The 139,671-nt window shown below is 41.7% G+C and overlaps 12 protein-coding genes across 14 annotated transcripts in view; 5 read left to right on the top strand and 7 right to left on the bottom strand.

The window, feature by feature from the left end:
• The window catches only part of fdxr (ferredoxin reductase), a 14,393-nt gene extending 4,791 nt beyond the window's left edge, over nt 1-9,602 (top strand). The window contains exons 3-12 of the mRNA XM_038735452.1: nt 258-353; nt 2,649-2,771; nt 2,885-2,998; nt 3,479-3,580; nt 4,067-4,174; nt 5,329-5,413; nt 6,565-6,764; nt 6,869-7,040; nt 7,140-7,313; nt 8,622-9,602. Coding sequence (XP_038591380.1) covers nt 258-353; nt 2,649-2,771; nt 2,885-2,998; nt 3,479-3,580; nt 4,067-4,174; nt 5,329-5,413; nt 6,565-6,764; nt 6,869-7,040; nt 7,140-7,313; nt 8,622-8,752 — 1,305 coding nt within the window. The 3' untranslated portion in view covers nt 8,753-9,602. The remainder of the gene's footprint in view (nt 1-257; nt 354-2,648; nt 2,772-2,884; nt 2,999-3,478; nt 3,581-4,066; nt 4,175-5,328; nt 5,414-6,564; nt 6,765-6,868; nt 7,041-7,139; nt 7,314-8,621) is intronic.
• A 3,826-nt stretch (nt 9,603-13,428) lies between these two features.
• Nucleotides 13,429-17,702, bottom strand: LOC119916488 (flocculation protein FLO11-like). Its single transcript, XM_038736524.1, has 6 exons — nt 17,542-17,702; nt 17,245-17,310; nt 15,332-16,771; nt 15,099-15,135; nt 14,475-14,753; nt 13,429-14,332 (listed from the first exon to the last, which is right to left on the bottom strand). The coding sequence occupies exons 1-6, from the start codon at nt 17,594-17,596 to the stop codon at nt 13,846-13,848; spliced, it is 2,364 nt and encodes a 787-aa protein (XP_038592452.1). The 5' UTR covers nt 17,597-17,702; the 3' UTR covers nt 13,429-13,845.
• A 17,315-nt stretch (nt 17,703-35,017) lies between these two features.
• On the bottom strand, nt 35,018-38,092 carry mrpl38 (mitochondrial ribosomal protein L38). The gene is made up of 9 exons (XM_038735450.1): nt 37,964-38,092; nt 37,047-37,235; nt 36,774-36,905; nt 36,475-36,677; nt 36,255-36,327; nt 36,098-36,143; nt 35,669-35,827; nt 35,344-35,480; nt 35,018-35,187 (listed from the first exon to the last, which is right to left on the bottom strand). Exons 1-9 carry the CDS (start codon nt 38,046-38,048, stop codon nt 35,051-35,053), a joined length of 1,161 nt encoding a protein of 386 aa, XP_038591378.1. The 5' UTR covers nt 38,049-38,092; the 3' UTR covers nt 35,018-35,050.
• Nucleotides 38,093-38,449: 357 nt separating this feature from the next.
• trim65 (tripartite motif containing 65) lies at nt 38,450-46,772 on the top strand. The gene is made up of 8 exons (XM_038735449.1): nt 38,450-38,532; nt 39,008-39,455; nt 39,612-39,707; nt 40,029-40,259; nt 41,494-41,662; nt 41,774-41,863; nt 42,021-42,238; nt 43,320-46,772. Exons 2-8 carry the CDS (start codon nt 39,033-39,035, stop codon nt 43,626-43,628), a joined length of 1,536 nt encoding a protein of 511 aa, XP_038591377.1. The 5' UTR covers nt 38,450-38,532; nt 39,008-39,032; the 3' UTR covers nt 43,629-46,772.
• Nucleotides 46,717-53,541, bottom strand: wbp2 (WW domain binding protein 2). The gene is made up of 8 exons (XM_038735451.1): nt 53,319-53,541; nt 52,122-52,230; nt 51,796-51,931; nt 51,603-51,695; nt 51,331-51,477; nt 51,097-51,219; nt 49,526-49,602; nt 46,717-48,055 (listed from the first exon to the last, which is right to left on the bottom strand). Exons 1-8 carry the CDS (start codon nt 53,375-53,377, stop codon nt 48,008-48,010), a joined length of 792 nt encoding a protein of 263 aa, XP_038591379.1. The 5' UTR covers nt 53,378-53,541; the 3' UTR covers nt 46,717-48,007.
• Nucleotides 53,542-57,949: 4,408 nt separating this feature from the next.
• Nucleotides 57,950-71,333, top strand: unc13d (unc-13 homolog D (C. elegans)). Its single transcript, XM_038735448.1, has 34 exons — nt 57,950-58,102; nt 59,262-59,288; nt 60,242-60,298; nt 60,389-60,445; nt 60,528-60,635; nt 60,734-60,793; nt 60,959-61,025; nt 61,840-62,020; nt 62,101-62,145; nt 62,241-62,312; nt 62,393-62,462; nt 62,544-62,648; nt 62,892-62,984; nt 63,081-63,181; nt 64,721-64,838; nt 65,472-65,593; nt 65,696-65,786; nt 65,868-65,924; nt 66,038-66,135; nt 66,496-66,547; nt 66,634-66,764; nt 67,356-67,473; nt 67,570-67,722; nt 67,824-67,919; nt 68,008-68,214; nt 68,319-68,393; nt 68,476-68,555; nt 68,690-68,804; nt 69,059-69,130; nt 69,268-69,351; nt 69,446-69,566; nt 69,668-69,791; nt 69,912-70,132; nt 70,916-71,333. Exons 1-34 carry the CDS (start codon nt 58,043-58,045, stop codon nt 71,026-71,028), a joined length of 3,351 nt encoding a protein of 1,116 aa, XP_038591376.1. The 5' UTR covers nt 57,950-58,042; the 3' UTR covers nt 71,029-71,333.
• A 566-nt stretch (nt 71,334-71,899) lies between these two features.
• On the bottom strand, nt 71,900-80,651 carry unk (unk zinc finger). 2 transcript variants are annotated; one of them, XM_038735441.1, is made up of 15 exons: nt 80,245-80,651; nt 79,508-79,717; nt 77,941-78,117; nt 77,713-77,840; nt 76,438-76,573; nt 76,211-76,328; nt 76,038-76,122; nt 75,627-75,934; nt 75,450-75,515; nt 75,139-75,322; nt 74,937-75,038; nt 74,620-74,802; nt 74,348-74,529; nt 73,958-74,218; nt 71,900-73,087 (listed from the first exon to the last, which is right to left on the bottom strand). In XM_038735441.1, exons 1-15 carry the CDS (start codon nt 80,391-80,393, stop codon nt 72,932-72,934), a joined length of 2,445 nt encoding a protein of 814 aa, XP_038591369.1. In that variant the 5' UTR covers nt 80,394-80,651; the 3' UTR covers nt 71,900-72,931. The 2 variants fall into 2 exon arrangements, with proteins under 2 accessions (XP_038591369.1, XP_038591371.1); XM_038735443.1 differs by lacking the exon at nt 71,900-73,087 and having other exon boundaries at nt 73,980-74,218; nt 74,344-74,529.
• Nucleotides 80,652-80,812: 161 nt separating this feature from the next.
• On the top strand, nt 80,813-82,903 carry LOC119915729 (histone H3.3A). Its single transcript, XM_038735446.1, has 4 exons — nt 80,813-80,924; nt 81,708-81,845; nt 81,939-82,092; nt 82,193-82,903. Exons 2-4 carry the CDS (start codon nt 81,718-81,720, stop codon nt 82,319-82,321), a joined length of 411 nt encoding a protein of 136 aa, XP_038591374.1. The 5' UTR covers nt 80,813-80,924; nt 81,708-81,717; the 3' UTR covers nt 82,322-82,903.
• A 59-nt stretch (nt 82,904-82,962) lies between these two features.
• Nucleotides 82,963-88,711, bottom strand: si:ch211-250n8.1. The gene is made up of 17 exons (XM_038735444.1): nt 88,583-88,711; nt 87,816-87,987; nt 87,392-87,499; nt 87,052-87,127; nt 86,741-86,897; nt 86,487-86,532; nt 86,317-86,375; nt 86,109-86,144; nt 85,880-85,932; nt 85,645-85,777; nt 84,018-84,232; nt 83,889-83,934; nt 83,723-83,788; nt 83,569-83,628; nt 83,398-83,483; nt 83,130-83,224; nt 82,963-83,048 (listed from the first exon to the last, which is right to left on the bottom strand). The coding sequence occupies exons 2-17, from the start codon at nt 87,904-87,906 to the stop codon at nt 83,014-83,016; spliced, it is 1,362 nt and encodes a 453-aa protein (XP_038591372.1). The 5' UTR covers nt 87,907-87,987; nt 88,583-88,711; the 3' UTR covers nt 82,963-83,013.
• Nucleotides 88,700-95,025, top strand: zgc:194990 (uncharacterized protein LOC568410 homolog). Its single transcript, XM_038735445.1, has 10 exons — nt 88,700-88,834; nt 90,468-90,559; nt 90,691-90,789; nt 90,882-90,989; nt 91,146-91,304; nt 91,530-91,670; nt 91,822-91,873; nt 92,221-92,247; nt 92,731-92,757; nt 93,666-95,025. The coding sequence occupies exons 2-10, from the start codon at nt 90,497-90,499 to the stop codon at nt 94,223-94,225; spliced, it is 1,236 nt and encodes a 411-aa protein (XP_038591373.1). The 5' UTR covers nt 88,700-88,834; nt 90,468-90,496; the 3' UTR covers nt 94,226-95,025.
• Nucleotides 95,026-95,064: 39 nt separating this feature from the next.
• Nucleotides 95,065-117,314, bottom strand: LOC119915730 (integrin beta-4-like). Its single transcript, XM_038735447.1, has 42 exons — nt 116,905-117,314; nt 114,557-114,639; nt 113,871-113,953; nt 113,668-113,769; nt 113,333-113,537; nt 113,156-113,252; nt 112,858-113,029; nt 112,305-112,568; nt 112,085-112,174; nt 111,845-111,967; nt 110,903-111,070; nt 110,718-110,794; nt 110,375-110,583; nt 109,733-109,836; nt 109,545-109,640; nt 109,245-109,377; nt 108,935-109,060; nt 108,268-108,386; nt 108,149-108,181; nt 107,850-108,069; nt 107,635-107,738; nt 107,497-107,555; nt 107,364-107,387; nt 107,124-107,272; nt 106,822-107,001; nt 106,510-106,658; nt 106,137-106,344; nt 105,723-106,031; nt 105,410-105,573; nt 105,119-105,299; nt 104,134-104,271; nt 103,593-103,772; nt 103,373-103,501; nt 100,347-100,517; nt 100,102-100,254; nt 99,592-99,726; nt 98,567-98,716; nt 98,223-98,411; nt 97,933-98,088; nt 97,647-97,811; nt 96,347-96,466; nt 95,065-96,262 (listed from the first exon to the last, which is right to left on the bottom strand). The coding sequence occupies exons 2-42, from the start codon at nt 114,630-114,632 to the stop codon at nt 96,129-96,131; spliced, it is 5,844 nt and encodes a 1,947-aa protein (XP_038591375.1). The 5' UTR covers nt 114,633-114,639; nt 116,905-117,314; the 3' UTR covers nt 95,065-96,128.
• Nucleotides 117,315-125,364: 8,050 nt separating this feature from the next.
• LOC119915725 (SAP30 binding protein) overlaps nt 125,365-139,671 on the bottom strand; it is a 16,728-nt gene continuing 2,421 nt past the window's right edge. Inside the window, exons 3-10 of one of the 2 annotated variants that reach the window (XM_038735439.1) lie at nt 136,685-136,729; nt 134,148-134,187; nt 130,115-130,203; nt 128,384-128,475; nt 128,079-128,191; nt 127,943-128,001; nt 127,294-127,384; nt 125,365-126,178 (exon numbers count right to left, since the gene is read on the bottom strand). In XM_038735439.1, coding sequence (XP_038591367.1) covers nt 125,997-126,178; nt 127,294-127,384; nt 127,943-128,001; nt 128,079-128,191; nt 128,384-128,475; nt 130,115-130,203; nt 134,148-134,187; nt 136,685-136,729 — 711 coding nt within the window. In that variant the 3' untranslated portion in view covers nt 125,365-125,996. The remainder of the gene's footprint in view (nt 126,179-127,293; nt 127,385-127,942; nt 128,002-128,078; nt 128,192-128,383; nt 128,476-130,114; nt 130,204-134,147; nt 134,188-136,684; nt 136,730-139,671) is intronic. The other variant, XM_038735440.1, reaches the window with a different exon arrangement.

The raw sequence follows: 139,671 nt of genomic DNA, 5'->3' as shown, positions 1-139,671 counted from the left end.
ACCGAAGTTAAAATAATTCATCCAATTCCGATCAGGGCTTATCAGTCCCGAATGCCGTGGTAATTTATTCAATAGTTGTTGAGATATCTCTGTCTGAACCAAAGTGGTGGACTGACTTAACATGGCATTGTTAAAGCAAAATAAAAAGCTAAAACAACACCTGTTTTATCCTGTAACTCTGCCAAATGGCCATGTGAGCTTTCATGTAAGGATTCCATTTTACATGTCGTGTCTCTTTTTCCTTTTCATCCTCCAAGGCCCGTCAAGATGTCCAAGTGGACATTTTTGAGCGACTGCCCATCCCCTTTGGCCTGGTCAGGTTCGGGGTGGCACCTGATCATCCTGAAGTCAAGGTCTTTAATCCTAATTATTGTACTACACTGTCCGGGTATTTACAGTTTAAGATTGGGGCTCACAGCAGGCTTTGTAGTGCGCTGTGATGCTTTGAAAATGTTGACATTACAAACATTGCATTGTGCAGAAAGAAACTCAGACAAACCTGTTTAATAAAGTTCTTGTTGCAAGATGTGAACATAGATTAGTATCAATCATTGAAGAAAATGACAATCATCAGGTTAAAGCATATTTTATCAAACAAATAAAGGTGCCGTGTTCAACAATAAATCAAGTACAGCATAAAAGCTAAAGTGTTCATTTACACACTTAATGAACAGCAAGATGTTTAAAATCCAATCAAATATGACATCAGATCTTGTTAATTTAAAAGATTTGCTTATACTATATATAAGGCCAGGATGTTGTCAGATGTACAGGAACATCTCAAAAAAAAATATTGTGGAAGCTTGTAGAATATATTAAAGTTTCACTTTTTAACTAAAATTATAGAATAAAATGAACTTTTCCACAATATCCAATTTTTTTGACATGCACCTGTAAGTATTGTAATGAGCTGATATAATGTTTACAGGTGTCTGTTTGAACATTTCTATTCGATAAAGTGGGAATAAAAAACATAAACAACTTTATTTGCTTCATAGGTGTCATTTACACTGGAGACGCTGGGGACATGTCCCCACCACTTTTTGAAATGCCGGATTTTGTCCCCACCACAAGCATAACTTGTTAAAAAATGTTGAATGAAAAGCTTGCAGTTAAATAACAAATTAAAATGCCTTTAGAAAGGTTTATTTGCACAATAAGAAAACATGCAATGCAATTAAAATATACAAGAAACAAATGTGCATTGTCCAAAAAAAGGAACTTAAGCTAAAAGTAACAAGCTACTGATTATAAAATGACCCACAATCGTGCAGCACGAATCAGTAACTTTATCAACTTCTTGACACAGTTTCTTTTTGGCCAAATTTTCCATTCTCTCCCTGTGAACATGACAAAAGTGGAGGAAAGACTAAATCATGCAATATGTGTTGCCTCAGGGATGATATTATATGAGAAAAGTTGATCTACAGGAGAAACAGATCTGAAAGCAACACAGAATGCCTGAGAGCTGCACTGACACATGCATGTGACATTGTGTCTACCTGAATTTTGTGTTTCCTTTTACATAAATCAAAACACTTCCACCATAAATTGGTGCAGAACCTTTCACCGCAATGCAGGAAATGAAGTGTTATTAATCAAAATTTCCTGGGGGTGGTCTCCCCAGACCCCCCACTCATATATCTTTGCATTGAGGATATCTTTAAAACACAGTTTAAGGATCTGTTCTTCTTGTTCTTGTGAACCTAATATTGCGTATTGTGATGTCTTGCGAGCTAAGTGTCTCTTCACACCCCTAATCTGAGCCTTTATGTCCCCACCACAACACAGAGTGACGCCCTTGATTTGCTTTCATTTTGCCGATGTAAACAAGCGCACTCTGGCTTTTTAGTCGCTGTACAGGATGGTGTTCATTGCCATTTTTAAACACCTGTTGGTGATATATTAAAATATCAAACGGCAGGGAAAAGTAGTTTTTAGTTATTATTTTTGCTGTGTGGCAAAGCTGTGTGGCTTTTGGTGTGCAATTATTATTTTGAAAAGCATTGTCTGAATGTGAATATCAGCTCTGAAGATTCCCACAATAACAGTATCCCACAGGCAGTGAAAGTAAAAAAAAAAAAAAAAAACACTTGGTAAAAACACATGACAACTTGTTTGGCTCCCAGTGTGGAGTTACAGCAGTGCAATTATTTTGGCTTCCAGCGATTATGAAAACAAGATAATCTAGATGAAACGATTATGGTGCTGCCTTCTTTTTTGTCCTGATGCTCTCGTTTTTACTTGTTATACATACAGCGCCCCCCTTGTCCTTTACTGCATTGCTTCTCAGCCAGGCTGTGGCATGTTTAGTTCAGCTCGAGCCAAGATGACCGGAGGTTATAACTGCTGCAACTTGTTACCAAGATTAGCTTAAGCCTATGGAATTTGACACTAGTAGAAATGAGCCTTTCAGCATTATGTAACGTCAACTCGAGCAAGTTGGTTCAGCTGTCTCTCCTCTGCTCCGCTCAGTGCGTAAATGCATGATGTTACCTAAGTCAATGGGAATGATGAAACATATAAAACTGTAGTCTTGATTAAACAGACTCCAGTCCCATTGATTGGGGTGCATTCACCATCACAAGATATGTAAAACTCTCTTTAATCTTTTTGCTTTAATCATTCTGATCTTTTCTTCTCCTCAGAACGTTATTAACACCTTCACACAGACAGCCAAACATTCACGCTGTAGCTTCTATGGTAATGTGAATGTGGGAAAGGATGTGAGCGTTAAAGAGCTTCAGCAAGCCTACCATGCAGTTGTACTGGTAAGGAAAGGAAAACATACTGCTGTGTCGGAACAGTAAAAGTTGTCCATATGATGTGTGTTTGCGCACAAGCATCCTCACATCCTGTTTTTTGTATATTTACTTTATGGTAGAGTTACGGTGCAGAGGGAAACAGGAGTATAGGAGTGCCAGGAGAAGACTTGGCCGGTGTGTACTCTGCAAAAGACTTCGTGGGCTGGTACAATGGCCTGCCCAACTGTCGAGAGGTATGCCCTAGACCAGTGGTTCTCAAAATTTTTAACGTCAAGGACCCCTAGGCTGACACAAGTTAGACCATGGACCCCCCATTTGAAGATTTTGTCCCAGCATCGCCCATCTGACAGAATTTTGGCTGGTTTTATTCCAAAAAGTGAAATCCATGACCAAAATAGTCATGCATTCAGTCACCATGTTACTTATGGATGGAATTATAGTGAAAATAAATGATTCCCATTTTTTCTGGGGACCCCCTAGAACTCCATCAAGGACCCCTGGGGGTCCCTGGGTCCTACTTTGAGAACCACTGCCCTAGACTGTGTAATTCAAGTGAATGTTTCCAATGAGCCAAGTTGACGTTCCTATGTGTACAAAGGTCAGCTCACAGCACGTGAAAGATTACCAGATCTGTCATCTTCATCTAGTATTTTTTAACTTTCTTCTCTACTCCTTTATGATCAGATCTTTGCTTCTGTATCTTGTCTATTCAGCTGTGTCCAGACCTGAGTTGTGAAACAGCAGTCATTCTGGGTCAAGGCAATGTGGCCTTGGATGTAGCAAGAATCCTGCTCTCTCCCTTTGACATATTAAAGGTGAGGAACACACGGACTCGGTTGTTTTAAGATAAGAAAATGTTGATAAAAATGAAAATGAATGTATAGCAAAAAAAGCAAAGCAACCACACAGCATGATCTTAAATGTAAAACAGCAGATGGTGTGTTGGTGGCATGATGATTTCTGAGAGATAGGAAGGTGCCAATTCATTTAAGATTTAATAATGCTAAAATCATCTTGAAATAAATTGGAGCAGGTAAGGACGAGTTTGGCAAGGAGGAAGTTGTAATCACCGGTGTTTAGTTCATTCAGTAAGTAAGGTACTCTGTCAGGTGTCAGGTGACCGTGTGTAAATGATAGGGAATAAGGTATGCGTGCCGTGCCTGTTTGACTACACCTTGAATAAACCTTCGATCAAAACAATGTTCTTTGTTTTGAATAACTGCCTTGTTCAGACAAAGAGTTCACACAGGAATCCAGTTTACAGGAGGCTTTAATGGAAAATGCCTCTGTTTTTTCTGCAGAAGACAGACATCACGCAGCCGGCCTTGGAGGCTCTGGCAGAGAGCCAGATCCGAAGGGTGCTGATTGTTGGCAGGAGGGGACCCATACAGGTCGCTTGCACTATCAAGGTTTGTGAGAGAGTTTGTTTGAGAGAAGAATAAAAACTGTCACTGCTGTAACCATCTTCTTGCTGTACTAACAGTACCACCCCACTCTAAACCAATGTTACATAATTTGACCACAGTAAACCACAGCAAGTAACAAATGCACCACCCACACTGCTGCAAGCAGATTAACAGACTAATAATTCATGCCATTTTAAAGGGTAATTGTGATTTGTTACACGTTTTTGTTTGGATCTGGAAACACAACACCAACCAGCAGGTTAGTCGTACTTTTGAAGAGAAAATGAGGGCAAATGGAAAAATTATTACCTAAACTTGTAAACAGCCATCAAAGTTTACAGACCCACTTCCTGGTTCAGCTTTAACCTACCATACTTAACTGTAGATGTGCACTGTTTTCCCGTGCGACCGCTTTCAGTTTTTTAAAACACAAATTCACAACCGTTTCTTCCCTATCAGGCTGCCAAATGTGTGCATTTCAATGGATTTTTAAGTGTTATGTTAAGTAACACTACTGCAGAAAAGTGGATATGGTTACAACTATTTTTTCATACAATTGAAATCAGGTTTGCATTCCGACAACTACCCGTAGAGTGGCCACAGTCAACCACAGTATTACTTATCTATTTAAACCTTGTATCCATTACTTTTATCTTTATTCGTCTCTGCTCTTCTTTGCTCACTTGCTAGTGTACTGGTTTTCTTAGATTCTCAATGACAACACGTGGCTTAAAAGTGTAGCTTTAAAATGAGGTTGGTGGGAGGAGAGGGCCATGCAGTCTGCCCATTGTATCTGGTAGTTTATTTATTGTGAAATAAAAGGTCAGAAGTAAATGCATTTTTGTGGATATATATCAAATCATTATTTATATATATATTTTTGATTAGTTGGGCTACTCCACACTTCTTTCCACCTACCCCCTGGCAACTGCAGAAGTACCCTGTGTAGTACCATTAACCGTGGTAGGGAAGTACCGCTTTAGATACTGTGGCTATTTGTTTGTTTATTGTACATCTTACTTTGTGTGTCTTTCCATTTCCAACTTTGTTGTAGCAATGTGAACCCCTAGCAATAACTGTGGTGAGCAGACCAAAACTACAAAAATAGGACCCAAGTTGTAAACCAGCCATCCCTGCTTTGTCCTCCTCGTCTACAGGAGCTTAGAGAAATGGTGAACCTGCCAGACACCAGACCTGAGATGGTGGCGGCTGATTTTGAGGGTGTCACAGAAGCTCTTAAAGGTAAGAAATCAAATGTCGTTTTTTATGGATTTTTAATCCATCAAAAAAGATGCTTCAGTTGACAGCAGGGCCTAAGAGTGAGGACATTTCACATTTTGAGTAAAGGCAATAATATGTGCTACATACAGTAACATATTAGTTATATGCAATACAACAGAATTAGACTTTTCTTTTACCAAACTAGCAGTACAGGACAAGAGATGTGACTAAATGTATTGAGAGTTCACAAGAAAGACTTTGACTAATGCAGAGACTGTTGAAAATGTCACAAGGAAGGAAGAAATATATGCTGTGGTTAACAACCGGAACATACCCTATTGAAGCTTAAAGCACACAAATGGAAACTGTTCACCACTACATTCAGCTGGTGATAGATGTTTCTGAAGTTCCAAAGGTGTTCTGCTAGTGTGAGAAATTGCAGGTTTAGAAAAGATTTAAAGAATTATAAGAATAAAATTATGTCTTCGTCCTGATGACCTATTAGCCGGCCCTTGTCCCTGCCACAGACATGACATTGGGCTGACTGATAGTGCCGAGCATGTTCAAGTATATATATATATAGAGAGACAGTCTGCTTGCCTCTGTTCATGGCTAATCATGAGAACCTTGACCTCCTCTCTGTTAAACGAGATAAGCGGCAAGTGAAGGTCGATAATAGAAGTTGGTGGTTTGTGTCTGCTATTAAACTTGCATCGTTAGTGATAATAGTAGCTCTCTCTGGTGACAGGTTTGTGGTTACCACAAAAACAAAGCGTGCAGTTACAGGAAATTTATGAAGGCCAGAGAGGTTAACCTTTTCAACAAAATGGAAAAAAAACACTGAAGCTTTCACAGTTGAGGTTTCTGACATTTTTGTCAGCAGTGTGGGTGTACAGTGCCTTTGTGTGTTGGATAACTGATATTTTCATATGTATGCACACACTTTCCCAGACAAACCTACAGTATACAGTTTTTCCATATTTACTAAAAAGGCAGAGGCCACATTTTCGTGCTTGCATTTACAGTATGCTATGCACACATACACAGAAAAAAAAACACATGCGCACACACACATACACATGTCAACTTTAAAATCAAGGGAAGCTATTTGGCACCAGAAATCTCAAATCACACAGATGTGTTTTTAACCATAAGTATATGCGCTGTGACAGATGTGCCGAGGCCCAGGAAGCGTCTGACTGAGCTGATGTTGAAGACGGCCCTGGAGATCCCAGGAGAGAAGGAGCAGGAGAGGCGAGCCAAGGCCTCCCGCATCTGGGCCTTCCGATTCTTCCGGAGCCCTGTTGAAATCCTGGCTGACCTTGAACACAACAGAACAGCTGGCATCCGACTGGCGATCAACAGGCTGGAGGTAAACAGGATTTGGATTTTAAAACTGAAGAAGTCCCTGATGTAGCCATGTGCAGCTGCTCAGTGCAGTGGCCTGGTTAAAGGTGATTTCCTCTGTGTGACCAGGGTTCAGGTGAGGGAGCCCGGGCAGTGCTTACTGGAGAAGTGGAGGATGTGTCCTGTGGCCTGGTCATTAGCAGTATCGGCTACAAGAGCCTCCCTATCGATCCATCAGTGCCGTTTGACTCCAGCAAAGCCATCGTCCCGAACAACTTGGGCCGTGTTCAACAAGCTGCAGGTACTCAATATAGTACACCAGGAAAAGCAAGACCATTTAGCAAGCCAAACATTTCTAAGAGAAACAAGAACTTGAGTGTGAATGCATCTTTCATTCTAGGTCTATATTGTAGTGGCTGGCTGAAAACAGGCCCCACTGGCGTGATAGCCACCACTATGAACAATAGTTTTGACACTGCACGGTCCTTGATGGAGGACATGGACTCGGGAACGTTGGATGTATCTGTTGCCAAGCCTGGTTCACAAAGCATCTGTGCTCTACTGGAAAAGAGAGGTACTCTACTATTGTCCCTTATGTGGTGGGAGTTTATATAATCACGAGTCTAAAAAAGTTGGAGACAAATTTTAAGTTTGTCTACAGTGTGCCCTGCACTACACAATTTCTTTGCCTTTCAAGATCATCACGGTATCAAGCGCTCTGTGCTCCTATTGGTCAGCACGTCATGGAAGTTGCTGTTATAGTAGTGGTCTTTTTGCTTGGTTGTCTTCCACTGTGACACACTATATGGGATATACCAATTGACCCAAATTTTCATTCCTGCCATTATCGGACTGATATCATGTAGTCTGGCAGTTGTCTGTTTAGTCGTTATTGAGGTATGATATGCTTTACTTGTGGACCCCTGCAGGTCATAATTAAAGGTACCCTATGAAGTTTTTGAACACTGGTGGTATTATGGAGCAGTGTTTTTTAAAAGGGGGTCGCGAGGACACGTGCACGCACAAGGGTGAATCAATGGTTTCATGTTATTCCACTGATCTGCAGGTGCCAGTAATGTGCCAAGGATGACAGTGAAGAAGACTGCTGGCAAGTAAACAGTGCAGGTTAAAAAAAAAAATCGGTTTTGCGTTCGTTTTATGAGAGAGAAATCCCTTATATTTGTTAGATCTCAAGGACAAATAGGATGTATTTTGGTGGTAACACTGAATAAAAACTGAAACATTGTTTACAAGAAAACTCCAAATCGCATCTTTAACTGACTCTGTTATATGAGCACCTTCCACTCTTAATCAGAGCATGAGTATTAGTTTGTAACAAAAGAGAAAATTAGTTTTCTCTACGCTGTTTATACCAGTCAAAGATTACCAAGATAAAACGAGTAATCACCATATGATCTCACACATTTTGACACTCGGTGATTAAAATATAACCGCCTTGTTTCACTCATAATAATTCACCTGTTGGCCGGCTTCACTCCACAGTTAACAATTATGGTGCTTTCAAGTTGTACTGGGAAGTTAGAAATTTCAACTGGAACGCTCCCTTAAGTCGGATTTCCAAATCGGAAAGTCGGGAGAACCGCTCTACCCCCGACTTTATGATCCAAGATGGCTGCTCCGTGTATCAACAGTTAGTGAAAGCTGTAGTTTATACTAAGAATCCATTCATGTGGTGCTTCAGATTTAAATAAATTACACTGGTTTGACATGATCAAAAGTTCACACTTGTAGGGTCAAATATACTCTTCCTGTCCAGTGTTTATGTATAATTTAATTTAAGTAAATGCATTTGACTCATTTGGCCGCAAGATGTCGGTTGTAAAAAATCAATGTATTTTAGTTTGTATTTTATCGTCTGTAGGAGTGAAACCAGTGGTTTTCTCAGACTGGGAGAAGATTGACAGTGAGGAGACGAGGAGGGGAGAAGCCATTGGAAAACCCAGAGAAAAACTATTGACTGTAGAGGAAATGCTGCAGGTGGCTCGAAAATGACTGAAGACAAGACAACAACAACTGTTTACAGGTGAACAACGGACACTGACTAACTGCTGCAGAATAAAATAACAGCAGTAACCATATCAGTGGGGACCTCAACAAATGACCATCATTGGCAAAGAAAAGAAATGGCACAATGGCATTATGAAGCACTCACCATGGACATAATTCATATTGTACACATGGTACATGTTTAAAGCTTGTAAGCTAGTAGATAGTTTTCCCCTGAAATTATTTGTCTCTGTGTTTTTCAGTTTTTACCTTGTTCATCAATATCAATCTTAAGCACTGAAAGACTACATTGTTGTTTTCTGTTGCACTAACCTAAAAGAAAACAAAACTATAATGGATGCTACCAGTAATTAGCTTATTGTGTACTGTAAGTTACAGTACTTTGTTGAAGAGCAAAAACTATGTGGTGTTGTTTTTATATTTAATACAATTGCATATAATGACCTGACCATCCATCCATCCATCCATCCATCATCAACCGCTTATCCTGCGTACAGGGTCACGGGGGGGCTGGAGCCATTCCCAGCTGACATTGGGCGAAAGGCGGGGTACACCCTGGACAGGTCACCAGACCATCTTGAATATATTTTGCACAAAATAAAATTTGGTTTATATTCTTTAATTCCTGTCTTGGAGTAGCATCTCCTACTGCTGCATTCTAAATATCTACTACTGTTCATTTCACAAACACAGGGAGTTTATGGACACTACATTTGTGTTAATGCAGTGTGAATGCTTTAACAGTCTTTTTTTCATCACTGCAACTCAGAATAGCATTAGGTGATGATAAATGTAAATAAAAACTACACCTGCTGACTGTTCATTATAAAAGCAACATTGTGGTTGTATAGACCTCATCAGGAATTGACTGTATGCACTACTTTTACATTACTTTAACATTTTTATGTGCATTGCATTTAGTTTGTTCATCACATCAGATAAAAAAAGCAAAAATTACTCACTGTATACTAAAAATATAGTAGCTGCTAGCAACATGTAAATCAAATGTTTGTGCCGTAGATGGTATGTCATATCACCAACTTGTTCCAGATAGATGACATTTCTGGAATTAAGGAATTTTTAAAAGACTTTGTCTGAAAACATAACCTTAAACACATGCTTGAAACTGAAGGAATATAGAAACCTTTGGCTAACCAAACAGAAAGGGTGTAGATTTTGGTAGAGACATGTCCCAACCAATATACCAATATCCATCATTATCTAGTCAATGTATTTGACTTTTAACAGCTCTCCTTCTTTACTACAAGTTCAGTACATTTTTAGGTTTTGAAAGATTTTGTCTATGATCTTATCTCACTGAGAAAGATCCATAAAAGGGCAAAAATGGAAGCAAAGACATGAAAGATGTCCTTCCTCTTCAGTAAGTTATGGGAGCAATAAAGGCTATAACTGGGAGGACAGTAACAACCACCCCTAAGGACACACACAAACAGTAACCCCACCCCTAAGGACACACCCATAAAACGAGATAAAAAAGAGTCTACAGCCATGTCGCTGGCTCTGTGAAGCTGTACTTGAGCTAAATGCTCACATCAGGACGCTAACAAGCACCCATTGCTAGCATGTTAGAGGAAAAGACGAGGGATCACCAAGGTTGGTAGGGTATATCGTTTGGGCACCATGAATATCTGTACAAAATTATGAGCCAATCTATTTAGAAGATGTTGAGATATTTCACAGGGTAAGTGAAAACTAACTAACACCTGCTGGTGGTGCTAACGGATAAGTCAGAGGGGTCGCTAAAGTCATCAGAATTGATCCTCTGGCAATGCTGAAAATGTGTGTAGCAAATTTCATAGCAATCCACCTAATAATTGATATTTTAGTCTGGATCCAAGTGGTGAACAGACAGACTGGCTGACTGCAATCCCTCAAGATATCTGATCAACATATAAAATACACTGTATTTTTATAGATTTTATAGCTCTGCACACCCACACACGTGCTTGCAGTTATTTTGGCTGATTAGATCTTCTCAGGTTGAAGGAGGGCAAAGCTGGGCTAGGATATATGTCAGGTCACCAACCTACATAATTAGCAATGATAGGAAGATGAAGCCTAATGAAGCTATGGGGCTTTCTTTCTATTTGTGGCGAAAGAGATTTGAAGCCTCATTGTTTCAAACTCTTTAAGCCCAGTGACATCTGGTGGTTTGCAAAACAAATAGCAGCCACTCAAGATTGGGGACCAAAGCACTACACAACACCTCACTGATTTCATAGTGTCAGTCTCATATTTCTGCAAAAAAAGGTCAGAGAAGGTTTTTATGGAATCTTAATACTGGTGGTCAGAAAATGCAGTAAATGCACACATCGTTGTGCAATGTTGCAATAAAATAACTAATAAAAACCTTGTCCCAAAAGCATACAAATGACATTTTGTGGTACAATATATTCACATTCCATTCTGAATAAGGAATACTGAGGAACCCCAACTTGTTAACTGTGGAGTGAAGCTGGCCAACCAAAGTCTGTCAGACTATGTGGGGTACATCCCAAGTCATGTATTTGATATTTCCTTGATTCTCGATCCTTGCTTGAAATAGAAGTAGTTCTGGTCCACCATCTTGCAGGCCGTCACAAAGTTGTCATTAGTGTTCTGAGGATCTCTCAGGAGCCACGAGCGAAGATACACGAGTGTCTTTTACTGGCTGACACAGACAACTTTCTTCCTTTATTAGAAACATTTTTTTCAGGATTTGTCATTTCCCCCATTAAGTTTCATTATGGATACCATTAAAGCCAGAGAGAGAGTCTGTCAGAAAGAAACACTTTACATAATTTACTTTTTCAACATTTCCCTTCAGTGTGAGACTGATAATTCCTGTGCTTCGGCTTTGAAATGAGTTACGTCATTTCAATTTCCCTGAAACAATTAGCCTAATAAATCATTTGTAATATCCAAAAGACACCATGATTATATTATGGGTAATTCCATGATGAACTTACAATCCCAATATCAATAAATGCAGACGCAACATAAAAATGTTTGTTTCTTCTCGTCTCACATCCACATTCAATGGTTGGGCAGGCCAGGTCACGAAATCAAATAAACACTGGTGGGTGGGTGAAATAAATGTGTCTCCCCATGTGCTGTGCGTATTTATGCACAGCAGCATAACGTCATTCTCCCTACACGCCGGATCTGTCAGGCTCTAATGTTAAGTGTTCTTTTACGCATCTAAAAGTTCTCACACACAGTCCAGGTTCATACAGTGAAAGTGTTTGGAGTAAAGCAGCCGTCCTCCTGATCAATCCTGAGCTCCATCAGAGCATCTAAACATATTTCAGAAGCTAAATGTTTTTTCCTCTGTCCTGTCATGTTTCTTAAGTTTTTCTGATTTGCTTCATAAATGTCCAACGTTATTTGCTGGGACATTACTGTGCGCATGGAAACGTTTAAAATTGCATTTGACAGCAGCAGCATGTCTAATCCTCAAAGTAAATTGTTAAAGAAAACATTCATACAACACAAATAATTCACCAGTAAAGCTACAGGGACTGGTAGAGGTGGTAAATCTGAGAAAATAATTAGTCCGGGGGGGTGGAAGACATGCGTAGAGAGTGGGGTGAGTTGAGCCAGTTTTTACTTTGTCTCATTTAAGTGAGCACATGACAGTAATATCTTAGATGTGGTGCATACATGGGAAGGTTCACTTTAGATCTAAAATAAACAGTTTTCAAAAATATGATCTTCACGAAAAAGTGTTTCTTGGCTCAACTTGACCCCAGTGAGGTGTAAGTTTAGCCACATGGGGATCAATGTCGTTTTAGTGCCAACTCAAATGTATTGCAAATATTGCAGTTAGATTTGAAATGTCTCCTAGTTTCATATCATTGTAGGTCTATTGTAAATCTCCCTTGCTATCTGACATATAGATTTAACCCATATTGTACATCTCCCACTGCTCTGTCCAAATCCACAAGGGAAGTTGAAGCCCTGTCAGTCTTCCATTTATAGAAGCATGGCATTATGGTTTCTGGTCTAAAATTCATGTCACATCATTTCAGTGATATGCAAGAATGCAGTGTAGAATTACAGTAAAAGTTCTCAGTACCCCCACCCCTAAGTCTTTTGGCTCAAATTACCCCATCCCTGCCATTTTAACAATCTTACATCATCCAGCAGTTTAGAGGTAACATCATGCATAGGGTATAGCCTCATGCTGTAACTGCCTAAAGCACTAACACACGGGAGATTGAGTAGTTTAAAACACAATCATGATGTATTGGTACAAAAACCACTGAAACACAAACATGATGGCACCCCTGTGTTTCAGTCTGGATTGTGTTCTTTGGCTTTCACGCATCACCCTTTTTCCTCCAGACAAAGGGTCATAAATATTTGGTTCACAGTTTGTCAGATCAACCTCTTCTCCAGATGTTGCAACACGAACAGTGAAGTCTAAAATGGTTCGTGAACAAAAGAGGGGCTATAAGTGCTCCGTTGAGCAGACCAAAGCAAAAATACCCAAATGCAACACTGCTGAATGTTCTAGGCGATCTCAGCTCAGTTGTTTTGTTGCAGTGCAAGTGTTGCATTACGAAATAAGCCAGAGGGGGGGGGGGAAACGCCACCCTGTTTCAGAACAAGGTCTCCAACCAATCCAGGTCTTTTAAAAAAAAAAAAGCCAACAAATATCAAGTTAATAGTTTTTATTGAAGTTGCATAAACACCTTAGTTGCATGGTTCCTTAAACTTAGTCCCATACGTTTAACTGCCTCTTAATATGGGGGTCTCACCACTGCATGGAGGCGCTGGCTTGGGTTGTCTGCAAGGGTCTTGCTGGCTGGCAAGGGTGTAGCTGGGTTCTTAATGGGGCTCAGGGTTACGCTGGCCATCAGGTTGGACTTTAGGTTATTGGCTGCGTAGAGGTTAAGCAGTTCTGAATGGTCTGCTTTCAGGGTTTTTTGTTTTTAAAAAACAAAAACAAGGCTCATGCTTCAACTTCCAATTCATTGGTTTCCAGTTGCTCCGAGAGACAGACGACATTTGATTGAATATTTGGCATTAAGAAATGGTGATGTTCCAGCTTCTCCAGACTTCCACACACTGTTTTAAGAATTTGCTGGAGAGGTCTTGCCAGCCGATGGAGGGGCGCTGGGGGTCTCGCTTTCCAGAAGAAGGGCGCTGGACAGCGTTGTCTCGCTGGCCAGCACAGGGGTGGGGGTCTCCCTGGCCAGTGGGGTCTTGTTGGTCAGCAGGGGGGCATTGGAAGGCATCGTGTTGTTGGGGGGTAGGAAGGCTGGCGGGGTCTCGCTGGCCGACACTGGGGCGCTAGACAGTGGGGTCTTGCTGGTTAGTGGTGGGGCGCTGGGGGTCTCCCTGGCCAGTGGGGTATTACTGACCAGCAGGCGGGCGCTAGACGGCGTTGTCCCGCTGGCCAGCATAGGGGTGCTGGAGGTCTTGCTGGCCAGCAGGGGGGCACAGGGGGACACTCTGGCCGGCACTGGGGCTTGGGTGCTCTCCCTGGCCGGTGGGGTCTCGCTGGCCAGCAGGCCGATGCTAGCTGGCGTTGTCCTGTTGGCCGGCACGGGGGCGCTGGTGGTCTCGCTGGCCGGTGGGGTCTCGCTGCCCGGCACCGGGGCGCTGGTGGTCTCGCTGGCCGGTGGGGTCTCGCTGCCCGGCACAGGGGCGCTGGTGGTCTCGCTGGCCGGTGGGGTCTCGCTGCCGGCACGGGGCGCTGGTGGTCTCGCTGGCCGGTGGGGTCTCGCTGGCCGGCACCGGGGCGCTGGTGGTCTCGCTGGCCGGTGGGGTCTCGCTGGCCGGCACCGGGGCGCTGGTGGTCTCGCTGGCCGGTGGGGTCTCGCTGGCCGGCACCGGGGCGCTGGTGGTCTCGCTGGCCGGTGGGGTCTCGCTGGCCGGCACCGGGGCGCTGGTGGTCTCGCTGGCCGGTGGGGTCTCGCTGGCCGGCACCGGGGCGCTAGCTGGCGTTGTCCTGTTGGCCGGCACCGGGGCGCTGGTGGTCTCGCTGGCCGGTGGGGTCTCGCTGGCCAGCACTGGGGCTTGCGTGCTCTCCCTGGCCGGTGGGGTCTCGCTGGCCGGCAGGCGGGCGCTAGCTGGCGTTGTCCTGTTGGCCAGCACTGGGGCTTGCGTGCTCTCCCTGGCCGGTGGGGTCTCGCTGGCCAGCAGGCGGGCGCTAGCTGGCGTTGTCCTGTTGGCCGGCACGGGGCGCTGGGGGTCTCGCTGGCCAGCAGGCGGGCGCTAGCTGGCGTTGTCCTGTTGGCCGGCACGGGGCGCTGGTGGTCTCACTGGCCGGTGGGATCTCGCTGCCCGGCACGGGGCGCTGGTGGTCTCGCTGGCCGGTGGGGTCTCGCTGGCCGGCACCGGGGCGCTGGTGGTCTCGCTGGCCGGTGGGGTCTCGCTGCCCGGCACGGGGGCGCTGGTGGTCTCGCTGCCCGGTGGGGTCTCGCTGCCCGGCACGGGGGCGCTGGTGGTCTCGCTGCCCGGTGGGGTCTCGCTGCCCGGCACGGGGCGCTGGTGGTCTCGCTGGCCGGTGGGGTCTCGCTGCCCGGCACCGGGCGCTAGCTGGCGTTGTCCTGTTGGCCGGCACCGGGGCGCTGGTGGTCTCGCTGGCCGGTGGGGTCTCGCTGGCCAGCACTGGGGCTTGCGTGCTCTCCCTGGCCGGTGGGGTCTCGCTGACCAGCAGGCGGGCGCTAGCTGGCGTTGTCCTGTTGGCCAGCACTGGGGCTTGCGTGCTCTCCCTGGCCGGTGGGGTCTCGCTGGCCAGCAGGCGGGCGCTAGCTGGCGTTGTCCTGTTGGCCAGCACTGGGGCTTGCGTGCTCTCCCTGGCCGGTGGGGTCTCGCTGACCAGCAGGCGGGCGCTAGCTGGCGTTGTCCTGTTGGCCAGCACTGGGGCTTGCGTGCTCTCCCTGGCCGGTGGGGTCTCGCTGACCAGCAGGCGGGCGCTAGCTGGCGTTGTCCTGTTGGCCAGCACTGGGGCTTGCGTGCTCTCCCTGGCCGGTGGGGTCTCGCTGACCAGCAGGCGGGCGCTAGCTGGCGTTGTCCTGTTGGCCAGCACTGGGGCTTGCGTGCTCTCCCTGGCCGGTGGGGTCTCGCTGGCCAGCAGGCGGGCGCTACCTGGCGTTGTCCTGTTGGCCAGCACTGGGGCTTGCGTGCTCTCCCTGGCCGGTGGGGTCTCGCTGGCCAGCAGGCGGGCGCTACCTGGCGTTGTCCTGTTGGCCAGCACTGGGGCTTGCGTGCTCTCCCTGGCCGGTGGGGTCTCGCTGACCAGCAGGCGGGCGCTACCTGGCGTTGTCCTTTTGGCCAGCACTGGGGCTTGCGTGCTCTCCCTGGCCGGTGGGGTCTCGCTGACCAGCAGGCGGGCGCTAGCTGGCGTTGTCCTTTTGGCCAGCACTGGGGCTTGCGTGCTCTCCCTGGCCGGTGTGGTCTCGCTGACCAGCAGGCGGGCGCTACCTGGCGTTGTCCTTTTGGCCAGCACTGGGGCTTGCGTGCTCTCCCTGGCCGGTGTGGTCTCGCTGACCAGCAGGCGGGCACTGGGGATCTTGCTGGGGGTCTCCCTGGCCAGTGGGGTCTCGCTGGCCAGCACTGGGGCTTGGGTGCTCTCCCTGGCTGGTGGGGTATTACTGACCAGCAGGCGGGCGCTAGCTGGCGTTGTCCTGTTGGCCAGCAGTGGGGCTTGGGTGCTCTCCCTGGCCGGTGGGGCCTCACTGACCGGCACCTGGGCACTGGGGATCTTGCTGGGGGTCTCCCTGGCCGGCAGGGGGGCACGTGTGCTCTCCCTGGCTGGTGGAGTTTTGCTAACTAGCTGAAAGGCACTGGACGATGTCATCTTGTTGGCTAGCAGGGGGGTGCTGGGGGTCTCGCTGGCCAGCAGAGAAGCACTGGTGGTCAGGCTGATCTTTGGTTTGTTCTTGGACGCATAGACCATCATCAGTTTGAAGTGGCCTGTGTTCAGAGTATTTTTTTGGCTCAGTTGGACAAGTGATGTCTCAGCTTCCACTTCAGTGGATCCCGGTTGTACTGAAAGACAGACATTACCAATTTAGAACTAAAATAAATCTAGTGATGGTCCATATTTTTTGGACTTCCACACATTGGTTGTGGCAGTAAATTCCCACAAGATTTTAAAAGCAAAAACTTGAACAACTTGAGACTTGCCCTAAAAGACCAGTATAGGATTTATTGTAACTGACAAAATCAGTTCTTACTGCATCTATGATATCATATGCATGTATATTCTATGTGTTTGCATGATATGGAAACAGCCACTGTAGACATAAGCAATGTAGTTTTAATTAGACTGTTCCAGTAGCAGGCAAAAAAAATAAAGCCTGGAGCAGCATTAAACTATATATTTAATTGTCCACATTTTGATTCTAAGAACAAAGGCTCTACTCCAACATGCATCTTACTGCAACAAACCTGTAGTACAAAAGAAATTCGGTTAGAGTCAGAATGAAGCTCTGAAAAGATTTTATCATAAGTGTTCTTACCTCTTGTTCTCCTCTGTAGAGCATCATCCTGTCTTTCATTTAGGCCACCAACTGGTAAACAAGAGCCTATGGACAGTGCACTTGCTGTTAATCCATGTTTGTACAGTTTGATGGCACAACATGTCACCAACTTGTTACAGGTAAATGATATTACAGGAATTAAGGATTTTTTTAAAGTCATGTTGAGGCACACTCTCATATGCAAAAGGATTTGGGCTGAAAACATAACTTTACTCCTACATTTACTATACTACACATTTCTTCCATGCATGCTTCAAACAGAAGGAATACACAAACCTTTGGCAAGACAAACAGTCATCACACAAATAAACAAGACCTGAACAGCTCCCATTGCTTCAGTCACCAAGAGGAAATGCTACCTGTGCCACATGTGAGGGTTAAAAAGCCCATCATGCTGGTGACACAGCTGTTGCTGATCAGCTCTAATTGGCTCTCACCTCAGAGGAGTCTAGTCTTATCTAGGTGCTAGTTGATATTCAGCCCTTCCTGTGACAAGCATGTAAAACAAATATTGCGCTTTAAAAACTCTGAGAATGTTGTATTTATTTAACATTACTTGTTTTGGATGAATGCTAAGGGGGGCAATTCTAATATTACATACAAGCTCACATGACATCCAAACACTAAGAAAGCACCATAAAAAGGTAAAACATGGAAGCAAATATATCAGATATTCTTCCTCTTTAGCGAGGTTTGGCAACAATAAAGGTTGTAATTGGAAGGTTGGCAACAACAACAAATAAACAGCACCCCCAAAACACACACATACACACACTATAATTTGTCTTTGGACTTATCTGGTACAAGAAGGAAATGTCTGGCCAAATTCTGATTCTGTTGTACAATACTTCCAGTTGATGCTCCCCCATTTATAAGTTTGGTAGGGTACGTCCATTGGGCACCATGGATATCTGTACAAAATTCTGTGCTAATCTATTCAGAAGATACTGAGCTATTTCAGTCTAGACCTAAGCAGTGAACAGACAGACTGACAGAACAACACTGCCATAGATACATGATGAACATATAAATTGTATTATTATAGATATTATAGTCCTGCACACCCATACAGGTGTTTGCAGTCTTTGTGGCTGATAAGGGGTATATCCCAAGAGTCTTATTTGATATTTCCTCACTTTGCGATGTTTGCATGAACCGTAATGTTGTTCTGGTCCTCCATCTTGCGGGCTGTCACAAAGCTCATATTTGAACACTAATTCTGCGTTCCAGACGGCTCAGAACATTTCCTTTATCAGTTGAAATTTCTGACTTTCAACCTCAAGCATTCCAGGTGTATAATGGTTCATGACAAGGAAAGTGAACAAAAAACATGACTGACCTTAAACAACTGATGGTTGTTTGTCAAGTGTGCACACAATTGAACCCTCAGCAGTGCTCTTGGTGAACAAGAACTTCCCTGTGCACAGCAACAACAGACAGGAGCTGGCAGAAAGCGGGATTTGGCGATGAAAAAAATCAAAGAAAAAACAAGCCACTACACACTGAAATGACTTTGCTATATTTAATATGAATGCATTTTGCCACATGACCATTAATCCCACTTTCTATACATATCTATTTTTCCTACTAGGTCCTTTTAGAATTTTTAAGGACTACATATACAATTTAAATTCATCTAAAAAAAAAACAAATTTGGGGGATAATTTCACAATTCTACATTTGTGACAATTTTGCCAGCCATACAATCGTGTTACAACACAGTTCATCATCCTTGCTTTGCAAAATGAAACCAAATGTTATGTTGTCTCTGGAGAAAGAGGTTGGGAATGAAGACATATTTTGCTTAACTCATTTGTGTATATCTCCCCAAAATGTCTGTACCACATTACAGAAGAAAAATACACGGTCCGTAGTTTCAACATCATTTTCACAAAATGTACATGCATTATCATCAATACCAAAGCAAAGTACTTCTTTAGAGGTGTTTAGAAGTGTTTCTTTCACTTTGGGGGGTATTGGGAGTGTTTGTTACATTGTTCTTAGTTAAGTAATTGAGTTCTTATCAAATTTTGTTGGATTCCATTTTTGTTTTGCCTTTCAGGGTAAAGGTTTTCAGTGAAACAATTTCTAATAAAGTGATTAGTGCATTTTCTATCGAACTAAAATTCCTTGAATTGACAGTGGGGCCAGTTGTGGTTGTATTGGATGACATGCCAATAATATTTCTTGTAAGAAAGACAAATTCTTGAGGTAGTGCTCTATTTAATTTAGTAAAGTTTGATTTTGAGAATCTGAATTTATGTTTGGTGCAAAATTGTTCATAGTTAAAAAAAATGTCCGCTGGTATCCATTAAGTCAGCTATGGACCATATAGTCTTCCCATACCAATCTTTAAAGAACAAAGATCTGCTGCGGTGCAAAATATATCTGTTGTTCCAGATTACAGAGGTGTGAGTTCAGAAGTTATGTACATATAACATTTTCCAATACAACAGTATTTGTTTGTGGAACTCTGATAATGATATAGGTAATTTGTCAATATTAAAGTCCACCATAAGAAGAAATGCCAATACAATATTTTTGCTCAGTCACTCTAGATGATGTTAGTCCATATAAATATCTGGGGGGTTTTCTTGATGGATTTTTGACCTACGAGGCTGGTATTAAATCTCTCGTTGATTCTGGCGGGAGAGCTCTAGGATCAGTTATTAATAAACTGAAAGTATGTAAGGATCTTGGATATTCTACATGTACTTGACTTTATGATGCATGTGTTTCTCTATACTGAACTATGCTGCAGGGGTGGGGCTTGAAAGAATCCAAAGCGGTAGATACCATACAGAATAGAGCCATACGATGTTTTCTGGGGGTTCATAAATTTGCTCCGATCCTAGCAATTCAGGGAGATATGAGGTGGGTACCAGGAGCTGTACAGAGAAAATGTGAAATGATATGACTGGAACCATCTAATCAGAATAGCAGAGAACAGACTAAATAAGAGAGTAGGTGGAGTAAAGCTCACAAAGAAGATTTATTCTATTTTTGAGGAGGTGTATATGTTGTATATCTACAGGAACAATTTAAGTTGTAATGTTAACTCGCTTAAACACAAGTTGTTATTGAAATTAGAAGAAAATGTTTTGAAAATGTTTTATTAAAGCCAAAATTAAGGACGTATATGCATATCAAACAGAACTTTAGTCCGGAATTGTATGTTACATCTCGTTTATCTAGAAGCCAGAGATCTTTGGTGGCACAGCTGAGATCTGGGATTTTGCCTCTGGCCATTGAGGTTTGTTGATTCAAAAACCGATTGTGTGAGCTATGTGACCCTGGTGAAGTGGAAAGTGAATCTCATTTCCTCTTGTATTGTACACATTATGATGATCTAAGAGAATCTTTGTTTCTGGATGTTACACGGCAAATCTCTGAAATATTTTGGTATGCTGACGATCAAAAACTAATATGCTTGTTTAACTATGATGTATTTAAGTTTGCAAACTTTGTCTCAAAGGCTTGGAAAAGAAGGCAAGCTAGTTTGTTTAACTAGATTTAATTTTTGTTTCTGTTTTGGGTTTATGTGGGTGGTTATCTGAGTAAATGTGAATGCATCTGTGTATGAACACATACATGCATGTATCTGAATACACATGTATCATTTATTATTATTCCACTTCTAATCCTTGTTTCTATTTTATCACTGTACATGATGTACTCTGGACCTGGCTATCTTGTTTATTTTTTTTCTTTTTCTGTATATTAATGTTGGTGTCTTGTAAACCCATGCGGACTGGGCGTAATCACATGCATGACACAATAATAAAGCTTCATTCATTCATTCATTCCAATTCTTTTTGAATTTTTTTGAATAAGTGCTTTGGAATACCACACCAAAAGGAGCTGCTGTGTTAGATTTTTGCTTTTCTACGTATAATGTTGTCTGTTTCTCCAAATGAAATTTAAGTTGATTTGGTTGATAGATTTTTTTAATGTTTTGAATGGCATTGGAATAAATAAATACAGAAATACATATCGGTAAACATTCCATCTTAGAAAAATCCGGTCTAGTATTGATAAGTCCCTTTGTAGCCATACATTTAGTCTTAACTTACATTCTTTAAATTTTTTTTCTACATTTAGAATTTAGATTCACATTCAGATCCCTGTTTGAAGACGAGTAAGATGTAAGTCAGGAGTTTGAAGTCTGAATTTCTGAGAGTAATGGGTCATCTGTTCTTTATGAATCTGGAGTCATGCCAGTTTTGGAATTGAGACGATAACCCCATGTCTACAGGTAAATATTTCAGTAAAAACTGTAAAAGTAGCCTGTGAGACTGTCTTTGTTAAGAGGGAGGCGACCAAATACTGCATCAAGACCTATAATTGTTATTTGATTATCACATGTTTTGTTTGAGGCCATCCTCTACTTTGGGAAGATGTTTGGTTATATCCTTAAAGAAAGGTTCAACATCCACGTTAGAAAATTTACAGCTAAACAGCTGGCTGTAGAATTTCAGGATTTCTGAAGAGATCAATTTTTCTCCTGGGATTTCTATATTATCATCTATCAAGGATCTGATGCTATTTTTTTTGTGACTTCTTTTTTTCCAGACTACAGAAATATGCTGAACTTTTTTTCCCCTTCCTCTATCCACTTAGCTTTAGATCTAATGAAGGCCCCTTAAGCTGACTGTACATTTCATCTAGTTTAGTTTGAAGGTTTAATATCTTCTATTGTCGGTATTTGGCAGGTGTTCATAGCTCATATCAGTAATTTGATCTTTTGGCAGTAATCATTTTTAAACAGACTGGAATTAAACGTCCAATATTTATGTGAATAGATACTGTTGTCATTAGGTTTGACTTGTAGTAAAATAACATTATGATCAGTTAGCGGAGCAGCCAATTATGTTGTTATCACTTGAGTGGGTTAATTTGAGATTGTCTAAATGTAAGCCAAAACAATAGTAGAAGTTTTCTGTTCTATACATGATAGTAGCAAAACCCTGAGAAATTTTTTTAATTCGAACTTGTTTTCAGTATTCAAAAACTCTGGAAAGTTGTGATTATAGTGAGATTTTGTCCATTAATGAAGGCATGGGGGCTTCTGAACACAGTCTTCAGACCTGCTTTAATTGCTTGTTCAATTTTCGTCCACACAGCCCTGCGTGCATCCCTGTCTTCTTTGGTGAGGTCCTCTGCGAAGCTGATGCTGAGATCCTTGCAGATGGGGTGAAGTTTGGTGATCCGCCAGAGTTCGTCCCTAAAGTTTAGTCTGGTGAAATGCGTGATGATCTGACGAGGGCGGTTGGTGTCCAGGATGAAATCCATCTTCTCCCTCCAGTGTGGAGCAATCTTTCCCAAAATATCAGAGATGACCTGTTGTCTTCTTTTTTCTCCTGTAAGCCATTTACTTTTTGGTTCCATCTTCAAGTTGTTTCACTTCGTCATGCAGTTTTTGGCACTCTTCTTTACATTCTTTGATTTCTATTAAACACTACCGCTTTTGTGATGTTAGCTATAGTAAGCGTGTTCATCATGTTTTGTAGATGTGCAGCCAGGATCGCTATGTTATGAGCTCCAGCAGCGAAGGCGTCCTCTGGTTTTTACTTTTCTGCGGTGCTGGTGGTTTTGAAGGAGATGTTAAAGAGGTGGTATTATGCTTCTTGGCTTTTCCCTCTCCTTTATTAAGTTATATACCTTTTTTGTGCATGTAATAACTTTGCAAAGTGAAAAAGCCAAAAGTTCACCCATAGGGAGTTCCCATCTCCCACAGAAAACACTGCTCTGAACTGCCTGAAAAAAAGCTTGTTTGTAGTCCAGCCGCTTCCCTTCCATCCCTGTAACGTCGGGATGAAAGCAAGATGCGCCTCATATTACGCTCACCAAGCGACTAGTCCGACACGCCCTCAAAAACACCGGAGGAAAAGAACTGAGCTGCAGCACACACACCTCTCCTCTCCCTTCCAAACACTAGCTACCCTCCAGGCAGTCAGTGGACATAAAGTTGTTCCTGTGATGTAGAGACAGAGCTCAGTTAAAACTTTATGGATGAAAAATACTTTTGTTACAGATTAACAACTCACCACTCTGAAACTCTTGATCCTGTCCATGTTGCCAAGCTGGTCAGCAACATCAATACGTATTTTAGCGACATTAACTTTTCTGCTCACTAGCCAATGTGGCTAGTGGTTTTCCAAAGTTACTAGCCATGCTGCATTTTCACAAGCCACATTTTTGTTCTTGGGAAATTACATTTTTCATGATTAAAGTTGACAATGGCATGCTTAAATTGGTGCGCTAAAAAGTACTAATATTATCATTAGCTCTGATAAGGTTGTATGTAAAGCTCCTTTTTTAAAAACATGTAGTCTATTAAGATAAACACATCAAAAGAGCAGCGTCTTATTGTATATAATGAAAGTGCTGCGTGGGTGTGTAACAGAAAAGACAAAAACGAAACTGAAAACAAAATTCACCAGAAACATTGCTTAAATCCTATTTATTTATAAAAGCTGTAGGCTAAATACTGTAATACAGAGTAGAAAAATGATCTGCATTAGAAACAAAGAGAAAAGGTGAAAAAAATCACACAATTAAAGCAATAGGATTAAAATGTTATAGGCCTATATCATTTTGTTCACTTTTGGAGTATTTGTTTAGCATCTGCATTTCCTCACAGCTCTGACGTGACTGATGTTTATCATTGTGAATCACTGCAGTAGCTCTGAGTAACTGGAGATATGAATTGAGTAAACAAGTCTTTATTTTCCAGATTATTCCCCTACAAACACATCTTCTGCTTTCATACATGGCATGAAAACCTTTTATTAAAACATGGAATCAACTCTGGAAAGGTAGTTGTGGTGACGATATGAAGGGCAGCCCTGCTAGCAGTCTGTTTTCTTTTAGAAACACCAGCATGTTCCTTAATCATGGATATCTACATTTTACAGCACTTTCCTTCGTTCTCTGTGCATTTTTCTCCACACTGCTCAGCCACGCACACTTAGCACTGACTGAACGTTGTGTTGATGTGTGTGCGCGCGCATGCGATGACAGATACCGTCAAGTTAAAAGCGACGGGAGGCTGACGGTCTACAGGTCTGAGGCTACTGACAGATTCAACTTTTACAAAAATCTGGCTATTTGACGCGAGATGCGCCTCGTGTCGATTCACCTGCTTTTAAAAAAGTTTGCTTTGTCATGGCTGCTGCTGGTTAAGTGGATAATTAACGGCAGGCCAAAACAGCCCTCGGTCCGACAAGTCTGAGTTTAATCTCCACAAAGTCTTGTTTACAGTGTTTGTCAGTAGGGCGCAAGACAGAATTTATTGGTCCATTTGTGAAGCCTATGTGCAGGTAGTACTCATGGGAGTTGTGTCATTGCAATTTGTTTATGCCTTTTGACAAGAGGCCAAAGACGCTAGTGGGAGTGACTTACCCAGCACTGCCAAAAGTCCACCTGCATTTGGCAGGTGTTAATGTCAAGCCCTGGTTACAACCCATGCAAAATTTGTCATTTTACTATTAGAATGTTGTGCATGGTAAGTGTAGTTATAATGGAAAAAATGTAATTCAGTTAAGTCGGTTTTCTGTTTAGCTATGTGATATACAAGTGCCCTTCCCATAGCTTTGTAAGACCTATACGTCTGCTGGTTAATTTGTCAACCTTTATGCCAGTGGAAATACAGTGGGCTGAATGCACATAGGCTAAATCCTATGCTATGTGGAGGTCACAACCTACAATGTGTTGTAATGAAGATCAGAGCTAAAGCATAACTTTCCATTTGTGGCAAGAAAAAAAAAAAATAAAAAAATGAATGTCAAACTAAGCTCAGTAACACCAGGGAATTTGCAAGTTAGCAGCCAACACCTCAGTGATTTCAGTCTCCAGAAAGTAGGTTTTATTTAGAGCAGAGACATCTTACATTCAGAACACACCCTATTTAACTCTCGGCAGCGGCCGTCGGGCCGTCGTTGGCAGGGGCCGTCGGGCCGTCGTTGGCAGCGTATAGTATAACCAGTTCTGAGGTCTTTTCGTCTGTGTTCAAGGGATTTGTCAGTTTGTTCTGGCCACCTGATGCCTGAGCTTCCACTTTAGTAGAAACCGGTTTTGCTGACAAGACATATGAAAACTTTAGAGTTGATATTAAGTGGTGTTCCAGCTTCACTTGGACACAGGACTGCCAAAAGACTTGTAAAGTAATAACTTATATAAACAGCAGCCTCGACCCCATAGACCAGTCCAGTTTTGTAACCCAATAGAACAAAAGTTAGTCGTTACTGCATGCATGATTTTATATGTAGATAACCTTAATTTGTATGATTGAACCATTTTAGCCTTCACATTGTATGGTGAATGTAGGTTATAATGCTGTTAGCATCCTAGTTTTACACAATTAAAACCAAGACAAGCATCAAATTGACATTTAGCCATATTGTGAGAAGAACCAAGACTTTAGACCAACATGTATTTTGCCATGAGGGTTTCACAGAATATGCTCACCTTGTTTAACATCTTGCTGCAACAAATCTGTAGAGCAAAAGAAATTCAGTTAGTGTCAGAACCTCTTCAGAGCCTTACATTCTATCACAAGTGTTTTTACCTTCTACTTTCTTCTGCAGCCCAGCATCATGTTTTTCATTTTTGCCACCAACTGGCAAACAAGAGCCTATGGACAGTGCACTCGCTGTTAGTCAATGTTTGATCATACAACAGATCACCAGCTTGTTGGAGCAAAACATTTCATGAAAGCATACTCCCACAGCCAAGACATTCTGTTTGAAAACAACCTTATTCTTACATTAGCAGTACTGCATTAGCAATTTCTTCCATACATACGTCAAACAGAAGGAATAGACAAACCTTTGGTAAGAAAAACAGTCAGCACGCAAATAACCAAGACCTGAACAGCTCCCATTGCTTCAGTCACCAAGAGGAAATGCTACCTGTGCCACATGTGAGGGTTAAAAAGCCCATCATGCTGGTGACACAGCTGTTGCTGATCAGCTCTAATTGGCTCTCACCTCAGATGAGATGTGACAAGCACGTAAAACCATTAATGAGGTTTTAAATCTCTAAGAATGTTCTATATATTTATTTGACATTACTTGTTTTGAATGTATGCTAAGGAGCAATTGTAATATTAAATAAAAGGTTGCATTAGGAAAGAAAAGTATGCTTAACATAAAACATAAACGCAATTTAGGGCAATATAAAAACACATTTAAATTCCATTTAAAAAATGTTCAGTTAAATATATAAAAAAAAAACAAGACAAAACAGGACTGTAAAAGTGCATGTTGGATTTTAAACAAAAGTCTTTAATATGATTTAATAAAAGGTGTCAGCAAAAAGAAATGTCTTCAGCCTTGATTTAAAAGAACTGGTAGTCCATGGGCCAAGACAGAATTTGGTGGCAAAATCAGTTTGTAGGGTCCATATAGTACATTAAAACATGATAACCAGTAGCTTTATTAAATTTTTGGGACAATCATTATTTTTGCCATTATTGTCCTACAGTATGCCCAGTAGGATTGTTTGAAGTCTATTGTCAGAGGAAGCCATACATGCTATATGTTGATTTTTTTTCAGCACAGTCAGGGCTTTCCAGGTCTGCCATCATTTGACATATTACTTGTATAAGTTTTATACTACCCTTCATATTAAGGATTTTTTTTGTATCTATTAAATTGTTATATTTGAACATCTAGCTCAAAATATTTTGATGTTAGGGAGGATATCGTTTTTTTAGATATGGAAGACTTGATGGTGGGACACTCCATGATCTAGCAATTTGAAAAAATATGCATATATGTATTGTATATGGCATACACTGCTAAAGAAAATTAAGGGAACACACCCAGACAATTAAACTTCACTTCAAAGTGATTATGAATCAAAGTCACTTGTTTCTGGGCAAGTGAAAGTGACAACAGGTGCACTGGAGAGGCAAGAGCAAAACAACCCCAGCCAAAAGGTAATGGTTTTGCAGGTGGTGGCCACAGACAGTTGCTCTCTCCTTATACTTCCTGACTGATTGTTTTCTTCTTTTCTGCAGCAGGATGGCACATCATTGTTATGTTTCACTGTTATCATTTCAGGGTCGGGCACCTGTCTGTGTGGATGTGGATGTGTTTGTGGGTATTAAACCGTGTGTTAGTGGGCTGTTTTCAGGAGACGGTGTTGTTTTTAAGTAGTAATGTATCCCGTCTCACTCCTCCTCTTGTGGGTCTCAGGGTCAGACCCACCTCCACCTCCACACATGTTCAATGTTAAAATAATAGTGTATTCTACCCTACAGCACTTCTAAAGACATAATACACCTCTAAAGAAATAAGACTGAAATGTGACATCAGAAATAAGACATCATCTTGACATTAGCAAAAGGTTGTTTATGCATGAAACAATCACACAGTTGGTCAACATTAACACACGCACCTCCTAGTTCGTGTGATGATGACCTTCTGAGCTGCAGCTTTGTTGCTAGGGCTTCTTGTACTCATGAATCTAGTTATCTACACTTATCAGGTCCTCCTCAGGGCCTTCTATGTTTCTAAGTCTTTGGCCCAGTCCCTGACAGTCCACCCTCACAGACTCACAGACTTTGAGGTGCTTTCCCGGGAAGTCCGTGAGGGCTTAGGGCTGTCCCACTGTCACATCATCAAGTGCGCGAGGGCTCCCTCGAGTACATTTTGAGCCCTTTTTAGACCCTTTTCGTAAGTCCGCATTTCTGGAGACTTTGCCTGAGGGAATTGCCCACAGTTCATAGTGGTATGACGTGTAACACGGGGGTTACAAGTGTTACCAGGGGACACCCGGAAGTGAGAGAAAAATCATGGAGAAGAAGAACAACAACGGTATAAAAACAAGCATGGAACAACGCCGATGTTAAAATTGTTAGAATTTTTCTTAACATTGATTTAAAATGGCAAATAGAACGCATGAAGTCAGAGGAATGCAATCACCTTTTTACACACTTAGTTTATTCAACAATTTATTTAAGTTTTTCCTTAATGATGCTGTTTTAGTGCATTGCAATGCAATAGTGCATTAATGATTATTGACAAATATATATTGACATTTACCTAAGATCCTGCAAGACTTAAAAATCAGGCAAAAACATAAAATAAAAAGTGTGCAGCGTCATCAAGTTAACGTGATAATGTGGAAAAGTGCTGTCCCGTTCCGGCTTACAGCATTTTGAGCCCTTGCAGCCTCTTGCACTCAATCACTTTCCAAGTGATGTCAGTAAAGTCTGTGAGGGTTCAGGGTTCAGGGCTTAGGGGGACATTGGGATTGGGCCTTAGTTTACTCCTATCCCATAGCCATAGTTAGGTGTTCACTCTAATTTGTCCTCCAGCCGGTTAGAAACACTGCTTGACTGGCCAGGTGTGTGTCAAGTATATTGATTGTGAACACCACTTGCGCTGGGTTAACGTGCTGGTTATTATATTTACTGCATGTCAGCTAGTGTGTGTTTTATGGGCTCATTGATATCTCAGCCAACCTGTCTATTTGTGCTTCACATAGTTTTAATCAGAGTACCTATTTTTGGATTAATAAAGGTTTAGATTTTACTATTAGACTTTCCAGTCATACTTGATTTAGGGCATTGGAGGCCTGTTGTCTGTGGTTCCAAGGGAGGCCTACACTATCTTCCAATTTCTTAGCTGTGACAGTTTTAGTCCAAGCCCCTCACCAAGCATCATGCAGAGACTAAAGACTAACACTGAAACAAAACAAAATTAAACTAAAATTAAGCTTTTTTAATAAATAAAGTAGAAAACCCACATTAAAAACTAATGAAAACTAAACTGAAATTTAAAACAAAAGTCAAAGTCAAAATGAAATAAAAATGAATGAAAACTCCAAAACTATAATAAACTTGAGATGTACACTCACAGGCCACTTTATTAGGTACACCTTGCTAGTACTGAGTTGGACCCCCTTTTGCCTTCAGAAGTGCCTTAATTCTTCGTGGCATACTTTCAACAAGATGTTAGAAACATTCCTCAGAGACTTTAGTCCCTATTGACATAATAGCATCACACAGTTGCTGCAGATTTGTCAGCTGCACATCCATGATGCGAATCTCCCGTTCCGCCACATTCCAAAGGTGCTCTATTGGACTGAGATCTGGTGACTGTGGAGGCCATTAGAGTACAGTGAACTCATTGTCATGTTCAAGAAACCAGTTGGAGATGATTTGAGCTTTGTGACATGGTGCTTTATCCTGCTGGAAGTAGCCATCAGAAGATGGTACACTGTGGTCATAAAGGGATGGACATGGTCAGCAACAATACTCAGGTAGGCTGCCACTTTTAAACAATGCTTAATTGGGAGAGAGCCACACTGCTCAGAGACTTGACTTGGACTCTAGCTCAAAGACTTGAGATAACAAAACAGTTTAACACAGGGGTTGGCAAGAATGTTTCTTAATGGTAATTTCAAGGTGGTTTCAGTGTTACTGATATGGCAAGGTAAGGCACAAGATGCATAGTCATAAGATTGTGAGATTGATCCTCATGGAAGACAAATTAAAAAATAAAAATCTTTTTCATATTCCTCTTCAATAAAGTTATGAAGATGACCGATTCATATGCTCACAATTAAGCATGTGCTGGAGTGTGCACATCCCAGATATTGGTCCACATTCATCAACCTATGGACTTTATTTCCCCATTATTCCCAGGCAGAGGAAATTCATCCGCTTCTCATTCAGGGGAATCCATATAACTACACATTTCCTGATGGCTATTTCAGAACCTTTGAAATGTGTGAAAGGATTCCCCTGAATGTCTTCATAACAACTTTGTTGAAGAGTGATTTAAAAAAAAAAAACATGAGAATTAAAAAAAAAAAAAACTTTACAGAGAGTGGGGGATGAACCCGCTATCCATGGGAGTCCTGTAGTACTACGAGGGGAGTTCAACCTATCAGGCAAACTCAGGGTTGACAAACTCTGACCGCCTACACTGGAGTTAAATGGTACTACGAAGGTGGATAAGATGTTGGTTAGTTGAGTCCGTGTTAACTTAATTGGAGCTGGTGCGCGTTTGCATAAAAGGGGCGTGTTCGGCCGTGCAGGCAGCGTTTTTTCGCAACGGCGCATGCTCCGTATTTCTCCAGAGGAATGCACATTGGAAGTGTCAGGAAATTGTGAATGTAATGACAAGTTAACGGCTAAGTCTAATATCGTGGCGGACGACAAAGCCAGGGAGGCTTGTTCGCATCGAGTAAATTTGTTGCCAAATTATCTTCAGTGTTCTATTGTAGATCAAATCTCTATTTAGGCTATTTTATGAGTAATATGATTAAGATGTAAAGGTACAACTGCACATAAGGTCCATTGTAATAGGAAAAAAAGTCAGCGGAGAGGGGGGGGAATAAGAGAATTTAATTTTCTAGATTAATCTACAAGTAAAATATTCTGACATTTTCCTATAGTCACATTTATGAGAAACTTTACTTTGTAAGGCTGCATCACACAGGTCTTCCATATGCACGCACTGGAAAGTTATATTAAACTTTGCAGTCTGATTTAGCAGTGAGGAAATACTCCAGAGTTTAGCCCACAATCATATGCACCTTAGAGACTTTGCCTTGGATTGGGCGTAGGCCTATTCAGAAAAAACGGTGATAGTTTTTTTTTTTAATGAAATTTCAGGGAATTTCCGATTTCTTTTTGTAAATTTCTCACTTTAATCTAGGTCCCCCCCCCTTATTAATCCCAACCCTGGCTCCCTATTTCTTGGACACGTAAGCGTCTAAACTAGGCTGTGAAAACACTTAGAATTCAATTAGACTACAGATGGGCTATATCCAACTATCCCGTTAAGATTCATCTCCAAAATCACAGTCTGCAGGCTCGCTGTCGGAACGTAGGCCTGTTGTGTTCAGAACTTAATTGCAACAAATCAGGATGAAGCTAAACATTTTATGAAGTGGTGTGTATAATATCCTGCTTCTCATCAGCACCGAGTACAGATGTGGTATGTAGTCCACCTGAGTTAACCATGAACAAAGCCTGCTTGGAGCAGTTTAGAGATGCAGTGTAAATTGCCATGGCAACAGACCTCCGTTAACACCTATCGTAGTAGGGGTTAACCAGGAAATTACGAAGTTACCTGGATAAGCCAGTTACCTCGCTTCGTAGTACAGGCCACTGCACGCCAACTACTAACTCAGCATGTTGCCACGAAATTATCGTAAAGAAATTCACCCGCCAACCCTGGTCTTCAGCTAGCCTCTGGTTCATTAGATCGTGAAAATTATCCAGTTATCGCGGGAAAACTGAGGGGAAAAGAGAACACCGGCCATTAGGGTACAAGTGCACAGCTCCACAATTGAAACTTTACTAGGCTTGGAAAACGTTGTACTCAACCACTGTCTGCAAGTGTGTATTGGGGTCAGAATTAAAGCCAAAACTCATCTGCTCCTCCAAGTGTACTGTAAATTATACTCCTGTCTTCAGAATGTATTGTCAATTTAACCTCTGAAAAACCAAGTTAGTGCATGTTAGTTTTATTTAAAAAAGCAGAGACACCGTTACATTCAGAAACATCATGGATGCCAAGTTAACTTCTGCATCCTTTCTTGAAGCTAGTCTCTTTTTAAGTTTCCACATAGTGACAGTCAGTTGGCCTGGGGACCATCATGGCTGGCCTTCAGCATAATCAGTTCAGATTGGGCGGTGTTCCGGGAATTTTTTACAAGGGTCAGACGATCAAACGTTGCCTCCGCTTCCACATCACCGACCCCCTGTGGTTCTGAACACATTTGATTCATGATTTAGAAATACAAGAAACTAATGTTCAGATTCTGTAGAATCAGGGTAAAGATTCACTGCCAACAATATTTTAAAGCAAAACCAACTAACTTGACTTCCTTCAATTTGCCCAAAAGACCAATCCAATGTAATTGTATTGCAATTGGACAGAACATTCAGTTGTTACAGCATCCATGCACTAGCAGTAGGCTATGTAGGTATATTTTAATTGTTCACAGAATTTTAAGTTACAGCTATTGTAGACATGACATTGTAGGGCCAATTTTGTATCCGTTAGACTGTTGGAATCCCAGCATTAGACAATTCAAACACTACATTGTGGTTAAGAACCAAGGATCTACACCAACATGTATCAATTCACAGAATCTGCTCACCTGGTGTAGTATCTTGCTGCAGCAAATCTGTTGCACAAAAAAAAAAAATCCAAATCAGTTAGTGTCAGAATGTAAGGCTCTGAAGAGGTTCTATCACAAGTGTTCTTACCTCCTACTTTCTTCTGCAGCCCATCATCATGTTTTTCATTTTTGCCACCAACTGGCAAACAAGAGCCTATGGACAGTGCACTCGCTGTTAGTCAGTGTTTGATCATACAACAGATCACCAGCTTGTTGGAGCAAAACATTTCATGAAAGCATACTCCCACAGACATTCTGTTTGAAAACAACCTTATTCTTACATTAGCAGTACTGCATTAGCAATTTCTTCCATACATACTTCAAACAGAAGGAATATAAAAACCTTTCGTAAGAAAAACAGTCAGCACGCAAATAACCAAGACCTGAACAGCTCCCATTGCTTCAGTCACCAAGAAGAAATGCTACCTGTGCCACATGTGAGGGTTAAAAAGCCCATCATGCTGGTGACACAGCTGTTGCTGATCAGCTCTAATTGGCTCTAATTCTAATTCCAGAGGAGTCAGTGCTAGTTGAAATTTAGTCCTTCTTGTGACAAGCATGTAAAACAAATCAGTTTTTAAAATACTGAGAACATTGTATTTATTTCATTTGACCTGTTTTGGATGTATGCTAAGGAGCAATTCTAGTATTATGTTCAAGCTCACTTTAGTCCCAAACACTGAGAAAGATCCATAAAAAGGCAAAAATCAAAAAATCAAAAACATAGGTGTCATTTACACTGGGGACGCTGGGGACATGTCCCCACCACTCTTTGAAATGGCTGATTTTGTAACCACCACTTTTTTAAAGTATAATTTGTCAAGACACTTTCTAATGCCTTTACAAAGGTTTATTTGCTCAATAACAAAACATGCAATGCAAGTAAAATGTAGAAGAAACAAATGTGCATTGTTCAAAAAAGGAACTTAAGCTAAAGAAAGACAAGCTGCTGATTATAAAATAACCCAAAAACATGCAGCATCAGTTACTTTAACAACTTCTTGATATTTATATATATTAAAATATCACGTGCTACCTGAATTTTGTATTTCCTTTTACATAAATAAAAACATTTCCGCCATTAATTGGTGCAGAAACTTTCACCAGAATGCAGGAAATGAAGTGTTTAATGATCAAATTTTCCTGGGCGAGGTCCCCCCAGACCCTCTTTAAAACACTGTTTAAGGACCTTTTTGTCTCTTTCTCGTGAACCTAATATTATAATAATATCTATACCTAATATAATACCTAATGTTGTTTTTTCTCGCAAGCAAAGTGTCTCTTCACACCTCTAATCTGAGCCCTTATGTCCCCACCACTTTTCAACACAAAGTGACGCCTTTGATCAGAGATATTCCTCCTCTTCAGACAGTTATGGAAGTAATAAAGGCTGTAACTGGGTGGCTACTACTACAAATGAACAGCACACCCTACCCATACTATTTTGTCTTTATTTTAATTCTGATGCACAACATGTGAAATTAACAACAGTGTAAAATTTTTACAATGTATCAATATATAAATAATAAGAAAGTGGCTTAATTGGGAAGGGGAGGGGGGAAAGTACTACATTAACAAGTGCATGCAATAACAATGTGGTGAAAGTAGTTGCAAACAAAATCAAAGTCACTTTTATTTGTGGAAAAAGCGGTGTAATGTCCTATCAAATGTTAAAATCAAACGTACATAGCAGGCTGGCTAAATATGCTCTATTCTGAATTATGCATATTTTTTTTATTTTAACCCTCTAAACATGTCCCAGAAGACTGTGTTCACTTTGTTTCTGTACTGCGGTCACCTACAGTATTCTACCATTCTCAGAGACTTCTGTGGCTCTCTTACATTTAAGAGCAATTTTAGGTCACAAGATGACTGAAAATGTGGGAGTTAATCTTTTCCTTTTATTGTCCACTTATAAAAATCCTCCACTGATTTAGCCGAGCAGTCCTATGACATTACAGGACGCAAGATGGAAAGTTTGACAAAAAGGAGCAATATCGATGCTGTCTTTTTTAATTCCACGTATTCCTCTTCTTCAAAATCTAGCACCTATACATTACCCACAGTGCAACTGCTGTCTGTTCAGTCTTGAGATTTGTGTGTGTAATGCTAGTAGCAGCTAAGTTAACCTCAAGCAGAGTTGAGGAGTGGGCTAAGGAGGTCTGGGGAGCTCACATATTTCTAACTCCACACCACTAAGCTAAATCTTCAGACCAAACCGAAGTCATTCTGTGGACATTTATCTTCACACAGCTCCCTCTGGAGCCACAAAAGACTTTTAAACAACTTTTTTATACAGCAGTACTCCCCAACACCTGTAATCAGAAAATGATGTGTAATAGTGGTTTCTCCTTAATTCCAAAATTTCACATGTGACAGTTTGAGAAAGACAGGCCCAGATCCCCACTAGTAATTAAACACGTGTATTTTTACTAAAACCTTCCACCAAATTGTATTGAAACATATTTAAAATATCTGGTTTTGAACAGGACTAACATAACATCCTCGGCAGCGGTAAATAATGCAATCTCAACACAGTTGAAAAAAAGCTTTATTATTTTAACATAAATATGCTAAACAGAACTACATGTGGGTTTTTTTCCCCCAACTCTGTGAGTGAGTGTGTGTCTCATAATCAATATATTCCATAGGTGTGCTCCTTTCCATCTCGGTATCTGTCCAGGTAGCGTAGGGGCTGTCGATGAGGGTATCTGACCTGTGGAGGGTGGTACACTGGAGGGCGGATAAACTCAAACACCGGCTCCCTCATGTCTGCAGGGAGAACATACAACAGATGGGCAAGTGTCACACAAACTTTGTACATGTCTGTTCTGAAATCAAAGTCACAGCAAGTCTTTTTTTTAAGTTTTTGTAAAATGACCAAACTTGTTACTAGTTACAATGTTTGTGAACACTGGTGTGACTCACTGAGCGTGTTGTGAAAGGTGTTGGTGACAGATTCATCCCACTGGCACTGGAAGAAGGCCAGGCCTGCAGGCGTCATGTTGTCCTGGTGCTTCCTGTAGAAATCAACCGTCTTAAACGTACGCTCCACCAGAGAATGGCTGTGGATGAGAGGTACCACATGATTAGTGTCTTTGTTGCTCTATCAAACATGAACTAACACACGTTAAACAGATTCAATTAGAGAGTAAACACTAGTTATATCTGGTTCTAGTTATATTTCATACTGTACACACAAATAATACTAAGAGCATCAGCTTCCTGTCTGTATGTTGGACATATTGCTCACCATGGCGACGGCCTGACATCCTCCTGGAAGTTGACGGGTCCCTCCTGCTTGAAGAGGACATATATGTAGCGGTGGAAGCCTGTTCCTCTGGCAGGTATGGGGGGCAGGTACTGACATAGCTCCTCTCCGGCCTGCACTTTTCCGCCTGGTATGTTCCCTCTACAGAAACCCAGGTCATTTGAGGTTATAGGCTAGTGCTTACAAATGATTTAAAAACTGTATCTACTCCTTCTACCTACATAAAAAAATCCAAATCTATAATAATGCAAATGCTCATTAAAGGTGACTAGGAGGTTTCAAGTTTCATTTGAGTAAAAAATGACTTAAGTGTACTTAAATGTCCTTGTAAAAGCACTTTGGTCAACATGCGTTTTTTTAAATATGTGCTCTATAAATAAGAGCACAACGGACTTGACTTGAAGTACTCACACTAGCCAGTGGATGTATTCTGCCTCGTTGTCCTGAAGGTGCTCATCTGAAAAAGAAGACCAGTTTTTTTAGACGTAGACCTAAAACGCAGTGTAGAGAGCTGCTGATTGTTACAATCTAGTGGTCCATTGCCTCCTCGGGGAAAGCTGATGCTTACCTGGACAGGTGAGCAGAAGAGTCCACAGGGAGCCCTCCTCAGCATCAAAGCTGATCTGAGGGACAGATGCTGCCTGAAAAATACAGATACAGAAGGAAGAGAGGGAATGAAGTGTTAGAAAAGGGAAACAGATAGTTTAACTTTAAGTGGCCTTGAACCTTAGAAAATCAATTACAGAGCTAGATTAGGACATGGTAAAACTTCCATTCTTTTAACGTACTCCAGTAGGCGTTAGCTGATTGCCATAATGCACTTGGCCACTGTTGTCCTGGTTATAGCAGATGTGAAGTGAGACTTGAGGTAGAAAATAGGCCATGGGGAAGAGATCTTTGAAGACTCCATAGTGTTCTGCCAGTCTCTTTATATGAAACGGACCACTGCTCTTCTCCCACGTTTCCTGCACTCGATCCAGAGGGATCTTTACTGTAGGAAAAAAAGAGAAACATTACTCCACCGAACCACCACAGAGAAACTAAATTTTCAATGAGACGCTCAAGTGTGGTCTGCATGTGCGCTTACATGTGCGCAGTCGAGAAGCCCTCTCCAGCTCAGCGTTCCTTTTGTTGTCCTTCATCACCTGCCTCCTCTCCCTCACTTCTTTGATCCTGCCGGGGCGATAGTATGGCAGCCCGATGTCCACTCGCTCCGCACCTGCAACAAAACAAAACTGTTTTGATGCTGCAGCGCTTTCAACAGTCACAAAATAAAATCCTTGACCAACCATTTTGCCATGCCCTTTTGACCCCACCAAGGGAATCCCTGTCAACAGTAGCGTCCCCCTTAATCTCTCACCATGCTCTGGATCAGCTTTTTCCACGTAGCTCCTGTAGGTCTTCCACCAGGCAGGTCTGTTCTTTGCCTCCTGCGCTTGTCTGAGGTAACGAGTGTAGCTGCGATACTTCTCTAACGACTCCAAGTTTTCAACCTCGATCTCCTCATTTGGCATTGGACCCAAAGGAGGTATCCGTCTGCAGAGGAACGCTGTAATGTCGAAACGTCCCCATCAGTTAGTTAGTTACACAAAACATTTTTTGTCATGTTGTCTGTTTATTCCTGCCATAATACATCACTTTAGAGATTGCAACATTTTAATTCAAGGGTTTTCATTTGTTTAGATTGCTAATTTACAGTGATTGTGGACCAGATTATCAGATTATATATTATGTATTTATTTTCTGGTTAAGCTACCACAGCACATCCTGTATCCATGAGAAACCCCATTCAAATATTTGATAATTTTATGTCAAGAAGGAATGTGATACAAAACGAATTTAAAATGTTTCCTGTTCATTTAAGCACATTTATAAATATACACCCAGTACGTTTCATGTTTGGTTTCGCCTAGTGTTTCCGCAAGCCAATAGTGGGGACTAATGCCCAAAATACAGGGACATTTTATTGTCAATGGGAACTGATTTGTGATTTGAATGACCCCATCTATCAGTGCGGACACTGTAACTATTCTTGAGCTAGGTCTCCTATATTGTTCTTAAGAAATTTTCCTTTTGTCGACCAATAAATTCACATGTAATTAACATACTTCTCTATTGAGTAACGTTGTGGCAAAATGTCTTTCTCCACAGAAGAGGAGAGCATGTAACAGGAGTCTGCTTCAAACTGATCTAACGTGATCACTATTGCATGTACTGAAGCCCGGGCGCGAACTCTATATGTAAACAGAATATAATTTAACAATATCGTTACAATACCTGTTTTGACAAATGTCCTCGCATTATTGACCCCTAAATCTGTCCCACTTCGCAAGGCAGCGGCGCAAACCGTGCGCAGCGCCATCTTGGAATGAATGTTGGCTCTTTTTTTCTTCTTTTTATGTAAATACGGTGGCCCGAGAGGAGCAAATCTTATCCTTGCAACTTATGTTTAACTTATTTACATCTGCAGTGCTGACGACAACATGTATCAAGGTAACTTTCATGGTATAATCAGATTTCTTTAATTATTATTTTTAAGAAATTTTAGCACACGTTTATCGTCATTTTAAATGATTGTTAAACCAAACGCGATTAGTTGTAATGTTACAATGTAGCGACAGAGAGTGAAAATTATTGCAGATTTAATGTAACACTGTAACACTGTGAACCTGTCACATGTGTTAGCGTGTAATACACGCTAGTAACGTGTACCGTTGAGTCGTTTGTGCGTTTACGTTTTCCCCCAACAGCACGTGAAGGCATCACCTTTGCGTCTGTCGTCATCAGGGACCCTTCGTCTGACGGGATCCACACAGATGCTGTGCACGAATGTATCTGTAGAAGTGGTAAGAATTAATATTGAGTCTTTTTGTGTTACAGCTAGGCGGTGAGTGAAAATGTGCGCTAAAATTCAGTTCAGTCACCATACTGTTTTAATATTTTAACCCTTACTTGTCCCTAAGAGCCCTAGCTATCGTGAACTGACTTGATACCACCAGGCTAGCGTTAGCTAACGTTAGCTTTCCCTTCCACTTGGTTAAGTTAATGTGTGGTAGCCAACGAGCCTTGTATTGATGCTTGGCCGTGGGTTTGCTGTTTCCCAGTCTGATACCTGGCACTAACAGAAAGGGACAGGAAGGTTTTTCTGCCATTCTGAGAAACTGTTTCTATACAAAGGGCTTGATATGTGAAATTAACCTCTTAGTACAGAGAGGTTAGGCAGTAAACTACATTACTGTCATTATATGGTAACGTTACAGATATGATATACTAATATGTTAGAGATCTATCATGTCATGACCTTTTCCTTCTTTCTTTCAGAGAGGTGTCTGCTCTTTCTTCAGAGATGGAGAATTCAAACCTGACCTGTGTCATATGCCTGGAGCGTTTCCGAATCCCTGTAACCATCCCCTGCGGTCACACCTTCTGTCAAGTATGCATCACCATTCACTGGGACACCAAGAGCAAGTCTGATATCGGACCTCAGTGCCCCATCTGCAATGAGAAGTTTACCGCCAGGCCCGTTCTCAAGCGTAATGTGTCCCTGTCAGTCCTGACTGAGGCTGCAAGCAGCACCGGCGCCTCCTGCAGAGAGTCGCTCATGAGGGGAAGCGAAGGGGCGAGAGCCATGCTGCTGTGTGATCGGCACAAAAAGCCTCTGGTTTATTACTGCAGGCAGGACAAAATGTCTGTGTGCTGCGAGTGTGGCATCTCTGAATGCTTGAACCATGAAAAGGTCTTGTTGGAGGCAGAAAGGGAAAATCAACAGGTATAGTAACACAGTGCCACCACAGCATCTTAGCTGGGAGTGTGACACAGATTGTCAGTTCAGTTCTAACACTGCCACCTTGCTCCAGCATTAAAGGTGATTGTGATTGTGACTACATGAAGCCTACGGTCTCAGTTTGATGTGTTTTCTTTACAGCTGCTGCTGGAAAGGAAGAGTAAGGAGGTGGGGAAACTCGCTGAAGAGACACAGAAAAGTATAAATGACTTGGCTGAGAATATCAGTCAAGCTAAGGTAAACTCCTAGTGTAAGATGTGAAAGCTTAGTCATCCCATACTATGTTGTAGCCAGTTAAGTACTGTTAACTCTCGGTGGCGAACCACATTAGTACAACTCAGCACTTCCTGCAGCTGTCTTACTGTTAAAGCCAATTTTAATGGAAATCAGGCAATTGATTATCCTCCTCGAACACCCACAAAACTTAAAATGCATTTGCATGAATATGTTCAGGTCTTAACTGACAAAGCTGCAGCCCAGAAAACAATGAATCTTGATGTTATTTGAGAATGTAGACAAAAAACAGCAGGCTTATGATTGTGCATTTTCCATCAACAGGTGGCTCTTCAGCAGACTTCCACCTGGGTCAATGTCAAGTTCTCCACCCTGATAAAAATACTGGCTGAGAAGCAGGAGGCTACAGAGCTCTTCATTGAGGAGCAGTCAGACGCTGCCGTCAGAGAGGCGGAGGCGCGGCTAGCTGAACTTGAGGAGCGAGCTCAAAGACTCAGAGAGAGCCAGGAACAGATAGCAGCTGTACATACCCTCTCTGATACAGAGCTCATTAAGGTGTGTACCCCTGGGACTGTAATGTAACACTACAACTTCTGTTCTGTGATCTAAACATTTTGGGAATAGAGTATAGCTCATTCTACAAATTATGTATTGTCTCTCTCACCATTAGAGACATGATACGTCTCATGGCTTGGAGTTTACACATTCTGGAAATCGAGAGCCAGCTTAGTGTTTTAACTTTCCTGGAGTAAGGTTTCAAACAACGGACTTAACAGTAACACGGTATTCCATTGTGGAGAATTTCCGCACTTACACTTGTTTAGTTAAAAGTTAAAATCTGCAATTCCAGTTAAAGGTAAATTGGTTTGCACACAGAAAAGTAAAAGGCACAAAGGCTCTGAGTGCGAACCAATTTACCTTCTGCTGGGATTCAGTTCCACCAAATTGAGTTCCACACTCAAATAAAGAAACAGTCAGATGTCTGGAAAAGGATCGATTGTGCTCTGGCTTGTGCTGTAGGTGCTCTGTAACACAGTTAAAAGCACAATTGTGCAGACCTCTGTGTGTGCACTTTGCACTTCTCACCACAACCAACAGTGGGAATATAGCTTTCAGCATGGTGAATATTTCCACTGCTAGATGGCAGCAAAAGCAGGATTATACATCGTTTCTGTTTAAAGACTGCAAACTGCTAAATGACACAAAACTTTGATGATGACGTCTTTGAATCTTTGAAAAGCGCTCGTGAAATGAAGGGAATTAGTTTTTTGTAACTTTGACTGCATGTTTCTGTAGGGGATATTTGCAATGTGGAGGTCATGACATCATACACAGAACAACTCAACTCAGCCTAAAGTTCTACCTTTTGAAAGAGAATATGATAAAGATAATATTTATTAATCAGGTTGTAGTGGTGTTGACCTGGACTGCATTATACAGAGGTAAGTATACAAGAGGTAAATCTATTGTTTTGCACAGCCCATTTACAAACATAAGAGGAAATAATATTAGAATTACAGTTCAATATCATACAGTAATCACTAATGCTATGTTAACAGAGACTCAAGTCTGCAGTGTAGTTCATACACTTGTAACCTGAGAATTATCATCGTGATCAAAAGATAACATTTTGTTTTGTGTCTCCATATTCTGGCCATATGCACGCTGCAGCTCCCACAACACCTCTACTTCCTGTGGTTATCAATCACACCACATGCACTTAACTTGGTTCATCAAACTCAGCCTCCAAAGCATCAAGATCTTCTTTCAAATGCATGTCTCTTCCCAGGAATCAATGGTCATAGAAGTTCCACGTTTCAAGGACATTCCCACAGATGTAACGCAAACCCTTCAAGATCGATTAAACGGTGTCACAGATGTCCTGTCCCGAGTCTCCAAGCTGGTGTCTGAGGACCTGGACAAAGCCGTGAGCACCGCTGTGGGTCAGGACAAAGACGGTAACCGACCTCTGGGAATGATGATCCATCTGTAGCAATTCAGCTTCATTTGCCAGCAGTTTATTCCCCCAGTCTTTGCTATGTGTTCTCAAGCTTATCACTGGTCTCCAGGTTCTCCTCAGGATAAGAGGCCAATCCTAGCTGTGGTTCCCAGTCCAGCTGCTCCATGCCACCCCGGTGGGAAGGAGGGCCTCAATGCTTGTAAGTTGTATCTAACATTTTACACTGCATTTTAGTTTTTAGTATTTCTAGGGCACAAAAAAGACATTAAGAGCTATGCTAACAGTTTAACATGTCAACAGTGTAGATAATCAGTTCTGGCTTCAATCTGTCTGAATCCTTTTATTTCTCATTACAGACCGATGCTCTCTGACCTTTGACCCTCGCACGGCCAATGCACACCTGTCTCTGTCCCAGGAGAACCGGAGGGCGGAGCACCTGACCTCTGGTCCACGCCCCGTCCCAGCCCATGAAGCCCGCTTCGATCACACTTGGCAGGTTCTGTGCTTTCAGGGCTTCACCCACGGACAGCACTACTGGGAGCTGGAGGTGTCGAAGCCCTGGGCCTACCTCGGGGTAAAGAAACATGCACGTTGCGTTTGTACACAGAGTGGTTCAATAAAGTTGAGACAGACAAAGTAGCCAAGCCACATGGAACAGCAATCACAATATGCTTTTTTTTTTTCATGACTTCACACTGTATGGGTGAAAGTAAGACATCAAAGATAAAAGAGCTTCTAACTGCAGCAGTTAAAATGTACTGTTACAAAAAAGTATGTGGCACCATTTAGGTGGTAATTTTGGATAAACCAACCAACCTTTTTTCATTGATATTGAATTGCTGTATAACAAAGTAGAACTTAATTTCTTAAGTGGTCAGTCGGTCCACCACTTTGTCCAGACCGAATTATCTCAACGACCAGACGAATTGCTATGACGTTTTGTGCAGACATGCATGGTCCTCAGTTATATGATCTTAATAACTTTGGGGATGCCCAGACTTTTCCTCTAGCGGCACCGGTGTCAGGATTTGTGTAGCTCACGCCTGCCCTTTTCGACCTTTTAATGTCTACTAGTGTTGTAGTCAAGACCGCCCAAACCGAGACCAAGTCAAGACTAAGACCAGAGTTTATCGAGACAGAGACGAGACCAAGACTTTTAGGGGCTGAGACTGAGTCAAGACCAAGACCAGTTCCCCACATTACATGACAAACACAACAATATGTGGAACGAGATCATAGGTGCTTCTCAAATTGATCTGAAAGATCCACATTCCCATTAAAACACCCACATACAAACACTAAGAGCTGAAATCAACTTAACCATCTTTATTCAACACTCCTTTTGCTGCTTACCATGGCTGGTAGGGGTGACAGCCGTTAACGGTAACACATTTTTAATTAGGATTATTTGTTGCATTTGAAGCAATACGTTTTATATCCAATCAAAGTTAGGATTTTAACAAATAAATCAGACAATGCAAAAGCAATTTATTGATTTTCCCAGAGTTATGGTCTTGACTGGTCTTGAAATAAAATCCTGTGTCCTCAATGTCCGAAACCGAGACAAGACACTAATGTCTACAGTTAGTCTGCACAGCCTCACTGTTTCCTTCGTGCTGCACACAATTCACCCACATCTTCCTGCTTCTGATCAGGTAACCTACGAGACCATCCCCAGGAAGGAGAAGGGAAAGAGGTGCATGGTGGGTATGAACGAATTGTCCTGGAGCCTGCAGCTGGACGAGCATCAGCTCAGCGCCTGGCACAATGGCCGGCGTGAGACTGTGGCCGGCCACTCACAGCACAGCCGCATCGGCATGCTGCTGGACTACGAAGCGGGGACGCTCACCTACTACGGGGACGGGCAGACCAGGCTCCACGCCTTCCACTGTGCCTTCACCCAGGAGCTGTTCCCCGCCTGCTGGATAGGAGAGGGGGTCAGCATCACCCTCTGCTCTACATGAGCTGACTCACAAGGAAGCTCAGTAATAAGAAGCACTGTCAAACACGGGCACTAGCTGACTAAACATAGAGGATACCCCTTAAATATTCATTTCAATTCTTTTTTCTATTTACAGTGACTGCCTTCTTTCATTGATTTAAGCAGAAGAAGTAGCTGTGATGGACGTTCCCTCCCCAAAATTGGCCCCCTGGCTTTAGCTTATTCACACTTACTACATGACAATAACATAGCTAAAGAAGGTTACAAACTCTGGTCCTAAAGGCTCTAGTTTAAGGACAGCGCTACTTACTTCTGGTTTGTTTTGCTTTTCTTCAAAGTATTTGTGAAATAACCTTCAGTTTTAGATAGATGTCTGCTTTCAGGTAGGAGCAGACCAATCTCCAGAAACTCAGTACGTCAGACTAATTGTACTTTCACTACACAAAAATTAGTTTCCTTGATCTGCTGCAAGGCAAGATGCATTTCTAACTCGTCATGAAATCCACATGCATGCTGAGGTCACGCTGTTGTACACTGAGTGATTAGTTAGAAAGCAGAGCTTCTGAGGAGCAGTACAGTGGTATCAGGTTATCCATGGTGTCGCTGTAAGAGTGCTGAACTACAACTAAACTGACTACACCTGCGCTAGTTTCCATAACCCCCCCAAGTGTTAAATAAGTACAATTTGGTTGGTTTTAGAAATACACAACCTAAAAAAGGGAGACGGTGTGCGCTGCCAACTTGAGTAGCACATCAGATCAGATTTCACTGTGCGACTCTAGTCTGTTTTTGAAGAAGTAGTTAGAAATAATTTTTGGGAGATCTGCTTTCTTGCTGGGAGTTAGATGGTCAATACCACTTTTGTGTCTGTAGGTTACATAAGAAGCTACAGCCAGGAGTTGGTTAGCTTAGTGAAAGACTCGAAACATACAGAAACAGCAGTGGAGACTCCAGGAAGTCACTGCTCTAAAAAATTGTTGAGCACACGTCCCATAAAACCACAACCTGTCTTTTTACAATGTGAGTTTTGCACAGATTAAGGTTCTCATATCACAACAGGGTTGTATAATGAGATGAAGTTTGTCTGTTCCCTTTGTGATACTCACAAAGCAAATGTTAGATACAAAAATTTAAACATTTTAAACAGGAAATAAACTACTGTGCATGGTGCAGTGTTGAGGATGAATTAGTTAGAGTCTCACAGCCCTGGGGAAGAAGCTGCTCTTTAATCTTGTGGTACGACAGCACAGCAGTTTTAATTACCCGCTGCACATCCCATGCCAGTGTGTGATGTTTCCAGTCAGGATGCTTTCTATTTCTCTTCTGTAAAAGCTCACAAGAACTTGGCACAGGAATTTGGCCTTCTTTCTCAAGGAATTCAGTTGTTTCTGAGCTTTCTTCACCAACCTGGAGATGTGAGACGACCATGTCAGATTCTCTGTGATGCTGATTCCCAGGAACCTGAAACTGTTCACCTGCTCCACCTCAGCACCACTGATGTAGACAGGAGTGTGTGTCTTTACCTCCTTTTTCCTAAAGTCAACCATCAGCTCCTTGGTTTTGCTGATGTTGAGCAGTAGGTTGTTCTCTGAGCACCACTCTGCAAGATTATCAATTTCCTCCCGATATGAAGTCTCATCGTTGTTTGAAATCCGGCCGATGACGGTGGTGTCGTCTACAAACTTCACAACAGAGTTCTCTTCATGTCGGGGGATGCAGTCGTGGGTGTACAGCGTGAACAGGAGGGGGCTGAGCACACGGCCCTGGGGGGGGCTCCCGTGTTGAACACTAAGTGGAGGAGGTGAGTGTGCCAATCCAAACTGTCTGGGGGTCTGTTTGTGAGGAAGTCCAATATTCAGTTGCAGAGCGTGGTACTCAAGCCCAGAGTTTGCCGATCGGCTTCGTGGGGAGATTGTGTTGAATGCTGAGCTGAAATCCACAAACAGCATTCTGATGTAGCTGTTGGTTTTTCTCAAGGTGTGTGAGGGCTGAGTGGAGGGCAGTGGAGATGCCATCCTCTGTGGATTTAGATGGAAGAGTTTCTTCAGAGGTACTGGTTGATGGCTTGTGTTACCTTTGGACAGAAACAGATTAGCTGTTTCCAGTCTTTATTCTAAGCTAAGCGAACCATTAGGCATACAGACATGGTCTCTCAGCAAGAAAGCCAACAAGGAATTTCCCAGGTTTCCTCTTGGGATCAGAGCCTCTAATTTACCACGGCCTTTTTGCTATAAGCATTGCAAAAACAAGGCATTTGTTGAGGAAGTGCTAACACATAACTTTACAATATTGGCCATGCTGTCTGAAAATCTGGCAGTTCTCCTGGTTATACTTGAATTCTGAAATTTTAAGTTCAAGAAGAGGCCTACAGAAGAAAAACTAACAGTACTGTTCACGTGTGCACAAACCTCTCCCTATTTCTCCGATTTTTCCCCCCTCCTTAAACAAGTTCTTATCTCTGGTTAGAAATCAGTCCAAAGGAAAGTGGGAGCCAGTTAATCACGTGATGCGTACAGGACAATAAGGCACTACAGGATAGTCTGATTACAATTCAAAAAATATATTGTCCTGTTAAAAGTACCCACCCCCTGTTGTACAATAAGCAATGCAGGTGAAACAAAATCGTGGGTTGCTCATTACTACTGAAAATGGAACGCCATTATCACCATGGGACCTAAGCAAGAATGCACAAAGAAATCGCCCTGCCTGTACAGTCTTAAACCTGTGATGGAATCTGCTGTACTGTACAAATGTTTTTAATGGGCTTTTGGCCATTTTCTTTTATTTTTTTTAAATCATGAGCACTTCAAAGGCATAGCTGTAACCTTTGGAGTGTTGAGGTACTCCAGGCTCAGGGCATCATGCATCAGTCTTTGGGAAACTGCTGTGGATTTGCACAAGTTGTCCGAACGTGCAGACGAGGACTACTGACTGAGAAGGGAAAAGCACATTTCCAGGCTGTGTTGGCATAATGATGTAAAATGTAACCCCCTCCTGCTGACTCTGGAATATGCTGATGTTAAGTATGCGAACACACTATGCAGTGGTCAAAGTGGAATACCCATCATGTGTGAAATAGTATAGAAATAAAGACCGACAGTTCTGTTTCACATGAATCAAGATCCATTTAATAAAATCCAATCCAATGCATACATGCATTAGTTAAGATCGTGCTTTGTTTTTCTTACTTGAGCCATTTTACATGAATTATTCAATAAATTAGTTTGAAATAAATACAGAGCTTTATTATTGTTGTTATTATTATACACACAGCCATGACAGAGCAAATAGGAGCCCGATGCATAGCATTCTGAAAGTGCAAAGAATCAGCCACGGATGTGCCACAGATACAGTTTATAGATTAGTGACCATAAAAGGAAGGAAGAGTACAGGCTCAGATACTGAGGTGCTCGGATCAGATGCAAAGACTGACCTCAAACTGGAGAGTTAAGATCACGACCACAGAAAATAGAAACAGTGAGAAAATCCTCTAATGGTCTTGTTTGTTTCTATAATGTTTGAAATGTACGTTAGAAGAATGAAAGGTGAAGCAGGCTGGCGGCGGAGTCTGACCGTGTGTATTCTCGAATGTTCAGAGGTATGACAAAACAGGAAGTGACATCACTGGGCGACTGCTCTTCTCTAGTACATTATAAAGATAATCCCTCCTGGCAGCACGTCCCTACAGGCCCCGGTCGCCCTCACTCTGCTCTAATCTAGGATCAGGGACTCACTGCTGGGGCTCGACGTGGCTCTTAATCTTTGTGGTCCTCTCATCCATGAAAACATGTCAAAACAGACCGGGACCACCCTGCAGTCTGCCCTCTACAAAAGCTTCTTGTTTCACCCCCCTTCTAGGTTAGTGTTCTTGAGAAAATATCTCATTTTTAAACGTCTACATATTCAAGGCCTGTACACACAAATAATAGAAAAATAAATAACTGCATTCAGCTTGTCTCTGAATAGATTAGCAAAGTAATTAACACCATCAGATTTAGTGAGCAACCTAGCTGAATTTAAAGTTTAGGTGGCGGTATCATCCTTGGGACGCCTGCAATGGATGCTAAAGTAGCTGGTCAGGTTGTCACTACACTGGGAAAAAAAGCAATTTTGTCCTGAAAAATCTTGTTCCTCTCAAAGATCGCTACTAATATCCATCAAGTAAAAGTGCTTCTGAAGAGAATGAAGCTGATTACATCATATGAATCAATGAAGGGAATGTAAAAGGTATACGCTGAGGAGGGAAAGCGATGGAATGAGGAAAAAGGTGAAACTAAAAGGAATGACTTAAAAAGGAAAACTTTGGCCTTCCTGATGTCCAGTTAATGGAATGAGAAACGAGGTGATCCAGTAGGAGAGAGATTATGGGAGACACATGAATGAGGGGGAGATCGAGCACGTCTACTGGTTCTTCTTGTCTTCTGGAGGGGAGTAGGGAGGAGGCTTGTCCTATGGAGAGTGGAGAGAGAGGTGTTTGAGACGTCAGGACTGTACAGCGATCCATTCTGAGCATGTGCAAGGCCCTTTTTACACAGAGCGTGTCACAGACGCTATGAAAACCTACTGCTTCATCAAAAGGCCTTCACATCTACTGCGACACAAATTTAAAGACAGTTCTCCCGCATTAGTTCAACACATTTTTGCACCATGACAAAGGACAAGACTACAGAAATATCAGCCATGCTTGTTCTGCCAAGCTAACGTGTCAGTAGGTAGGGAGGGCTCTGTACTCTGCTGTTTCTATGGACTGTGTCAAAGATCATTTATTGTCCAGCAATCAATTTTCTTGATTGAGTAAGAGATGTCTTCAAACTGCTTGTTTTATCTGAGGAAAAGTACAAATCCCAGAGTGTGGTTAGCTCACTTGGTTGAGCAACCACCCGTGTACAAGGCTTGCTTCATGAGTCCTTAGTGCTGCGACCAGGGTTCAAGTCCTGCATGCGTCCCTTTGCTGCATGCGCCGCCTATCTCTCTCCCCGTTTTCTACTGTTATCCAACAAATATCCCACGGTATGCCTGTCACAATATATTATCATTATTATGCCAGAAATAATTGCGATAAATGATAGTCATTTTAAGATCATTTAATGCAAATGAAAATGCAGGTAACTTTTTATTCATGAGAATATTCAGATTTGAAAATAATATTAAAATATCTAAATAACAAATCAAATCAAATAAATAAATAATAATAAACCACATGAACAAGAACAAAAAATAAAATGGGACAATGGGCTCTTAACAACTGCATTAAATATGCTTAAAATTTTGGCACATTTAGTTGTATTGCTGCTTTTAGTTGCCACTGTTTTTAAACAAAGTCAACATACCAGCTCGTTTACATTAACGGGTTCTCCTCTCTCATTCAGCTTAAACCCAAAATGTTCCCACACTGGGGCTGTGGAGAGCAGTTTTCATATATTGTATGATACTTCGATAATGTAATTATTGTGACAGGCCTACCAAACAGTATTAAGTATATACTATTATATATTCTCATATTTGAGCTTGAACCTGCGAATGTTTGGCATTTTTGCTTGAAATATAACTTCAATTAGGTGCAAATTAATCCCCCTAAAAAACTGTGCTCTTAAAGAAAGAACTCCTAAAGAGCTTGATGTAAAATATTTGGAAAGAAGTGAAGCCTGCTTCTCTTTGGTGCCTTTTAAATTGACAAAAGCACTAGAAGCAATATTGATACTAGCTACATATAGTCGGGTGACAAATTCAAGGAAACCCTAAATAAGTGAGCGGAGAAAAACATCAAACAAACAAATGCAGATGTTTCCATAAGGGCACAAGTGGCAATTCAACAGCTACTGCACAAAAGTCGGGTGACACCCACAGTCTGCTCACACTGGCACAACCTAGTGGATCAATAAGTTCAACATCAGATGTGAGTGATGGAGGGCAGCTCACCTGTGGCAGGTACACATGTGTAGGAGGCAGTGTGGCACAGCTGGCGCTCGCTGCTGCCTCGGCTGCTTTGGCCTCCGCTGGGAACGACACGGGGAGTGAGAGAGGGAGGGGGACATTAATTAAACATGGTCTTACACTTAATCCCTTGGATATGTGAGATGACTGAGGCTTATCAAGCCTGAGTTACAAAATGTGCTGTAATAAGGAGGGGAAAAGGGAATGTAGGAAAAATTAGGGAGGCATTACGCTGCGGCTTGAATTAATAAAATTGATGACAGACAATGTGGAGTGAAATGTTGTTAACCAGCTAATACTAAGGATTTGTTAGTAGGTCGAGGTGATATGGTTAAATCAATGCTAAGATATTAATGAGAATTTGACAAAAAAAGACATACCTTAAAAAAGGTCCACTTACTGTACTACCCTTTTCTGTTTTCAACCACATCTTCATCTTCCTCAGGGGATGGAGTAAATTATTTCTTATACTCAATGCAACTAACGGTGTTCCACTGGTAACATTACACAACTAGAATTACCACCCCGCGGTTCTATGCCTCAGGTTGTAGTTTACATCCATGTCTGTCTGGAATATATGTAGTGAATACTTGGAATTAATTGCATAATAAGGTGTAAAGTGTATATAATATGAACATAATGAATGTATGATTCCAGTGAACATACTCTTGCTCTATATTCTTACAGAGTAGAGCTGCACAAAATGTGGTGCTTTTTTTCCCTCCCGCCCTTTTTATTAGCGAAGCCTCTCTTATGAGCTGTAGGTAAAAGTCACTCACAGGATCACGATTAGCTAGGTCCGGCCGTGTGATTTTGATGACGCTCGAAATTCAGGAAGTGAAAGGCAGCATGGCCGAGATGGAAGGAAAGCCCGTACTGTGCTAATTATTGTTTACTCATTGCGTTGACACAGTCAGCATGTGTGTGAATTGCCCCATTTCATTCCTAAGTTATGGCTAAAGACCTATTTCGAAGTCACATTGCGTCACCTATTCAATGACCGACCAACTGTTAAATTTCGGTTCAATTATTGACTTATGGCAAAAAATGTCTTTTGTGAGGTCACAGTGTCCATTGACAACTACATTCTAAATCAGTTCATCCTTGAGTCCATGTGGATTTGCATTTAAAGTTCCTGAGATATCACATTCACACGAATGGGACGGACAACCCGAAGGACGCCGGCCACTATTTTGGTAACCAATTAATTGTTTAAGTCTATAGACCCAGCTTCTAAACTGCTTGCCTTGTACAATAACAAACTTAATATACAAAGAATCTGAAGACATCGTGTTGGTTTTATGTGTTGTGATGCGATTGTCACTATTTTATAGAACAAGTTAAATTTTTATTATAATTTAATTTATTTTTTTATTATATACCAAAAAATACTAGTGATTCTAATTGCTAAAGGCAAATCTGTCGCTAAGGTGAGCTTCCTAACGAAACTCTGAGCCATCACTGTCTTTACTTTTTCATTTTTATTTACACCTGGAGTGAACCTGAGATACAACCACCCAGTTTCAAATCAGTCAGAGCCTCTTTGCCAGACTCACCTGCTGCTGAGGAGGGGAGGTCTGGGTCATGTGGGGGCTGCTGGCCCAGAGGAGCAGAATAAGGAGGCGGAGGTATGTAGGCGGCAGAGGCATCAAACGCTGGAGGGCTGGGGTAGAATCCATCTGGACAGCAGGAGCACAGAGTTGACAATTACTCCAGAAGATTACTTCAAGACCTAAAGGGGATTTGTAGCAAGAAATCAAGGTGATAATGACAACGGTGGCAATTATTACCTGGTGGAGGAGGGTTGGTGAAAGAGTAGCCGGGCGGAGGACCAGCAGGGTACATCCCGTTAGCAGGGGGAGGGGGGTAAGAGTAGGCGCCGTTGGCCATATAGGGGCATCCACCAAACCCAGAAGTCACTGGCTGACCTCTTGACGCTGCAAGATGAAAAGCAAGGGGACATGCCAAAATATAAAGAAACTATAGAGGGCAATCAGCCAAACAGTAGTCTGTCCTGTAGCAAGAATTTCATAATACTGTGAGTGTTGCTTTTTAACCGCACCCTGAGCTGCAACCTGCAGCATGTACTGGCCAAACTCTATAGCTCCTCCAGCAGCAAAGATGAGCTTGAACGTAGCACTGCCCTCCCAGCCACCTGGAAGAGAGACAACACAAAGAGGAATCCATGCAGTTACTGTGTGCTGAACAAACTGACAGACACATACTGTATGCACCTCACACACATATCTACCTACCTCCAGGCTCCGCGTTGACAGTGCCCTTGATGTAATTGGCTCCCAATACAGGTTGTTTGACCTCGCAGCTCTTCATCAGGTAGAAGGGCATCATGAAGGACTGCAGTGCATCCCGGCCTTTAGTCAGAAAGATCACCTGGGAGAACACAGCAGCAATTAACATCATCGCATCACTCACATGACGTCGGAACGCTGTGTCCATGTTTCCCTACTACCGTGTAATACCTAATACTACTTAGAGGAATCAGAGGTCTGCAGGTTGTGCAGTATGCATTCAGTAACATGAGGCTGTGGGTAAATGACAATATGTGGGTCTTGTCTCTCACCCTGTATGGAGTTAGGTAGATGCTGCCCTTTTTGCTCTTTCTGAAGGCTTCAGGGAGACTGTCCGCATCACAGAAAACCAGCTCCACGTTATCATAGTTCATCAACAGACTGGTGACAGAAATAGACACAAGAAACAACCACTGGTTAAGCAAAGTAACTGCTGATCAGTGGAAATCACAATTTGATGATGAAACAATAATTTTATGACATATTGTGTAAAACTAAATATCAACAGCGTTTTGTTTGATTCAAACCCCACTTTCATAATATATGACCTGACAGCTTGAAATGAGATCACTGGGTTATTGTGCAACTGTCCAGTTACTAAAAATGGCCCATCCCTTGCTTTCAGTAAATAGTACTATGATAAAAGGATTAGGCTTATACATGTCAGAGCTTACTAGTGGTTCTGGTGAGCTGTAATGGGTTGTTGTTTATCGTTACACTCCAGTGTGTTCTAGAAGAAGCTGCCACTCATGTTAATTCATGAAACTGTGGTGACTTGGTCTGGATGTGACTAAACAAAACAAACCTTTCATTACAGAGCAGGCCAGAGAGCAGATGGTGCGGACAGTAAGCAATGTAGCAGCACGGCATTGCAATGAATGCTAAGTTACTCTTGCAATGCTAAGTTACTCTTGCAATGTGATTAAATACAGTTTTAACCTCGATACATCTGTTTGAATATCACATTTGTAAACATTTATGTAACCACATGTGAAGCCCGCTACGGTTGACTGCAGTGGTGATATAACAGGTTGAAGGCCATGTTTGGGCTGCGAGTCCGGGACCCGGTTCCGTAAACTGCAACGCGACTATTCCATTCAGAAACATGGCGTTATAACTAATGTAGCCTTGTTTGCCTACTAGCATTTATGTATACATTTAGTGTCGTTTTGCAATGATTATGAGCCACTTTACAATTTGGCTTATTTGTTCAAATAAAATGACGAGTATAATATGACTGCTTCACGGTGCTCGCAATATGTTTTGTCATTAAGTTAGCGTTAGTTAGCTCCGTGTAACGTTACCAGTCAGAAATGTTGCCAGTGCTCCTGGTAATAAAGTAAATCACCAGTTAGCAGAGGCACATTTTCTGTCTTCCTTTTTCAGTGAGTTTGGTGTGACGTCCTCCCCAGAGAGAGCCTAAAAACTTGTCCGCCTGCTAGCTAGCCCGTTGCACTCTGTACTGTTACCTCTCACTGTTGTTGACGATGACTCCGCCGGACTCAGAGTGGTTCTGGTTCAGAGTCATGTCGACGTGCCTACAGACTCTCGACAGCTAAAAAAAGGTACAAGGTTGTGTTCCTCTGGCAGAAAAAGGATCTGCAGGCCTGTCCGCAACGGTTGTTGTGATGATGATGATGCCGCTGGTGGGTTTGGTGGTTTGTGTTGCACCTGCTCTTCCGCCGTACGCGTGACACGCCCACAACGTGACGTCACGCAACCTTAGGACGTGTGTATTGAAATAAGGAGATTTGTGTGTTAGAAATATTAAAGGGTCACACTTGGATATGATTGAATGGGGACAAGGTAAACAATAAAGTAAGAGAAGTTTCCCGAAGGTTCTATTCCGAATATACGGGTATTATTCATAGACTGCATCAAAAGTTATTATCCATATAGCCTACCTGGAAAAGTTTGGTAGGACACTGAATAGTTAAGTCGTTTTTTTTTGTGGATCAGAAAAAGGAAACTATTTTGCCATCTTTCCTAAAATATGCACACATTTTTTGGACAGATGCTAACATTTTACAGACACAGATATGGCCAATTAAGCAGAGTTGTTATTACTACTACTACTACTAAAGAATTGCTGTTCTATTGATGTTTTGCACAGATCAAAGAACTGTTTCACCATGCATCTAAAAAAGAGGCTGCTATCACAGTTGTTATTGCCCGTCCTTGTCTATGGAGACATTGTGTATCAAAATGCTTCAAAAAACTGAGCTGGCAAAAGTTGATGTCATATTTAACAGTTTATGCAGATTTACCGTCAGTTGTCACTTTCAGGCTCACCACTGCGTAATGTACAATGTACAGCTTTCTCTCTAAAATATATTAGACGACAGCTGGTACCAGTTTCTTTTCAAATGTGTTCATTTCAAATATCCTGTTTACGTACAACAGCTATTCATAATTCTAATCCTATTTTTTCTCTTCAGTAACCATCTCCTCTTTCATGTTCCAAAAACTTCACTTGAAAAAGGACAAAAAGAATTCAACTTTAAGATTCCTAGAGACTGGAACTGGAACCAATCTCTGTGTTATCTAGGTTAATTAAAAAATGCTCAAAATGCTCTTACCGCTCACCTCACAACAGAATGCTCCTGTTAAATTTCATTTTACTTACTGTCATACTGTACTGTTTTAACACTAGTGTGGGTGTCTAAATTCTGTGCCGTGGGCATGGTGCCTGAGTGAGTGTGTTTTGTTTTTGCATTTTTTTAATGAGTCACATTGTAACTGTAACTATGTCTGTTGTTTGCTGCATATTGTTTTGTCTTCTGTTGTTGTATGTCTTTGGTCAGGACCCCCTTGAAAACTAGATGGTACATCTCCAGTGTTTTTTTTCTGAAATGTTTTTGCCAAGAATAGATTGGCTTTGGCACAACAGTTGGTTAAGTTTTTTGAAAAAGTTAGATTTACATCTGTTAAAAGAGTGAATTCTTATTTCATGGTGACAGAGCGATTCCCACCCACTCAAGAGGCAGATAATCTGTTCCAGATAAGTTACAGGCCAATATGACAATATTATGTCAAACAGAGGGACACACAAACACTTTAAATGCTTAGTTGTAGGAATAGGACAGTGCCATAACATTTACTGTATGATTTCTTGTGCATGCCCAGTATAAGGCCTGTGCCTCTTACGGTAAGGAGCAGGGCTTCTCAGAATGAGTCAAGGAAGGGAGAGCGGTCAGGTTGCAAAAGTACCCACATACTTGTGAAAGACGCAACAAGACACACATTCATGATGTGGATTGACAAACAACAGTGGAGGTCTTTGTCTGTCTGGCCCTTGTCTTTCTCTGACTACACACACACACACACACACACAGAGTCTAAACTACTTTAATAAAGTTATCATTTCAAGTAAAAATGCAACAAATTCACTTGTTGTTGCCTCTGGAAAGAACATATTTGCTGGTTTGTCTTTTATGGCGGTGGAATTTGAGTTTCTTTGGGTTCGATTCAATTCAGTTTTATTTATATAACGCCAAATCACAACTACAGTTATCTCTGAACGCTTTTCATAAAAGAGCAGGTCTAGACCGTACTCTGTGACGTTATTTACAGAAATCCAACAGTTCCCACCAAGAGCAAGCACTAGGTGACAGAGGCAAGGAAAAACTTCCTTTTAAGAGGCAGAAACCATCTGCTTTGGCCGGTTGGGGGTGAGGGAGAGAGAGAGGGAGGGAAATAGCCATATCTCCTCCTTATCAGAGGGAGTGAGGAATGGGGGGTAGGGAGTAGCAGCCTACACAATATACACACAGAAGTACAGACAGTAAAGGTGATGTTGCTACAGACTGACTGAATCATAGTACAGATATTTATAGTAATGGTAATGATAATAACAACAGTAATAATCACAATAGGACTAGTAACAATAGTTGTTGTAGCAGAGGGTGTCGAGCAGGAACACAGGGGCAGCAGGTGACTCGCAACCACAGATCCAGACTCCACAGCTCCAGAGCCAGAAACACCTGCAGGAAGTGATAGGAGGAGAGAGGAGAGGGACGAGAAAGCACAAGACTACCGGAAAGGGGAGAAGTTGTGTTAGTAACATGCAATAATGGGATGAGGTTGCATACAGAGGGAGAGAAAGTAGAGGAGAGAGGAGCTCAGTGCATCATGGGAAGTGCTGCGGCAGTCTAGGCCTATAGCAGCATAACTAAGGGATGGTTCAGGACTCACCTGAGCCAGCCCTAACTATAAGCTTTATCAAAGAGGAAAGTCTTAAGCCTACTCTTAAATGTGGAGATGGTGTCTGCCTCCTGAACCCAAACTGGAACCTGGTTCCACAGGAGATTATGTACATTGGTCAGACAAAACAAGCAATTTGAATATGTCAATTGGGCAAAATTTTGACAGGCATTCTTTAATCTACTAAATAATCAGATAAAAATATTAATGGATAGGCTAATGAAAACAATCGTTAGTTGCAGCCCTACATAAAATATTTTTTATATTGTCCCATATTTTTCGCTATATATCTAAGAATTTTGATTTTACATGTACAAAGTAAATCTACTGTTTAAGTTATTTTACATTAATACTACACTAACACTATACCATTTTGTTTTTGTTTTTTTACAATGGTGTAAGATAAGTATAAGAGCAAGCTTAACTAGCTACCTAACTAGCTTGCTGAAATAGCTAAACAGAGTCAACTACTTAGCACAAAAGTATTGCAGTATTATAATTACAGTAAACAAAACATGTAATAGAATATATACAAGCAGTTGAGTTTAAATCATTTTTCACATTTAAGGAAAAATCACCTTCATGTACAAACAAATTGTAATGAGGTGTGGAAATATTTAATTATCGTACAAGTTGTTACATATTTCTCTTTGTGGTTAGTTTAATAAGTTTTGTAATTTTAGATTTCAACAGCTAATCCAGATGGTGACAAAATGTACCCCCATTTTACAAGCGCAATGGTCAGTAAAACTGTAGAAAGGTGTGTAGAAACAGATATACAGATACAGAAATAGATATAGAAACTGGGGCAAACCAACCCAAACCACAGAGTGACTGCTCTCATGTTACATGGCGCCTCATTACCTCATTCTTCTGCAGTTAATCATTCGTCATGTGAGATTAGATTTACCTTATCAGCAATCAAAAACATGAGGGTTTCTAGATCCTAGTGATCTTTATTAGATTAGAACATTTTATAGACCAAACAATTAATCTAGAAAATAATCAACAGATTAACAGATAACTTGTAGTAGTTGCAGCCCTGCTCTAAATACACTGATTAAAATGTCTTCTTTTCACTTTTCCATAAAGATTTTTAATTTATTTTCCTGCTCCATTCAGCTAAGCATTTATTTCTTATAGAAGATTTGTCTTAATGGACCAAACCACTCTTTTTTATTCAAGTTTTAGCTCCTTGTTTTTTACTACTTAATTTTACTGCATAAAGGATTCATCCTGACCATGGATGTCTGTACAAAGTTTTGAGATATTTTAATGTGAATCACAGTGGTGAAACGACCAACCAACAGACTGACAGACAGACAGTGCCATCCCTAGAGGCATGCTGCCGGCGTGGCTAAAATATCAGTTAACAGACTCTTAAAACTTCTTTGAGTTGTGTAGTCCATTATGTTGAGTGGTAATCTAGTTTAAGGTGAGGCAAGTTTATTTTTATAGCACATTTCAACAACAAGGTAATTCAAAGTTCTTTAAATAAAACATAAGGTCAACATAATAAGACATTTAAAAAAAAGTGTCAAATACAAAATAAAAACAAGAGATTAGATTTATCATGGCGTCCATGGTCATGATGCTAACAGTTAAATAATAACAGTAGGCCTGGGCAGCAACGTCACATGCAAAACCCTAACTATGATTACAAACAAGGAGTAAACAAGGAATTTGTGTAAGTTTGGGTTTGTGCTTTGGCTAGTAGTTCCCGTGTGTGTTCAGCTTTGTGTTTTCTAAAAAACACTGGAGAGAGAGAGAGATCTGTTATTTTGCATTCAGACAAAATGGAGGGCACCACATGAGGAAAAAGGCATAAGTCACAGTTCTTGACGTTACCACCTTCTACAGGAAGTGATGACTTCCGGCTGCTGTGTGATAGTTCATCGAACTACATCTTTCTCACACAGCTTCCTTATCTCACACACAAGCACAGCAGCTTACACAGACTCCTGTCTGTGTGTCAAATATTAGCATCATTATGTCGAGTCAAAGTGAACCCACCAGCACAGGGGATAATCTACTGCAAACACCTGAACAGGTATGAACTACAGCGCATTTGTATATATTGAAATTTCTGAAATTGACTAAATATTTGTTTCATTTTGGCTCTCTGCCAGTTACCAACCACCTTGTTATATGGCACTGTGGTGATGGTCATACTGATGATGCTGTCAAATATATTAAAATAGGATCTACTTCTGTTCTGAAGGGGTTTTGCATCTCTAGGTTTTGTTTTTATCATTTCTGCACAGATGGTCAGGCCTTCAGCTGATCATTTTCATTTCTTGTTTTTTTCCCCCAATCTAAAATTGTCCGATGATTTTAAATGGTGTTACAAATTTGCACCCAAATACTGAGTCATGGTGTCCCAAATGGCTATTTCAAGATGTTGTGACTATGATTCACAACTGTTTTAGATGTTTGCTTGGATCAGATGATGCAGAATGAAGCATGTGTGTCACGGAAGAAGCCATACAGACTTCTCAGTATGTTGCAGTTGTTGACAGTTAACACATTTGTAGGAGACTATGCTATTTCTGAGGTAAACTGAAACATGTTTTGAGTGCACAATATCTTTACAGAGTTTTGCAACATTGCTACAACTGCATGATTATGCAAACAAAATGTAAATGGTTATGCGTCACTGTGTGTATGTGTGTGATGTGGCTGGGTAGAGGTGTATTTTGCATACCTATTTTTAGGATGGGTTACCAGTCATTCCCTTCCAGGTGAATGTCCTTGGTTTGAATATTGAGTGTGTTGTTGCCTCTAAGTCAGTTTCATCAGCAGCAATAGAGGAAGTCCCTTACAACAGCAGACCTTATCAGCAATCAAAAACATGAGGGTTTCTAGATCCTAGCGATCTTTATTAGATTAGAACATTTTATAGACCAAACAATTAATCTAGAAAATAATCAACAGATTAACAGATAACTTGTAGTAGTTGCAGCCCTGCTCTAAATACACTGATTAAAATGTCTTCTTTTCACTTTCCCATAAAGATTTTTAATTTATTTTCCTGCTCCATTCAGCTAAGCATTTAGATTTTACATTTACAAAAGTACTGTTTACATTCTTTTACATTAATATTATGCTCACTACACTTTTTTTTAACAATGGTTCGAATCTACGTACTTTGAGATTGTTAATAGATTCCCTGTATTTACACATGAGCACCTTTATCCTCTGTTTTCTAGGAACATGGCTTAACAAGACTGAGACAGGTAAAACACATCAGCTGCTGGCTGCAACCTTGCATTTTAAAGTGTAATTTCTTCTGTATTTCTTATAGAAGATTTGTCTTAATGGACCAAACCACTCTTTTTTATTCAAGTTTTAGCTCCTTGTTTTTTACTACTTACTACTTAATTTTACTGCATAAAGGATTCATCCTGACCATGGATGACTGTACAAAGTTTTGAGATATTTTAATGTGAATCACAGTGGTGAAACGACCAACCAACAGACTGACAGACAGACAGTGACATCCCTAGAGGCATGCTGCCGGCGTGGCTAAAATATCAGTTAACAGACTCTTAAAACTTCTTTGAGTTGTGTAGTCCATTATGTTGAGTGGTAATCTAGTTTAAGGTGAGGCAAGTTTATTTTTATAGCACATTTCAACAATTTGTTTTAATAAATGAAGATTAAGAGCAGATAACACCTGATGGCATCACCAGGCGTTATCTTGGCTTGAGCGTTGTGACTGCACATTTTTAACAGAAAGCCTGTGTTACAGGATTGTTGTAGAGTTTGAAAGACATTTACCAAGGAGGAAGTGTCTACGAAAAGACACCACTGAATTGCTTTAAGTGAGATCATTTTTGGAGCTTTGGATTAAAATCAGGATATCTGGGCCCCTGGTGCATTGCTTTTTATAAGCTGTTTCTCACTAGTCCCCCAACTTCATGGAAATGAAATACTAGTACGGAGAAGACCTTTAGTGTTCACTGTGATGGATTACACAACTCAAGCAAGTTTCAAGAGTCTATGAACAAAACGGTATACTGTATGGAAATGAATAGAAACCAATGGCTACAGCTTTGTTTGGAGAACAGTCAACAGTTATTGATGATTTTCAATAAACAGCCTACAACATGTGAAGTCACTGATATGGTCTTAAAGTATCTGTTTGGTCACGGCTGACTTGTGTCTTTTTCTGTCTTTCTCTTGTCAGTTGTCACCTGCCCATGGACGGAAACTGGGGTTAACAAGGAAAATGCGAGAAAGGAGGGTAGGCGGCACTCTGTGTCCTCAAATTTAGCCCTAGAATATCTTAATTTAAACAGAATCATTTAGAAAAAGAGCTGCTCTTTCCCTTTAGGATTTTAAAGAAGAGGAAAACCCAGAGGAGAAAGCACGAAGACACAAGGAACTGGAGGTATCGTCACTCACATGCTGTACCTCACACAGAATGTTTTTTTTCCCAACCAAGCTCTCACTCTGTTTATTTCTGTTCAAAGCTGAAGCCTCTGTATAAGGAGCTGATCTACACCATCGCTCATAAAATGGGCAACCCACCATCAACTGAGGTTTTCACAGATAGCCAGCTTCACCAATACATCAAGGAGGTAAACACCTCAGCTTTAACACCACCAATAAATCCGCTGCGGTGATGGTGTATGAGTGATTACAGAGATTGTTGTTTTCTGTCTGTCCTACCTAACAGGCTTTCACTATGACAGAGTCAGAGCACAACAGTCTGATGGAGAAAGTACAGAGCACAGAGGTGAGAAAAGGAAGTCAGCATGTTTGTGTACATATTTTATAGTACCTAGCACACTTAACTTTCCACCTTCCATTTACTTTACCAGAAATGAGGTCATGTGCATGTCTGGGGCAGCTATAAGTTTCTGAGAACCAACGTATGTAAATAACAATCTGACCCTTACAGCCCCCGGTATACTGTCTGATGGCCACTGTAAAGGAAGCCAAAGGAATCCTGGGAAAAGATGTCAGTGGTGAGTTCTTGCTTTACCTCTGCAGACCATACAATCGGCAATGATATGATGACCATCGGTTAGTTGATTGGTCCACGTCTTTGGGCCAGAGTGAGTGCCTCAACTACTATTGGTCGGACTACCATGGACATTAGTACTTTCATTCATTGTCCCCTGAAGATGAATCCTAATGGCTACGGTGATCCCCTGACTTTTCATCTAACGCCACAGGCAGAGAGTGAGGTGCCTCCACAACTTTTGGATGTATTGCCATTGAATTTTGGCACAGACGTTTATGTTCCCCTTAGGAAGAACTGCAACGATGTTGATGATTACTGATTTTTCCTCAGGCGTCGTCATTTGACCAAAAAGTGTCGAATCCATCGGTTTTCAACCAAATACTGTACCTGAATGAGCCTCAGCTGAACTATGCTACACTAATTTGCAAATCTTAGCATGCTAACATGCAAATTAAAACTGTGAACAGGATAAAAATGATGCATGCTGAACATCAGAATATTAGCATTAGCATTTTAGCTTGATGAAATTATTAGGATTTAGCACTTTTAATTAATTATTGTGATTGTTTCTTCAGATGATATTTATAAGTGACTCTGTAGTTGAACTGTGAAAGTACAGGTGTTTCCCTATCATGGCCGATTCCTTCATGATATGGACATTTAATTCTTCGCTTTCACTTCTTGTCGACTGTGTTGTGTGGTCTTCAATTTCTGATTTGTTCACCCGTGGAGTAGTCTCTTATTATCTTTGAATTATGAAATAATGTCATGTTACATATTGCTGCACTCTGTGACTTGAGTCAACTACTTATCAGGTTTCAGTGACCCGTACTGCATGCTGACCATACTGGAGGACGAGGAGGAGAGTCGAACGCGCCGGTCCAGAGCCAAACCCTGTAAATCTGTTGTAAAGGACGCTGTATCAGATGACAAAATCTACCAGACAGACATAAAAAAGCAGACTCTTAACCCCATCTGGAACCAAACCTTCATACTGTGAGTGTAAACGTGTGTGTTTATGTCAAGTGAACCAGGTTGAAATTTCTCTTCCTTAAAAATGTTTCCTTTTGGTTTAGAGAGTTTGCAGACATCGTTGGCGCCAGCTTCCACCTCGAGATGTGGTGAGGAACACATCCAGAGCTCCAATTTTTTTTTTTCCTGCTTTGAAATATTCCTCTTCGTGACAGTCAACTTAACAGAGCCATTTCCGTTTCAGGGATAAGGACGAAGAGGTTTCACTCACTCAGAAACTAGAGGAGATCAAATCCAACTTTAATAGTTTAAGAAGGTATTACACTCTCACTATGACTCACACACAAACAGTTAACCAAGCAAAGCAGTTGAACTTTTGTACTTGCACCTGTTTAGGATGATCAAAGAGGCCAAAAAGGAGAAAGGCACAGATGACTTTTTAGGAAAGATTGTTCTAAAACTGAAGGTAGTAAATGTAATTACAATTTCAAATCTGCTAGTTTACTCTTCACTGTCTTCCCAGTCTAATACCACTATATCACTTTAGGATCTTCACTGTTGCGAAGATAACTGGTACAATCTGGAGCCCAGGACAGAGACGTATCCTGATCGCGGTCAGTGTCACCTGAATCTCAAGTTCATCCACAAAGCGGTAAAGAAAAAGTACATTCTCATCCTGTAACACTGCGTTGGTTTTATGTACATTGTATAACTTTTCTGTGTGTAAAAACAATGTGCACCAATGAAATGTCAAGTGCTGGTCTTTCATGGTGAAATTTGTGCAAAAAGAGCAACTAGAATATATGGCCTCCAGTGAAGTTAGTGACACCAGCATTCAAGTGTGAGAAACAAGTAGAGCAACTTTAAGACTGGATTTGTGCGTTGTGGCTGACAGAGAGACGGGACGCTGAGTGCCGGGCGTAATTCTTACATCAACTACTGTGGGATTCTGCAGCAGTTTGTTCACGCTTACATGTCCAAGCAAAAGGTAAAGGACAAGCAGGCTTTCATTTGTTGTTAGATTTAAAGCTCTTACTGTTCTTACTCTCTTCTTACCTTACACCTGTTGTTTCGTCCCTGTCAGAGTTCTGCTCCGTGGAAAGGGGCATTGTGTGGCGAGGCTCAGATTCTGCTGGAGCTCTATGCTACGCAGAATGACCTCTCACCTTTTCTCCAGGATCTGGCGTAAGCACCATGTTAATATCAAGCATACTTATAGCAGATCATATGAGAGTGTTTAGACAGCAACATAATATAATATTAAATATGTTAAGATATACGCTGTAAATAAGATTTATAGTGAATTCAACATTGTTGTCTGGACAAATTATGTTTCTTTAGGGCAGGGCAATATTCAATTTTATAATTTATCTGCTTTCAGGATCTGTATGATCATATTTTACATAAATATGCAGTTCAAATGAATGATTCCACTTACGTTTCCAGAAAAGTTGTGATAGTTTTCACAAGGCAATAAAAACAAAAATCTGGGATTTGTTTACTCACATGAACCTTTATTTAACTGACAAAAGTACAAAGAAAAGATTTTTTAATAGTTTCAATGACCAGTGTAGCTGTATTTTATAAATCTAAACAAAGTTAGTATTTCATGCCTGCAACATTCAACAAAAAATTGGAACAGAGTTAAAACAAGATTGAAAAGTGCAAACTAGCTGGTAACAGGTGAGGTGTCATGATTGGATATAAAAGCCACAGGCTCAGTCTTTGCAAGTAAGGATGGGTCGTGACTCACCTCTTTGTGCCAAAATTCATGAGAAAATTGTTCAGTCACTTCAAAGGGAACATTTCTCTACGCAAGATTTCAGAGAATATAGGTCTTTCAAAGTCAACAGTACATAATATTGTGAAAAGATTCAGGGAATTTGAAGACATCTTTACCCTCAGGCAGCACTGCCTAAGAAATCATCATGCTTCTGAGAAAAAGATAGCCACATGGGCTCAGTGTACAGCCCGCCTCCGCACCCAGAAATGCAACCTGAAACTGTACGCAAGGAGAAAGCCATATATCAATTGTATGCAGAAACACCGCAGAGTTCCCTGGGCCCGAGGTCATCTCAGGTGGACCTAAAGACAGTGGAACCATGTGCTGTGGTCAGATGAGTACACACTTCAGCTTGTTTTACATTTTCTATCCAAGTTGTTATCAGCTAAAGGTGTAAAAGTCTGCATTTGTGATGGTATGGGGGTGCATCAGTGCCGATGGCATGGGTGAGTCGCATGTGTGTGGGGCTACCATTGATGCAGAGGCATATATTGGTAAATATGTTGCCATCAAGGGAACTTTTGTTGAGTGTGTTGCAGGCATGAAATTCGCTGGTCAGTAAAACTACTGAAAATATTTTCTTTGCACTTTTGTCACGTAAAGAAAGGTTCATGTGAATCAACAAATCCCAGATTTTTTTTGCATTTTGGAAAATATCCCAACCTTTCTCGAAATAGGGTTCATAAATAACGGATGGTTTTGTTTTACACATTTGAGTTGGAGTTGCCTGAAAAACATAACAGTGGAACAAAGTTTAATTCTGCTCCATATATCAAATAATATCAAATTAATTATAAATTGTGTTAAATGTTTATTTCACATTCAGTTGCCAATGTATATCAATATCCAGAGATATTTCTATTGATAGCACAATAGAGGTCTATGTAACCACGTTGTCTTTCTGTTGCACTTCTGTGTCTGTGTTTGTGTATCCCTGACAGGAAGTGGGTGGCTTACAGTAAGCTGTACCAGAGTTTAGAAGTGGACTCGTCTGTGCTGCTCCAGCAGCTAACCAGTATAGAGTACCACTGGCATCAGCAGGAGCTGCCGTACCAACAGGTATAAATCCTCACTTCATTGTCACTGGTGGAATGTAACAAAGTACAATTTCTCAAGTACTGTACTTATGTGCAATTTTGAGGTGAGGAGTACTGCAATACTATACTTATATTTCACTACATTTTAGAAGCTGAATTTTTTTTACTTTATAACTCTACTACAATTTATTTGACTATTCTTACTGGTTACTTTACAGAAAGAGATGCATGTGTTTGGTTCATAAAATAGGATCCATTGTTACAGATTATACTACCCACCTTTATTTATATTAGTTCAAATTAGTTCTACCTGAACCAGCTATAAAATCCTGCTTACATGTTACTGTTTCAGCAGTAATAATCCAATATGTTTGTGGTGGCCATGAAAAAATACTTTTATTTTGGATGTTTTACTGCTACTGCTTCTAAAAGTAAAATTATGAATGCAGGACTTTTACTTCAATATCCTTAAGATTTTTACACCGTGATATCAATAGATTACTTAAGAAAAAGGAGCTGTAGACTGTTTGTAGACGGTTGACAGTGCATTCATGCCAGGTCTTCCTGTTTTTTTTTAACTAAAACATTCAAAAGAAACCAGCAGTTAATAACTAAGCACACATGAGTGTTGAGAAAGCTGTCATACTGTTTACAGAAACAGGAACTTGGGGACTCTCTTCATGGTTTCCTGCAGTATGGACTGTGTTTGGTGGCCAAATACAGAGACATCTTCCCCCCAACTCCCAAAGCTACTCCGAAACTACACACACTGCTCAGGTACACATAGTCATACATGTTTGCATGTATAATTGCTGACATACTAGTTGTAATGAAATACATAGATTAAGTACATTTCATGAATGTGTTTTTCCCCCCCAGAATCTTGGTCCAGATCTGTAAAACTCAGGCATTTCAGAAACTGAACCCAGCTCAGTTTGAGTTACATGATGAGATCAGTGACGCCATACAGGTCAATAATCACACTGAGATTATTACCAACAGTATGTATATTGTGAGTCTTTAATTACTTATAATATGACTTTTATATCAGACAGGTACACAGGAGTGGTTTACCATAAAAAAGGGTTTGCATCAGCCAATGACTAAGGTACGAGCACATCATGAAGGCCTTCACATTGTATTTTGAATTGAGGGTGTTGCAGTTTCTGGGTTTTATTTCATAATATTAAAGTATTATTGTTGCACCATGCTGACATACAGGAGCTGTCAGAGATTGTTAGCGCCCTCTCCAGTTTGATTGGGGAGGTGCAGGAAGACATAAAACACAACAAGGATGTCTGGAATCAAGTATTTGTCAGGTAAAGTGGAACAATTGGACTACAGGAAGTACTAGCGTTGACTTTTCTCTGGTAATAGACAGACATACTGACTTAGTGTAATCAGGTTTAATTTATAAACATTGATCACGGCTGCCTTCCATTCAGGTTTGTCAGTTCCAGGGTCCTTGCATTGTGAATGCTGGCTTACTGGAATGGCTTACTGGGACACTTAAATGGAGGCATTTATAGTTAATGTTATTAGTTAGACCTGTACTTTTCCTGCTATGGCAAGTCAAAATGTCTGTGAGAGCTTTGGGCTGGCATTATATATGATCAAACCATATAGCCCTAGGTATGTTTTTTAGTCTTGAATCAGCATGTTTTTTCTCATCATTATAGTGCCGTGCAAGTGGATGTGTTCACTGTTGTCTATAAGAAGTTTGACTCCCTGGTAAGTGGAACATTTTCCCTCAGCCTCCAGCTTTCTTGACTGATTTATTTTTAATGAATCAATCTTATCTCATCTTTTCTCCCTAGCTTGCTAAGGAGGTAAGGGATATCTTATCCCTGATTGAGGGTCAGATGGAGCAGGCTCTGGCCAACAGCCTGTTCCCCGTGTACCTGAGCCTGCAGGCTATCCACAAAGACAAGGCTTTCTTACAGAAAAGGTCAGTGATCATACTCACACTGTACTCTACAGCCGTTATTCCCAGACTTCTTTGTCTGAGAGCTTTTCCCCTTCCTGATCTCCCTATCAGATGAGGTCAGCAGTCCTTCAGCATAATTACCTTTAGGTAATTATTTTTATAGGTTTCCATTTTTGCTAATAATTTCCAAATAATAAATCATTTTCAAAGCTTAGCCATTACTTTTAGCTAACTATCTCTGCCAGTTTACTAGCTAGTTCTCATGCACTTTCACTGTCTACAGATGACTTTGATTATTTTTTAAGCTGCTTGGTAGGTACTGTGTGCTGTTGGCCTAATGTAGCTGGTAGCTTACTCGTTTATTGTGATAATACATTTACTAAAGATCAGCCTCACACTATTTAACAGTATTTGGATGCTTATGATCAAATCACAATTTATATTTTATCTAATTAGTACAGCTACTCCACAATCTTTCCACATACCTCCTGCAAACGGCATAAGTACCCCTAGCTGGGAATCACCGCTCTACAAGCTGCAACTAAAACCAGAAAAACACTCCCACCATATTTACTGGAAAAAAACATCAAAATGTTTTTATTGTTGTTTCAGGGGATTACTTGAGCTGACGAACTTTCAAGAGGGCTTCAGAGAGGCGCTGCCTTACTGGCTGAACAAGGCATTCAGCACAACTAAGGACAGGGTGGAGAGGGCTGTGCAGGTAGACCAGGTAACACTCATGTTTTGATGCTTTACTATTATAATAAACATTGTTTATTTCATCCACAGGCAGCATAATCATAGTTTTTTTAAACTTCCCCCTCAGCTCCAGCCCCTGCAGTCAGGCGCCGTGCCCATAAAACACAGTTCCTCAGCAGTGGACCTGGTGGCATGTATCCAGCCTATCTGCCAGCTGTGGGAGCAGCTGTCCTGGCCCGACCCCGAGGAGGCCTTCATGCTCATGGTTAAGCTCACTGAGGTGCAGCATTCTTCCATTAACATGGTCCTAATCAAATGCTATGCTGGTCAGATGCTCGGAGTGTGGCGATGCTGACAGTTGGCTGTGATCTGTGTTTATAGGATGTGTGTAAGATTGTGGTGAACTACTGTCACATCCTGAAGGAGAGGGTCAGGGTGCTGTCGGAGAACTCCGACCACGGCAGCGCCATCAACATGGTAAGCGCAGGCGAGGAGAAAAGACTTGACTAGAAATATTCCTAATGCTGAATAATACACATCTCAAATCTTTCTCCTCCGTCTGTAGCTGTGTGTGGTGGTGAATGACTTGGAGCACTTACGGTCAGTGCTGACCCGTCTCCCTACGCAGCTGAAATGGGCAGGGCTTCGAGATCTGACCCAAAATGTCATAGGGGAAAGCCAGTTCCACAACACTCTGCCCTCACAGCTTCAGCAAGCCCAGAGTGTCCTCAGCCGAGAGATTCGCTCTGCTTTAGACACTCTTGGGAAAAAGGTTTGTAACATAAACACGTAACATTTGATTATCAGTAAATCCTCAAAGGCATAGAAAAGCCTTCAACATAACCTCTCCATCTGCCCTTTTGTCTGTCGCTCCAGTTAAACACAGACATTGAGACTCATGTCAGAAGCATGTCTACCAGGCGGAGGATTCCCTCCAAGTCCACAGAGGATGTAAGTGACCATCACTGCCAGTGTAACACAAATACAGATGCCTTTTATGCATGCTTGATATCTAGCCTCTTCTCTGTTCTAGGCTGCAGCCCCTCTGATGCGCTACCTGGAGCAAGAGCTGCAGTATATGAATGAAAACCTGGTTCAGGAAAACTTCAACAGGTACATTGCCTGATTATCACCTTACCACGTCTTTCATTGTGAGCTGTGATGGTCCCAGGTGTTATTCATGTTGATTTAATCCAGCCTTTCACTCTGCATCACCTCATGAAATTGTGTTTTTCTCTTGTGTCCAGTCTCCTGACTCCTTTGTGGAATAACTCAGTGAAGATCCTCTACCAGGTGGCGACTCAGCATCAACAGCAAGAAGGGCTCATGGTGCTCTGCCAGAGACTGCTGTACACACTGCAGGTTGGTCCTCAGCCAAGCGGCCGTCTTCATTTTGAGGGCAGATGAGAGCTTTTGTAGTAAATTACTGTGTGCTCCGAGCTCAGAAAGATTTCCACAAAGTAACAGTCTGACATTTTGGGAAACAAGCTTTCTTGCTGAGAGGAAACTATAGCCAAATAAACCCACACATCTAAAGCTGACATGTAAAAACAACATGTTGGGGTTTACAGAGGGCCAAAGCTTCATGGTACACTTTATTTCCTGTTGAATTTCAGTGCCTGGAGCAGTGTTTCCACGCTGAGGGAAATGGGCTCCCCCTGACTACACTCCACTCTGATGAGTACAAGGCGAGTAACTGAAGACCACAACAGAGGGGATTCATTTGAGTGAATCGTAGCTGTTATCATGTCCAAGTTTCATAAGAATGGAATAGAAAACAAACGTGAAAACATTCATATTTTGTCTTTCTGTCCCGTGTGTCCAGTCTCTCAAAGCTTACCTGAATCACAACTCTCTGAGTAGCCGGCAGCTTGTGGAGAAGTTCCTTGAAAGGAAAATGTTGGAGCAGGTGAGACAGCCTCCCGCGACAAACGCTTCTGAAGACTACGGCAAACTCGTGCTAGGTGTTCAAACTTTCTTTGTTTCTCCTGCATGCACGACAGAAAGCGTACAGTGGAGAGAAATACGGTGCAGTCACCCTCCTCGCGTCCTACAGGAGATCAGACCAAAGACTCAGAATTGAGGTGTTGAATGCAGTCAATCTCTTACCGATGGACTCTAATGGTAAGACCACGCAGAACAATCACAGCCATGTAGATACGTTACAGCAAATGTGCCTTGCTATTCGCTGTGTGAGCTTTCCTGATGGCCTAATGTTTTTCCAGGTTTTAGCGATCCGTTTGTGCAGCTGTGTCTGGAGCCTAACCACAATTTCCCCGAGGTAGAGCCCCGCTGCACTCAGATCAAAAGATCTGACCTCAATCCCCTTTTTGACGAGGCTTTTGAATTGTAAGTTCTCGTCTTATCACGGCTCAGTGTTCGCTCTGAACCTGTACAGCCACTCGCTTTCCAGAGGTCTCTGACCTCCTTCATCTCCATCCTCTGCTCTCTATCTCCTCTGTATCACAGTCTGGTATCCCTGGATCAGTGCCAGGCTGTAGGGGCTTGCCTGGTGGTGACAGTTCTGGACCACGACACCTTGAGTACAGATGACTTTGAAGGTGAGGCCTTCCTGGCTCTCAAGTCCATACCAGGAGTTCCAGGAGGAAGGGAAGGAGATGGACTCAGCTCACTGCCAGACGCTGTCCCTGCTCAGATCCGCCTCCCTTTGATGCATCCTAAACCTAATGGTAAGATCTGTCAGTGGGTTCAGACCACTGAAGCACGTTTTATATTTGTATTTTGAATCAGGGTATGACTGGATTAACCTATTAACCCCCCCCCCCCTTTCTACCCAGTGTGCAATGTGTACAGTCTAACACAAGACCTTATTATGGAGCATGACTTAAAGCTGCACTAATCAATATTTTAAAATGAACCGTAGATCAAATTATTATGTTTACTGTGAAAAGGGGCCAGACTTTATGCAGTGTTTTAGTGTCTTTCAGTTCACTGTTTTGGTACTATGGCTTGTAGCTTTACTGTTGTAGTTCACAAGCTGCAGTCTCATCAATCCCATTTCTAGTTCAGTGAAGCATTTAGCAGCTCATCAGCCAGATTATCCACCGGCAGGATGCATCTATTACTACCAATTTGTACCGGGCCTGTGTTTTTATTATTGTCCTGGAATTTGATGAATTTGCATCCCAACAGTCACATTACGCCCTGTGGGAGGCCTTGGTAAAATATATAGTGCCTTTCTACAAACAGTAACCTTTGCTTTTTTATCATGTGCTCCCACTTTATCAAATGGTCAAAGACCTGCAATGTTAATGTGAAAATGTCCGTTTGGGATATTAATTGGTGTCTAGTGTTTCCAATTCAGCTCAAACCATCAGAGCCATATTCTGTTTTTAGAAATTTGTTGTCTCTTTCAGATGATGTTGGCATCACTCAAATAGCAAATTCAAATCTAAGTGCCAATCTGACAATCCTGCAAGTCTGAACTTTGCTTCTCTGTATACATTTTGCAGAGGACAGCATTCTGAGGTTACTGGAGGCCAGGAAAGGAGAGCGAGAGGCTCAGGTCTTTGTGAAGAAGCGAAGACAGAGAGAGAAACAGTCGCTGGAGGGAATTCAACCATAACCAACACGCAGACAGTTTCTTCCTCCAAAAATATACAATTTGTTTTAATGATCTGTACCAAAAACAAAGAAAAATCCACTCAGAAGGAAACACTGGTGTTGGATGAGTTTTGTGTGAACAGTATGCTGAGTGGGTTTTAGCAAAGACCATCACAGTGATCATGAACACTTTCACACCTGCATTTAAACCTCATACACCTTTACATTTCTGTCTGCTTCCTGATCAGTGCAAGAGATAAGCATGACATCACGTAACTATGTGTGTGTATGTATGTATGTATATATATATTAATATATATATATATATATATATATATATATATTAAATATATATATAATATATATATAATATATATATATAATATTAATATATTATATATATATATATATATATATATATATATTATATATATAATATAATATATATATATATATATATAATATAAATATATATATATATATATATATATATTAATTTAATATATATATTAGACTACATTTGACACACTGAAATGTCAAAGATTACTACAACTGTAAAAATGTCGGCAGAGAAACCTGTCACATGTTGATTTTTAACATGGCAAATGGGCCGGTTTTAACAAAAGTGTATATGTTTGAAATAAAATGAAAAGCATTTAAGTAAAAATTTCAAATATGTAATTTTAAAGACTACACAAGTTGACTGAGTACATTTGCCTTGATTGTGTTAACATGCTTTCCTCTTCCAGTTTCTGTAGAAGAATATTAGAGAAAACCTGAGTTTCACAGAGGCCATCTGTTGTGAATTTAAACAAATAGTACTACATTTTAAATATTTTCTGTTATTATTCAACAGACAATTTTAAATTTATTTTACTTTAAAAAAAAAAAAAACACACAAACAAAAATCTATTCAAATTCAATATAATCCGGGCAAGCGCAACCAGCACACTGGTAAGACGGCCCCCTTTTGGCTGTAGAGCAATACAGGCTCATTGTCTGGACTAAATATGCCCTTTAAGTGTTTTCAGTCAGACCTGTTGATTTTGTTAAGATATCTCATCACTCTCACAAAAAGGCTGCTAACCTGCCCGGTCATCCATCCATCTAGAAGGTTTTGAGATCTTTGCTGTCACACAACACAACAAACTCTTTCCAGAAATGATAAATGCAGTTACTCATGGTACTCTGAACTGGATGTAAACACACAGCAGAGTGAACCAGAGTGATACTACCAGGCCACCAAGCATCACGTAGTTATACTTCTGCCAAGAGAACAGCTGGTAGTTTTACATTCACTTCTGTGTCGTCACAAAGCATGTGCATCTCATCTCTGAGTACTGGTTTACTTTATTCTATGGCATATACAGTTAGTGGGCTTACAATTGCTCTTAACTGTGGATTATCACAAGTAAATATCTTGATTTCTGGAAAGAAATCACACTATCCAGATGGACAGATAACGCTGCAGAAATATGTTTTTCCTTAGGGTGGGCGTATTCTTTAAAACATATCAAAATATGATTTAGAACTATGTATGTAAGTGTTTCATAGTCAGGGTTAGAGAAGAAATAACACAGGTCTTAATGTTATTTTCACAAATCAAGAACATGGGTAAAGAACAGTGTTGCTGGTCAAGAACAATAACTAGTAAAATGTACTGGTGTTCCACGGCCAACACTGGAAAAATTGTTAATCCTAAATCGCACATTAAGAACTTTCACTTAATGACCTGTGCTCGCTAAGCTGGGTATTCATCAGTAAACATCATCTTAAAAATACAAAAACCAGATCAGTGCTTGAAGTTGTTACGTTATAAAATGACCTCGACATAATTTTGATTGGCGGTTGAGATCCAAGGCTGGTATCTGTGGAATCAGGACCGACTGGTCTGGAATCTGCGTTGGTCTGAGCGGGTTGTGAGGTCAAGAGAGCTGCTGCTCCAGGGTCTGTTCAGGGCAGAGCGGGCACTCCGTAGAGGTGGAGCAGGTCTCACATTGTAGTCCATGGCCACAGGGCAGTGACACTGAGCCCTGCTCTCCACATGTCACACAGCACTGTCTCTGTTTCCTGTATACCACCTTGGAAAACACAGAGGAAAAGATTTAGATTAAACTGAAGAATGTTGGATGATTTAGGCCACCACACATTTTGTTCACCTCCAGTCTCTCTTTAGCCTATCTTTCCTGCTAACCTAGCTGGGCAGTGCATCTCTTGGTCTGTCTGTGTCTTGCTTGCCAGCCACTTCCAGGACTGTGTTCTGTGCCTGACAAAAGTGAGGCACACATGTACATATCATTTTAAAATAAGATGATGATTATCTAGTCTCTCAGTCAAATGTTAAGTTACAACTCTGGACTTACGCAAGATGGAAAGCAACAGATTGACATTGATTATCGGTTAAATATAGAATTTAAAATGAATTGATTGGCTGGAATAATTAGCAGAGAGCAGAGCCAAAGCTCAGTATATTTTAGATTTTCTACAATTTCTTATTTATATTAATCTTCACTTATCTAAGATTCTATAGAAAAATTCTATTCTATAAATATTGTTTGTACCTCATTATGTTCGAGCACTGTGGTGTCAGGTGTGACTGTGTGGCAGTGGCAAATGGTTTTCATGGCTCATGAATCAGGTAGGAGGGCACCAGGGAGTCATGTCGATTTTAATTTTGTGCTGGTGCTCCTTAAGTTTTCAGTTGAGAGCACAAGTGCTACTAGTGGAAAAAGTTAGTCTGCAGCCCTGCCCGGTGAATTTTTATTTATATAGACTGGCGACCTATGCGACCGCCTATATGGCCTATGCCTTTAGCCAGCACTGAGAAACCTGGATTCTGACAGAAACAATTTAATCGGAACACACCATGTTAGGAGCATATAAGTTTAGGTTTACCATGCAGGTCTATATGTTGACTTAAGTACATGTAAGTTATGAGTCTATGGCATTACCTGTTCCACAGCATGTAAGCAGCTACAGAGCTGAGCCTGCAAACTGAGGACCGACTCCAAGGGAAGTCGGTGTAATAGCTGGAGTTGGTGCAGTGCTAAATGGGGGTTGTCTCCACTCCTTATGCTCTCCAGTGCCTCCTGCAGGAGAGAAGCCTGTCTCTGTGCCTCCTCCTCAGCCTGCTTGGCTCTCTCGGCTTCCATGGCTAACCGTGCTGCATGAGCACGGGACTCCTCTGCATCTGCTTTCAGCGCAGCCCACGACTACAAGAGGTAAAATACAGAATATGCGTTCGAAACTATACATAACTTTGCCAGTCACTGCAATGTGCATAAACATGCAAGTCACTGCACACAAACAGCCATTTCACTCATGCCCCACTACCTACCTACCTGAGCTGTGTGCCTCCAGCTGTGACCCCACTGCTTCAGTGTCCTATGGGCTTCCTCCAGCTCCTGTTTGAGCCTGGAAGTGTCTGCACAGGGGCCAGAGGGCAAAAGGGTTGGGGGGGTGCCAGGGGAACCCTGGCCTGATGGGAAATGCTCCCAAATATTAGTGCTCATACCATTCAGACCTACAAAGGAAAGAATAAATATTAACAAAAGAATGAATCAATAAAAACCCTCACTACACCACTTAATGTCCTGACTCAAATTCCACAAACCTAAAGAGCTATGAGATGGTCCCAGGAAGGTGCTTTCTGATTGGCCAGGTTGTGACAGGTGGGAAAAGAATGGTGAAGCGTGTGGTCTGATTGGGGGAGATGGTGAAGGGGAGCTAAAAGGAGCAGAGCTGCTAAAGGATCCCGGGATATTGACTGGGGCAGAACTCTGGAACTGGCTACCTCCTATAAAGGCAAAGAGATGTAGTAGTTATGAGATATGTTTATTGTGCATATACATTCTGATAAATTGTGTACATTTTTTAACATTTAAAAACTGTATGTAGTTCTGTGTGCTTATTTTTGTGTCTTTGAAATACCCAGCATAACTCCAACACTGGGCAGAGCAGAGCTGCTCTCCAAGCTCCTCTCCAACGCTGACACACCAAAATCATTCAGGTCAAGATCATCCAGGGCTGACTCTATAATACACACAACACCAGAACAAAACAGTTATTTCAGATTTGGTTATGTCACGACGGCTTCAAATGTGGATTCTGAACGTTGCACATCTTCACTTACCAACAACTGACTCTACAGTCTCACTAGTGGGGTAAAAGGGAAGGGCGTTAGCGTTCATGCCTGAGGAGATGCCGGATCCCAGGGGGCCGAGAGGGGCAGGACTGGGCGGTGTGGCGGCCAAACTGGAGGGGATGCTGGATGACAGACTCAAAGGGCTGCCCACAGGGAGAAACACTAACAAGTCCTGAAAGAGAACGAATGTGGTATTTGGAGAAACAGGTGTTACTTAATGCTTGTGTCCTTGGAGCAAGATTATCACAAACGCAGAAATCAGCATAAAAAGATAAAGAGTTCAAGGTTGTAACTGTTACCTGTTTGCTTTGTGTTGATGCCAATTCTCTGTGGCGCTGCTCAAGAGCAAAACTCCTTTGCTTAGCCTGAAACCACAAACAATACAAGAATCATAAGAACCGAACAGTATTTCTTTTGTTTCATTTAACAGTATCATAAAGCCCATGTTACCCTTTTTCTTTGTCTGTACTTCTCACCTGATCTTCCCTCTCAAATCCAGGCGCTCTGCCATACCCTCCCTCTCCCGCCCAAGGAGACGGTGGCTCTGCTCCTCCACTCACATCCTCACACAGAGACAAAACGCTACCCAGCAGTCCCTGCTCCGCTACACATGACCCTGCAGATGGGTAGAAAGGGTCTGAAACAGATCCAGAACCAGACCTAGGCCCCATGTTGTGTCTGCTGGGACTTGAAGAAGCTTCCTGGGTGGGAAGAGGGTCTGGAGGTCTTGGGGGTGGAGGGGAGCTTGGTGTGGGGAATGACGGTTCCTCTGGAACAAAGGGCTCTGGCGGAGGTTTTAAAAAGCAAAATAAGAAATATGTTAAATTTCAAAATGAATTATCAGACGGTTGTTGAGAGGTGCTTAGAAATGTATTGTGGGGACTTACTTTCAACATGAGCAAAGGCACAGAAGGGCCCTCTGGGACAGCTGCCACACTGCTGCATGTCATTACACTTAGTGGATTTATAGATCTGGAACAAAGCAACAAATCAACACCTGTTGATATTTCTGTGATTTCTTATCTGCGATTCTATAAGGTCTCTGCTGAAACACACAAACCTCTGGGTGGAACTGTTGTTCTGTTCTTGTGTGGCAATATTGACATCCCTCGGCTCCCTCACATTTACTGGGATCTCCCCATTCCTCACTCTGTTTCACAGCTGGACATGGCAATGCTCTGTGGCGTCAGAGACAAACAACAACTCTGTCAAACATATTCACAGTCTGGAAAAAAAACAATACCATGGGCTTCAAACATTTTCCTTTTACATGATGTAACGGAGCACCTGTATTTGTGTTTGTGTGGGCTGCGTCTCCTGTCTTTACTGTTATGGTAGTATGGACAGGCATAACCTTGACGGCACAGACGCGGTGGTTTCTTACAGAGTTCTGTCTTGTAGTGGGACAGCACGTAGTTGTTATCTAGAGCGAGACACAGAAGGAGACAGTGAGGCCTGGTCAAGAGTCATCAGATCAAGATTTTTAACAGTAAACAGGAGTGAGGCTGTTTTACTGCGTTTAGAAGGTTTATACTGTGTTAGTACATATGAAGCACAGATGAACCCTGAAGGCTAAACTCCCCTAGGCACATTGCAGCTGCAATGCAGAGCTGAATCAGCCTTTCTATACAGTGCTTGTGCTTCCACCAGATATACGCAGCATGTTTTACAAGAAACCCAGAAGCTGCTCTCCACTCAGCTCCACGGAGAATACGTGGCTAGAGCGAACCGGGCAAAAAGTCAGACACAGAACGGTCAATTTTCAAAATAAAACACCCTGTGCAGACTCCCGATCATACACAACAACAAACACAATTAAAACAGACAAAAAAGGAAACCATTTAACTATATAGGCTTCTTACTCATGGTAGAAGTGCAAAAATCAAGGACAAAATATCAAATCAATAAAATCTGAGCAAGTCAGCAAATTCTAGCAGGAAAAACACTTCTGAAATGCAACCTGAGTGGTATGAAGCCGTGCAGAGGACGGAACAAAATCGGGTCACAGAGGCAACAATAGAGAGCAGTGCCCGGTGGCATACAGACGTGACCTTACCATAATAATCACCATCAATGGTAATGTATCTTTTACATGACACCTGACTACTACTTCTGACTAGCTGTTAAGTAAGGCCGTGTTCAGACCAACTTCAGCCCTACATGAAAAAAAAAACCCAGCCTTTTCATTCATTTGAATAAGGTCAGTCTGGTGATGCATTAGGGTGCCAACGCAGAGGGCTCCAGTGGAAAAAACATACAATGACTATAATGCAGCATCATCAGATACAGTGCTGTGTTAGCCAGTCAAATGCATGCAAGTGCTCATTCCTGGTGGTTATGATGAAAGACAAAATAGTTGCCTATCTGACAACTATCCAGAGTAAAATCCTGTCTCAGAGTATTATAGTGTTTTGGCATCTGAAAAACCTTCAAACTCATGGATCTGAATCATATTTCATGTGTCATCAGTACCTTCAGTAACACGTTCCCACCAAATGCAGCACCTTGTGTTCATTTAAAACAGGGCTGAACACCTGCTGGTGTGCTGTAACACAGATTTACCTTGCCAGCGTGGTTCCTCACTCAGGGTCTTCTCTATGAGGGCTGTACTTGCTGCCTGCCCTGACTGTCCATCTCCTCCTCCCTCTGTGGCCCCCGAGCCTCCCTGAGAATCCATTACCTGCACTTCTCTGTAAAATTCAAAGAAATTCTATAAACAACTACATCACAGACACTGATATGATGGTAGGTGTGTGTGTGTTACATGTTAAAATTAAGTTATTTTGGCACCTGATATCATAAACAGGGCTGCGCAGGTCATGAGATCCATGTGCAAAAGCACAGTGGGAGCCGTTTTTGCTGCAGTGGCCTTTTGCATCTGTTTCATGGATGCAGGATCCTGTCTTATAGTAGCGGAGGTGGTATCTTCGCTCTGTGTCACCTGCTGTCCGATGTAGAAACGGGCATCTGGAACACACAGAAGAATCACATTGAAATCATGGATCCAAACATAAAGACATACAGGCCTTTTCAGGTAAAGAGTGTTCAGTATATGTATCGTATACCAAGGCTGCGACTTACAATTATCAACGAATCTGCCAATTATTTTCTTGATTAATCAACAAATTGTTTTGCATGTAAAATGTCCAAAAATTGTGAAATATACATCACAATTTCCCATGTCCCAAGGGGATAAAATTGCTAAAAATCCCCAAAATATATTTACAATGATCAAGAAGCTAGAACAGCAGAAGTTTGGCATTGTTTTTTGTATAATTAAAAATAAAATATTAGGATACCTTTATTTAACCAGAATATAAAGTCATTGAGATTAAAAATATCTTTTTCAAGAATGTCCTGGTCAAGACAGCCACCAGCACAGCTAACACGGTTGTAAACATAAAAGCATAAAACATGAGAAGATTAAAAAAAGAACCACAGACAAAACATTAGCACTGGTCTGCAGCAGACAAACCATCTGCAAGTATAGAACACTGACAGAATATTATTGCTCTTGTCCAAACTAGATTAAAATAACTGTTTTTTTCTCCCAGCTAAACATAGGTAATTTTCCATGGGTTCTGTCCTAGAGGTTTCAGAACTCGTGCCACCTTTGTGTAATGGTGATTGTTTTTCTCTGCAACGAGGCAATTTGAGAATAGTACTGGAATCTGGTTGGAAATGCTCACTTGGCACTCCACCAAGTGGTTCATTAGCATGTTTTGAAGACATCTCACTTTGACTCTGAATCAACTTTAATCCTTTGCATTTACATCCCATTGTCTGTGATTGTCACCAAGAGGGTGTCATAAAGAACAATAAAGACATTTCAGTCTCAAAGAGACCCAGAGAGTTGGAGAACAGCTATGTTCAGGTGCTAATGCTTACAGTGAAGATGTTGAACCAAACACCAAGGTGTTCAGCTTGACTTACTATACTGAAAAAGGTTCTTTGTCATGCTATGCTCTACACATTCTGGTGATTCGCCTGAGCAATTTGTGATTTAAATGTAAAAGGCTTACTGTTAGAGATGAAACAGGAATGATGCTTTGAATTTCAGGAAGATTTAACCATTTGGAGTTAAAGAGGCTTCTGCAAACCCCAAAACACCTAGTTCCATGGCCACGTAATTCATTTTACTGTAATTTACTTTTATACACCCACTACAGAAAGTGTTTCACAATCAGTCACCAGTGTCATCTTCCCGGGTACAATGTGGCTAGCACTTCAGTGCAAAAACAACAATAACTTGTAGGTGTAGCTGTAGGTATAGGTGACTATTGAGGGGCCCATGATAATCATTGCAAACATCATGTGACGCAGTTTTGTACAACACTGAAATCTCAGTTGTACTCACTCATCTCCATCAGGACAGGTGCCTGTTCCCTCATCATATTTGGTACAGTAAACGTCTGGGCTGTAGTTGAAGGTTCCATCCCGTCTGCGGATGGGCCTGCGGCGCCGCTGGTTCAGGAAATGCCAGTGGAAACAGGAAAAAGGCCTGTGTTGTGTGCATTTATGCTGTACGAACAGGGGGCACTGCTCAGTTCTGAACTCTTTTAGATATCTACGAGAGAGGGAAGCAACAAGATAGAGTGGAATACATTTCTAGCCAGTGTTACTGTCTCTTACAGTTTATTACACATGCAAGAGTGTATTTAAATGTATAGTACATTACGAAATCATTGCTTATAGTTATTATATTTCTAGGGGTCCCTATACGTCTTATCCTCTGCTGCTGAGACAAATCTCTTCCACCGAAAATATAATATAAAATATAACTTAACTAGCATTAAGTTTATGCAGCAGTGAGACATATCCACAAATACATAACTGGAAGTAACGGTGTGCTGTGCCACAAAGCTTGTAAGAAAAGGCCACTGTTTGTGTGTAAGGTTAGGCCTCTTTCTCAAGACCTGTTCCGGTTAATATAAGCACATTATCGCTGAATAGGCTTGTTTCAGTCACTTCAAACAATACAAAGTTTATCACTCGCTCATTTTTTCAAATACAATTTAGCTGTGGTTTGATATTTGCAACTACACGTGAGGTTGTGTACACATAGCTAGCTAATCCAGCTAACTAGCTACGTACGTGTAATGTTGAGGTTTCTCGGGCTGCACGTTCAACACGGTTGCGGGAGATGTCGAGCCCCCTGCGGATGAAGATGAAGAGGACGAGGAAGGTCCCCCGGTAGTCGTCGCTGCCGAAGATGATGGGGGCTGTGAGTGTGTTTTAGACATTTTACCCGTTTAAAAGCCTAACAAGAACCTTGTTTTTAGCTTACTGGCTAGCTATTCGTATTAGCTTCGAAATCCGCATTCTACAACGATGTGAGCTTGCGCAAGGCAGGAGGAAGTAGTAGCAAAGGGACAACTAGGAAAACACGGAACTATGGGACATGAAGTTCAAGAATAACTTTACTTATGATTGCGAAGACCACGGGACATTAAAGAAGTGAAATCAATCGACAATGCATTAAATAGTTCATATATCTGTTTTTGTAAAAAAACAAAACAAAACCGGAAACATCAGAGAATAAGACGGGACCGAGTTCACGTTTGTGCTTTTTTATTTGCTACGTCTATGTCGATTGGCTGTTCTACACGTCACTTTTAAAGGTGCACCAATGAGCGTGTAGTAGTCTGTAAGAATGACGTCACAAAAAAGTATTAATACTCGGCCGCAGCCTCCTCTACACATTACAAACCGTTTTCAGCGGTCACCGCACTATTAGCCACAGCTATTGCTTCATACCAACCGACGTCCTAAAGGTAAATATCACCTATATGTCCTTGCTATTTTAAAAAGTACATGGATTTGTTGTCATTACCGTGCTATGTATCTGGGAATCATGTTTGTGTTTACAGGCGTTGTTTGAGAGACAGGCCGACATGTCGACCTGCTTATGCTAACGCTAGCTAAAAATAGAACAATGGAATCTCCCACAATTGACGTTTCTAGTTAAACGTCACAGTTAGCTCGCTAAACTAGTATAGCGTAAACAAGCCCAACGTCAACTGAAATTAACAGCTGAAGTTTAACTCCTATTAATACGAGCCATTAGCTAATTAGATGGAAGCTAATGTATGTAACGTTAGAGCTGAATCGAGTCAATGTCGCCTGGGAGAGAAATGAGAAGCTGAAAAAATGGCGGAGTAGAAAAGCAAAGACTGACTAACTGGGTTGGTATGTTTCAGGCGCAGAGTGAGACGCTAACGCAGTTAACGTTAGTGTTTGCAGCGCGCTTGTCTTAAACAGTTGAAGATAAATGGTGCCATTACTTTTTAGCGAAGACATGATTTAGTTTTACTGATGACTCTTAATTAGGCCTTGCTGGTAACGTTGGACTAGAACAGTGTTTATAGGGAGAAGCGTATCAAAGCAAACGCCTCCCAGTGGTTACATTAATCTTGGGGGAGGGGAGCTGTATTAAATCGTAGGCTAACGTTAGCGTCTTAGCGTGTCCGATCTGTAACATGAGTTTCTTTCAATTGGCTTAACGTTTAGTACTGAAATTGGTCATACTAAGATAATATCGGTTTCTCTCACTGTAGCAAGTACGAGATGGCCCGTACCAAGCAGACTGCTCGTAAATCCACCGGAGGAAAGGCGCCAAGGAAGCAGCTCGCTACCAAGGCAGCCAGGAAGAGCGCCCCGTCCACGGGGGGAGTGAAGAAGCCCCATCGTTACAGGTGCCCCAATCAACTCATACGTTTTTTAATCTGGCATGTATTCCTTTCGTGTTTACATATTTGAATACTAAACTTAACTCTACCGTTGTCTAGGCCTGGAACTGTGGCTCTGAGGGAGATCCGTCGTTACCAGAAGTCCACTGAGCTGCTTATCCGTAAGCTGCCCTTCCAGCGCCTGGTGAGAGAAATTGCCCAGGATTTCAAGACTGACCTGCGCTTCCAGAGTGCTGCTATTGGAGCTCTTCAGGTGAATAAGATGTAAAACTTAACATTCAGAGTCCTAGTACTGTTGGGCCAATATGCACAGTAGTTGCTGTGACCCTAATGAGTTTGTCTTTTTCCAACAGGAAGCCAGTGAGGCTTACCTGGTGGGTCTGTTTGAGGACACCAACCTGTGTGCCATCCACGCTAAACGTGTCACCATCATGCCCAAAGACATCCAGCTGGCTCGTAGGATAAGGGGAGAGAGGGCCTAAGCAGCTACTTGTGGCTGTGTTAAGACAAATTATCCTATTTATCGTACTTAACCGTTTTGTGGCATTTTTATTTCTTGGGTGTTTTTTACAAGTTCTTTTTTGAATTTTTGTATCGTATTTTAGATTGGGACAATTTACAATCATTCCACAAGCCTGAGAATACTTGGTAGGTAGGATGTTGCAGTAGGAGTAGCTACCTATTTCATCATGGATCATTACTACATGTAAACCACCATACCACATGTTCTGTTCTTTGTGTGTATTGGGCATCCTCTGGGAATGGGAGTTGTCCTTTTATGTGAGGATAATTCTTCGCATCTTCCATGGGGGGTCCAGGGTTCCCTCACCCATCAACCATTTACCACAAAATGCCAGCATGTCTTGCTCAACAGGTCTCACGGCAGTGTCTGTATTGACTGCAACAGTTGATACTCTACACTCTGTGACGAGCATGGCAGACCTCCCTGTATTTTTCTGGACTGCTTTTTACATGTTTTTCAACATAAATCTTGGCAGCTACATTTAATACTATTTATGAAAATGTTGTCACATGTCTTTCTATTAAAGGTCTCTATGAGTAAAGACTTGTGTTCTGTGGTTGCTTTACAATGTAGTTGCAATATTCAGAAAGTAATGCAATGTTTATGGTCTCTACACATCTTACATTTATTTACAACATAACAGAGTTTCAGTCATACAAACCACTCGGTATGCTTGAAACCAGTAGCTGTGGGGGGGGGAGGACATGTTTCAATATCTCATAACATGTAAAGTTTTATAAATGACCATGTAAAAATGACTGCCTCACCAATACGGCAGACAATCTCCTCACACTCCTTGATGGTGTTGGCTCTGAGCACCACGCAGCAGAAGCCTGCTGGCTGTGGGGTTTCTAGGGAGTCTCTGTGAATGGAGCCAATCACACTTAGATGACATCAGTGTCCAGCCAATGACAACAGAGCTGTAATGGCTTGTGTATTACATCATGTGTCTGGGGGGGGGGGGCAAGGTAGACACTTGTATGATAGGAAAATCTGTCATTGGCATCTGCTACACAGGGTATGTTTAATACTTACGCCACACAGAATGCAAATACTGTGTAGTCTGGTTGACTGAATCTTCCCACACATGAAATCTCTGGATAGTGATGCTCAAACAGCTCCTGAGGAAGTCAATGTGTTGAGACTTTTAATTAATTGTCACATTTTCTACTAAAAAAGAAGTTTTGAAATCATGCTGCTACTTACCAGTTTACTGTTTCTGTCTGTGCATGTCAAATGTGTTTCCTTCATGTCTAAAAGCACTTCCTGCAGGACAAGTTGCACTGATTTGGCCCATGTTGATATTGAAGTGTTTGCAGAACATGACATAATACATGAGCTAGAGGAGAGGTTTCATTACCTTGCTAGGCAGGTTTTTCTGCAACACTTGTGGAATGGCGTGCTGCAGCACCTCCTTGTCGCCAAACTAATAGGAAAGGATATGATCACATCAACTGAGACCAACATATATATGGTATGCAATGATTGAACATATATTAAATTGTAAACCAAAAGTGATTATTCACCATTCCAATGTTTGCTTTTCCCATGAACTGCACAATGTACACAATCCTGTTGAGGAGAGGAGGGTCAGAGTCTTAAAGTCAAGAGTAAACACAGAAACGTCATCCTTAAATATTTGGTAACCAACTTGCCTCCCCTCTCTGAGACACTGTGACGGGGAGGTGTCCTGGTCCTTGGTGTCTGACTGCTGGGAGGGAGCAGGACCGAGCTGCAGTGTTGGGTTCTCCATCCTCAGGGCCTGTAGGAGTTTGATAAGGGGCCGATACACTGTTCCATCCTGAGCCCTCCATCGCAGAACGCCAATGGATAGAGGGCAGCCCTTCAGCCGAGACAGAACCACACCTGCCTGGGGAAATAGAGAAAATGTGTTGTAACTCTGTACACAAGCTCTAAGGCTTGTACTGCAGCAAATGTAAACACAATTTTGATAGTGGCAGGTTTTTTAAATTAACACTTGTAGGATTTGTCAAGGGTGTGACTTGCCAGTGTCTCATGGGTTCAATCAATAGTGCAACACACACAGAATGTGAGCTGTGCCATCTGTCCATAAACAACATCATTATGTGTGTACATTTCACAGCTGATTTGAACATCTGTACTAGCAGGGCTGTGGGACTGGATGCTCTTAAATATAGTTAAATGCTATATTTAAAAAATTATCAAAACGGCGATTTATTTCCATTGTTTATGTTTTCTTTCAACATTACAGTGTACTGCATCTAGGTCATTTTAATAGAATCAAAAATCACTTCCTCTGCTGTTCTCACCTGTTTAGGTTATGGCCTTATTGTAAACTTCAAGTGGGATTGTGTTAACAAAAAGAGTCCTGCACACCCGCACAGGCGTTTTCTGGCTGATTAGAGCCCTGCTCAGTTTAGCTGCAGCTAACCTGGGAATTGCGTAATTTCACCTACCTACATGTATTAATAAAAATGATTAAATTGTAAGTTGTCCCACCCTAACTGATGCCACAAAACTAACAGGAGAATCAGGGAGATGCCTATCAAACAGTCTGTATACACACGTGCATAACACAGTTCTGAGAAAAAGTCCCCTGTGTGGCGTTTAGTGTAGCAGCTTTAAACTTTGAAACGACTACAGACTGCACAGAACTCAGCTGCTAGGCAAACCAGAACCAAGAGGTGTTCTAGCCTCTTTACATTGGCTCCCTGTTAGTTTTAGGGTTGATTTTAAGACCATGACCTGGCTCCAGATTATATTTTGGACCTTTTAATCCCTTATGAACTTTTGTGCAGTTTGAGATCTTCCGGCAGGTGTGTCCAGGGCCAGGCTGAAAACTGAAGGGGACAGAGTCTTGGATTGACCTGCCTGAGAAAATTAGGCAGTCTGAGTCAGTTTCTTCTTTTAAGTCGCTTCTAAAAAACGTACTTTTATTGGAAAGCATATCCGGATTTTATTTGAGCTGCCTATTTATTTTATTGGTTTTTATTTTCTTGTCATTATTTCTGTATTATATAACGTACCGTGCATTTTATCATTCACTGTGGTATTTAATTTGATTCTTCTGTGTCTCTGTGAAGCACTTTGTACTTAATTAATAAAGTTTATTACCATTATATAAACAACCTACTCATGTGATACAGGCCTTTTTCAAAGAATTTTTGATATGTCACAGTAGCACAGGTGTAACATTAACATGTCTGCTTCAGTTTCAGGGTCCTGTTATTGTGGCTTATCTGCTGCCAAAAAGGCCAACTGTAATGTTCCATCCACATGACACTAAATGCTTGAGGATACCTGTCCATTCTTGGAATTCCTCAGCGAGGTCCCGTTGATCACATCAATAATGTCACCAGGACAGATAAACTTGTCCACATGAGCCTGACTACCAGGGATCAGCTCGAGGACAAAGACACGCCCACTGAGATACCTGAGAGACGGAGGGAGACGATGCAGCAGGTTGGACGGATCTATTTATGAGTGGATATACTTGATGGGGAAAAAAGTACTTAGGAGAGTGGAAGATACAAACCTCAACACCATCCCCACCTCCCGACAGGGCACTACTTCATATGTCTCACACACCTGGAAACAAACACAAACAATTAACAGACCGTCCTCTCGTGTCCAAATTCCATTATCTCGCTGCAATGTGCCCTGGGAAATTTCTCCAGGGATTTTCCAGTTCCCATGGCTACTAAAGCCATGATAATATTGTTGTGATGCTGTAAGTTGCTTAACAATAATCATTGTTTTTTTACCGGTAGTAGCCAGCTCTCATCCAGAAAACTGCAATTCTGTGTGAAGAGACCAGACGTGGTTATTAGCATAGAGTTGTTTGATTTCAAAGTGTTTTGAAAAGACTAGCTGCAGCCTTTCACCAAATGGAAAATTCCATGTGGCTTTTCAAAATTGCATAGACAGCACATCTGCAGTTTTTAATGGCATATTTAAAGGATTGGCACTGACCTCCATGTCCAGTTTAAACTCCATGTGAGAGAGGACCAGCAGCAGCGACATGAAAGGCTCTGGAAGAGGGAAAAAATTGTTGTTCGTGTTGGACACTGAATGGCAGTGGTGACAAGAATTTCCTCAGCTTTGCTCGGCATTTAGTGGAAACAATCAGTTAAGAGCCTCACCCACAAACAACTCATTCCTGAGGATTGACATTGCCGGACTGTACCACTGGAGGAAAGAAACAGTATGAACAGAAGCTGTTTTAATCTATTAGAGAGACTTTTCCACTAACTCTAACAATGGGCATATTTGGTGGACACTTTGCAAAGAGCACCAAACAATGCCAGGAAAACACACATACGGCCAGCACTACAAAAAGGCATCAACTTCGAAATATTTTGCATTATAGAAAATGTATCTGGTCCATGTATCTGACCTCCAGGACTCTGGGTGTGTGCAGCAGGTGTGTGATGAACTGTGGCAGAGCCTTGCGGCTAAGGGCCAGTCTAAGCAGGTAGCGGCCCCGGCCCTGAGCTGAGAGCAGCTTCCTGCAAACTCTGGTCTGCTCCACCACCAAGGACAGAGCAGACAGCCTACACACACACACACACACACACATCAGCAGGTTATTACAGATATTAAAAAGGCTTGAAATAGTGCAATTTTTATTAGAGCAATTTCTGTTACAGCATGTAGTTATAACAATGTTAAAAATATTGATTTTGCTCCAGTTTTTTATGGTGTTACCTGCCACAGGTATCTTGGTGGGTAAGCTGTTCAAAACACTGCCAGTAGTCTCTGTGTACCAGACTGAGAATTGGCTCTGGAGGGAGAGCAAACACACGCTCAGTCCATACTGCAGAAATGTATTTCACATGTAGTACTGTAGTACTACATGTAGTAGTACTACATGTAGTCAGATGATTTATCATTACATTATCACTACATCATACATCAAATTCTGCCTCGTGGGATTTTAATAATAAACAACCATTTAAAGCATAAACTGACATTTCAACAAATGTAGTTGGCAGGTATACCCAGCTATAAAGCATTGCATTTTAATAAATATTATAGGGATACTGACGTTGGAGCCCCTTCCTGAGGACCAGCTCAAGAAGCTCACAGCATGAGGCGAGGTGAGGGTTGGTGTCTGTCACCATCTCTCCATCTGACTGCAGGTTTAAGACACACACTGGGAGAGGGGAAAAAACAACACGCAAATGACAGTGGACACGTTGTCAGCGTGACAGCTGCCACAAATACCATGCAACCTAAGTGATCATCATCGACGATCGTCATTTCACACATCAACAGGCAGCGCAGAAGACAAACGGTCTGGCAGGTGCTGTTTGAGTGTGTGTGTGTGTGGGGGGGGGTATGCAGAAACAGAAATGATCACAGTCGCCATAAGACGCGCATACCTGGACGAAGCGATCAGCTGCCTCTGAAACTGAAAGTATGATCCAATAACACCACGTTTGCATTGCGCGTTTATTGTGGATCCTTACCTTTGAGAGTGCAGAGTAGAGGGTCTTTTGGTGCCATGTTGGGGGACCAGTTGCGAGGAGAGTCTGTCGTTGACAACAGACCTCCTATCATTTACACACAGCCACACGCGCTGTTATCACACTTCCGTATAGCTTAGGCTACCTAACATACCGAGACACCTTCCCACAGCCACTGCCACAGACACGGAGAGAGAGAGAGAGTGGACAACTGTGTGAAAGATCAAATGATGTAGGCTAACGCCTGCCTCGAGAAATAGGTTTTATACACGCTCTCTGCGCCCTGAAAATAAATAGCCTACGGTTTTGAACCGGTGTTTATCGGCTGTAGTGACATCTGCTGTTCTGCCGAGCTGCCTTCAGTGTTGACTGTAGCCATATTTTTATTAATGTTTTATTACATGATCATATTGATAATACAGAGCCGTGCTCCGCTGCAGAGACGTTATTTCATGTTTGAAATCATTTTACATATTCGTATAGCCTATAAAAGGTGCTTCAAGAAAAAAAGTGGTTAAATCACTACATCTTTACAGCTTACAGCTAATGTAAAATAATGATAATACCTCATAGGCCTAACAGAAAGTGCAAACAGCTTTAGTTAACTAAACTAAGTTTCTTTTAAGCTAATTAGCTTAATAATCGGCCATAAGCATGATAGTGATAGATGATAGTGTTAGCACAGGCGCAGTCTAATGGTGCTTTAAAAACGTTTACTGTGAGCTTGTAATGGTGTTTAGTTCAGTCAAATAAACCCAAAGAAATCTAACGTTATAGAAGAGAATGTGACTCCCTGGCTCTCCTCAGCTGTGGCGACCTCGAGCGGCTCTTCTTTCCAACTGCAGCTGGCGGTGGATTAGAGCGCGCGCTCCGTCTCTCTCGTGCAGCACTTGAAGTGTGGATGAAAAGGTGCGTCTCGGTCGGAAGGATGGCGGGGTGCTGAGCGGCTCAGAGTTCGGCGAAAACATCACAGAGGAGCCGTTTGAAGTTATCTGCGGAAAGGATAATTCTTCCATAACCAGGTCAGACTTTTTCTCAAAACGTCCATTTTAATAGACCTTGCGAACGCCGCCGCTGCCTAGGGCGTGATTAAATAAAATAAATGGTCTGCCTTATATGCTAATAGTGATACTGTTGTTCATCTTTGGAAACACAGCCTTGTGCGCACGAGGGCAATTTATTTGTTCATCTTTATTCTTAGTAGGCCTTATTTCAAAATTATACATTTTGTCGACGGTCGATAATAAAGAAAACTATGCAGCCATTTTTACCTTCTTTCAGTCATTATATCTGCTATTATGTGTCGGTTGTTGCGCGCGGTCTATTGTGGTCCTATTATACGTGTTTTAATTCTGACTTGCAAGCAGGGTTGGTCTGGCAGTCCAAATATAGAAAGTCACTACCTGGGTTTGTACAGCAATAGCAGCGGTGATAATCCTAGATTTCCTCTAATCTTCCAGCTCCTCTGCAACACACACAGCTCTTCTCCACCTACACCTACAAAAAATAAACCCTCTATCAACCACAAGTGAACATGTAAAACGCCTTCTCTCGACAGTTTGATAGACGAGTCGTGTAATGGCATATTTCCCCGCACCTCTACTCTGTAATGTATTTTAAATTGAGCAGTACTGTAGGCTATCTACTTAATTAGCTAACAGGCTTTATGGCATAGCTTTCACGCACGTGCCGAGGCCCTACTGGACTAAAGTTTATATTTATGTTGACACGCGACTCTTTATGTGAAAAACCTCGTTCACCACTGCATTTTCAGGGTCACTGTAGCTACTTAGTGATCATCATCATTGAGAAAAATATCCCCCGAAATCAGTAATGTTCTAGAAAAACATTCAGATCTATCTGATATTGCTCACTAAAAGGTCAACTTCCAGTCTTATCTTTTAGCCCTTCTATTGGATGTTTTTTGTTAGATTTCTTTTTTTGTCAAAGTCATAAAACTCCTCAAAACCATATATCTTCATCAGTATTGAAAAAGTCAATACCAGCGTCCTTTGGCTCAGCTGCCACCCCTACATCACAGAAAGAACAGCAAATCCCCTCAGCACATCAAACGTGCAGGGGCGGACTGCTGAATCAACAGTAAACTGGTCCAACAATCCCCCGCACACTCCGCAGTGTTTTAAAAGCGCTCTGCGCTGCTGTCTCAAATCTCCTTGGGAATAAATTTCCAATTTCAAGGCTGTGATCAAGATGCATCGACCCCCACACGCTTCAGGAAATCCTGTTACTGTGCAATTTTTTTCAGCCTGTTTCTGCATGGTGTCTTTCTTTCCCACTCATTTTGTGGCATTGTGTGTGTGCTGAGTGGGTGGACTGTCTCTTTTCACTCGTCTTCCAATGTGTGGGTCCTCTTTTCTCTCCTCCTCCTCACCTAATGCAAGCTCAGAGTGCCTAATAATGAGTCTCTGTGGACTTCAAGTGCAGAGCTGTGATGAAAGTTCTGCAGTGCTTTCCCCCGTCTCTCTCTCTCTCTCTCTACCCACATACATACCTTTTGCCACCTCTCATAAATTAACGTTTTCTGCTCTCCCATCGATTTGCGTGGGCAACAGGAGCCCAGTCAGCTGCACTTCAGCTCCAGCTCTTGACAGAGCAAGTGCCAATGCTCTAAAGCTTTTTATTATTGTACCACAGGGCATCGGCCTCACTCTCCGGCTGCCAGCATGATGAAGGACTGCCTGCAGTTCCTTATCGAGCCGGCCAAAAAGCTCAAGATCCGACTCAAGGTACGGGTATACGACTCTGTTGTCCTCTGATAGCACAACATTTGCTGCAAGTGCTACATTTGTACACCTTGCTCCAAAATGTTCATCAAGTCTTATTCTTTTCCTTTTTCTCTTGTGCTTCTTTGCTCCAGGAGTCTCGCAAGCGAGTGAGACATGAGAAGAAGGAGCCGCTGGTGGAGAGCCAGCTATTTATTATGGAACTGGCCCGAGAACTCAACAAAATCTGCCAGGTGAGCTCTCCTCCTCCTCTGTGCGATGTGTCACAGACAAACATGATACATCCACATATTGCTCATCTACGTTATGTATATCTTTACCACAGAGGTCAAATGTCCTCGGCCACATCTGGACGAGTGAGGACATCTGGCCAGCCAGTGTGTGCCGTGACTTCATCGTGGAATGGGCCTCTGTGTTGGAGAAGAGAGTACAGGTATGCACGGTCGACAGTTGGTGTTGCTTACTGGATGGTCTGGGATGCAACTACCGATTATTTTCAATCTGAATTGTTTTGTCTATATAATGTCAGAAAATAGTGAAGGAGACTAATCACTGCAGCTCTACTTTAATGTTTGTGTTTCTTGTTCAGCCGAGGATCATCCTGTCTGACTACCAGTATGAGAAACCAGAGAAGAAAGACTGGAAGGGACACCTCCTGTGCATGCTGGAGGCAGGGGGGGAGTCTGACATGGGGCCCCACAAAAGAGTCATCTTGGACTGGACACGGGAGATTAAAAGCAGACCTCAGGTGACTATAGGGCGGTGGACGTTGAGGATAATGCGTGGCAGCCCTTTCTTTCATCGACTGGGGTGGCTGGTTGGTGATTAAAGTCTGACCCAGTTCCCTCCCTGCATCTGATAAAGATGATTAAACTTAACCCTGCCCTTGACAATCACGGCATCATATTTACAGTGTGCTGGAGCTATGGTCACAAATTAAACAGAAAGTGACACTGTTTATTATTATTCCCAGCCCACCGTCTGGCCAGGGGAGCCTGTGCTCATGATGCTGGATGACCTGGAGTTCCAGTGGAAGAGGGGTCGCCTGCCCAGCCTTCTCCCGGCCATGGAGCTCGTCATGCTGGCCGTGCTGAATGCTGACAGCCTTGTCAAGGTCTGGATGTCGGTCACAGTATTTCCCCGAGTAGATTGTGTTGAACATTGGTCTTGTTCCAGGGCCAAAGAAGAAATTAGTTTGTTTAATTAAAAGTGAAAAGGATTTGAAACATGCTGTTGTCTTTGTGTGTGTGTGTGTGTATGTTTAGGAGGATGTGACTAAGCAATGGCTGGTGAGAAAGCAGAGGAGCCAGAAGATTGGTGAGTGCAATTAAAGTATCTCTTGTTAATTTGGGAAAGTGTTAAAGATAAAGAGCAGTAAACAACCTTAAATACCCCACCTTAAAAAACATCACATTATAAAGAAGTCAGTCAGCATCCAAGACACTGAAAAGCCATCCCTAGTGTGTGCACAGCTATCAGTTACAGTATGTGTCCATACAGTAGTAGTGAAACTTTATGAGCCATTAGAACCAACCAGGATCGATAATTGATTAAAGGACAGTGCATAAAATCAGGTTGGGAAAGAAGCATGTGGAAGGATTTGGGGGCTGTATGAAACTCTTGGTAGTCTCCTTGTAATCACGTTTATCACTTTCTTCTGTCAGACGCTGTCCGCTACATCCCCCACAGCGGTGAGTGGAAATCTTGACCGTTTTTGAAATGTCATGACCCTGAAGTTCAAGCACTATGTTAGTTGCTACAACAAACGATTCTTTTCATTAATGATCTATAGACTGGGGCTGGAATCTTCCGAATATTATTTACCTTGATAATGATCAACATAAGGAGAACCTCACTATTGCAAAATATTTCCTTACTTATGTCGGTTGATGTTTGTTCTAATTCATTATAGTATGGCTTATTTTTAGTAGTTTTGGTCTCCACCAGCTCCTGAGTTGAGCCTGGCTCTTTAGCTGCTAAATGCTTCACCATGTTCTCTAGCTAGTTGCTAACTTCACTAGTCAGTAGCTCTGTCAGCTGTTTTCAGAGATAAATCTCTGCGGGTTCATAACTACAAGCGATGTCTTTCACCTTACACAAATTCCTTTGAACTACTGATAATATAAATCATGTTGCTGGCAGCTTTAAAGAGTTCCTATTCTTTTTCTTTACAGTGTGGAATTGGATTTGCGATGCTGCAGGTATGAAAACAATTTGCAGTCAAGTAGGGCTGCCCCCTAATAGTCAACAAAACTGGTAGTTGATGAGAAGAGTCTTTGTTTAACCAACTTTTCATAGCTAAGTTAGTCACAGAAAAACAACAATCCAGTCAGGAGCTGCGCCTTCTCGTTATGGCTGGGCCGAAAGTATCGGGATTGTTGCAACACGGACCTTTTCTCTTGTAGCACAGAAGTCACTTACCAGCTTGCACTGTAATTGCGTTACTTTTGTAACACGTTACTCCCAACACTGGTTGTTAGAACTCAGCTGGTCTTATTATACATCCATGGTTCTTACATTAGCTAGGAGTACTGGAGATTGTTGGTGTTTGTTTACACCACTAGCACAAGAGCAGTGGACCGCTGGGAGGACCACAAGGTTTGCTGCCTGCGAGGGGCTCCAAAATGAGCACCAGAACTGGAGTCGAGCTAGTAGGCAATGGGCTCAGCAGCCTCCCAGTGAACACAGCCTGTGAGACCAAAGGAGTTTGACAACAGGGCAAATAGTACCGAGGTGATTTACAGCACCTCCGGCCGGGACGCTGACTCAGGTGGGGATCCATCGTGGTGATAAGTCTGCGAGTATTTGTTCTTGTGGCGTTATTTATTTCTGCGTTTTGAACTATGAGACTGGGATATTATACTGTGCTGAAATAAATTAAGAAAATTTTGTTGTTCTGATACATTCAGTCATTACCGCTTTCCGATATAAGGCGGCTCACTTGGTGTGCCGTGTAAAATATACAGTTTAAAGGCTCAGTATTACGGTTTTGTATTTGTCTGTAATGTGCTTTAGTGAGGGGCAGCCCTACAGTCAAATCATCTCTTTGCCTCGTTATAATCACTCATCACATATTACAGTTTTTCCCTCCTGGTGTGTAACTCCACAGAGGAAGTCACTCTGGACTCAGACTCGGCCAACCCAGACCTGCTCATCTCCACTGATGAAAAGCGCATGCGGTGCGGCCTGGAGCGCCGGACCGTACCGCGTTGCCAGCGACGCTTCGACGGCTGGCGGTGTGCCGTCGGCCAGGAGGGCTTCGCCTCCGGACGCCACTACTGGGAGGTGGAGGTCGGTGAGCGGGACTGGCGGCTGGGTGTGGCCAAGGCATCCGCGGTGAGGCAGGGCTTCCGCTCGCTCAACACAGATACAGGCTACCTGACCCTCCGTCTGGAGAGGGGCACAGATCTTAAAGCCCTGACGGTGCCCGTCACCCCGCTGTCACAGAGCCTGGTGCCCAGGAAAGTTGGGGTGTACCTGGACTATGAGCAGGGCCAGCTGTCTTTCTACGATGTGGAGAAGCGCTCCCACCTGTACACCTACAGTGAGAAGTTCACAGAGGAACTGTACCCCGTGTTTGGGACTGTGGAGGTGGTCAAAGACCTGGTGATAAGGCCTGCAGATGTCAGACAGCCATGCCTCTGCCCCGGGCCCTGCCTCTGGAACTGAACTGCTCAACACACATCAATCACTCCTCTGTCCCGATCCTCAGCAACCCACAGAGTCTGTGCTTCTGTTCTGGTCCATTATTTAGTGAATTTGAATCTTGTGTGCTGTTTGTGGACTAAACGTCTGACTCTGTCTGCGGGTTGCCTTGTGAGATCAGGAAGAAGAACCGCCATCATTCTGCATTACCCTTTGTGTTACTCTGCCTTCATAGAGACATGCAGTGTTTGACTATTTGTATTGTAAAGATAAATATTTTGAGGCTGTCCGAAAAAAAGACTCACAAAACAGCTGAACAGTAATGTTTTCTTCACATTGTCCAAAAAGGTTTGAGAGGGTTTAAAGTCCATAATGATGGAATTCCTTAACCCACAAAGAAACATATATTTTTCTTTCAAAGTCAAAACATAAAAAACACAGATATTGGAGTTGAAGGTTTGTATGCCACAACGGCTATATAAAATTTATTTATTTTTCATTCCTTTTTTTAATTGCTTAGAGGTGAAAGAAGAACAAGAACAAACTCACTTCACAGATGTTATAAAAAGCATGAAAGCACTGTGAACGGACGTGCATCCAATCAGTGCAGCTGATGAGAGCTTGCTAACTCGCAGATAATTACAGACTGGGTTGACGCATGTGAAGAGTTAATCCCCACTCTGTTTGCTTCTTTGTCTCAAGCTTCCTGCAAACACTTGTCAGGCATGAGCTTGTTTTTGCAGATGTGCTTTTGTTTGTGTGTGTGCAATACGAAAGATATCAATGCTTCCCCCTCAAACATAAATAAATGAACTGTAAATGCACCATCTTGTCTCATTAGTGGTCACACATCTAAGAAAAACTTGATTTCAAATCTTTATTTTGGTGCAACAGAATTGCCATACTAAAAAAAAAGAAACAATGAAAAAAAGTAAAGTAAGAGATACATGAGCCAAAATACAGTAGAACTTGCATTGAAGCAAATACAATCTTTATGTCTTTACATACCATTTCTCTAAAATATCAAGATCTCATTGTTCGCTTGTTAATCTACTCTTAATACAATGGCTTTGCAGAGTAAAGAAACATGAAAAGTATCAAGTTGTAGCAGTGTATAACACATCTTATAAAATCTAAAAGATTTTGTTTTGCAAAAATCACGGCCCTTGCTTGTCAGTAGGAAATGTGTGTGTGCACCAACCTGCGTTTGCTGAAATACCTCTGTATTTGGCATTAAGTTAAATGCCAGTCTTTTAAAGTAAAATTAAGTATTAAATATGTTTGGATAAAAAGTTTATCATACTTAATATAATACAAATCTATGAACAAAAGTCCCAAATACACCACTTTCATACTCTTGATAACTCAGCGTAAGACCACAGCAATTTCAAGGCAATCTCCCCTGCAAGCAGATGCATCTTAAAAATAAAGAGTAGTTGAAATTTGGTGGGTTTCACCAGAAACAGTCAAAACACCGCACACAGACAAAACATCTCTTACAGACAGGTGGAGGTCGGGAGACAAAGGTCACTTTGGATTACTGAACCGCAGTCAGATTACTGGCCTGTGCTGGCCTGATTTAAAGCCGCAGTGTGTGTTACCAGATCTGAACCGACAGAGGGAGTGGAGTCTAACACTAAATGATTTGCTTAGTGAAAAGAAACCAGAATGAAACACATCAGAAGCAACAGTGAAAATGACTGTAAATGTTAAAATGAACCCAATCTGTGGTGGAACGTGGCCCCGGTTTGTAACAGACACGATAGAGGGGCCTCTTTAGTACATGAAATCTTTTTTTTTTTTGGTCACAAAACACACACACACACACACACACACACACATATAAAAACATACACTGATGGCGCGTGACTCTTTTTTAAAAGAGAATCTCAGATATGATTCCTCATCATGTTGGACTTTCGGGTGTTTATTTGGACGTATAAAACATCTTCTTTGAGACGGTGGCTCCTCCTACGACGCTCCGCTGAACCACTTCCTTGGTGATTTGACGGGTCACCAGGCCGCTGGTCTCTGTGTGCTGTGTGGTCATCATCATCCCATCTGGTAGAGAAGAGCCCTTGGAATTAATGTGTGCATATACTTTTATGTTTTTCTGGAGAACAAAACTGAAAGTTTAATTTGTACCTGAGAAGTAGGGGTCATTGATCATGGTGTGGGAGATGTTGGTTCGTGTGCTGACATCTGTTGGCATCTGGAAAACTTCCCTCCTCACCATTGACTGGCTGTTGTAATGAGACAAAGCGCCTACAGGGGGCGAGGAAGGAAAGAAATATAGATGTTACTACACTGCTACTTACTGGAATGTCCGAAATGATGAGCAGCTAAACAGAATATTGGACAAAGTTAAATGTTGACATGTCAGTCACTTTGGTCACAGAGGACCGTTTCTAATGATTTTTGATGACCGTCATGTCAATATTTCTCCACGACTGCTGAAATTCATGGCCCCCAGAGGAGGAATCTTTTTTGGCGCTGTCTTCTTTAGGAAAACCAAACAAGCTTAATTTTCCTTCACAAGTGAAAAAGCACTTTTTTGGCAACATATTAAACAACTTCAACTTCAACAAAGGCGTAGTGGTTGCCAGCAGGATGGGGCTGCGCGCAAATGACCATGTATAGAAGCTTTGGCCACGTTTAACACGAACATCCGACATTGTTTCATTATAGATATGACAGAAAATACGGAAAAGCATAACAGGTCACCTTTCCTCAGGTTTTTTCACACATTGCTGCAAATATTCACGGTCCCCAGGAGATGAATCAACACATTCTCTATAGTGCCGACACCAGGCCAAACTTTCCACTTGCCTTGAAATTTACTGAGCACATTCATGTCCCTGAGAGAATAAACACATTTTTAACGAAAATGCTTTGCTCCAGTGTCCCTTCAGGCCTATTCATGCTCCTACAGGAGAAACAGTCTTGTTTTAGGACCCTATACTCTTTCTTCTAGTGCCATCCTTACAACATAGTTTGCTATTTTAGTCCCACTAAGAGAAATATCAACATGCTTTTTGTTCATCCCCATTGTCATATTGTGAGACGAGATAAACTTTTCAGGCTCTAGCGGCCACTAGGCGGACTTTTTGTCCATCCATCCATCGTCAACTGCCTATCCTGCGTACAGGGTCGCGGGGGGCTGGAGCCAAACCCAGCTGGCATTGGGCGAAAGGCGGGGTACACCCTGGACAGGTCGCCAGTCCATCGCAGGGCCACACATAGACAAACAACCAGTCACGGTCACACCTAAGGACAATTTAGGGTCACCAATCAACCTAGTCCGCATGATTTTTGGACGGTGGGAGGAAGCCGGAGCACCCGGAGAGAACCCACGCAGACCAGACATGGGGAGAACATGCAAACACAGACAGGCTGTTTTTAGTTTCATTCATATTGAAGGCTTTGTCAGTAGGATTCATCTTACTTCCATCCTGAGACTCAATGGTAATGATTCCCTCCCTCTCCGGACCGAAGCCCTGTGTGGTGCGAGCCTGAACTTTAAACTTGTAGGGGACGTTCTCAGTCAGGTTTGGGACGGTCAGACTGGTCTCAGCGCTGTCGCCGTTCACCTGGAAGGAGCGCACGTCTCCTGGAGGAAACAAGAAACGGACGTCAGAAAATAACATGCTTTCAGAACAAAGACTAACAAGCTTATGGGAACCTGGAAAATTCACAACTCAACTATATGAATGTGTTCCTGAAAGCCTCACCTCCACCATGCAGCTGTTCACAGGTGACTACATAGCCCAGGATGTCTCCGTTGGGTTTACGAGGTTTCTCCCAGCTGAGCTGCAGGGAATCAGGGCTCAGAGCGGTGAAGACCAGGGGGCCCGGGGCACTGGGAGTGCTCAGAGTAAATGGTGAGCCTTCAGTGAAAGATGAGACAGACAGAATAAGAAGAGAGACACTGTGCTTCTGATAGCTGCTTAAAAAGAAATTGAGTCACTGTGTCTGTGGGTTAATCCAAGAAGCTGTGAAATTAAATCAACAGAATCAGTACCTGGCATGGGGCTGAGGGGACTCTTGGGGTCGACAGCGGACTCGATGGTGATGACCCCCTCTCTCTCTGGACCCCAACCCTCCTGGCTCTGAGCCATTACCTTAAATAGGTAGGAGTGGTTGGGCAGCAGGTCCTGGATGATCACAGAGTTCTCTGCTGGGTTCATCACGTCAATACGCTTCACCTCACCTGCAGGAGAGGACACAGGTTGTTCAGCATCACGTACTCAAACATTACATATGAAAATCAGTAAATGTGTAGCATGCGGAAAACTGGATGCTACAGCACACTGGTGCTTAGTGTCATGCAACAAGCAGTAAATTGTCCTCGCAGGGTTCATGTACCTCCATTGAGCAGCTGGTAGAGAACACAGTAGCCCAGGATGTCTTTCTCACAGTGGGGCTCCTGCCAGCTGACTTTGAGAGCAGTGGGACCCAGAGCAGAAAACACCAGTCTGCTGGGGGTGTCTGGAATACCCGGAGAAACTCGTGCATCTAATGGGTGACACAGAGGGACGAGGGAAAGAATACTGTAGGATATGATCACTATAAATATGTGGTATATCTCTGTTTGGATGAAAAAAACAGAGAAGTACTTTGCAATACTTCTGACCATTTTCCAAAGCATTTATTTGAAGATTTTTTAATCCAGATTTTGATTGTTGCTGTTTTACCAGACAGCCACTTACTTCCATTGGTTTGGTATAATATTCAACTTGCGAAGAAAAATGTGATTCCATTTTATGTTATTCCTCACATTAAACATATTTACTTTCTCGTCTACATTATCACTGGTTCAGTAGGCAGCGGTTAGACAAAAACTCTTCTTTACAGTGTGCTTAAGAACTCTAAGCTGCTTTAACTTTGGCCACTTAGGGGCAGCAGAACAAGCTGTTTGAAAATGCTCACCTTCTAAAGTTGTCATCACAAACAGCTTTTTTGATTGGTTGATGAGAGTGTGAGACTGAAAGATGCTAAAAAGCTTTCTAGAGGGTTATAAAGGTTTGCTAATAAATGTAGGTGTTCATCATTACAACCTACCACTTTCACATTGCACATATTAATTTGATCCGTTGTTAATATAAAGCAGTCATTAGTGCAGCTTGAAGAAATACCAAACTGAAATACTTTTGGACAATGACAAAAATGGATGAGTAGAAAATCAACCAAGAGAATGGTTGCAAGTGTTGTAACACATTAGTGACTTAAGGTGGTAAAACACATAAACAACAGGTGAAATCTTTAAAGAGGAGATCAGAGAGGAAGTCGAGGTATGAGAACACAGAGGCAGGACTAAAAACGACTGAAGAGGGGAGCATTACGCGTCACACCCACATCCACTGCTTCATGCTTGTGTGCCACAGACTTACCCTGCAGCACCCTGTCCAGATTATACAGGGCTTCATTGACGTCTGAAGACTGGGTCCTGGCCCTCGAACCCTGAGACAGGCTGTAGCTGAACTGGCTCTGAGAGCTGCTCTGCATCCCAATGTAGCCGAGCCCACCTGATGGCGCATTGAGCAGGGGAGGCAAAGGAGGAGGACGGAGGGATGGTATTGAAGAGAGGTAGAGAAAATGATGGAAACAGCACAGTAGGAGGGGGAGGTGGGCAGGTAGGGAGTGAAGTTAAAAAAAGAGGTAAAATAAAACAAATAGAGCAAAGTTGGTGGGGTGGGGGGGAGGGAGAAACAGCGATAGTCAGCATAGCTCCTGCAAAGTCAGTGTGAACAAGCCAGCAGCCCCAACCCTGCTAACAGAAGTCCAAGCCGTCGGCGTCATGCGCCTGCACAGTTTATCTGCTGAGGCATCTCAAATATTGCACACCAAAGTAAAATCTTTCTCTGGATTAAATTCAAACACTGCTGAAGTCTAATGCTTACTTATGTCTGAGATTTGGCTTGACACGTCTCCAATGACGATAGAGTCCCGGATGTTTTCATCGGTGTAACCCCTGTTCTCTGAGCGCTTCCTCATGATGACTTCTGATGTGTGAACTCCTCCTCCTCCGATCATGTCAAGTCTACGAGAGCCTCCTACACGAAGAGAGAAAGATAAAGGGTAAATACAAATAATGTCTTAATATTTTATCTAAATCTTCCTTGATGATTACTGGCGTCCATCTTACCTTGTCCGGACATGTAGTGTGTGGTGTTTGTTTCTGTGGTAAAGGAGCCGCCTGCTCCTCTGTAGTTTGAGCTCAGAGTGGACATAGGAGAGGACGATGCTGACAAGTTGCGTGTCCCTGATCCCCCCGGGAAAAGGAAGTTCTGTTCCCACTTCCCATTCACCGTGTAATCTAGGAAACACCACAATAGGAGGCAGAATCGTCAGCAGAGAGGTCATAGCACATGTAGCAGTTAGCATTCAAGCGTTCTGACATTGATTGGAACAACACAGGGCCACTGATGTCAAGCACCCCAAACCAGGCTCAGCCAATCTACAGAGGAAGCACCAGCTGTTTCCGACCTGTAACTCCAGCCCTCCCCTCATTCACTTACAGGTTACAGAGACAGCAACATCATTTTAGACTGGCAAATGTGCGCCATCTACTGGCAAAGGAAAGTAATAGTTTCTGGGATTTTATCAATTGCGCCACTTGCAGGCAATGAGTGTGCAAGTGCATTTTTTTTCCTTTTGTAGCTGATGAACTGTTAAATGTATTAGTTATTATTACAACTTAAAACTGCTATAGAGGGTCATAGATGTTTAGAAAAGAAAAGTGATTTAAATTTATTTACAAATCTTCAAAGACCATTTGGTGTTTTGTAGCTACAAGAAATTATTTTTTGTATTGGTTTTGTTTTAGCTAACACTTAAATGTAAATGTAACATCTAAGAAACACACAAACAGCAACTACAAAAAACAAACAAGAAAACTAAGAGTCTACAGCTGCATTAGCAGCTCTAACTGAATACTACTGTCAGCATGTTAGCATGGTCAACACGCTGATCTCAAGTAGGTATAATGTTTCCTATGTTAGTGAGCTAAATTTCCTTTTAGATACATTTTACCAAACGTCATTAGAATTACTAGTCTAGGAACTTTGGAGGTGTCTACAAATGCTGTGCCAATCAATCTAGTAGATGTTGAGATATTTCAGGGATAACAAAAGTAAATGGGATTTGCCCCCTGGTTACCTATAACAAATTCAATGGCGGTCCATCTAAGAGTTGTTGAGACATTTCACTAAAAAACTAAAATGTTAACCTATAGGAAAAGTCAGCGGATCACAAAAGACATTTAGATTAATTCCCTGGAGACCACGACTTTCTGTCCAAAATTTCATGGCAATCCATCAATAGTTGTAGATTGTTTTTGGTCTGTACAAAAAGTGGTTTATCAGCCGAGAGACTGACATCGCCATCCCTTGAATGGAACACTCATTTTATGCATGTGGCACGCAAGTGATAATGTTACAAAGGTTTTAACTTTCTTTGCCTGTAGGTGGCGGCATGGCTTCATCTGCAGATATAAACTGTTGCTGCTATTAATTTGGCATTCGGAAAACTGATGTAATACTGGCTCAACAGCTCCCCTTGTGGAGAATCCACAGCCTGCCAAATGTGAATAAGTAAGTTCTTACAAACCAGTTTCATGAGGTACTTTGCATCTAAAATGTCACATCAGAAGACAAAAACAAATACAGTTGCAAGAAAAAAACCGTTAACAGCTGCAAGGAAAGGTCTCGTCCCTGAAACTGCCCTGCAGTGATGAGACTGGATTTAATTAACAAGCCATTATTTCCATACAGCCGTACAGTAATAAGCCTTTACACACACCCGACAAGCTGCCTCCAGATAACTACCTCCCCATTGGGAGGGAGAGAGAACAGACAGAGACAGGCACCTGGAAAAGCCTGCCCCCAATCATCAACTGGAGGTGGGGCAGTTGATGCCAGTGCTCCTCTCTGGGCAGGTGGCGGGAGGATAGATGGGATAGGTGCCAACTAGGGGCAAGGGGACAAGGAACTGAAGCCCAAATTTGAATGACGAGACAAATTTTGATTTTTCTGACAGCATCAAATCACGAAGGCAGAAAGAAACGTTGGTTGCTGCGCACCTGACTGGCCGTGCATAATAGCGGGCATGCTAGCTGTCTAGTGGACTTCACCTGGCAGGGGTGTTTTGGCGTAGCTGGGGTGGGGGACCTCATCTGAGCTCGTCTCTGTGTCTGTGCTCAGCCGACTGGGGATGATGTCCACTCGTTTTTTCCACGACACTTTACGGAGATCCAGGTTGGACCCCACCAACTTCACATATTTCCAGCCTTGTATTTAGGGTCATAGGGGAGAAGCAGGCAGGCCAAGGATAGATTTGTAGCGACGGTTGGTTTTACTACACATTACTTTAAAAAAAATCTATTGATCACATAAATGGGATTGCATATATATAATAAGATATAGGATTATATCACAGAAGTCCAAATTGTCTTGGAGGCGAGGAACAACTTCAGGATTAACTTCCAGAGAAAACTAAGAGTAAAGAAACGGCTGCAGAAAGCAGGAGAGTGACAGCAGATTTAATGAGGGAAGGCCTTGCGGTTGTGATCGTAAAGCATTGCAGATATATTGGGGATGCATTGGAAGCAGATTTTGTTGCTGCCTGGCTGGGGCGTTGCCTGCAGGAAAAAGGCCCACCAGACAGAAATGTTAAGAAAAAGGCAGAGTCGTGAGAATGATACCATCCCTGAGCTTCACAGCTCTTATCACTCTTCCTTTATGTCACTCACGTACAATGAGGAAGACTATTAATGTCACAAAGGAAAAAGAAAAATGAGAAAAAGCCAAAAAAAAAAGTAAAAAGAAAAGTCCTTCTCATCTTGAGGGACTCAGGAGGAGTCTCACAAGGTGATTTGCTACAGCACAAATCTAACCAACATTTTACGGTGTTGTCCACTCCCTCACCTTCTGACAGGGAAATGACAACACAGCACAGCTACAAGAACAAAGCAAGAATCCCGGGAGCACTGAGAATGTGGAATACTGAAATACTTGGATCCATATTACAGTTTACACATTACTCACACTCTGGATGTCTGGCAGTCACATGCATCTTTCCAGAGCCAAAATGCATCAGAATAGAGCACTTGCACAATGGGTTTATGCTGTCAGCAGTAGTAAGTGGCTTGTGGTTTCGGTTCTGGGTACCCACCATCACCAGAGACGCTGGGTGTCTTGGAGCCTGTTGGGGACTTCATCACCTCATTGCTGTACATCAGGTAGCTGTCATACTCGTCTCCTGCCTCTGCATCCACAATAGGGATATCTGGAATGATGGGAACTAGGGAAAGAAAGAGAGTGAAATAAATCTCTTTTCAGGGATATACAGATTGACTGGAAGTGTTCTAGAGGTGTGTTTACCGCTGACTTACTGGACAAAGGTCTGGCAGGCTGTGATGCCAGGTTGATGGTGGCATCTCGGAAGGGGCCCCAGCCCACGCTGTTCTTGGCCCGGACCTGGTACAAGTAGGTCTGAGCGGTCTGGAGGTTCTCAATCAACAGCATTCGCTTCTTGGGGTTGTCAATCTTTACCTTCTTAGCGGGGCCTGTGGCTCTGTGAGGGGAGTATTGTGAAATGATGAAAATGACATAATGCAAACATTTGTATATATATTTCTGCACAATGACAGATAAAGATAAAGTTACAGTTATATATTATTAGCATTATAGCATTTGTAGAATTAGATTCCAGTGGTGGCTGGATTGTTTCCCACTCCTGTGATCCAATGTTTTTTTGAGGATTTTAAGAACATTTATAGGGGAATGACTTCATAGAATATGACATCAGATATTCAAGGCTTTATTCGAAAAGCACAACAGAAGCTTCATATGTAAAAAATAACTAAAAATAAAAATGACATTCGGCACAGCACCAGGTACAATATTTAATTTTTTTAGCTGGGACTCTCTTACTTGTTAGATCATCGATGGGTGTGTAGACAACCTCATAAGCCACAATGTTGCCATTGGTCTCTGCAGGCTCCGCCCAGCTGACCTGAGTGACAGTTGGACTGATGACGTTAAAGGCCAAGCGTCCAGGTTCACCAGGCACTGGAGAAAAACAGAATAGGAACCAATTCTACATTGAAATGGTTGTGATGTAAGTGTTTACTGCTTCTAAGATTTTTTCATCACTAAACTCAAACAGGTTGTTCGCACAGACATGTAGAGATTAGTTGTTACTAAATATACAGAACAACTGCCAGGTGTGGCTGTTACTAGCCTGATTGAGTTAACTGATGAAAAGTTAGCTTGCTAATATGTGACCTACCTGTTTAGAGGGAGGAGTAACTGAGGTAATATGAAATATGGTTGACACATTTTATCTGACATTTCATAAAATGCTGTTTAATAATGAGGGAAACTGGGAGGTTTTCAAATTATATTTCACAAAAATAAAGCAACATATCTCAGAATACAAAATATACTAATAACTTTTGGCTAAACAACAGAATAACGTCAACTATGTTGGCATAACTGGATATTTCCCAATCATTTTGAATTGTAATAATACAAATGATTCTGAAGCACATCTCTCAATGTTTGCTTATAGAAATAAAACAAAGTCATACCTACATTTACGAAGATTGACAGTCCACTTTAATATAATGTTTGCTCCCCTAAAAGTGTTATTTCTGAAAGTTATGCTACTGCTTATGATACTACTGTGACTCATGTTGTTGAAACTTTAGAAAGAACTTTACCTAAAAACTTAGTGATGGATTTAAGAATAGCTAGTGCACCCTAATACAGAAGCTTAAGTTACACACAAAAAAACACAAATTCTGTCTACAAGAAATTAATTCATCATAATTTTGTTTTTCATGATCACTATATATGCTTATATCTCCTGCAGAACCTTTCATGAACAGCAGTTAACTGAAATCTCAGTAATTACCATCCTCCAGTGTCTGACAGGCAACCATGTCTGTATCGTAGCCATCTCCCACTGCATTGTAGCCGCACACTCGCATCTCATAGTCACAATAGGGGTACAGGTTGGTCAGCTCAGCTTGAGGAGTCTTCACATCTAAGACCTGGGCATCTTTTTCTGGATCACCATAGATCCAATACTTCACCTACAACCCACAGGGAAATAAAAGATACAGCATTTGAGAAATACAGTGCCTATTGTAAGTAATGGGTACTAAGTCAAGTTAAAGCTTCTCAACATGTAGATTTGATGTACCTTGTACCCCATGGGGTTACCAGGCGGTGGGTCCCAGTTGAGGCGGATGCTTCTGGGGCCAGTTGCTCGGGCCTTAGGGTTTCCTGGGGCGGGGAGGTGAATACCAGGGGAGAGCGCTTTCTGGTTTATGTAACCAAGTTGCTGCTTCTGATCAATGTCTCTCTCTTTTGGGAACAGCAGGAAGAGGAGGAAGTTAGAGAATGTAACATTTTCCAGACACAGTACCTTTTAGAATGATCCCTTCTCCCATAACTCTACAAGTGTTATCTTTAGTTGTATGTTTTGCAGCAAATGAAACCCCATTGTGTCTTACCAACGTTATGATCAATGACATTGACAATGGTTGTCTTCCTCTCTCCGATCATTGCGTTGCTACTTGGGTCAGACAGCTCCAGTTGGAAGGTCTCTGGCTCCACTGGGCGCTCGATCACTATGTTGTTCTCCGTCTCTCCAGGACCAAACATCAGCAGGCCGGACTGCTTATAGCGCAGGGCCTCTTTGGTGCGCCATTTCACTGTGACGGGGCTGTCCAGGTTGCGAGTGCGGACCACAGGGATGTTATAGCTTAGGTCAGATGTGGTGAAGTTCTGGGCGCCCCTTTTGAACATTACCACACTGGGCTCTAGATAAAAGAAGATAATGGGAAGGAAGAGAAGAAACATTAGCAATCGGAGCTTTGGGAGCAAGGGTAAGACACAATGATGTTAAGACTCCTGCGTCCTTTCACCTGGTTGGTCTGCTATGGTGACAGTAGTTCTCGGGTAGCGTCCCAGCTTGGCGCCCTGCCGTGGGTTACTGAGATCCATGACAAACTGCTTGACCGGTTTGTCTTCCAGGAGGCCATCTTTCTCACCCAGCTCCAGCAGATGAACAGGCACCATTTTCTGGGTCTCACCAGGACCATAGTTCAGGTCTCCTTCCACTGTCACATAGTCCTAAATTACATGGGAAGAACAGGTTAGGAATACAGCCCCTCAACTGTAGTACAAGTGATAAGATAATCCACATCAAGTATATGTAACAACCCCAAACGTTTTTGTACGTGTAAGAATAGCAAGCTCAATTTAGGGCAGTGCATCAGTACACTGCCATCAGCTCACCTTCTTATCCTTGGCCGTGAGGTCCCGTGTACGATAGGTGACCTGTGTGCGTCCATCTTCTATGATCTCTCTGCTGATTGGGATGTTGGCCACCCCGTCCTGCCTGCTGTAGGTGTAGGCCGGCTGGAGGAACGAGAAGACACTGGTGGCTGGGGAAGAGGAAGGGGGAGAATCCATTGGAGAAATCCATTGTGAAGATCATACACTTCCCCACATGTCACAGGAGCTCTGATGAGTTAATCATCTCATTTTCTTTGATTGAAAAGGTCTGCGTACAAAAAGTGCTAATCTATTAAATCTGAGATTTCTCACCATGCTCTTTGATGATGGTGATGTTGACCAAACGTTTCCCAATCTCAGCAATGCCTAGTGGCACATCCGTGGCCTCCACCTGCAGCGACTTCTTGTCATCATCTTCATCCTTGACAAAAAGTGGCACATGAACGTCTACCGACTCCACGCCTTCTTGGAACTCTATTGCTCCCACAGCCTCTGCAGAGGAAGAGCAGATGAGACGACAAGATTTACAGCAAGACTGATGAAGGTAAAAGCCACAAGGCAGAGATCCGAAAGTGATTAGAATTTTATTTTCAACCGCACGCGCAAACACACACCTCTGTCTGTGGCCACAGTGTAGTAGCCGGGCACTACTTTGAGGTCATTGATGTTTCCAGACTGGACATTTTTCTCAGTCAGTCTGACAATATCAGGGTAGCTTCCGCGAGGAGCAGACAAGACGGTGTCCATGATGGTGAAGTCCTGCCTGAAGAGCACAGGGGGGTGCAGAGATGTGAGACATGTGTGACCTTCAAAACGTATTGTCTTGTATTCTACTGTACCAAACAGGATGTTACCTTTTTCCAGCATTTCTCTGCATTCTGCAAGAACCAAAACAGGTATTAATGAGTGAGAGACCAGACTTTTTATTTCATTCTTTTTTCTTTTGATAATGAGAATATGAAGAAAAACGTCTTCGTCCCATTTTACCTGAATGAGGTTTTTTGCACCTTCTGGGCCCCGGGAATCTGCTTGTACACCTCATTTAGCTGGATGGAAGAAAATACAGTACTCAGTGACACAGTCATCATTCACGCACTCTCCGACAACAAACAAAAACACACTCACGTTATCGGCCACTTCCTTGCGGAGCTGTTCGGCGTCTTTGGAGTCGGGGCGAGACAGGGTCTCAGAGAACAACTTGTTTAGCCGGAGCGAGATGGGGAACTGGACTACAAAGGGAAAGAGGAACCATGAAAAGAAAGCAAATAGAGGTTAGAGTTCTCAACATGTTTAGCCTAACGCAACTCAATTTATTATTGCTGAAAGATTTGATCACTCACTGGTCTCTTTAGGGTTGGGTTTTATCATAGCCTGGGGGTGATTGGGTCCTCGGTGTACATTATCTGTGACCTTCCAGCGGACAATATCGGTTCCTTTGGGTGGGCCAGTCCTCACCATCGGTGTGTCTAGGTGGTCCGTGGTGAGCAGAGACTGGCGGAGCAAATACTCATCTTCCTTGAAGCCAACCATGCGACCTGGAGAGAACACAACATAAGGTGACTCAAGGTCACATGGTTCCAGGTGGGTGGATAAAGGATTTAAAGCAGTACTGTCACGTGTAATGTTACAAATGTCTTACCTTCCTACAGCAAGGCAGCAGGGCAAGGCAGCTCTGAGTTAAGAAAAGACAGAAGCCATTACTTTCACTGAGGCGTAGAAATAGTGATTATTTCTGGGTGTAAATGTGAATGTTGATACCTGTAAGCAGGTTTTGCAGCAGGCACAGAATTTCCAGCAGCAGAGCAGCAGAAGCGCCAGCAGTAACAAGAGGAACAAGAGGAGTGGGAGTAACCACAGGAGGCCAGCGGGGGGGCAATCTGAAGGTCCGTCATGAAAAGTAGATAAAATTAGAAACACAACAAATCACACAGAATGCTGCTGCCAGAGCTTTAACTGGAGCAAAGAAAAGAGCTCACATCCCACCTGTTCTAAAGTCATTGTCCAGTTAGGACAGAGAGAAATTCTCGCCATTGTTTAATTCCAGTGGTGTCTAGCCATGCATATAGTTTTGAGAAAGTTGCTTTTTTGTGCAATTTCGGTGAACCTACCCTCTAAGATCTTGTTTTGACAATATAATTTTGTGTACTGCAGAGATATGTTCAAGATAGCTTTCTTATACTGTACTGCACTTTGAACTGCATTTTCTTAAAGAGTTGGTTTAACATGTTAAATATTTCTCTATATCATTCCTCAATAAGCCACAATCAAAGTTACAAAATCTCTTATTTGAAATAACCAAAAATTGTGTATCGTCGATAATTCAGAAAAAACATCGCTGAAAGTACAAAATTACAAAAGGAAAGTATTGTTGTTACTGAAATGAGAGCACAGAGCATATGTGATACATACCCAAGCTGCAGCTCACCTTTCTTTTTGCGCACCCGAACCTCCAAGTCTTTATCTGTCAGTTCTTTAGGGTTTTCAACAGTGTAGTAGTACGTACAGTCGTCATCCTCATCACGGAAACTGCACGAATCAAGCACCTTCTCCGCTGAAAAAACACACATCCACGCACATACATGAACTATTGTGCTTTCATCATCACTACTAGAGTGTCAAATTGTCATCATTATGACACAAAGGAAGGAAAGATGTCTGTGCACAGCGTATCTGCATGATATATTATTCAACAAAAAGAAAATCACAGTCATTTTGCTCCTCTTATATGTCCTTACATTCTTTGAGGTTCTCCTCCATGACAATTTTGAAGGGGCACTTATCACACTCCTCTTTGTCTTTCTTCTCTCCTGTTTTCCAGGCCTGACACTGGACACAACTCCTCGTACCCTCACACACTCCCAACTGAGCCTAGAGAGGACACACACACACAGAGGTCAGGCAGGAGCATACAAAGACACTGAGGCGAAAAAAGCGAAAAGCATATAGTAGCATTATCAGGTATAATATGAGACACTGAGCGTAGTATGTACATACATAGAGGCATAAACACACATGTATACATTATATCCACGCACCTGGAAATTTGGCTCACATGTTGAAGTCATCTCCATACCAGAGTTCAGACACTCACAGCGGCCGCATACACATTTACCTCGGCCATTGCAGACACCCTGGCACAGACAAAGACACAGTCAGGCACAGGGTGACAGGTAAGTTGACATGAGAACTTAATCTACAAACTAAAATTGTTGGCTCTACTCACGCCCTTGCTGTCCAGACAGGTCAGGTTGCTCTTGGGACACTCGCAGGCATTGCCCTCCCAGCCCTGTGTACACGCACACCGACCCATAACGCAAGAGCCACGGTCTGTTGAGACAAGGAAGAAGAAGGTGGAACTGTTTTATGTTGGTAAGGCTGTCGAAGCAGAAATTACTAATAGTATACAGAAAAGAAAAATAACACAAAGGCAGCATGAACTTTATTTATAACAGTACTTTAACTTCACACTAATTGATAAATTGGTATTTTAAAATGAATAATGTGAAACTAGCTGAAGTTTCTTCTTCAGCTCAATAGCATCTTCTATTGTCGGAAAAACTGCCAGTTTTTTCGACAGCAGGAAAATCTATTTAAAACCTGCAATAACTGAGTTTCTTTTTGGTTGTATTTTGCCACTTGCGGGAAGCGGAAACAAGCTGTATACACAACATTGACATATTATCATCTTTAAATGTGAACAGCACGCTAACAAGTCATTGGCAAACAGTAACCTATTTAAACATCCAGCAGACACAGAGCAATACTGTGCAATACAGAATATACACAGAATGCTGAGTGGCGATAGTGACATCATACACACACATACACCCATGATCACCATTTCAGCATCCACAAACTGTCGTACCGTTGCAGAGGAAGCCTCCATATCTTTGACACTGGGTCTTGTCGTACTGACAGTAGGGTCCTTCAAACTGATCCGGGTTGTAGCACACACAGGTTCCACACGCCAGGCAGTCTCCGCGGCCTGAACAAGCTTCCTTCATGTCCGGACCTTTACATTGGTTGGTGTCCTGAGCTGAAGCACTCGCTGAGCAGTTACAGAATGTGCTCAGCCTGAAGGAGGCACATGAAAAAAACAAAGATTTTATTGAACCCAGAGGCCTGACACAGTACATCACTTGGCTGAGATGCCATAACAAAGGTAAAAATATGTTTTTCTTATTCTTAAGAAATAGTTAAAGTCTCACCAGCCATCATAGCACTGACACTTCCCACACACCAGGTCTCCGTTGCCGTTGCATCTGTCTGCTTTAATGATGGGCGTCTGGGGGGCGGATAAAAGAGACACTGGGATGAATCTACCATATAGAAGCGTAAGTATGTGACTTCATCTCAACTTTTTGTGCGCTTCGGTGTTAATCTGTGTGTCTACCTTCTCACATTCGCAGGTTGGACACAAAACTGAAGCCTTAATGTTGACGGCAGCGTTAAAGGTCGTAGGTTTGATTCTCGTCATCCCCTCTTTTTCGTTCGGATCCACCTGACAGACAGGCACGTCATTGATCATTCGCTGGGCTTTGAGCCGCGTCTTGAACTTGCCCTGGAGGACACACACACACAAACAAACACACACAATGTCAGAGCATGTGTGTGCACACTCCGCACTTAGCTGTGTGAGCCTTAGCACGGTTAGACCAACAAGTTAGGACAATAGTGGACTTATTGACTACAACTAAATAGCCTGTAGAACCATAAAACTGATTTTAGTTAGTAACTGGTTTAATTGGCCAACAATTTGTGTAAACTGATCAGTTATCTGGTGGCAGTAAAGAGTTCTACAGATCTCTCCAAATCCAAGCCTATTTTAGAAAGGTTTTTGACCGGTTAGGTGACGGGTATTTTTTTATTAATAAATCAGAATATTATATAACATATAATATACATTTTTCCATGTAATTGATAAAAGTTTGCCTTAAATATGTGTCACAGTACTGCAAGAGGAAATTCTTTACAATGGATTTAATGTGACAACAGAGATGGCTCGTGGGTGAATAAGGAAAGGGGGAAGTGGAAACCGTGCTGTATTGTTAGATACGTTTTTAATTTATTTGCATATTTATCTATTGGCTTTCCCCCTTTGAACGCATAATTGTGAACTGTGAGGGAGTGAAGAGTATTTGTAATTGTAATTCTGAAAAACCCATAGTCCAAGAAAAAAGAAAATGTTAAGAATTAATTTATTTGTTGTAAACACAATATATCAGTATAAGTAAGGAATATAAAAAAAAAAGAAGAAGCAATATTTGATCTTCTAAATCCACCAATATATGTTTGTGTGTTTAATAAGTTTTTTCCATCTGGTTTTTCTTCTTACTATTGAGCCTGGCTTGAAATCAAAAGCCCCGTATTGTGCAACGCTTCCATCCATGTGCATGAACTGTGCCTCAAACGCCTTGGGTTTCTCCTCTGCACGGATGCTCATCTTAGAACGGATACTCTGAAAGGACATATAAGAACATCAGCAAAGAGAAGTTTGCGCTGCCAGCAACTGCAAAAACCCACACAAAAAAGATACTCTTCAACCTGACAATGGTCAGAAGAGGTGACGTTTTACCTCGAAAGCAGCCTCCATGAGTTGCAGGATGTTGGACGAGTCTTCTTGCAACAGACCGACCTCAGCAATGGGGAAATACTCTTGGAGCTTCTACACAGAGGAACACACACAATACAAAAAATAAATCCATGACCTAAACTCTGACCTAAAACTTGACACCACGTCTCAGGAGCATAACTTCAATGAGATCTGAATTAATAAAATAAACAAAACAACCAACCTTGTAGTATGTGTAGGAGTGGTTGGTGACAGCAAGGATAGGGATGATGTTGTGTTTGCCCAGCAGACGGATCAGTGTGGGTATTGAGGGGTAATCCTGGTGTATATCCATTGTGTACTTGCCCGCTGCGTCAAGGTGGCATTGCTCGTCATTGCGCGGCAGGATGCCTGACAGCACGTTGGCACCATCAGCCTCGTAGTGGAAGGCTGACTCGGTGGAGAAAACCAGGAGATGTGTGCTGTGGTTGCGCCAGCCGATCTTATCCTAGAATAAGAGTACCAGCAATGAGGGAAAAATGTGGTCTTTAAGCTGCTAAATACTCCACTGTGTTCATCAAAGACATCATCAGTAGGTAACTAACTTCTTCTGCTTCTTCTTACTTCTGATCAAATCACTGAAATGTTTATCTGTGACATGCTAAAATATAGTGTAACAGTAGCACAAGTAGAGAAGAGTGAACTGACTACACAGCAATATACAGCGCCTGGTCACAAACCTATTTTCGCCCCCCAAATTTAGGCAGAGCAACATCTGTTTTAGTATTCCTACTAACCCCACAAACTGCAGCCTGCAATATGGCATCAAAACCTCCTTCAGGAGCGTCCAGGTTGCCTGAAATTCTCTCCTTCTGGAGCTCACTGGTGAAGAAATCCAAATTACTGGTCAGCTTGATGACGTTTTGGAAAGAGAATGGAGGGTCGCTGTTGGGCCACGGCTGCTTAAGTCTGAGAAGGTGGAACAAGGATGGACACAAGAGAAGAGAGAGAAAGAGGGAACGGCATTCAGATTACACTACTATATCAATTTGCTTTATTTTCTTTAATGTGTTCATGTCACATTGTCGCTCTTACTTGGAGGGTCTCATGTCAGTCTGGGGCTCGATCACTTTGTCCACAAACTTTCCAAACCCAATGGTGTAGTCTTCTGACAGCTTCTCTACCACTTGAGCTACAGGAAATACATTAACCATCAGTATAACCATGGCAACTTCCTTGACATTCACCACATGCCAATACAAAGATGCTCACCCAGCTCTTTGCCCATCCTCTTCAAGTTGTCCAAATCGTCAGCCATAGAATTGGAGAAGTCCATAAGAATATAAAGGTCCAGAGGGCCTTTGGTTGGAGCAAACACCTCCACATCCACCATCTTCTCCTCCCCTGGCAGAAAGGTCATGCTCATCTGCTGTGGAGACACTTGAGACTGCTGAATTCTTGCGTTGATTTTTTCCTTCTGAGCACCGAGAGGGGAAATAAGAGAGGGAGATAAGATTTCATATGTTTTGATTTGAAACGACAACATACCTTCAAGACTAAAGAACTGTGGAATGATTGGAAGTGAAATGAGAGCGATAAAGACTTACTCTTTCCATCGTCATACTGCTTTCAGCTGTGATTACAGCCGCAGTACTGCAGCCATGGGCAAGTATGTTCTCGTGCAGGTCACAGCGAGGGCCGTTAAAGGTCTGAATGAACAGGAAGTTTGATTAGTGAGCTCTGCTTTCTAGACTGACAGCAATGACACCTAATCCAGTACTTTTGTACTGCTGCAGTTTTCCAGTCTCACCTCATCAGGGCAGTAGGCACAGCCTTTCCCAGACTGCAGGCATTCTGAGCAGGTCTTGGCCCTGGAAGCAAAGCAGTAGTTCTCTGTAGGTGTGGAGGAGAGAGAGAGGCAACAAAGTGAGAATCAAATCAATGAAACATAGCTAGAATACCTAAACAGACTTATTTTCTCCTGATGTTGCTCCAAATGAAACCAACGCGGAAAACAGAAGCTTCCCTACAGTGATACAGTAATAAACAAAAAGTAGATATAGCATAAAAATATTTAAAGAAAGCCTGGCTCTTTGGGAGATAAATTTTCAAAAATACAAAAAATATCATAAACTGTATCCATTATTGTCAGCAGTAATATGTTACTATATACCATTTGCACATCTGGCAAATGGCTTGAACCAGCAACTGTTCTACATTTGCTTGTAAATAACTTCAACAATTGTCGATTCATTTACTGACAATCACTAATCAAGTTCATGATTTGCTACACCTCTGTTCCATGATTACAGTGACCCACTTAGTATTTAGCTAAAATGTCAAAATACCCTCTTAAACTTTAAGAGAAGTCTCTAAAACTACAAATATGGACATTGAAAGCCAACTATCCTGTTTTGTCAACTACTTGCACACAAAATAACATGTCAATAAATGTGAAATGTGAAAATAAAATCATTAGTTATGACTGTGACTCACCTTCAGCATAACAGCAGCTCAACAGGAGGGCTAGAAGCCCAAGCCCCACTGAGAGATGTAACGTCCATCTCCCCATCTCCTTCCTGCCACAGGAACATACAGAAAAAGACATTCATTTATGCACATGTACAGTACAGCTAAAGCCCACTGTTACAGAACGAGAGAGAAAAAAAGAAAGAGAGAAAAACTTGAATCCCTTGGTGATATCTCTTCAGACTAAAGAGTAACTTGAACCACCTGTACTTTCCCTCGGTCAGGCCCTAGAGAAAGTGAACAGGCCCAGACACTCCCCTTACCTTATCTTACTTCAGCTTGTGAAACAAGCTGCTAACTGAGAGCAGATCAGCAAAACAGACAGACACTCAACAGCAGGCTATTTCCTCTTCAAAAAACAACTAAATTATATTCTTAAAGGAACATAAACGTTATTTTTTATACCTGATTATAGGCATCAGTGCATACATTTAAAGGATGTGATCACCCAAATTATATATACTGTATATTTTATCACTCACCTCTAGTGGTGTCTCACCACACAGATTGCTCAGGTTTTGAGATTTCTATCTCTGAGATGTGTTCCTACACCCCAGTACAATGGCGATAAAAGGAAATGGAGTTGTCCAATGACAACAGGGTTTTCATTTCGAAACAAACTACTTTCTACAGAAGAAATAGTCTCTTTGAAAACTGATGACAATTCCATTTACCTCCATTATAATGGGGTGGACGCAGAAATCTCAAAAGAAATTATATATAGAAATAGTAATATGTAATTTAATAATATTTTGTAATTTCGGTGAAACAATCTTTATAATTTTTTTTTTTTTACATTTTCTTTATCCTATTCTCAAATTATAATATGAACACGCACCTTTACATTGGTTTACTATCTGCTATTCTCATAAAGATATAAAGTATATAGACATACTACAAAAAGTCACTTAAGGCATGATAAAATGTGACCACAGGAAGGGACCAACACAGGGTGGGACCTGAAAATATTTGGGGCAGCATGCTGTGAAGACTCTTCAGATTAAAACCACTATATAATTTTATGCTGGAATCCTGGATGGAGAACAATCTGATAAACATGAAGACGCAAAAACAATCTCCACTAAAGACAGGCGGTGGAGAGAGAACAAAGGGCGCAATGTGGCATGAAATGTCTCAGTAATTGTCTCAGTGGGCAGACAACTGAATACTGTACGTACCACCCCAGTGCACACACACAAAAAAAAGATGATTTGTGCTCTAGATTTACGACTCCAAGGAGGAATTTCTCCTTGAGGCGAGAGGATGACCTGTCCAAGTTAAAAACACAGGCTGAAAACACATGGGAAGGGTGCTTTAGCACCTCGCTGTGAACTTGAGCAGACTACAGGTGTGTGCGCATGTGTGTGTGTGTTCATGCCATAAGGTGTCACATAAATCACTAACTGAGATGAGTCGGCGAGCGGGGGGGGACTCAGCTCCTATCCTCTAAAACTTGACGGTTTTAGAGTAAAGAAATGTTCTTTCCCTCCTTCTCAGACAAAATCAAAGACACGCAGGCGTTTATGACACAAATTACAGCTTCCAAGAGAGAGAAAATAGAAGTGAGTCATTCATGCTGCCTTTTCTTTGGTCTGAATGACTCTGTGGCACAAAAAAGAGGGGACATTTTTCCGCAGTTGTTGTCTCTTCAGACACCAATATGCCTGCCGGCAGAACATACCACCGCTGGGTGTGGGTCTGACCCCCGTCATGACATCAGTAAGAGGTGGGGGTCTTTTGTAGCAGGTTTAGGGGTCATGCTCGGGGACCTGCCCTTGAAAGCAAGCTAAATTACAACCAAACACACCTGGAAAACCCAAACCTTTGAAGTTATCATTGCATTCCACCCTAAAAACCCCAAATAACACAAAGCAAACTAATAAAGCAGGTCTGAATGTCTGAATCAGTAGACGGCAGCAAACTAGCTTATATAAACACTGGGAATATTTTTTCTTTACCATTTGCTCTGATCCAATTTCTTTCACCTGTGTTGCATTGTAGTCTGCTTTGATGTGGGCAGTCATGCAGAAAACACAAAAAGGGGAAAGATTCAAGAGAAAATAACCACTAAGCTAAATCCAAATCTGCCCAGAGCTCAGTCTTCAGTCTTGCATGCAATTCTAAAACCACATGGTGAGATATAAAGTTACATAACGCACATTTTACAGCCATTCACCTTGCTCAAAAGTCATGTAAATCAGCAGAATACATTTTGCGAGGGGGAGTAGGACTCGTTTAAGGTGAAGGGCATTGAAAACAATAGAGTCATTGGGAAATTTATGACTGGATACAAAGAGATTACTAATCAAACAAACCTCTTACTGCCCTTTCGCCCAGTCCAAGTCCAAAAGTCCAACAATAAATAAGAAAAACAGTTCCTTTTTGTTTGTTTGACCCAAGAGCTTGGGATTTAAGTTTGTTTCCACCTGTAAAAGGAAAAAAAAACTTCTTCAACTCCTCCTGTCCAAGTCCAAAGTTCCAAAAGGAAGAGATGTGCAGACTTCCAATTTTTCTTTTGTTTCTTTCTTCCTTTACTGTCCGGTCTGGTTGAAAATTGATTTATTTGCCTCAAAACTCAGCTAAGTCACGTGTGTGTCTCCGCGAATGTGCAAGAGCTTTTAAAGTGTGTTCTGGAGAGAGAAACAAGAGACAGTGAGACTCAGAGCAACTGAGTGAACATGACTGTGTGTGCTGTAACTTGGTCCCTCCTTTAGCTTCTGCGCACACACCCACACACACTCTCCCTTCCCTCTGCAGGTGAGTAGCTGTGACGGAGAGGGTTAACTCCCTTCCTGTACCTCTATCTCTTCCCCACCCTGTTAGAAATGAAAAGCTCCACACCTCTGTGTGTCAAGGCCCCCCTCCCTGCTTGCATTCCACCCCAACAGGAGTTCACCTGTGTGGGCTTGAGACTGGGGAGACTGGCAGGCCCCTCCTTCCATGGCCTCCTCCCAGGCTCTTGGGAGTGGCTCACAGAGCACAACACTGCCTGCAGGCTATGGGAAACAGCTTTGTGATTCTTGTGTTTACACAATCACACGCTCATACTAACGAGTACATTTTCTACTTGTCAAATATTTAATGTTATGATTGCCACATATCTTTTCTCCCTTTCATGGAAGCCACTTCCTTCATTCTGTAGAAGATGTAAAGTAACAGTATGGGAATCTGCATTCCTGAGCAGGTGGGACTGGGATGACAGTGACCCTGACATTCAATCCTACTGCTCATTGTGCTCACTGTATTGTTTACTTTACAATTGATGTATTGTAACCTTTGTAAAAAATGTACATAAACTAAAGAATTGTGATTTTGTTTTTAGAAAAAGTAGACTTGCAGTTAAGAAATACAAATACAAAATTAGACATGTCCTCAAAAAACAACAATAACAAAACACAGGTAGTAATTATTGCATGAAATCAAGTAACTGCTTAAAATGAGTCCATCTAATTTAAGTTCAAAACGTGCTCACATGGCACATATTCCTTAATGAAGTTGTATTTAATCAAATAAGCACAAACTAATTGACACACAGAACACCTGAACACCGGTGTTCAAGTACTGGTTGGTTCTTCAGTACAGGCCATGGACCTGAGAGAAAATGTTGTGCTTCTTGATAGTGTCTTGAATCTTGATGTTGGAAATATCACTAAAATATCACTAAACCTGCCTTCTAACATCATAGAGTATTGTAGAGTATTGTCACATTACAATTATTCCTCTTGAGGAAATACTGAGAGACTCATTCATGCTTTAATCGCAGCTGTAGGGGCAACTCTGTTCTGATTAGCGTTGCAACTAACTATTATTTTCATCATGAATGAATCTGCTAAATGCCACTGGCAGAACAGGCCCTAATCAATTTCAGAGAAAGAGCCTGTTTAACCTATTTCCAAGTTCCATCATAGGATGTCTGTTTTCGGTCTTTTAGTCAGTGACCCATTACCTTTTACATCGCTTTGGTCCTTTAAAACTCGCTTTTTAATTCTTCCTCTGGACCAGGAATCTGGATGCACATAATGATCAGACTGCTTGGTTTAACTTTGTTTCCTCTAAGTTATCACCTTTTTAAATCCACCCTTTTCTTGAAAATGCAACCCTTTTTATCATTACTGTAATCTTTTTTAAATAGTTTGATTCATTTCTTTGTGTTGCATTCTTGCTTGATGGTTAATGTTTTAACAGAATCTTATTAGATACAGAATAATACTCAGAAGAATGAGGTAGGAGTTCCAGAGAGAGCCAGCATCAACATGAGCGGTACTGTGTACAGGCCTTTCCTCTCGCGTCCAGCAGACCACACATTGCACACAAGTTACTTTGGTTGCACCAAAGGTTACTCTCAATCACTGTACTACACCTCATCACACGCCTTATAGCCGGACTCACACAGACTCAGATCAGGACCCATGGTGAATCTGAGACTCAAATGTGGGATTAAAAGTACTTAACATGACACAGCCTTTTCCTCCTCACTGTACATACCGCAGGCAATCTACATACACAGTCACGCTCCTAGCAACCAGATCTGGTTTGATGCAATGGCAAACGCTGCTCGAGGGAAACAAAAACGCAGCAGAAACAACTTCTCCCCCCAGCCCCCCCCCCCCTTCTCTGCTTTCTTGGCTGACACTTTGTCAGTGATGCCAGTTTAAACAGCCCTTTCACATGGTGGAGGAGCTGGAAGGGAGAGGCCAGCCTACTGTATCATTTTTGTGTTAAGGGTTTCCTGAGTGCAAGAAACAAAGCACTTTTCACATTTGATTGGGCTTTCAGTAAACATGGGTGATGACTCCCAGAGGTTCACGTGAAATACTTAATCTACAGCGAAACTCGTTATGTTTAATGTTAAATTAAAAGGGATATTTTCAAATTAAGACAGACACTATCGATTTTGACATAATGAGACAGAGAGAAGAAACCAGACCTTTTCATGACATTTCCTTTATGTATACAACATTTATACATGATATTGTTCTCCACATGTAAATGGAGCTCAAGAAAACTATTTGCTAACTCATAAACACTTCCAAAACGACAAAAGGATCAATCTAAATTCACACAATTTCGATGAACAAAATGATTAAGTGTGCCTTAGAATATTTATGAAACTATACTTACAAATCAAGTAGAAATTTAATATCACAGACAATTAAATACATTTAGAACAAACAATGTTAAAGCAATCATCTCATGTGAATTCACACTAAAATGAAAAAGACAGATTAATAAAATGTGCACAAGACTTTACAAATCTTAACATAATATTAGTAAACCCAGATAACTCAAGGGGATTGATATTCAGACTTTCTCAACCTATTTATGACTGAGGAGATCTTTTATAGACATTCTTCGTTTGCAAAGGGCTTCTTTTTTTACCTTAAAAGACCAGACAGTTTAGACAGTACTAAGAAATCATAAAATCATCGATTGAAATTGATTGTTAACACAGGTCATCATTCACATTATTGAACACAGTCACTATTCGGGTGTCTGCATTTATCACTAAAAGTTCAAATAACATGAATTATGCTTATCTTGCTAACATGTCTGAGACCAGATTAAACAAAACAAGCCTTGGATTCCCACCTGAAGCTGACAGTGCTCCGTTTGTGGTGGTGGCGACCTTGACAGATTAGAGAGTGGCTAGTTGGAGTAATTAAGGGGATGGACAGAAATTAACATCATTGTTGTACTGGGAATACATTCCAATTCAACAACCACGGCCTCAAAAATTACCACAGTTACTCTGGCAGACGAGTGCACCTTCTGAGTGCAGCCAGCGGGTAAAAAAGGTGACTGAGTATGGGGCTTAATCATGCCCATGACGTGCCATTACTCACAGGTTGTGGGGGACAATAGGGAGTGGTACTGGCCTGAGGTGGATTCCAGCATCCCTATGAACACACATAATTGTAATTATACAAAATAAAAGGACTTTGCATTGCAGGCAGCCAGAGATGTTTTGAGCAGCTCTCCGCAATACAATACTGTGAAAAATGTATGTTTATCTAAAGTTTGTTTGACTTACCATCATTAAGCTCCCATCATTTTCAAAGGACTTGTTAGCACACAGCCTTGATTGTAGATGCTGTCAACATGAATCCTGAAAAGGAGCCCACAGAAAGTTTCCCTTTAACTTAAAAGATGACTTTGCAGGGTTTTTTAAAGAATTTTCTATCTCTAAAGGACTTAACATCAAACCCAGATAAGATATCAGATATCTTCTTTTGATAGACCATCATCCATTTGCAGGCATTAGGTTAGTCTTACAGTGTAACAGTGTACAAGTGTGCAATGGTGACATTTAACAGTACAGCTAACTGCAGTAAGTTAAGTTTGAGTTTACGTGTGGTAACCTACGTGTTACTCAGCATAAAAGAGGTTACATACAGTACTTGATTGTAAGTTAAGCTGAAGCACGAGAGTGAAAATGAGACACCTATTTAACATCAGATATGCTAATAGCTAGCCTTATGCTAGCTGGAATATTTTCCTTTGCAGCAAATACAACCACATTACAATAGTTCATTGACTAACTATAAAGCCAGTAAGATAATGTAATGCACTTGTTCAGATGCTACAAAAAAAAGCCTACCTAAAAATTCAGGTCTGCTTACATGCATTTAATTTTTACTGAGCAAACTAGCCTATATTGCCGCTTGCTTCCCACCAGATCGCTGTCAAATATTACAAGTATTACAACAATAGACCAAGACAATAATCCAGATATAGGTTTACCTCGCATTTTCCATAGCTACAAGACTAAAGATTGATACTTGCCTTTTTCTCCACAGGTTGGTGGGAGATGAAGAGAACGTTGTGCAGTAGGAGCAGTTGAATATAGCACCTTTTTGTGGGACTTCTCGCCCTGAAAAAACGCCCTTCAGATGTTTTCCTCATTACATATAAATTATCTGGTTTTCTTTGTCATCTAAACCAGACAAGTGACATGTATCAAATTGAGGAAGTGCAATATTTAAAAATAAATGTGTCCCATACACCCCTAAAATGGCTGTTCCCCAGTCCTGAAAAGTAAGTCAGCAAACAAACTTTAGGGCTAGAGTGCTTTTTCACAGACACAAGTCGCAAAGTGAAAGTTGGTACATTAGTAGGCACATTGAAACAATGATGACAATAGATCAAAAGTTAGTATTTCAATGTTGAAAACATGACTCTTATGCAGTGTTCATTCAACGGCATTCTTAGAGGGACAAGTGGCGTTCAGCCACACGAGATTGAGCAATAACAGGTCTGTGATGCCCTTATTCCAGTATCTTCAACCAAGTCCAATTGCCCTTGACTTTAACCTTCGTTGGATTCAATGGCATTGTTTCTGATCAACCATAGCAACCAGAACTTAACTTTTGCTATCTGTGACATGAGTGCATGGCAAGAATCCCCCGACAACATCCATGAGACCACAGGGATCTCTTTGATTTACCTCCTCCCCATGCCAAATAACCCCATGTCAAACATTTAGTTAGAGGAAAACTTACTTACTGTTTTTCTACGCTCAGGAGAATCTTTATTTAATGATAAAGTGAAGTGAAATTGTTCAATGACCACCTGAAACTCTAGGCGGACCATCAAAACACATAGGCTGCATTAAACTAAGGACCAATCACAGCTGTAGCATATAGGTTGCATGGATCTCATCAACCATCTGTCCATTGCAAACATGCAAATCATGACTAAAGTCGTTACTTACTGTGAACAAGATGCTGTTGTGGTGAACTGGACTCATCAGCAGAAAAGACAGAGCTGCACTCCCCAAGCAGGCAATCCAGTCAACAACAAAACAAAACAAAAAACAGAAGAAATGAATGAGTTTGTGGATGTGGAGGGAAAGCGCGACAAGAATGTCTTCACTTTGTGCACTTCACTGGAGTCCAGGCTGTGCCCAACTCCTCGCCAATTTACATGACAAAAACTGCTCTTTTTGGATCAGTGAGTTCATTCAGAGCTTATAATGGCGTCTCCCCTTTTTACCCACCAAGACACCGGCTGGAGTGATGTGACGTTAGACTACTGCAACAACGGACCCGGCTACATTTCGGGTGTGAGAAGTGAAACCAGTTTAAGTGTTCATACAGTGTTGCATATGGGAATAATTCTGGAAACACGACAGTAACCCTGTATTTAAACGGAAACAGACATACTAACAGATATACTAACTATTTATAGCTCTAATTAGCTATAGCCTATATGATTACAAAAATGCCATAAAGGCGGTGGTGATAACAACAATGTAAAGTTTTTTTTAATCACAATTCACTCGATATCATAACCCAGATAGCAAGACTACATAGAATAAATACTGATTTTCCATCTGAATCATCAGAATGGTTGAGATTGAAATCTCAACCCTAAATAAATGTTTAATCGGCATTGCAATACCGAGCATGACATTGGAATAACGATTTATAGTTGTCCCGATTATACTTGATTAAGCATTGATTTGTAGTTGATTGGATAACAACAACAATGTTGAAAAATCATCTATTGATAACTGACCAGAAATTACCTGATATTGAAAAGCCATTGATTTATAGTTGAGAGGAAATATGATTGAAAAGTGATTGAATTAGCGCCAATTCAGCCTGATTGACATAGTTCATCTTGACATAATTTTCACTACTGAAAGTTATTTTGTTTGTATGTTTTCTGTTATAGATGCCTTTGACTTTGCCCAGGCAGCACAAAAATGGCTTCCTATGCTCCAGACCGGATGGGTGGACAGAGCAGAACAGGAGTAGTGAATAATTATTCTTATTCCATAAATAAACTTGTATTTTTTAACTGATTAAATTGCCCTATATTATAGTTCAACATAGTTTCAGTAATGTCTATGAAGATTCTCAGTCATCCAGGTCATAGTTATCCAACGAAGGTTAAAATCAAGGGCAACTGGACTTGGTTGAAGATCTTCAAACAAGTCCAGTTGTAATGTTTGCTACCTGGGAACGTGTTTATATTTCTTGTAAGTCTTGCACCTACACCTACTGATTGAAATCTGCGTGACGACAGCGGATGGATGGAGAATTTGATGAGGGGGGAAGTTGTGACCTGTTCAGTACAAGTTGTACACTGGGTGTGTCTCGCGGGCTCACCTGCGAAGTGTGCGCGCGCGCTCACACGAACTCGCGCACAACAGCAGCGATGCGCATCTTCTACTGTGAATCACATTCCTACAGGGACAAAATGCGTGTGTGCCGAGGTCTTTATCAGAACTTATGGTGCTTTTTGCATCAGGTTTCTATTGCAGGCGCACCACTCAATCGTTTTTGAAGATGAAGAGCAATGTTAAGCTTAACTTTGAGTTAACTACAATGTTATAGTTGTTTTTAACTGAATAAGCTAAATAAGTAGGTTAAGTGTACAGGTTTTCCTTACATCGACATCTTCACAACATGGCTGTATTTATTTATATATACTTTCATAACTCCATATCAGTGCAGCGAGCCAGGTATTAATAATATAGGCTATAGAGAACTCCATCGATTTCCTTTTGACCGGTTCTTTATGTTAGTTAGCTGTGGTTACGTTAATTACTTAATTTTGTAGTTTACTTATTTTTTCTAAATCGTTTTTAGTAATCTGTTACATATGTTGAAGGAACGATCCAGCACACTCTGACTCACATATTTGTATTTTCTTCATCCTCAATCAGTCAAAGTGGGAGACTCTTTATTCTGCAATGAGGATCTCTGGAACCGAAATGGAACCAAATCTGAATGCCACCTAAGCATAGGATGTCAGACAGATTGCCTTGAAGAGGGACTGCAGTGTTAATTTTTTATATGTGCTGTATCTGAATTCCAGGCTCTGCAGCAACATGTTGAGTTACAAGAACATGAGCGTTTGTTCATCTACTGTACTGGCTCAGTGGCCAAATGTGTGTATGATTCAACTGAAAGTCATAATTGACTCAGGGCTATGTCACAATCTGTTCTCTAAACATCTGTTATGTCTGTAGGGTCCAGTGTCACACCCAGATCTCAGTAAAGATTTGGATAATTTCTTTGGGACCTTCCTTCTTCATCCTCTTAATAGACAGAAGTTAAAAATAAACAGTTTTTTATTTCGTAAATCTAATATTAATCTCCATTTTAAATCAACTTTCGAATGTTCCAGCTTTTAAACAAATCGGGGCTTCCTCGCCAACCATCATGCATCTTCAGGGTTAGGTTTACATAAATATGAACATAAGAAAGTCATCTTTGCATATTTTCTGTGTTTAGTTAGACTGCACCCAAATTTACAATCTGAAAGTGTGAAAGGTTATGAAACAAATATTTGCAGCTTGTTCAGGAAAAAAAGGGAAAGGCTCAAATTTATTAATAACTCTGAGCAGTGATTCAGAAGTACACTGACCTCTTAATGCACTTTCGGATAGAAGTCAGATGTGAGGAAGAGCACCAGTCAAAACTCCACCTGGAGCACATGTGCATTCCCTGAGTTAAATTGTGTTTGTTTGTGGGGGTCAGCAGGAGAGCCAAAAAGATTCTTCAGTCAAGATTCAGGCCAATGCCTGCTGTCAATAGAGCTTGTTCCCGTTAACAGAGGAGTGTCCTTTCATTTCCACAGTAAAACAGAAAGATGTAAAACTCTGTTAAAACAGTGAAACAATAGAAGCTATTCTGTCCTCATATGGACTAAATATTACACTGGATGCCCGTTTCTGATTCCATGCACAGAAGCAGCCTTCACTTTCAGCATTGTGGTGGTCACAAATAGTTTGTGGAAATGACAAAAACAGACAATAATCCAACTGAAAAGGCAACATCTGATTCATTTATTCACCTCATCGTCAATACATATGTACAAGCGTAAAAAAACTTACCGTAAAGATGTTAATGTGCCAATGAAGAAAAAAAAAAATGATGCGCAGGTCGGGCTATTACACATACCTGCTACAAGAGGCATGAAAATACTACACCAGTACTATGGATAGTAAAATAAAATCATTTCAGATATCTTTAACTATTTGGGGCGCTTTTTCTTATTCAGCCATTGTCGTACACTTGTTCTCTTGTTTTAAACTGACAACTATCGCAAACATTTAAAAAAAACAGACGTGTTTTATCAGCATGAGATCTGCATGTACCACACTTTCAGATTTTCAGAGGATCTATAGTATTTTCACCAATCTGCGAATTTGACTTTATGATGCAATAATGCAGATACAATCCCAGAGATAGAAGGCAGTTAAGTCTTTAGATTAGTCCATGTGTAGCCGAGGGCATTGGTAGGTTGGTTCTAAAAATGTTTCCACCGGTTCATTTGTCCTCTGTCTGCGAGTTTTCACTTACATAAAGAGCACAGGAAAATTCTTCCACCAGCTTTGTTGGTCATTGTTTCGCCCACTCTTTTGTCAAACCATGTTCCTGCCCATTCTGTGTGTTCACTGTTTTGCCTTCTTAAGGATGGTGCCCACTGCAGAGATGACCGTGGTCTTGGTGCCGCTAGCAGTAGTTGTCACGGACACGACAGCGGGCAGTGTCGCGGTGGTAGTGATGATGGTGGGCTGGGCCAGGGTCACGGGGATTGCAGAGTCCCATTTGCTTTTCCTCTTCTGGGCTTCTGCTGAGGAGAGGAAACACAGGAGTGAGTGATGGGAGTTCAGGACGAACATCACCAGCTGCACGGGCAGGCCTGCACTATGCTGAGGAAACATTACTTCAGTAAATGTAACGCAGTGGAGTTTTGACCATTAGCAGCGATGTTTTTATTGTGCACGTGCATGATTAGAGAGACGAAAAGTCTCAGAACGCATAAAAAAATACAGTGGCTGCAACTTATTGGACAACGCAGAGGCGCTAGCTGTTAAAACCAAACTGTGACCACAAACACATCACATTCATTATTTAGAGCATTCACAATAATCATTAAAAATCAGCAGGAGGAGGTGCTTGTGCATATTCTTCCTCATTTCACCGTTGCACAGCACAAACGCCCACTTTCTCAGCTGTGGGGCTTACAGTAATCACACGCCAAAATATTTAGACACCAAAAGCATTAAACAAAGTGCTGATTTTGACACCGACAAACATTTATTACGGAATAAATACATTTCATACACATTTTAAATTCATATTTTGTTGTGTTCTTTATCAGTAGTTAATAAATAATAAATAAAATAATTAAAATAAATAATTATTGAAAAATGATGCTGCCCATTTCATAGCCTGTATAAAAGTTACTGAGCAGGTGTCCTGCTGGATATTTAGTCTGTAAGCAGATAACATGAATGAAAGCTGAAAGTTTTTTGTTTTTTATTCTTTCGCACTGCACTACGAGCGAAAAAAACATGAATGAAAGCACCCTTTTATTAAGATGACCTGACATGAGAAGTATCTCTTCTACATAATATCTGCTTGTTTTACATATTTTTTAAACTGATTATTATCATCTATTGAATTAAAATGTATTACAAGAAGGAGGAAGATGACGCCTATTTAATCTTCTGTTTATTTCGCCTTGTGCTGCCGTAGCCTTAACATTAATGTGACAACACTCAATTCAGACTTGTGCTAGAAGTGAAGGTTACAAGCAACGGCACCGTTGTGGCTTTTTACATGCAACGGGGGAGCATTCAAACATAAACCAGCCATGTAAAAACACTCTAATGTCTATCACGTAGTAAGGTGCACTTCTGACAGGAGCTTGAGCTGTGGCCTGCTGCGGCGGCGGATGTTTACCTGTGGCGGTGGTTGTGGTGCTGTTACTGGTGGTGGGGGCTGATGTGCTGGAGGGGTTGGACCCCTTCTTAGTTCCTGTGACAAACTCAATCTGTGAAACACACAGAATATTAAAACATCGATTTATTCCTGAAACTGTTTGATGTGCAACTGTTTTCAACCAACAACCACAATCTATACAGAATGTGTTGAGTGAGGGGGAGAAAATGACTCATTCCACTTTCTCTGGTTTCACTCTCACATCAAAATCATACACCTCTGATGTAGCCTGCATACCGCTGTCAAGTCCGGTTTCTAACTGGAGGTGCAGCTGCTGGAATGAGCTTCTGCTGCTGATTATAACAGTATGTATCACCTCAGAATTGTCATTTAGGGGGTAAATAGCAAAAGAAAAAATAGCTGAGGACACACAGGTGTTTTTAAGCAAAAGACTGCTGAAGGTGGTGAAAAACACAAACGGGCACGGCAGAGCTGTAATGCGGCACTTGGCTGGGCCCGAGCTTCAGTTACAAGAGCTGAACTTGGCAGTGTTGATTTCTACGTGTCTCTGATGATGGACGTAAAGTAGAAATTAACTGCAGCTGGTGGAGACTTGCCTCTGACGCAGGCAGGCGGCTGAATAATTCTGCTTTTTTGTTGTTAGACTCACCTTGGTCCGCTCCTTCTTGGCTTTCTCCAACTTGTCCATCTCCACTTTCTGGGCTTTGGCTGGAAGGATAAGAGGCAGGCATGAGTGTTGAGTTCTAATCACAAAGGTGCTGTGGAGAAGACGTAAACTGGCTTACCTAAACCTTCATAGTAAGAGTCCTCTGACCAGCCATGAGGATCAAACATATCTTTTGGGTAGTTAGTTCCCAGTTCATCTATACTGCAGAACTGAATGAGCTTCTCGTAAATGCTGAAAGAAAATAAAAGAAATGCCTTATAAAAACACTTAGAAACATTTGGTACTATGTTTTGTTTTTATTTTGGTGAATATAAATGAGCTTCTAAGTGTTAGTACAAGAAAATGCATCTAGTATTATGCGTAAACAGCTGTTTAGTGTGTGTGTTTGTTGGTTTGGGTGTGTTCTTCAGCTGAGCTGCATACCTTGGGTTTCTAAATTCTTTCTTTTTCTGGATGTGGCTGTTTGTGTCAAAATCTCCATGGAGCTTCCTCTCATACAGCTTGTGGATCTTGTCCTGTTACAAAACAAAACAAATCAAAGCGGAGCGTGAGCAGACAGCAAGTCGTGCACCCCTGCTGTGACTCGGCATACTCCACACTCTGGGCTCGTTTGGCAGGACACACCGTGAAATCACCAAATAACACCAAAACCTGTATATGTGATCGGCTCTGCTCAAGCTAAGGGTTCAGCATGAATGGAGCTACTGTGTATAAGGGTTTCTGATGCATTTGGGAAATATTTGACGACCAGGTTCAACTGAGCCACATGGAGCTGGCAGATGTAGACAGGGCATCCACAGGGACGAATGAGGGCTGACATGGAACAAGACAGAAGAAGGGAATGCTGCTAAAAGTGAGCTAGCTTAGTCCTTTGCATTTTAAAATGACCCAACTCGACTTTTCTGATCTGACATTGTTTTGTCAGCTCTCTTAAACCACTACAAATGCCAAAGTCACACACTTTGTTGTCCCAACCATCCACCTATACCTCCCTTCCTATGGAGGTTTGTGCTGCGCTGTTATATTATTATCATACATGGTAACTTGACGTCTGTCAGGTAAACAGAAACACAAAGGTGTTTGAACAGACGGATGATACTGTTGTTTTTCTATATGTTTCTAAGCGTGAGGTTCACTTAAATCTTGAGCTCATGGATTCTGTCAGTCAATTAGATGTTCTAATCTCAAGGTCGGGACAAGATCGCACAAGGCATTTTATTTGGGAGGGGAAACTGTTGAGTGGTTACATTCCAGCTAATGGTGAAATGACAGCAAAGAAAAAAAGGGGAAAAAAAGTAAGAAACCTATTCTAAGCATATATGTGTCTCTGCTTCTCCATGGCCTTAGGGCAGGGATATCCAGGCTGTTCTGGTGAAGGTGAATCATAAGGTGTTCCTCTGATAGGCGGGGGAGTGTCAGCCCAGTGGGGATATGGCTGAGCTGTTCGCTTACTAAGTCAGCTGTGTGTCCTGACCTGCCTTGGCACCTCGCAGTGCAAACATTATTGCAGTTAGACCTGAGTTAGACTCACCGAATGCACAGCAGCGAGGCAGAGAGAGAGCAGTGCTGCTGGTGATGCTAAATTGATACAAGATGACACTGTGTGCTGGTTTAATTACAGGGCTAAGTCTCAGAATTTATGTAGCCACCAGAATTCTCTAACCCCAGAGGGAACGAGTGAAACTCTTAAATTATTCCCTTGGCGTGGGGAACAGGTTGTTTTGACTGCATAAACACCAAAATGTCTCTGGATGGGGTAGCTTTTATCCCAGAACACTCCAAACTTGAACTCTTGATTATGAACTCCTAATTCTAAACCTTGTATGTATGCCCGAGGCACGAGTGCAGCCTGTGTGTCTGCTTATGAAACCAACATCTTCCTTTAGGAGCCAGTCTTCATCTTTTAGTAGGATACATTTATTACCTGGAAAGTGTTTTTCCAGCACGTAAAACAAGCCTACAGACATCCTAAAACCCACAAGCCCAGCTATACCCACACCCCCTCTCCTCTGGTATGATTAGCAGACATATTTGTGGCCTTGGTGGCGATATAAAAACTGCTTGCAGGAGACGAGAGCAGTTTAAAGAAATAGTGTGCTACAAGAAAAAGCTTTGCGGTGAAAGTAAAAGGCATAACAGAGGAGGTGTGTCTACCTGTAGTTGGCTCGAGCAGCGTCCAGGGGGCGCGGGGGGGACCCTGATATCATCAGGTGACATGTTCCTCACCTTCTCTGAGAAGAGAGCTGGCAAGAAGACAGAAACATAAACGTAAGCCCTTATATGTTGTCACTCCAGCTGCTTTCCCTCTCTGCCCTGGCTTGCACGTCATTACACGCCGTTGAAGGATAAGCTAAGGCTTAACCAAAATCAGTTTTAATGTTTGAATTAAAATGACAAAGGAGAAGGATGGTGGGATATGGATAGGCACACTGAAAAAAACTGTGTGTTAAGCAAACAATGCTGGTGAATTCCTGAGCATCCAGCTGAACGCTGTAGTCCCATACGTATGGCAGCAGTTTTATAGAGCAGTGTGGTATGAGGAGTGCATGTCCCGGGCAGGGAGTGGCTGTTGTTGGGGCTTGCAAGGAGAAGGGAGGCTCCTCTCCCATCGCCTTGGCTCACTTTGGACCTGTACCTTGTTTTGTTCTCCCTGCTCAACTTGTCTCTCTCTGCTTTCTCTAACTGCAGGCATTCTTCAGTGTCACTCTATATCCAAATCAGACAGATAGTCTTTAGACAGAGACTCTTTACCGTCATTCAGCGCTATCAATCACACTCTGAATAAGTGCTGCAAGCTGTGTGCAGTATATGCAGGAGCTTATGCCCGCTGACGTTCTGCAGATCACTGACTTGACAGGACATGAGAAGATCACTTTCTGAAGTACGGTCTCTTCATTTGGCCTTTGCCTTGCCAAGCAACTTACAAAGTATAAGAGGGAAATTCCACAGTCACATACTCTTAAGCTGTCGAGTATCAGCAATCTGTGAGGCGATGTATCCAGGAGATTTCCATGTTTTTAGTGTTTTCGTGAAACCTCTAACGACGCCATCACCTGAAATTACGATTTCCAATTTTTCCTCACAATTTCTTTCAATAAACCCCAAACTTAGCATGGGTATCAAAATTTTATATTCTATAGCCTGACCAGTAACTGATTTTTATGACAGACAGTGATGTCCATCCATCGTCAACCGTTTATCCTGCGTACAGGGTCGCGGGGGGCTGGAGCCAATCCCAGCTGGCATCGGGCAAAAGGCGGGGTACACCCTGGACAGGTCGCCAGTCCATCGCAGGCAGACACGGTATAAGTAAAAGTTTGGTATTTTAGCCAATTTTTTAATAACATTTTACATAAAACACCCCATGATGTACAGAGCTGGACAATTTACAGCTGGAAGCAGTTCTTTGAGCTAAAAGCTAACATGCTCATAATGACAGTTCTACCATGCTGATGTTTAGACGGTAATGTTTACGGTGTTACACATCTTAGCATACTAGCATGCTATCACATGCAAGTGCCTCAAACATAGCTTTGGTATTTTCTATCGTGCACTACCTTGTTTCTTGTCGGGCCACATATACAGCAATATGTTCCATCTATATTATCCAATGTTTCCAAGCTGTTTAACAGTCTAATTTACAGTTTTTTGCTACTGACCAAAATGTGTCTGCAGCATGAAGTACTGAAAACAGTCAAGCACTCAAGGCTGTCAACAAATGTCTGGACAACTCTGCGTTCTTGTTGACTTATTCTTGGATCAGGTAGTTCCTGATTAAAATCCAAATTTAGACTGATTTCAGGTGGGGAAAAGTTCTTCTCTCACTGCTTGTGTTTAAGAAACATGATGTAAAAAGGATTTGGTAGCAAACATAAGTTAATTATTGAAAAAGTGTTGCTTTAGTTAGTTCAGTAGCTCTACTGCCATCTCTCTATGCTAGCTATGATATATATTTGTTGTCGTGAATATTGCTGGACCATGCTAAAGCAATCCCTGTCTGTGTGACTGTCCCAGAACTGAACTTTGGAGTGTTTGTGTTTGTTTGTGCAGGATGCCGTCGTATATTGGCACATTCTTCCCAGCAGTGCCTTCCTTTGGTATCTTTGCCATTTTCCTTGGTCTGCTGATCATGAGGGACTACAGATCCTGGAAAGTTCAGACCAGTTCAGTACCTCCCCCTCCATTTGCTTCATCACTGATATGGCTACAGCTCACCTCCCCCACTGGGGGAAAGGAGGGACAGGGCGGTGCCCTTGTTGGCCAGACATAAGTAAAGCTAAGCGTATGTGTGCAGGTTCACACACATTTTTTGACAGCAAAAAGTGAGCAGATATACAATTACATGAAGATAAATGGTTCCATGCATGTACCTAGTTTGTATACCACCAACAATATGAAACCTGACATGGCGAGTGGGATGAGTCATTTAACTCTCTCACAGACACACATGCACACACTGACACAGACAATCACACACTGTAGCTGCAACAGGGGTTTAGCACTGTGGAAGCCTGCTAATCCACTCTAGACAATGGGGGATTTAGTTGATGACTTTGTAGTTGTTGGACAAAAAAAATAAATAAATAAAAGATTTAAACACCAAAATAAACTCTGTAGTCTCCACAGTCGCAGACGAAGTGTGAATAAATCACACCCTGTATAATAAATATCCCTGTTCATAATTCAGCTCAGTTTAGGATGAATATTCTCATGTAACACCAGCACTGTCAGGAAGCACATGGAGAGACAGGGCAATCAACAGACAGAGAAAAGATTATATTCAGCATCAGAGTTACCCTCTGTCCTCCAGAAAAACAGACAGAAAGTCACAATCTGTGCCCTGAGGCTCTTTTTAGACACACGGACAATGTCTGCCCCTTCTGTGAACAGACAAAGAGCTGTCTTCAGCCTGCTGACACGACGCCTTTTGGCAGACCCACTGTGACATTTACTGACAGACAAGACAGAGGAGCCAAGCTCGCTGCAGTAAAGTCCAGTGTCCAGGCCCAGGTTATGAGTCACACTGCCACTACAGTGCACTGATAGCGATGGCGGCTGTTTGGGAAAGTAAAAATTGCTCTAGCGTATTTACCATTCCTTTGAGACTTCTTTTTATGGCTGCAACAAATCAGACGAGTGGAAGCGGTGATGATGGTGGGAGCAAATCTGTGGGCAGAAGCCACTAAGTCCACTCAGCTACTGCTTTCTCTCCCATGGAGCGTGTTGGAGGGAGTCCAAAGGAAGGCTTCTCAATTTAGTACACTTTTACAACACAATGACAGCATGCATGGATGCAAAAAGGCATGAGAAATTTGACTTTCATTCAGCTTTAAAACAAATCCGCTGAATAAATCATCTTCCACTTGGAATCATTGGAAACATTCCTTTCAAAATAAAATAATTTCTCTGCGAGTATCATTAAGCAATCATATTGTTTTAATTATTATAATCAGTCCTACACCCTCATTGCAACACATTATTATATGTATCATCTTGTGCTGTTATTTTGCAGCCAAATGATGGATGAGGAGGAGTGCTGCACTGCATAATCTGTGCCATCATCTGCATAAACAAACAGCAGCGAGGGAATCATGAGTACCAAAGGTCTACAGTCTAAAAACACTGCTTCCTGTGTTACTCATATCCTGTCTGATCTGATGCTTACTTACACACCTGTACAGGTCAGCCATTACTCACTGACCACTGCAAGGGTTTGAACTTCATAACCCATCTGTCAGTCCGTGGACAAAGACACTTTTATAACTCACCTGGGTCTAGTGATTCATGCATTTATGGCACCAACACCCAACAGACACAATGATAAGGCTGATTCTTACACTGTATCCTACTATATATTTGTTTTATTATACATACATCCACGTCCAGAAGCGACACCATCCTATTTTGTTCTTACTGTCATCAAAGATCTAAACCTATTGGTTCGTACTAAAGACGGGTCACAAATATATAATTGCTTTCTTTCTTTGTTTAAAGACTAAAAAACAGCTGGGCTCTGTACAACGTCACTTAAACAAGAGTAAATAGAACATTGGGGACTATTCCAAGTTATGTTTTTTTTTTTAAATCAGTACACCTATACATGGCCCAGGATTATTATTTATCATGTGATGTTTTTTGAGTATTTTCAGGAAGAATATAATTCCTATACGTGTATATGTGTACTCACCAACAAGCTCATTGGGGTCCTTTCTTTCTACTTCTGAGATCTGTAAAAACAAAATTATAAAAAGAAGAAGAGGGAAGAGAGGGGAGGAAGGGAGAAACAGAGAGAGACATGGTATATTTAGTTCTCCTTTGGACAGGAGAATCTAATCATCAGCCCTACAGTGCTAGTGATTATTAAACTATGTTTCCAGCTCAGATAGAGTTAATTACAGTGGATTACAAGTGGGTTGAAGAAAGGAACTGGCAGTTCTGGTGTACTATGTGGAGCTGGAAACAAAAGCTCATTCCATTTGTACTTGTACCTACAAATCACAGATGCCAATGCAACAGACTGCACAGAACAGAAGCAGTCAGGATAAAATTTTCTAAGAAGTAACAGGAACCAGAAAAGTTAATCCAAGCAGTTTCCAGTAGATGCCTGAGCTCGGCAGCAGGAGGAGTCTCGTACAGCCTCTAAAATATGCCGCCTGTTGTGCCAGCACTGTGGGCATAACACAGGTTCAGCACAAAGAAACAGTGCTGTTATTCACGGGCATCACAACGTCACCTAGCAACTGCACGGGCAAATCAAGGAATTGTCCTGAAGTTGGCCAAATCACAAGGAGGAGGAGGACAGAAAGACATGGAAGCACAGCAGAGCCCACTGGCAGGCATCCAAACCAAAAAACTAAATAAATGGCACCTGCTGTTTGAGACAGGACCAATAAAGTAGTCTTCAGTTCACTGATCCACATCTGAAGCTTCTTTCTTTGGCTGCCCTTCACAGGAAGGTCAGAGGTCACATTACGCTATAAAACTGCAGCACTGGAGCTGGTATGAGTCAGTGTCTTCCAAGGCTTTTCCTGAATAAAGAATTTAAATTCAGCTGCCCAGTTCTAAATACAAGCGGCCTTTACCAAAAACACAAAGATGATAACTGGGGATAACTGTGTTAAATGACACACTATGAAAATAACACTTCTAATTAAGGGAATAATTTATTTTTTAACTTATAATTTTAGGCGCCGCACATACTACACGTCATCTAGACATCTGCCTTGTATAAACACCAGAGAGACATGGCCTTGCTACCCTTTAACCAAGTACACATGGAAAGATACAACAAATTGTTTCCGACTCATTTATTTTTTGACAACAGTGGACAGGGCCGCTGTATTAGATTGCCTCTGATTGGACAGCTGTTCCTATCTTTATTCTCTATTAGTATTTCGAGTACATTTTCATACTGAGAAAATCTCCTTTGTGCGACAGATTGGGTGATCTGACGACCATAAGAAAACAACTTTGTTACCTAATTAAAGGGGCATTCCCCTGATTTCACGCATCAAGTTCAGTTTACTAGTTTTGAGGAGAACTAGGCTACTCACCCTGTCATATAATGTCTTCTGTGGCTCTGGAGGGAGCTTTCTCATGGCCTGATGATCAGTCATCAGGGTTTTCTTTTAGATTCAGAGAGTTTTTAACATAAAGCTAGCATTATAGTAGGTCTTTCCTAATGTGACCTGGCAAATTGCTATAGCAATATTTCAAAAGGTTTCCTGAGTATTCAATTGCTTCAGTTGAAAAATGCCCAAGCATTGTGCGGTGACCTTCTTATCTCCAGTTAGCCACAACTGTATCAAAATACCACCTAGCCGCTGCCACTCACAGTCAGTAGATAAGGTAACTGTAAGGAATACTAATAAAGTGGGAGAACAGAGTGAGAGCTAATGTAAACATCCTCTGTAGTTCTGTCAACTAATAAATCTGAACAGTCAGCACAAGGCTGAACATCAGTCCTTTGCTGCTACAGGATGCATACATACGACACATCAGCAGACGCCCGAGGGCTGAATAAATACACAGTCAACATAATAATTATTGAATATTGTCTTACAAGTGAGCCTTGGGAATAATGCTCCTCCTATCCATACATGTGTTCTTGGGAAATCACATCAAGACGCAGTGTTACAATTACCATATCACAAAATCCTTACATTGCCAACGCTGTTATCGCCGCTTCATGACATGGCATACTGATGAAACAAAACATCAGCATAATCTTATCAGATTATGATCAATCAAAGCCTCAGACAGAGCAGACATCCTCTGATTTGTACTGTTTCTGCTTGTTAGGTTTGTGACTCACTCTCACCTCAATGACCTGTACCAAACAGCACAGCAGGAAGCTGGCATGCTGTCCAGCTCACATAGCTTTAACACACACACACACACACACACAGGGGGGGGTTAGTGTGGTGTGCAGGTCCAAGCAGCGTGCTCTGACAAAGAACACTGTTGGTTGAACACTCACATTAAGGTGCACCACTCCCGTACAAGTCACTGGCCCGGTCTCACCTACAGCAAGCGTCTCATTTGTCATCTGAACATTAATACAGAAACCCACAGCACCATCTAGTGAACATGCCGCTTCATAACATGTGGTGACAGCTTTGTAAGTGCAAGCGCCTTTCTTTTTGGTTAGTCACAAAACAAATGAAATAAACTTCATCCTTTTCCAAATCCAATCCATCCCACACCAGGTGGGCGTTCAAATACCTCAACATCATCCGCGTCCCTCCCCTCGTCAGATTCGTCCATTTCCTAAAAAAAACAAAAATGCAGAAGGTTAACACCGTAAGGATCAAAGGGAGATTAGACCAAGAAGGGGGGACCAAGCAGCAGTGTAGACCAGATGGCAACCAGCAACCAGCAACCAGCAACGGAGAACTGTTCCACCTTTTTTATACTAGTTCTAGTACTGCAAAGTCTTTTTGTTAAAGGAACATTTAAAACATTTTGGGAAATGTGTTTTGATGCCTTAAAAGCCTTTCACAACAGGCACAGATATCTGTTTGGACTCCACAAATGTTTACATGTGAAAGTCAGTTTCCTTATGAGGAGGAGTACATCTCAGTCTGTATAATGTCTTCTGTGGTGTCTCAAGTCTGAAAAAAATAACCCCCATGATGTCATCAGGGTCATTTTGGCTTAGACTTGAGACTTGGGCTCGAAAGAAGTGGGCATTTAGGAGACTGGACGGCCTAATAAAAGACACTGGTGAGTTGCATTGTGGGAAATGGAGGATTCAGTGTTTCTAGAGCGTGACCTATATTGGAGACTAAAAATCAAGATATCACAGCCTCTGCTGCTTTGATCCGTCTCCTGTGGGTCACCCACCTTAATGAAAGTGCAACACTAAATCACTAGAGTACTCCTTTAATTAAAACAGTTGAATATGTAATTACTGTCTGACACTGTAACAAGAATGTTTTACAGTATTTCAATGTGCTTTGTACATCCCGGTAAAGGTTGACAGTCTATATATAGTAGCCAGAAAAATTAAAAACCCCACGACACTGTAATGTAAACTGTGCTGTAATAAGTACTTCCTTTGTGTGACATGTATAATGTTGAATTGTTGTTGACACCGAGTCTTGATTGAACTCTATAGTATTTATTTATTTATGCCATTATATTGGATTCATTATACTGTAAGGTGTTTCAAGTATAAACATAAAGGCGGTCTTTACTGCAAGACGGTTGCATTGTGCCACATAGATGTTTCCATTTTTCTAGCCACTCTGCAAGTCATCAATTCAGTTGGCATGGAGAGAGGCCATATCGTACTTTGCAGATGTCAACAATGTTAAAGATAACTTAAATTTAAAATATATATAGTCCAAAACCCAAATATGTTTACTGTACAATTACATAACACACAGAAAATCCTCAACTTAAGAGCTGGAAACAATGATTTTTTTCAAGACTTAAAGTATTGGGGACCATCATCAAGTGGTCATACATGACCAAAACATCACCCAAACGCAGACTTACAAGTATTTGGGTGTTTATATAGACAGCTCACTTACTTGGATAAGAAAATTAATAATAATAATAAGAAGAAAATTATGATGCTGTTCTTCAAGGCTGTTTTAGAAAGTATTGTTAAGTATGGTGTTACAGTATGGTTTGGGAACCTATCTATACAGCTAAAATCCAAATTGTCACATCTGGTGTTGACAGCACTTAAAACAGTTGGAAATGAGGAATCTTTGAATCTCCAACAGTTATTTGAGAATAGCACTTTAAATCAGGTGCAGAAAATTGTGGGGGACCAAACTCACTTTCTGCACTCTCAGTATGAATTGCTCCCCTCCGGCAGAAGATATAGAGTTCCACTGTGCAAACTAAACCGGTATAAAAATTCTTTTGTTCCTGTGTCTACACGTATGTTGAATAACAGTATATCTTATTAATTTTAAATTTGTAAATTAATTGTCTTTCCTCTTTTTATACTTTTTATACTTGTATATTGTATATTTCTATGTACATGCAGCAACCATGTAGTCCAAAACAAATTTCCTTTCGAGGACAATAAAGTATACTACTACTACTACTACTACTACTACTAATATAGCCAAATAATGCAGCAAATTTTTTGTCTGTCCCTTCTGACAGGGTAATTACACAACGCTGTCGACGCGAGCTTATGACCCATAGGCTTTGCCATACTGAGTTGCTGCTGTCGCTACGGTCGCTCCCCCTTCAGCTCTGTCGCCATACACCATATTTAAAAACTCCGGTATACTGCGAGTACAGGGAGATTTACCTGGTAATAGGCTATCAGCAAACTCATTTGGCGAGGGCTTGAATGTAACGGTGGGGCTGGGCGATATGGCCAAAAATGTTACCACGATATAAACATTTCATATCATTTGATATTGATAATTATCACGACATATATCAAATCATTATTTCTTTCAAGTTTAAAGGCTGATTTTTGCTCCTGAGTATAAACTGAAGAAACCAGAATTATAATGAATAATTATATTTAAAAAAATAATAATTATATGGTTTAAACTTTTCTTTATGGTCAGAATGTGACAAACACTTGATGCCAAACAGTGGATCACTACACAAATCTGAGGTAGAACATTCAAAACTATTATCATAAAATCTTTTTCAACAAATATGATTAGTAAATCTTTTTTCAGTCCCACTTTCCTCAACAAGATAAATATTTTTATAGAAAAATTAAGTGCTAATTTGTTTGTGATTCAAAGGAATTAAACCAAATATTTATTGACGATATATTGAACATTTATTATATTGTTATTGAGGAAAATGATTGCGATAATTATTATTGTTTTATTGCCCAGCCCTATATAAAGGACGTTCGTTTATCTGTAAAAGTCCCGTACACCAGCTTTAACCGATTATCAATATAGATGCAGATTCATTTTGGACCAACCAATTAAATTTTTTTTAATGAATTACAACTATACCTAGGCGAGCCATTAGTTTATATTTGGATCATAGATCATATATTTAATATCTGAAATTGTGGTTTCACTTCAGTGGAAGGACAAACATTTAAGCGTGATCAGGAATTTGTCTCCCAAGTTCAACTGAATTCTGCATTTAGCCACATGCTGTAGAAGTATTACTATTAGTATTTATATGTTGTGTCTGTTTTTAGTCATACAGTGTAAACGGCTTATACTTATCATGGAAACACTGATCATATTACTCATATGGATCAG

This window comes from Micropterus salmoides, unplaced genomic scaffold, assembly GCF_014851395.1.
Source record: "Micropterus salmoides isolate LMB-PRFRI ecotype aquatic unplaced genomic scaffold, ASM1485139v1 Ms_hic_scaffold_21, whole genome shotgun sequence".
NCBI lineage: Eukaryota > Metazoa > Chordata > Actinopteri > Centrarchiformes > Centrarchidae > Micropterus > Micropterus salmoides.
The sequence above is the reverse complement of the archived record's forward strand: the minus strand, read 5'-3'. Positions and strand labels throughout refer to the sequence as shown.

What these genes read in the sequence shown, in the direction of transcription:
- LOC119916488 (XM_038736524.1), bottom strand. Translation starts at nt 17,596, where the DNA reads ATGGGAGCTGTTCAGGTCTTGTTTATTTGTGTGATGACTGTTTGTCTT. An exon ending in TCTACAGAGGAGAACAAGAG is followed by an intron (nt 16,772 to 17,244) that starts GTAAGAACACTT and finishes TCTGTCTTTCAG; the next exon opens with TACAACCGGGATCCACTGAA. An exon ending in CAGCGCCCCGGTGCCGGCCA is followed by an intron (nt 15,136 to 15,331) that starts ACAGGACAACGC and finishes CCCCACCGGCCA; the next exon opens with GCGAGACCACCAGCGCCCCG.
- mrpl38 (XM_038735450.1), bottom strand. Translation starts at nt 38,048, where the DNA reads ATGGCGCTGCGCACGGTTTGCGCCGCTGCCTTGCGAAGTGGGACAGAT. An exon ending in GATGTCAGGCCGTCGCCATG is followed by an intron (nt 35,481 to 35,668) that starts GTGAGCAATATG and finishes TCTCATCCACAG; the next exon opens with CCATTCTCTGGTGGAGCGTA. An exon ending in CACCTTTCACAACACGCTCA is followed by an intron (nt 35,188 to 35,343) that starts GTGAGTCACACC and finishes TTCTCCCTGCAG; the next exon opens with ACATGAGGGAGCCGGTGTTT.
- trim65 (XM_038735449.1), top strand. Translation starts at nt 39,033, where the DNA reads ATGGAGAATTCAAACCTGACCTGTGTCATATGCCTGGAGCGTTTCCGA. An exon ending in CTGATACAGAGCTCATTAAG is followed by an intron (nt 40,260 to 41,493) that starts GTGTGTACCCCT and finishes GTCTCTTCCCAG; the next exon opens with GAATCAATGGTCATAGAAGT. An exon ending in AGCCCTGGGCCTACCTCGGG is followed by an intron (nt 42,239 to 43,319) that starts GTAAAGAAACAT and finishes GCTTCTGATCAG; the next exon opens with GTAACCTACGAGACCATCCC.
- wbp2 (XM_038735451.1), bottom strand. Translation starts at nt 53,377, where the DNA reads ATGACTCTGAACCAGAACCACTCTGAGTCCGGCGGAGTCATCGTCAAC. An exon ending in CACCAACCCTCCTCCACCAG is followed by an intron (nt 51,220 to 51,330) that starts GTAATAATTGCC and finishes CCTGCTGTCCAG; the next exon opens with ATGGATTCTACCCCAGCCCT. An exon ending in CACATGTGTACCTGCCACAG is followed by an intron (nt 48,056 to 49,525) that starts GTGAGCTGCCCT and finishes CACTCTCCATAG; the next exon opens with GACAAGCCTCCTCCCTACTC.
- unc13d (XM_038735448.1), top strand. Translation starts at nt 58,043, where the DNA reads ATGTCGAGTCAAAGTGAACCCACCAGCACAGGGGATAATCTACTGCAA. An exon ending in AACTTTAATAGTTTAAGAAG is followed by an intron (nt 62,313 to 62,392) that starts GTATTACACTCT and finishes GCACCTGTTTAG; the next exon opens with GATGATCAAAGAGGCCAAAA. An exon ending in TAGACACTCTTGGGAAAAAG is followed by an intron (nt 68,215 to 68,318) that starts GTTTGTAACATA and finishes CTGTCGCTCCAG; the next exon opens with TTAAACACAGACATTGAGAC.
- unk (XM_038735441.1), bottom strand. Translation starts at nt 80,393, where the DNA reads ATGTCTAAAACACACTCACAGCCCCCATCATCTTCGGCAGCGACGACT. An exon ending in CCACACAAACACAAATACAG is followed by an intron (nt 76,329 to 76,437) that starts GTGCTCCGTTAC and finishes CTGACGCCACAG; the next exon opens with AGCATTGCCATGTCCAGCTG. An exon ending in CATCAACACAAAGCAAACAG is followed by an intron (nt 75,323 to 75,449) that starts GTAACAGTTACA and finishes GTTCTCTTTCAG; the next exon opens with GACTTGTTAGTGTTTCTCCC.
- LOC119915729 (XM_038735446.1), top strand. Translation starts at nt 81,718, where the DNA reads ATGGCCCGTACCAAGCAGACTGCTCGTAAATCCACCGGAGGAAAGGCG. An exon ending in AAGAAGCCCCATCGTTACAG is followed by an intron (nt 81,846 to 81,938) that starts GTGCCCCAATCA and finishes ACCGTTGTCTAG; the next exon opens with GCCTGGAACTGTGGCTCTGA. An exon ending in CTGCTATTGGAGCTCTTCAG is followed by an intron (nt 82,093 to 82,192) that starts GTGAATAAGATG and finishes TTTTTCCAACAG; the next exon opens with GAAGCCAGTGAGGCTTACCT.
- si:ch211-250n8.1 (XM_038735444.1), bottom strand. Translation starts at nt 87,906, where the DNA reads ATGATAGGAGGTCTGTTGTCAACGACAGACTCTCCTCGCAACTGGTCC. An exon ending in GGAATTCCAAGAATGGACAG is followed by an intron (nt 84,233 to 85,644) that starts GTATCCTCAAGC and finishes CTATTTCCCCAG; the next exon opens with GCAGGTGTGGTTCTGTCTCG. An exon ending in GAAAAGCAAACATTGGAATG is followed by an intron (nt 83,789 to 83,888) that starts GTGAATAATCAC and finishes CTTTCCTATTAG; the next exon opens with TTTGGCGACAAGGAGGTGCT.
- zgc:194990 (XM_038735445.1), top strand. Translation starts at nt 90,497, where the DNA reads ATGATGAAGGACTGCCTGCAGTTCCTTATCGAGCCGGCCAAAAAGCTC. An exon ending in AGCTCAAGATCCGACTCAAG is followed by an intron (nt 90,560 to 90,690) that starts GTACGGGTATAC and finishes TCTTTGCTCCAG; the next exon opens with GAGTCTCGCAAGCGAGTGAG. An exon ending in TGTTGGAGAAGAGAGTACAG is followed by an intron (nt 90,990 to 91,145) that starts GTATGCACGGTC and finishes TTTCTTGTTCAG; the next exon opens with CCGAGGATCATCCTGTCTGA.
- LOC119915730 (XM_038735447.1), bottom strand. Translation starts at nt 114,632, where the DNA reads ATGGGGAGATGGACGTTACATCTCTCAGTGGGGCTTGGGCTTCTAGCC. An exon ending in CCTGTCTGGACAGCAAGGGC is followed by an intron (nt 109,641 to 109,732) that starts GTGAGTAGAGCC and finishes TGTCTGTGCCAG; the next exon opens with GGTGTCTGCAATGGCCGAGG. An exon ending in CAGAGAAATGCTGGAAAAAG is followed by an intron (nt 107,273 to 107,363) that starts GTAACATCCTGT and finishes TGTGCTCTTCAG; the next exon opens with GCAGGACTTCACCATCATGG.